Genomic DNA, 131066 nt, shown 5'->3' on the forward strand with positions numbered 1-131066 from the left:
GAACTCCAAAGAGGACGAATTCAAAGAAATCAATGCCCAAAAGCTCCAGAATCAAACTCCTCAGAACCAAAGGCAAAGAAAAAACCTTGAAAGGAGGCAGAGAAAGTTCTGCAGCCCCACCGGAGCCAGCGGCTCCCAGACCGGCCTTCAGCAGAGACCGCTGCTCAGCCAGCGGCACGGCGCTCCCCGGCACACCGGCCCAGCCCCGTGTCCAGCAGGATGTCCTTCAGGACTGGGCAGAATGAAGACATTCTCCAAACAGGGAAACGAAAGAGAATTTGTCCCAGAAGGCCTCCCTAAACGGGACGCAGCAGAACGTTCTTTGCTGGAGTGGAGAGGACGCAGGGATGAAGCCTGGGGCAAGGGCGCCAGGCCCCAGCACCATCCTCTTCCCGCCTGCTGAAGGTGGACGGCACACGCGTGAAGGAGGAGGGGATGTATGCAGATTCACATGAGACGGTGCCCAGGCGGGGTGGAGCGGCTTTGGAGCTACCTGGAAGCACTATGTCACTCTAGGGACTGTAACCCGTGTTGGTGGTCGCCAGAGCAATGGCAAGTGAAACCACTGACCTGGGTGCCATGGGGTGGAGCTGCAGCGAGCACCTCCCAGGGTCATGTGTTGAATACCCTGATGTGGGTGGAAAAGGGAAGAGACAGCACGACCAAGGTGTCCAGAGGCAGGCCCGGGAGTGATTAGGATTAGACAAAATCATCAAGGTGGAGTGTGTGTGTGTGTGTGTGTGTGTGTGTGTGTGTGTGTGTGTGTGTCTAGGGACTAAACATAGGGGCATTCTACCTCTAAGCTACAGCCCCAAAATCTTTAATTTTTATTTTGAAATGGGGTCTCGCTAACTTGTTGAGCGCCTCTCTGAATAGGGAGGGCTGGCCTCAGATCTGCAATTCTGCTGTCTCAACCTCCCAGATACCCCCATCACTTAATCCTGGTGGCTTTACCAAAAAGGAGAGACCATAACACACACACATACACACACTGTCTGCCATGTGACGCCCTGCACCACCTTGGGACTCTGCCAGCCAAGAGGCCATCATCAGACCTTGGGCCAGAACCGCGAATTCAAAGCCTCATGTGTGTGTGTGGGGGGGGGGGGCGCTGGGAATTAAACCTAGAGGCATTCTACTTCCCAGCGACACTCCCAGCCCTATTTTATTTTTTATTTTGAAGCAGGGTCTCGCTAAGTTGTGGAGGGCCTCACTAAGTAGCTGAGGTTGGCTCCAAACTTTTGATCCTCCTGCCTCAGCCTCCCAAGTACTGGGATGACAAGTGTGTGTCACCACACCCAGCTAAAGCCTCTTTTCTTTATAAAATTATTCAGCAGCAAAAAAAAAAAATGAATACACAAATAGTTTTTAAAAAATCACCAAGAGCCAGGCGTGGTGGGTACGCTTGTGATCCCCGCGCTTGGGAGCCGGAGACAGGAGGATCGCGCAGGTTCGAAGACAGCCGCGCTGGCTTAAGAGACCCTGTTTCCAAATAAAAATATAAAATAGGTCTGGGAGTGTAGCCCGGAGGTAGAAGGGCTTCCAGGAACCCCAATGCCTCACACACACAAAATCACCAGGTATAGTGGTAACACTTGTAATCCAAATGCTTGGGAGGCTAAGTAGAGAATCATGGGTTCAAGGAGCCTTAGCAACTTAGTGAGGCCCTCAGCAACTTAGCAAGACCTGCTTTAAAATAAAAAACAAAGCCAGGCGTGGTGGTGCACACTTATAGTCTCAGCATTCGGGAGGCTGAGACAGGAGGATCTGAGTTCACAGACAGCCTCACCTACTTAGTAAGACCCTTTGCAACTCAGTGAAACCCTGTTTCAAAATAAAGAATAAAAAATAGAGCTGGGAAACCAGGTGTGGTGGTGCACACTTGTACTCCCAGCATTTGAGAGGCTGAGACAGGGGGATCACGGTTCACAGACAGCCTCAGCTACTTAGTGAGGCCCTCTGCAATTCAGTGAGACCCTGTTTCAAATATATAAAATATAGCCGGGCGTGGTGGCGCACGCTTGTAATCCCCTTGCTTGGGAGGTGGAGACAGGAGGATCGTGCTGGTTCGGAGCCAGCCTCGCTGGCTTAAGAGACTCTGTTTCCACATAAAAAATATTAAAAAATAGGTCTGGGAGTGTAGCCCGTGGGAGTGTATACCGGAGTTAGAAGGGCTTCCAGGAACCCCAGTACCAAAAAAAGAAAAATTATATATATATATATATATATATATATATATATATATATATATATATATGGCTGGGGGTGTAGCTTGGAGGTAGAATGTTCCTAGGTTCCATTGCCAGTACTTCCAAAAAAAAAAAAAATAGGGCTGGGCATGTAGCTCAAAGGTAGAATGCGCTTGAGTTCCATCACCAGCGCCACAAAAATATATAATAATAATAATAATAATAATAATAATAATAATGTTAACCAGGCGGGGTGGCTCATGCTTGTAATCCCAGCATTTGGGAGGCTGAGACCAGAGGATCCTGGTTCACGGACAGCCCCAGCTACTTAGTGAGGCCCTCTGCAATTTAGTGAGACTCTGTTTCAAAAATAAAGAATAAGCCTGGTGTGGTGGTGCACGCTTGTAATCTCAGCATTCAGGAGGCTGAGACCGGAGGATCACGGTTCGCGGACAGCCTCAGCTACTTAGTGAGGCCCTCTGCAACTCAGTGAGACCCGGTTTCAAAATAACGAATTTAAAAAAAAATAGGGCAGGGGGTGTAGCTTGGAGGTCGAATGCCCCTGGGTTCCATCCCACACCCGTGAATAAAAGAAAGAAAAAGGAAGGAAGGAAGAAAGGAAGGAAGGAAGGAAAGAAGGAAGAAAAAATAGGGCAGAGGGTGTAGCTCGGAGGTCAAATGCTCTTGGGCCCCATCCCCAGACCTGCAAAAAAATAATAAAAATTTAGCCAGGCTTGGTGGCGCACGCTTGTAATCCCCACGCTTGGGAAGCGGAGACAGGAGGATTACGCAGGTTTGAAACCAGCTGCGCTGGCTTAAGAGACCCTGTTTCCAAATAAAAAGATATAAAATAGGTCTGGGAGTGTAGTCTGGAGAAGGGTTCCATCCCCAGGACCACCAAAAAAATTTTTTTAATAATATTTTTTAATTAAAATATAAGAAAATTGGCCTAGGGGTGTAGCTCCGTGGATAGAATGCCCCTGAGCTCAATCCCTACTACTCCCCAAATCAATAAACTTAAATACTAAAAATTATACAAATAATTTAAAAAAGACTAGAAAGGGAAAGTAGAGGAACAAAAACAGGAGATTAACAGACATGATAAATGATCAGACCTTGGTTCAAACACATACGTAATTATGCTGAGTGTTAATGGCCTGACCATACCAATTAAAGACAGAGTGAAATTACTACGTGAAATTATTTTTAACCTAGCTACATGCGGGCTGCACAAAACCCACTTTAAATATAACTATACCAGTAAGTTAGGGTCAAGGGATGCAAGCCAGGCAAGTTAGAAGGCTGAGGTAGGAGAATCACAAATTCAAGGCCAGCCTTAACCACTTAGCAAGACCCTGTCTCAAAATAAAAAAATAAGCCAAGCCTGGTGGTACATGTGTGTAATCCCAGCACTTGGGAGGCGGAGACAGGAGGGTCACAGGTTCACAGCCAGCCTCATTTAGTGAGGTCCTCTTCAACAGAGCAAGACCCTGTTTCCAAATAAAGAATAAAAAACAGGGCTGGGGGTATATATCGGAGGTAGAATGCCCCTGGGTTCCATCCCCAGTTCTGAAAAAAATTAAAAGGGCTAGGAATGTAGCTCAGTGGTAGAGCAACCCTGGGTTTAGTCCCCAGAACCAAAGGCGGGGGGGTGGGGGGGAGTTAATAAGAATGCAAAAAGAAATAGCATGCAGCTAGGCCCGGTGGAGCGCACCTGGGACCCTAGTGCTTGGGGGGCTGAGACGGGTGGATTGTAGGTTCGCAGCCAGCCCCAGCAACTCAGTGAGCAACTCTAAAACTTAGTGAGACCCTGTTTCAAAATCTAAAAATAAGTAAATAAAATAAAATACGGCTGAAGTTGTAGCTCAGAGGTAGAACACCCCTGGATTCAATCCCAAGTACAAAGCAAAGAAGCAGTCTCTGGAGAGATTAGAAAACACTCTGAACTAAATTAAAGTCATGGGAAGTCACGGAATGCAGTAGAGGGGTCTTGGGGGAAATCTTTAGCATTAAATGTTTGTGTTTGGAGGTTTCATCAGCAGTCTCAGCTTCCACTTTAGGAAACAGACAAACAAGCGTGGCAGAGACCCAGAGCAGCCAGAAGAAGGGGACCAATAAAGATAAAGCAGAAACCAATGGGATTGAGAACAGGAAGAATCAGTGAGATCAGAAGCTGGTCCTTTGAAAAACGTAATAAAATGTATGCTCTCCAGCCAGATTGGCAAAGGGAAACCGGAAGACCCAGGTCACCCCTCCCAGGCATAAAAGAGGGACCATCACCACTGGCATACTGGGCTTGGAAAGGCCCCTGTGTTGGACACCCCCCCCAAAGCAACGCTACTTAAAGGTGATGAAGTCTCTGGCAGCTCCGATCTCATCAGTGGGTCAGTCCACCAAAGGATTAATACTTGAATGGGCTCACTGGTGGAAGTTTGGGCGGCTGAGGCGTGGCTGGGGCGTGGCTTGGGGACAATTCTGTCCCTGGTTGTACTTGCCTGCGCGCTCTCTGCTTCCGGGCTGCCAGGAGGTGAGCCACTGTCCTCGGCCGTGAGCCTGCCTTGGAGCTGCCAGCTATGGACTGACCTCCGAAACCGTGGGGCAAACGGGCCTTTCTCCTCAGTGTTCACATCAGGTATATTGGTCACTGTGAGATAAAGCCGACAACCACAGAGCCTCAGTCACCGGAAGGAGAGGGCGGCCACTGGCTCACAAAGCCGGCCACTTGATGCCTGGATCAGCCTGCCAAGGTCACCGAGAGCCAGGAACCAGACATCCCTGCACCTACTACCCTAGCAGAATCTGTGGTTGCTTCCCGAAGGAGAAAACTCCAGGCTCTGCCAGTTTCACGGACATTGTAGCAAATACTTAGAGGTAAAAGTGCTCCAATTCCGTACAATCTCTTAGAGAAAAGAGGCGGTGGCAATAGCTTCCAACCCAGTGTACGGGCCCAGATTTACCTTAATACCAAAACCACACAGACAGTGCAGGGGAAGGGCCTGGAGCCCTTCTGTGGACATAACACAGAAGTCTTCCTCATAACACTAGCGGGCGAGTCCAGCAGCATCCAAGAGGGCCAGCGAGCGAGACCAGGCGGGGCTTGTGCCAGGAGCACCGGGCGTTCGCCCTGGGAGCCCCGCTGTGGGAACACGCACATGCGCGGGCAAAGTCAGGGAGAGCGCACGAGCGCATCAGTCACAGAACACAGGCGTCTGTCCACAACAAAAGCGGACAGCAGACACACGCGGGACTGCCTCAGCCAGAGCTGCTGTTGATCACACTGTTTTAAATTTCAGCTTTCAAGCCGGCGTGGTGGCACACGCTCCCAGCACTGTAAGGCTGAGACAGGACGATCGCGGTTCGCGGCCAGCCTCAGCTACTTAGTGACCCCTCAACTCAGTGAGACCCTGCTTCAAAATAAAGAATACAACGAAGGGCTGGGGGTGTAGCTCGGAGGCAGAATGCCCTGGGTTCCATCCTAGTACCGCCCCCCAAAAAAATTCCCACCATGGTTTGCTAACACTCAGAAATCTGACCTTCTCTGGCTTTTCTTCTTGGCATTGGGAGCCATCTTAGCCCACGCAAGGAGGTCACCATTTCAGACCAGCTTGGCTAAGTACATAGAACATGCTAAGTGGAAACTGTGTAAGCGCAAACTTCCCTGGACGGAAGGGACAGCAGGGCCGTGGGGACTCCCGGTTCTCCCTGGATGGCTTCTCTTGCCCTCCATAGCTATCTCTTGATGTCTTCCCCTGAAACGAAGCCTGTAATCCAACTTACCTCGTGACCTCCTTGCCCTTGGCTTTGATAAACCCTCAACAGAAGAGAGGCGCTGGAGGAGAGAATTGCCTGGCTGCTCCCCAGCCCACTGATATTAAAAACAGTGCTTCTGGACCCAGAGCCTTGATGTGAGGGAGTCAGCAGGCAGCAACGCCACAGCCACATCGGTGGGCTCCTCCTGCGGATCGGTGGGCTCCTCCTGCGGATCGGTGGGCTCCTCCTGCGGATCGGTGGGCTCCTCCTGCGGCTCCAGGGCTTTCTAGGGAGAGGACCAGGACTGTGCGGTCTCTACAGAGCGATAGGGTTTTGTTGTTGTTTTGTTTTTTCCTTTTCCAAACTGTTTATATTTCTTTAAAAAAAACAAAAACCTGGGGATGGAACCTAGGGGCATTCTACCTCTGAGCTACACTCCTAGCCTTTTTTTTTTTTTTTTTGATTTTTGATTTTGAAACAAAGCCTCACGGATTTGCTGAGGGTCTTGTGAGTTGCTGAGGCTGGCTTCAAACCTGCAATCATTCTGTCTCAGCCTCCCAGGTACTGGGATTACACGTGTAATCCACTATGCTTGGCTTTTAATTCCTTTTTCCTTGCCTGAAATAGTTACAGGTAAAGCAACCTAATATCTGGAGATGTGCTTTAAAACATTCCAGAAAAATAAGGTAGGCACACACCTGTAATCCCAGTACTTGGTATGATGAGCAAGAAGATCACAGATCTGAGGACAGCCTCAGCAACTTTGTGAAGCCCTGTTTCTAAATAAAAACTAAAAAGGGCTGGGGGTGTAGCTCAGAGGCAGAATGCCCCCGGGTTCCAGCTCAGATGTGGATGCAGCACACGGAATCACTGGCTCTGACTGAGGAGCTGGTTTCACTCCTGGATTTTTACGCATGTTTGAGACTCTGCGTTTTATAACAGGGGCTTTCAACCTATCACAGCAAAACCACCCCAATGGCTGTCCGGGTGGGAAGGACAGAGGCAGTTCACCACAGGAACACGCATGACCGAGGCCGGGTAAGGGAACGGTTCCTTCTCACCGCGGAAAGGCCACAGACAGCGGCGGTCTGCCTGCCCTCGGGAAGCCTGGCTGGAAACACTGCCAGCCGCTGACCGCTGACCGAGCCTTCCCGGGGGCCCACAGGTCACTCCCTCTCCTCCGGAGGGAGGAAGTAAGGAGCATCTACAGGAGGAATGAGCGCCTTCCCGAGGAAGAGCCAGACCAGCCCTGCTAATTGAGAGATCATTAACCCGGCCCAGGCAGTGTGTGCCCATTAGGAGTCACAGTCCTCCAGTGCTACAGGATCGGAAGAGCAGCGGCCGGCGTGGCAGGCTGGCACGGCTGCTTCAAAAGCAGAAAATGGGATTAGAGGGATGGGCACAGGCCACGGGGTCACTTCTCTCCCTTGCACTTTCCCACAAGCACGGGTAATTGTGATCTCCAGAGAGGTGAGGGCTGGCTAAGATGGTGGTGGCAGCAGGTCATCCCACCCCCCAGCCCCCCGCTGGGCGGGTCAGGGGGACCCACTCCCATTACAGCTGGTGCTGCCCCACCGCTCCACCCTCGACCAGTGGGCTGGGTGAGACTTTTATTTTGTTTTGTTTTTGTGGTGCTGGGGAGTGGAACCCAGGGGCTTTCTACTTCAGGCTACACCCCCAGTCCTGTTTTTTTTAATTCTTCGCTTGGGGTGAGACTTTTAATAACATTAATGTATCTCTTGTGTGCATATGTGGTAGTGGGTATTGAACCTAGGAGTCTTCTACTTCTGAGCTAAACCTCCAACACTATATATATATATATATATATATATATATATATATATATATTTGTACTGGGAATGGAACTGAGTCTACTTTCAACCTACCCCCCCAGCCCTATTTTTTTATTCTTTATTTTTTGAAACCGGGTCTCACTGTGTTGCAAAGGACCTCGCTAAGTAGCTGAGGCTGGCTGCGAACTGGTATCCTCCTGTCCCAGCCTCCCGAATGCTGGGATCACAAGCGCGCACCACAATGCCCGGCTATTTTCATATTATAATTTAAGACGGCGTCTCGCAGAATTGCAGAGAGCCTGGCTACATTGTCGAGTCTGCCCTCCAACTTGAGCTCCTCCTGCCCTAGCCCCCTGAGAACTGAGATTACAGGTGTGTGCTACCCCCAGCAACATTAGTGAAGCTTAGTGAAGGGGCCATTTTAGATTCACACAAAGTCGGACGCTCACCCACCTGCCACACTGTCCATTTGCCCAAACCAGGAAGCCCACACAGCCGCTGCAGCAGTAAGCAGGTGGGTCTGGATCTCACCAGCTGCTCCTCCTCCAGTCCCACCCAGGACACCTCAGGCGCTTGGCACGGTGTATCGTGCCAGGAGTTTGGCCTGGGAGGTCGCCAGGCGCTGTACCTACTGCTTATGCAAAGGCCGGGGATCTGGGGGTGGGACGGAGGCCCCACCCGAAAGACAGGGGTGCTCTCAGGATGGTGGATGCAGAACTGGGTGCTCAGAAACCACTTCTCTGTGGGAGCCACACTCATCAAAGGACAAGAGATCTGAAGTATATTCATCCTGCATAAATGTGTGTTTATGTATTAGACATACTTGTAACCGGCACAGTAAGTCCAGCCGCCATCTGGGCATTGATGTGGAACCATCCTGGCTGCCAGGGGTTACTGCCTTCAGGTTGCTACAGACAGCAAGCCCCGCGCCTGCCAGGGAGGTGGGAGGGACAGCCCTCCGCCTGCCAGGAAGTGCCCAGGAGACCCCAGCGGACCCCATGCCCGTCCTCTCCCTCCTAGGCACCTGGAGGTGCTGCATTGCCCCCGTGGGGGAAGAGCCAGAGAGCCGCTTGGAGGCCAGGCGAGTCTGCAGGGCAGTCCGCGGACATGGCTCTCAAGAGGTAATGCTGGAGCCGACACCAGAGGAGAGGGGAGGCTGTGGACAAGGACGGCCAGCACAAAGGTCCTGTGGCTGCAATGAACCCTGCCACTCACCCAGCAGCAGGGGGGCTTCTTGGCAGGGTGAGGTGAGTGGGGAGAAGGGCAGGGGTGGGTGAGCAGCTTTGGTGTTAGGACATGTGTGTGGGATGATATTGGAGGTGTACCAGGGAAAGACTGCTCTGCACACGGAGAATGCACCAGTTCAGAGAAAGACAGGAAGCAGGTGTGGGGCAGGCATAGTCCAGGCCCTGGGAGAGTGCTAGGAACCAGGGCACCTGCTCCCCACCCGGCTGGAGCTCCCCGACCGCAGGCCCGCCAGTGTCCCAGAGGCGCAGGCGCAGGCGCAGGCGCAGGCACCCACCCCCAGCAGCCAAGTCTCGGTCTCAGTCTGCTGACCCCGGTTCTGAGGAGCCAGGCAAGACCAGAGCCGGCGCCCAGGCTGGCCGGTGCGGCTGCGGGCCGGGCAGCAGCGTCCCTGTCCCCGGCCCAGCACCAGGCCCCAGCGGCACCTGCCCCAGATTAGATTCTCCTTTCTCATTACCGCGGTAATGGGTCCTTCAGACCTCATTCTAGCCCTAGATATTATCTGACCCGTATAATTAATTAATTATCGCCCAAATATTATAGATTATTAAAAATAGCATAACTAATAGTGTAATATCTCAAGCTGTCGACTTTAATAGTCAACATTGTCCTGGCAGAGCTTATCAGCCCGGCACACCCGGTGAGAATATTGATTCCGGGTAATTTTAGCCGTCACCTGCCACCCTGACGGGGAAGTGTCGGGTCCTCACCCAGCCGGGCTCATTTGAAATCGTTAAACCGCCGCGCAGCTCACAGTGGATCTAAATGTTTCCTTTTTCTCCCCTTCAATATGTTTCAGCAACAGAGAGGAAAATAAATAGAGAAGCAGAAGGGGCAGCTGCGAGGAGAGACAGACAGAGAGAGGCAGGGCGCAGGGCCGCGGCTGCCTTTTTCCCGTGGACCCTGCCTCCACCGCACCGGTCTTTTCTGGGGTTCTCCGGGGAGCCCAGGAGGGGTGCACACAGAGAGGGCCCGGGCAGGGGAGGAGGAGGGGTTAGACCGTTCAGGCTCTCAGGCTCCATCACCGGACACGGCGACACAGCATGCGCTCAGACCTGCAGCACCATGTCTGGGGCAGCACCTGCAGGCACGCTCGGCACACGCACGTGCACAGCCGCGTCCAGGACCCGGGCCAGGCTCAGGCAGCTGCGAGCCATCCTCAGCCAGCGAGCTCCCAGGTCCCGGCAGGCCTGGCCAGGGGCTGAGGGTGGTGGAGGAGCGGCGTCCCCAAGGATCTGCGGTCATCTGAGCGCCCGCGCCCGGCTCGGAGCTGCTGCGGCAGGCCCGGGGCTGCGGATCTGCAGTCCTGCCCGGTCCGTGGGACCCTCGGTGCAATCGGGCCTCCCGGGACAGGGCTCGGAGGCCACCCACCTACCCGGCCTTGTGGTGCGGGACCCCGCTGGAATCGCTCCTCCGAGGCTCCCTGGAGCTTACTCAAACTTCTAATTATGATTCATGCGCGCGATAATAATTTAATACTCCAGGGGCTGCTGGAGAGGCAGTAACCTCCATTAGGCTCCTCGTGCAGCGACCCGCCCCTCCCGCGTGCCCTCACCTTTGAGCACCTGCTGTGCACCCCGCCTGCCCCCACCTCAAATCCAGCAACTCTCCTGGGAGCGGGCTGGCCTGTCTTGCTCGTCCTGCCCCCAAGCCCACCGCAGCCCCTCCTGCCCAGGAGTGAATGGAAGGAGGAGCCCTCACGGCACCTGGGTGATGGGGGTGCCAGGGGATGCCGCCTGAGTAGGGGCGGCTGGAGGGTTTGCCAGAAGAGAGGCGGAGGGACGCTCAGCTGCAGTGCTGCGTAACCACCAGAGGCCAGCGGCTCTCAACAGCCACTCACTTCCTGCTAGTGGATGGGGACGGCCGCCTCAGCGCTTTCTCTCTCCCCTCCCTCTCTGTGGGGTTCATCAGACTCCAGCTTTGAGGTGGGTTCCACACCCTCATCCCAAGCCCCAGCCCAGGGGACCAGACACAGCCCGCAGCAGCGTGCTGTCCTGGGGGGTAGACATCCCCAGGGCGAGAGACCTCCAGGGCCTGAGTTTGGAATCCGCAGGGGTCACGTGGCCACGCGAGGCGGAAGCTCTGGGCCCTGCAGGAAGGGCGAGGATGGAGAGGGTGAAGGGAAGGGCAGTGGGAACATTCCCCAGTGTGCCACATCCCTGCCTCGTGGGACTGGGTGGGGAAGAGGGACCAGAAGCAACACGGTCATTGTACAGCTTGTACAGCTTGTACAGCGCATCCTGACTCCAGAATGTGCTAGCGGGACCCACACACAGCAGGGTGACCACCCAATGGTGCCGGGGGCTGCAGGTCTGGCCCCACCCTCCTCTGGGCGGGAGGGGAGCCTCGGCAGGCTCTGGGAGCTGGAGGTTGCTGAGGCAGGGGACGAGCAGGGACTCTGGAGTGTGACCCAGGCATCTGGGAGGCATCTCTGGCGCCGGGGACACTCCTTTAACAGCAGCTGAGATGGGCTGCTCACGGGGTTTGTGCCGCGTGCCACCTGCACCCAGCACACCAGGAAGCAACTGACCAGGGCCAAACCACCCTGCTCACAGTGTACAAGCCGCAGAGGCCAGGGCTGCGCCCCTGCCCACAGGAAAGCAAAGTGGGGTGCATGGGCTGACTCTGCCCCACCTCACCCCCGCTTTGCTTTATCACCCGCACCCGGAAGAAGGGCACAGGGCCCGGCGCGACACGGTGTCCCAGAACCAGAGTCTAGGGCCAGAGCCACAAGTCAACAGGATGGCCATGGGACAGAGCACAGCTCAGGTTGGGGGAGGCCAGGGTGGCCCCTACCTCACTGGAGGAAAGAGGCGGCTCCCTGGCGGCACTGCCCCATGGCGGGCAGGAACGCTGCTTATGGACAAGTGGCCACTGGGCACAGCAAGCGGGTGTAAGGCCAGGCAGGAGAGCCCAAAAGATCCAGGCTGAGGGCATTCCTGGGAAAGAATGACGGTGACTCAGTTTACATCTGAGAACGGTGGAAAATGCAAGGGAGGGGCAGGCCATGTGGGCAAGGAGCGGCAGGCAGCTCCAGGAGGGGCAGGCAGCGCAGGCTCCCAGGACCTCGGGGTGGGGGGGGGGAGGCCCCAGAGCCTGCAGGCCAGGCTTGGCCGTCCTCTGGTAGCAGGCAGGCTGCCTCCTGGCGTGCAGGGCCCTTCGGTGCGGGGAGGTGGCGCACAGGCCCCAGCAGCCTGCCCTGCGCCCCCAGGGCAGGAGAGAGGGGGGCGTCAGAACCAGCGCCCACGGGAAGCCCCTGCCACTGCAGGACGGCCGCAATCCCCACCGCCCTCCTGTCCGCTTCAGAGTCAGGGTGTCCTTTGAGTGGGGACCTGGGCGGCACCGACCCTCCTACAGTGCTCCTGCCCCCGCCCCCGCCGGGAGCCTCGACAGCCGCTCCCCTGCAGACCCTGGCTTTACCTGGCAGGTGAAACCTCACCTCGCACCTCGGGCAGCCGCTGCGGAGGCAGGCCCGGCTCAGCTCTGTGGCCGCCCTGCGCTACACAGCTTGCAACCCAAACGGGGACCCAAAGTGGGTGGACGCGCAGGCTCTGCGGAGCTGGACTGCGGGCGAGGAGGCAGGACAGTGTGGGGTCACACACCGCGCCGCTCGCCCCCCAGCAAGAGCTTGGGGGATGGAGCCTGCACCCACCGCGACGGCAGAGACGGGCGCTGTCCAGTGCTGACCGCGCGTGTGGCGAGTGGGAACTGCACGCTGACCGCGGTGCTGGCCGGCCACGGCGTGGGCTGCGCCCCTCGAGGGGTCTCCGCTCTCCCTCCCCCCACGCCTTCCCAGGGCGGCGCGCCCTTCCTCAAGGGCTCAGAGGCACCTAGGGAGGTGTATCTTAGAGAAGATGAATAATAAAAATCAATAAGCAGGACATTCCGCCCTCATTTTCCAGACTGGTGGGCGGCCGTGGCCCCGCGGCAGGGCGAGGGCCGGCCCTGCTGCCACCGCAGCCAGCTCGCCCTGGCTGGGGCTGGGATGGCGGTCCTCTGCCCCGTCACACTGGAGGTTCTGGGGGCCCTGGGTGGTCTGGGCGGCATGCACATGGGACACAGCGAGGTGACCCCCGCAGAGCTGATGGCGGGTGGGGGCTCCGCCCCCAGCTCCAGCCTGGCAATCCTCCTAGGGTCTAATGCTAGGGAGGGGCTGCGGAACACCTCAGCCCCCTCGCTCCTTTCCCCAGACCCACTTCCAGGACCCTTGGCCGCAGTCCCTCCCCCAGGCGTCTACACCCGCCCCTGTCCCCAGGCCCTTCCCGGTCTCCATTTCAACCGACCTGCTGTGGGTGGGCAGGCTCAGCAACCACGGGGGAATTTTCTGTCCACTGGGCAGCGGAGCCCAGGCATGACTTCACCTGCCAGCGCCCACCTGGGGCCCCACAGATGAGCCTGCTGGTGTGGACACAGCCCGGGCTGGCAGATGGGCAGAGACGGCACCAATGAGAGTCTAATTGACAATCAATTGTGATTAGGAGTGAAAGGATGTCTTCATTGCGACTATCTAGGTGGAGAGCGGGCAGGGGAGGGCTGTCTCCTCTGGGTGAGGAGGGGTGTGGAGCCTCTCAGGGCTTGAGCTGCTCCTGGGGGCACACTGCTGCGTCCTCTCCTGCGCCTCCTCCACACAGCACCCCTCCAAGGGAAGGAGGAGGTGCCTGGGCCAGCCCCGAGAGCCCTGCCCTGGGGGGCCGCACACACAGCACACACCGTGCCTCTGAGCCACTGCCTGCCTTGGGCAAGGTCCATCAGGGCAGGTGCCAAAGGCACCCAGCGGGGCAGGGAGGACGGAGTCTTGGGACCTTCCACCCTGTACAGCCCTGAGGCTTTGCCTCTGAGCAGCACTCCATCCCTAGCCACCCGCAGGGACAGCACTTGTCTGCCGTGTTCTCAGGCAATACGCTGCTCGGTACACTGTGCTCTAACACGTTATTTTCTGACGCTTACTCCGCATCCTATTTAGTATGTCGCAGTGTGTTCACTGTCTCGATGACAGCCACCACACAGTACAGTGCACCCCACCCATACAGCACCCCTCCCCGCCTGCAGGTGTCTGATGAGGTGGGAGCAGATCCCAGCCAGCCCTGCCCCAGGAGGGTGTGCGGTCATGCCGCTGCTGGGAATGTTTGGTCAAGTTTGCTCCTGGCCTGGTGACCCGTGTGGGTGACCGGCACTTGGTGGAGTGTGTTCTTGGGGAGATGCTGCAGCACGCCCAAAGCTAGCTGAGCCCTGCCCCTGGGACCTGTGCCCTGCCCTCCCCGAAAGCCCTCTCCTCCACCCAGGGGCACAGGGGGCCTGGCACCTGGTGCCCCTCCTCAGAGAGGGGTGTGTATGGGTCTGCGTGCTGGTGAATAAATTCGTGCTTGTGTGCTGCACACGCTTGTGAATGAGTGTGTGTGTGTAAGAGAGAATGGGGTGAGCACATCTGTATTCAAACAGCTAGGGAGGGGGAGCGAGAAGCCCAAGGTGGAGGAGATAATTACCTCCCTGCGATGAGAGATTACCCACCCTCCTTCCCCAGAGGTGATTTATAATTTAAAGATAAAGAATAATCAAGTCCTGGCAAGGAAGGACACAGTGTTGTGGGTCTGATTAGATCTCGGGATGGACCAGCCTGCGGGGAGGGGGTGGGCAGGCGAGAGGGGCGGAAGCCTGGGCCTCCCCGAGGCTCGGCATGTCCGACCGTGGCCCAAATTACAGCCGATCAGTCCCCCATTATTTCTCCCAACTTTTAATTTCTGCTTCCAAAGGATCATTGCCCGCGGTAATTGCAAAGGACCCATCCCTGCGTGGAGCGGCTCGCGGGGCGCCGGACCGCGGCTCCCGCCTGGAGGAGAGGGGAGACTCGCGGCCTGCCCGCCCCCGAGCCGGCCAGCCGCTGGCCGCGGGACCCTGTCCTCATTTTCGATTCCACTGTTAATGAGCGCCGGGCCGGACCGTCCCGCAGTGGCCGCCAGCAGGGCCGCAGGCTGGAGCCGCAGCTGGGGTGCGGGCGCCCGCTAAGTAAGGCGGGCGGCGACCTCCAGGTGGGCTGCTGGGCCGTCCTCCCGCCCTCCTCCCGGGGTCCTCCCGCCGTCCTCCCGCCGTCCTCCCGCCGTCCTCCCGGGGGGGGGGGGTTCTCCTGGGGATCTCGCGGCCGTCCTCCCGGGGTCCTCCCGGAGTCCTCCCGCCGTCCTCCCGGGGGGGGGGTTCTCCTGGGGATCTTCCCGCCGTCCTCCCGGGGTCCTCCCGCCGTCCTCCCGAGGGGGTGGGTTCTCCTGGGGATCTTCCCGCCGTCCTCCCGGGGGTCCTCCCGCCGTCCTCCGGGGGGGTTCTCCTGGGGATCTTCCCGCCGTCCTCCCGGGGTCCTCCCGGAGTCCTTCCGCCGTCCTCCCGAGGGGGTTCTCCTGGGGATCTTCCCGCCGTCCTCCCGGAGTCCTCCCGGAGTCCTCCCGCCGTCCTCCCGAGGGGGTGCTCCTGGGGATCTTCCCGCCGTCCTCCCGCCGTCCTCCCGCCGTCCTCCCGGCCGGCCCGGCCTGCGCCCGCGGCCGCTCGCAGCCAATTAGGCGGGCGCGCTGACGGGGGCGCACGTGTGTGCGGCGCGGCCCCGCGGGCGCCATAAATGCGGGGCGGGCGCGGCGGGGGGCGCGCGGCCGAGGCGGCCGGGCCGCGGCGATGGCAGCCCAGTGACCGCGGGCCGAGCAGTGGGGCCCGGGACGCCATGGACGCCGCGGACGCCGAGCCCGCCTGCCTCCCGCGGGCCGCCGACTCGGCCCCCGCGCCCGCGCCCGCCGCGCCCGCGCGCCCCACGCCCTTCTCGGTGCTGGACATCCTGGACCCCAACAAGTTCAACGGCCGGGGCCGCCGCGCGCCCGGCCCCGCCGAGGACCCGCGCCCGCCCGGGGCCGCCGCCGCGCCGGGTGAGTCGGGTGAGTGCCGCCGCGGGCAGAGCGCCGGCCGGCCGAGGCTCCAGGCCGCAGGGGCCACGCCGGGGGGAAGGTGCCCGGGCCGGAGGGGCCACGGCTGGAGGGAAGGTGCCCCGGCTGGAGGGAAGGTGCCCGGGCTGCAGGGGCCACGGCTGGAGGGAAGGTGCCCGGGCCGGGGGGAAGGTGCCCGGGCCGGAGGGGCCACAGCTGGAGGGAAGGTGCCCTGGCTGGAGGGAAGGTACCCGGGCCGGAGGGAAGGTGCCCGGAACCAGAGGGAAGGTGCCCGGGCCAGAGGGAAGGTGCCGGGCTGGAGGGAAGGCGCTGGGGCCGGAGGGAAGGTGCCGGGCTGGAGGGAAGGCGCTGGGGCCGGAGGGAAGGTGCCCGGGCTGGAGGGAAGGATGCCCCAGCCGGAGGGACAGTGCCGGGGCTGGAGGGAAGGTGCCCGGGCCGGAGGGAAGGTGCCGGGCTGGAGGGAAGGTGCCCTGGCTGGAGGGAAGGTGCCCGGGCCGGAGGGAAGGTGCCCGGGCTGCAGGGGCCACGGCTGGAGGGACGGTGCCGGGGCTGGAGGGAAGGTGCCCGGGCCGGAGGGAAGGTGCCCGGGCTGGAGGGAAGGTGCCTGGGCTGGAGGGAAGGTGCCCGGGCTGGAGGGAAGGTGCCCGGGGCCGGAGGGAAGGCACCCGGGCCGGAGGGAAGGCGCCAGGGCCGGAGGGAAGGTGCCGGGCCTCAGGGAAGGTGCCCAGGCCGGAGGGAAGGTGTCGGGCTGGAGGGAAGATGCCCTGGCTGGAGGGAAGGTGCCCGGGCCGGAGGGAAGGTGCCGGGCTGGAGGGAAGGTGCCCTGACTGGAGGGAAGGTACCCGGGCCGGAGGGAAGGTGCCCGGAACCAGAGGGAAGGTGCCCGGGCCAGAGGGAAGGTGCCGGGCTGGAGGGAAGGCGCTGGGGCCGGAGGGAAGGTGCCGGGCTGGAGGGAAGGCGCTGGGGCCGGAGGGAAGGTGCCGGGCTGGAGGGAAGGCGCTGGGGCCGGAAGGAAGGTTCCCTGGCTGGAGGGAACGTGCCCGGGCCAGAGGGAAGGTGCCGGGGCCGGTGGGAAGGTGCCAGGCTGGAGGGAAGGCGCTGGGGCCGGAGGGAAGGTGCCCAGAACCGGAGGGAAGGCGCTGGGTCCAGAGGGAAGGTGCCGGGCTGGAGGGAACGTGCCCGGGCCGGAGGGAAGGTGCCGGGGCCGGTGGGAAGGCACTGGGCTGGAGAAAAGGCGCTGAGGCCAGGGGGAAGGTGCCCAGGCCAGAGGGAAGGTTCCCGGGCCGGAGGGAAGGTTCCTGGGGCCTCGAGAGAAGGCGCCCGGGCCAAGGAGGAAAGGTGCCTGGGCCGAGGAAAGGTGCCGGCCGGAGGGAAGGTGCCCAGGCTGGCCAGGCCTCCCGCCGGCCCCACTCTCCCTCAGGGCGCTCCCTCGAAAGCGCTCTCTTGCTCTTTTTTTTGTGGGGGGGGTGGAGGACAAATCAGACTAATTGTGACAAAACGCTGGTTATCTCTGGAAAAACAATTAAATCCCTTCGATTACAGTTAAGGGGAAATGTGCTTAGCGGCGGAAAGCGGCCGGTAATGGGGCGGCCCGCGCCCCCGTTGGGTCGATATCCCATTACGGAGCATGCATATCTCTTTCAAGCACCTTGCAAACTCCCCCCGAACATCTAAATTATAGGGTCAAAATTCGGATAATTACTCGATTAAAACCTATTACACTTATTAGGGGCCGCTATTGATCGCGAATTGCTTTCGACCCGCTCCTGATTGCTTTTTGTGCCTCCTCCCCCTTCCTCCTTCCAACTTCCTGGCCCCTGAGCCTCCCAGGGACGGGGGCGCGGGTGGACCTGGAGAGCTGGAGGGAGAGCAGATCTGGTGGCTGGAGCACAGCCCCTGGCCCTCCACCTGCAACGGCGCCCCAGATGCTGCGCGGCAGCGAGGTAGCATCCGCCACCGCAGGAGGAGAGCCGGCCCAGAGCGGCGCCGGCGGGAATGCGAGGGGAGCTCCTACCCTGCTCCGTCAGCCACCTGGGGACCTGGACGCCGCGGGCCTCCTTGTGATCTGTGCCAGTGTCCCGGCGGAGTCTGTCAGGAGCACTTTTATCATGTATGCCCCCGGTCCAGATGCCACCGAGCCTTGATGCCCGGGCGGGAAGCTCCGTGGGGCATGGGGTTCCTCTGGGATTGTAAAACCACCTGTGCGGGCGAGGGGCACAGCACACCCTTGGATCCCCTGCCCAGAAGACAGGCCTTCTTCTAGATTCCAGAAGCTCGCAGAGCCCTCGGCACTGGTCTCCGCTAGGAGGATGCCAGGCTGCTGCCCGCCTCCCTGCCCGGGACCCAGGACAGGACAGGGACACAGACCCGGGGCCAGGCCGAGGGCCCAGAAGGCAGGCAGGCAGGCAGGCAGGCAGGCAGGCTGCCTTGAGTTGTGAGCCCCGGGGAGGGGCCGGGACCACCGACCCGGGCCCCTGGAAGCCCCCTCCCCAGGGTGCGGGGATCCTAGCCCAGGCCTCGGGCTGGCCCGCCTTGAATGCCCGGCAATTGGCTGGCCTGGCGCCCACTCTAATTGGGGGGTGATGCGCGCCGAAATAAATTAAATGGCCTTTAACTAGTTTGTACATCACACCGCATGAGTTTAACTAAGTTCGTGTCCGCCGGGATCGATGTGCGCGCCCCGGGCCGCGCCCGGCCTGACCGCACCCTCTCCCCGCAGGCGGCGACCCCCGCGCGGCGGGCGAGGCGCAGGCCGAGGCGCAGGCCGAGGCGGGCGGCGACGGCGGCGGCCCGAGCGCGGACGGCGCGGACGAGGCTCCGGAGGACGAGGCGGCGGCGGCGGCGGCGGCGGCGGAGGCGCGGCCCGGGGCCCGCGGGGGCTCGCCGGCGGCGGGGGCCGCGCAGGCCGCCAAGCCCAAGCGCAAGCGCGCGGGCGCGGACGCCAAGTCGGGGAAGCCGCGGCGCGCGCGCACCGCCTTCACCTACGAGCAGCTCGTGGCGCTGGAGAACAAGTTCAAGGCCACGCGCTACCTGTCGGTGTGCGAGCGGCTCAACCTGGCGCTGTCGCTCAGCCTCACCGAGACGCAGGTCAAGATCTGGTTCCAGAACCGCCGGACCAAGTGGAAGAAGCAGAACCCGGGCGCCGACACGAGCGCGCCCGCGGGCGCGGGGGGCGCGGGGGCCGCGGCGCTGCCCGGCGGGCTCAGCCCGCTCAGCCCCTCGCCGCCGGGGGGCGCGCCGCTCGTGCACGGCCCCGCCGCCTACCCCGCGCCCGGCCCGGGCGGGCTGGTGTGCGCCGCGCCGCTGCCCTTCCTGCCCGCGCCCGCCGTGCTGTCGCCCTTCGTGCTGGGCTCGCAGTACGGCGCGCCCGCCTTCTACGCGCCGCACCTCTGAGCCGCCGCGAGCGAGCGGGCGGGCGGGCGAGCGGACGCCGAGCATCCGCGAACTTCCCAATAAACCCGGAGGCAGGCTCCGCGTCTCGCAGCTGCCGCGCCGCGGGGTGGGCACCCGCAGCCGCGGCGGGATGGCGCCCTCCGAGGAAACGGCGGCAGGCCGAGCTCTCGCGGGCGAGGCCGCCCCCAGGTCCGCGGCCCGCGGCTTGCGCCAGGCCGCCCGCTGCCCGCGGTGCGCGGCCACCACGGGCCCGGGACCACCGGGACTCGGGAGGCGTCCAAGCCGGATGGGGCCGAGCACCCGCGGAGGGAGTCCTCTGTGCGCCCGGGCCAGGGGTCCCTCTTATCCAGGCACCTCGGCTTGGGGTGAGCCAACAGCTCTTGAGGGCACTGTCTCTGGGCTGTCACCCTGCCACGATTGATTGCCACGGGGACAGGGCTGAGCCACGGCCAGGGGGGCGTGGAGCGTGCCTGCTCTGCCTGGGATCACCAGTGGGCAAAGGGGGGCAAGGAGCAGCGTCTGGCCCCGAGGGGCAGAAGCCCCGCACCGTCTGGGCCACTCCCAGCCCCTGCAGGGCTCCCTCCCGGTGTGCTGAGTGGGGCCAGCCAGGGCGTGCGCGCACGCGTGTACGTGTGTACACACACACACACACACACACACACACACACACACACGCTGGCAGGTGACCCATGGGTGCAACCTGTGGACAGCCTGGATTTGGTAGTGGGAAGGAGCATGGGTGGCTTCGCAGCTGAGGCCTGGATTCCGCAGCAGCAGCAGCAAAGGCCGCTGCCTGGGGAGCCCTGGAGGGTGCCAGGAAGTTCTTGGCCTTGAGGCAAGTCAGCAGTACTGTGGGCTGTTTGTACTGGGGCTGCCCAGCGCCTTTCTCCTGCCTCCCAACATCAATCTTGCTGAACTCAGCTGGGCCCTGCCAAAGCATCCTGGGACTTGAAAAGCATTCAAGGAGATGAAAAAGGGCCGGTCAGTAACACCTGGAGCCTGGCCCCACCCATGGGGCCCAGCGCCCACTTCCTGCCTTAGCACTCCCAGCCCTTCCCCACTCCACTGGGCACCATCACCCTCAAGGCGGGGTCTCCGCTGGTCACAGCTTCAACTGCACCCACACCAGCCCCTCGCTCTCTCCACACTGGAGCTGGCACAGGTAGCTGATCTTGCAAACTTCAGCCACAGAGGCCAGAGCTGCAGGATGGGTGAGGGAGTCCAGGGAAGCAGAGTCCCCACCAGACACCAGCACCTCCCACCCCATCTCCACCGGCATCAGGCACACTGGGCTATGAGCCCAACCGCTTCCCGGCACTTCCCTGGCCCCAGCCGCGGGGGGCACCTACTGTTTGCAAGGCCTTTGCCTGCCTCAACCTCCTGGGAAGACTGTGGTGACCGGGCTGTCGGTGCCCGCACACTGCATGAGGAGACAGGCCCAGAGGTGGGACGGACTTGCTGAGTGGGCCTGTCCGCTGGAGGGGCAGGGCGGGCCCAGATCCACCTACCAGTCCCCAGGCACGCTGTGGGCCTGGGAAGGGGCACGGCTTTCCTGTGCTGCTCCCCGGGGCCTCAGGCTGGCTCCACAATGCCACCTGTCCACTTCTGCCTGGGCCTCGGGTGCCTGACTGCGTCTCAGCTCCCTGGGCCCTGGCTGGAGTTGGAGCTGAGCTGTGGACTCGCTGGTGCCATGACCTCAGGATGTATAAGGGGGCCACCCTGCCCTGCACAGCGTCACCCCCGCAACCCCAGACTGTGGAAGGGCTTAGGTAAGAGCAGGGTCACCCGGGGAGGGACATGGCCTCTACTCTCAGCCAGGGAGCCCTGCCTCCAGCCCTCCTGCCCAGCCAGAGCCCTGTGCCGGGGTCAGGATTGGATGTGGCTGCCTGTATGTAAAGCCCAAATGAACAAGTTGAAAGGAGACATTTCTTCTCTTGTGAAGGGCCCGGGTGCAGTCACAGCACCTCGAGTCCTCAGAGGGGCTTCCTCCAGCTCCCCACAGCACCGTGCTTGGACTGGGTCCTCTTCCTCAGAAGCCCTGGAGGAAGCAGAGCTCCAGCACCACATGCTCTCCCCAGGCAGGGCACAGAAGGAAGGGTGGCACTTTCCCAGAAGCCCAGGCCTAGCCACACCTGGGAGGGAGGCTGGGGAACGCAGTCTTCCTGGCCTGGGGCCGATGAGGCGGCTGTGGCTTCTGCTGCCCGCTCCAGCCCCAGGATGAGGCCTGTGCCCCGAGCCCATGGCTGTGATCCCACTGGCAATCCTGCCTCCTCCTTCCAGGCTGTGCCCTTGCTCCCATACCCTAAAAACTTACCTGTCTACACTAGCCGCCTACACTCACCATGGTCTCCCTCTGCGCTCGCCTCCCCCCTCGCCTCTCCTGCCTGCACGGCGCCCCATCTCCATAGAGCCTCACTCCACCTGTCGCCCAGCCCCTGGTGTGGCGCCTTCGGGATGCGGCAGAGCCAGGCCAGGCCCCTAGCCAACTGTCCGGGATGCAGGCTACTGCCTGGCAGGCCTTTCCCAGCTGGTTTCCCAGGTGCATGGCCAGGACTCCCAGCTTGGGCAAGGGTGCGGCTGCAGGGCGGAGCGCTGGGTTCCGGGAGGTGCGGACCCATACCCACCTGCCCTCTGCCAGCCGCCAGGGCATCTCCTGGGGGGCGCTGTGGACAACTTGCCACTCCCATTTCCCGGGAGACAGCAGATCACAGCCCATCTCTTGGTAAAGATGAGTTCCCTCTTCTGGACAGGGCAAGGGCGGAGGCACTGTGTGCCAGAGGCCCTGGCCAGACTGACAAGAGCCCAGTGTGTTGGGAAGGGGTCCTGAAAGGCAACTCCCAGGAGCTGTCCAGCAGGCAGGTGCCCCTCCTCTCTGTGGACTGATGGCTGGAGCGCAGTGCAGCTGGGGGTGGAGGCCTCACGCTGGGAAGCTGAGCTGGGCAGAGGGAGGCAAGGTCCTGGGGCACCTCAGCCTGGGGCACTGGCCTCTGGACTCTATTTTTTGTCAGTAGGGAACAATCTGATGCTTCTACCCCAGTCCCCTTCCTTCCTCCTTTTTTCTTTTTCTTTTCTTTTCGTTTGAGGCAGGGTTTCACTAAATTGTCCTGGCTGGCTTTGCACCTGCAGTCCTCTTATCGCAGCCTCCCAAGTACTGAACTAGAGTCATGGGGACTGTGCCCACCTTTAGACCCTTGATCTGCAGAAACACCCCAACTCCTGTGTTTACAAGGCACTGTGATTGACTTTTCAGCTTTACACAGCTAATCCTGACCTGTTTCTCTAAGAGCCATTCCCCAGCACTGACACAGGACGCATGCCCCACCTCCCTCCGGCCACCCCTCAAACCCAGCCAGTCTGCCCAGACCAGATGCCCAAGCGCCTCGAACCCGTGCTGTCCAGCCAACAATGGCCATCAGGCCTGAGCCCAGCTCTCCTCCAGGCCCAGGGCTCGCTCCTGCCAGCTCTGCCCACTGTCACCACAGAAGGCCCTTTGGCCAGCCCCATACTACCCCTGCCAGTCACTCAGGAGGTCCCCGCAAGCACCCCACCCTGCTCTGCCCAAAGGGGTCTCTACAGACCAGAGGTCTCTGGGACCTGCTCTCCTTGTCCTTATCAGGGATTGCAACAAGTACAGTAGCTTTAAAGGTGGTGCTGAGAGCATCGAGGGAGGGTGCAGCAACTAAGGACAGGACGTGGACCCCAAGCAGGGCCCCCACACCATTCAGCACCCCATAAATACGACGTGGACCCCAAGCAGGGCCCCCACACCATTCAGCACCCCATAAATACGACGTGGACCCCAAGCAGGGCCCCCACATCATTCAGCACCCCATAAATAAGACGTGCACCCCAAGCAGGGCCCCCACGCCCATCAGCACCCCATAAATAAGACGTGGACCCCAAGCAGGGCCCCCACACCCTTCAGCACCCCGTGGATAAGAGGTGGACTCCAAGCAGGGCCCCCCACACCAACTGAGCACCCCATGGATAAGAGGTGGACTCCAAGCAGGGCCCCCACACCAGTAAGCACCCCATTGATAATATGTGGACCCCAAGCAGGCCCCCCACATCCCTCAGCACCCCATGGAAACGAGGTGGACCCAAAGAAGCCCCCCATACCTCTCAGCATCCCATGGATAAGAGGTGGACTCCAAGCAGGGCCCCCACACCAGTAAGCACCCCATTGATAATATGTGGACCCCAAGCAGGCCCCCCACATCCCTCAGCACCCCATGGAAACGAGGTGGACCCAAAGAAGCCCCCCATACCTCTCAGCATCCCATGGATAAGAGGTGGACTCCAAGCAGGGCCCCCACACCCCTCAGCACCCCATGGATAAGAGGACTCCAAGCAGGGCCCCACACCCCTCAGCACCCCATGGATAAGAGATGGACCACAAGCAGGCCCCCCATAACCCTCAGCACCCCATGGATAAGAGATGGACTCCAAGCAGGGCCCCCACACCCCTGAGGACCCCATGGAAAAGACGTGGACCCAAGCAGGGCCCCACAAACCCCTCAGCACCCCGTGGATAAGAGGTGGACTCCAAGCAGGCCCCCATTATCCCTCAGAACCCCATTATAATATGTGGACCCAAGCAGGACCCCATACCCCTCAGCACCCCATGGATAAGATGTGGACCCCAAGCAGGGCACCCCACATCCTCAGCACCCAACTGATAAGACGTGGACCCAAAGCAGGCCCCACACGACCCTCAGCACCCCATGGATAATAGGAGAACTCCAAGCTGGGCCCCACACCCCTAAGCACCCCATGGATAAGAGGAGGACTCCAAGCAGGGCCCCCACACCCCTAAGCACCCCATAGATAAGAGGACTCCAAGCAGGGCCCCACACGCCCCTCAGCACCCCATGGATAAGAGGACTCCAAGCAGGGCCCCACACCCCTCAGCACCCCATGGATAAGAGGACTCCAAGCAGGGCCCCACACCCCTAAGCACCCCATGGATAAGAGGAGGACTCCAAGCAGGGCCCCCACACCCCTCAGCACCCCATGGATAATATATGGACCCCAAGCAGGGCACCCCACATCCTCAGCACCCCATTAATAAGACGTAGACCCAAAGCAGGCCCCACACCCCTCAGCACCCCACGGATAAGAGATGGACTCCAAGCAGGGTTCCCACACCTCTCTGCACCCCATGGATAAGAAGTGGACTCCAGCAGGGACCCCTCACCCCTCACCACCCCATGGATAAGAGGACTCCAAGCAGGGCCCCACACCCCTAAGCACCCCATGGATAAGAGGACTCCAAGCAGGGCCCTCACACCCCGCAGCACCCCGTGGATAAGACGTGGACTCCAATCTGGGCCTCCACACCCCTCAGTACCCCATGGGTAAGAGGAGGACTCCAAGCAGGGTCCCACACCCCTCAGCACCCCATGGATAAGAGGTGGACTCCAAGCAGGGCTCCCACGCAGCCTCAGCACCCCATGGATAAGAGGAGGACTCCAAGCAGGGCTCCCACACCCCTCAGCACCCCATGGAAACGAGGTGGACCCAAAGAAGCCCCCCATACCTCTCAGCACCCCATGGATAAGAGGTGGACTCCAAGCAGGCCCCACGCCCCTCAGCACCCCATGGATAAGAGGACTCCAAGCAGGGCCCCACACCCCTCAGCACCCATTGGATAAGAGGTGGACTCCAAGCAGGGCCCCACACTCCTAAGCACCCCATGGATAAGAGATGGACTCCAAGCAGGGCCCCCACACCCCTCAGCACCCCATGGATAAGAGGTAGAACCCAAGAAGGGCCCCCACACCCCTCAGTACCCTGTGGATAAAAGGACTCCAAGCAGAGCCCCCACATCCCTCAGCACCCCGTGGATAAGAGGTGGATTCCAAGCAGGGCCCCCACACCCCTCAGCACCCCATGGATAAGAGGTGGAACCCAAGAAGGGCCCCCACACCCCTCAGTACCCTGTGGATAAAAGGACTCCAAGCAGAGCCCCCACACCCCTCAGCACCCCGTGGATAAGAGGTGGACTCCAAGCAGGGCCTCCACACCCCTCAGTACCCTGTGGATAAAAGGACTCCAAGCAGAGCCCCCACACCCCTCAGCACCCCGTGGATAAGAGGTGGATTCCAAGCAGGGCCCCCACATCCCTCAGCACCCCGTGGATAAGAGGTGGACTCCAAGCAGGGACCCCACACCCCTCAGCACCCCATGGATATGAGGTGGACTCCAAGCAGGGCCCCACACCCCTCAGCACCCTGTGGATAAGATGTGGACTCCAAACAGGGCCCCCACACCCTTCAGCACCCCGTGGATAAGAGGAGGACTCCAAGCAGGGCCCCCACACCCTAGCCCCAACCTACAGCCATGCTTCCATCCTGACTCTTCATTCACACAGAAGCTCAAATATGTCTTTTAATAAAATCTTGGAGATTTGTTGAAAAATGTACAGAAAGCACCATGTAACCAATTAGTTCTGAGTTAAATTTTACAGAAACATCCTCTCTTTCTATCTCATCCCTAGTGTTCCAACTTTACCTAAAAGAGACAGACCTAAAAATATATGAAACCGCTGCAGTAAGGAAGAGTATGACAGCGTAGGCCAGGCAGACGGCTGACCATCCAAAACCCAGCCGATTTACCCAGGACTTCAAAACACGAGAAGAGCTGGGTGTCGAGGCACATTCCGCAATCCCAGAACTTGGGAGGCGGAGACGAGAGGATGGCAGGTTTGAGACCAGCCTCAACAAGTGCGGAGACTCTCTGCAACCTTGCAGGACCCAGTTTCAAAGTAAAGACAAAACAGGGCTGGGGTGTTGCTCAGAGGAACACCTCACCCTTGAGTTCTATCCCCAGTGTCACACACACACAAAACGTGAGAGAAGTGGTGTTTCAAATCAGCAAAAAGTGTGAATTCATTAGTAAATGCAGGGATAACTGGATAGCTATTTGAAGTAAAAAAAAAAAAAAAAAAAACTATAGCTTTCCTGGTTCAGGTGTATAGATGAGTGGCTGAAATGTGACAATGAGCTTACACGTGTGTTAGAAGACAACATGGAAGTCTTGACATACTCTGAGAGGGAAAGGCATTCTAACCACAACACAAACTCAGAAGCCCCAGTTGACAATATAAGCTGATAATCAACTACACCAGAGATCTGCACGGGAAAACGGAGGAGGCAGGCCAAGGCAGCACTCCTGGATGGACGGGGAGCTCCCACCACGAGGAAGTAATCCAACACGCTCGGGGAAACCAGCACGGAGACCACGGGCAGGCACGGAAAGGAAAAGCGACAGCTCCTAAACCGTGCAAGATGTCCCCGGCTCACGCCCAGGAGGTCAGCTTACCCTGTACACACCACCGCCCTCGCGGCCGGCCCTGGGAAGCAGGCTCACCGGCTGTGAAGCGCAACCACAGCCCAGCAAAGTCACAATTTCCACACCCTGCCTCCACTTTCAGGAGCTTACCTAGGGGAATGCACGCCTGCACGTACAAGGACCTCTGTAGCAAAGACACCTCAACCCCACCTCAGGACCAAGCACACCCCTCCACGAGTGCCTGCAGGCACATAGAGTAAGCACTGCGAAGTCCGGCACCACTGGAGTAGCCAACCAAACCAACGTTCTCAGTGGGCGGGTGGCGCACGCTTGTGATCCCAGCGTTCAGGAGGCCGAGACCAGACGGTTCACAGACAGCCTCAGCCTCCGCAACTTAATGAGACTCTGTTTCAAAATAAAGAATTAAAAACAAAAAATAGCCAGGCTTGGTGGTGCACGCTTATAATCCCCGCGCTTGGGAGGCGGAGACAGAGACAGGAGGATCGTGCAGGTTCGAAGCCAGCCTTGCTGGCTTAAGAGACCCTGTTTTCCAAATAAAAATATAAAATAGGTCTGGGAGTATAGCCCGGAGAAGGGTTCCATTCCTGGTACCACCAAAAAAAAAAAAAAAAAAAAAAATATAGGGCAGGGGGTGTAGCTCGGAGGTCAAATGGCCCTGGGTTCCATCCCCAGATCCCCCCACACACACACAAAAAAAAACTTTCTCAAAACTCCAGAAATTAACAAAAGGCTTCTAACCACCCAAGGAGTGCTCACTTGAGAAAGACAGTGGAGAGCCAGGGAGCGCCTCCGAGCGCCAGTGTGCACTGGACCCTGAGTGTGTTCCCTGATACACACACGTGTGCAAATGGCTGCGTCTTGTAAGAACAAGAAGCCTCCAGTCACTTTACCTTGCCAGGACCTGATCACAAAGATCTGTGTGCTTTCCCCTGGGAAACACCCTGTTCACAGGGTTCTTTATTTGGCCTGACCCCACTTGTGGGGGGCGGGCTGGAGATATCAAACGCAAGCAACTGTATTGTTTAAATCTTGTTGTTTTTGCAGGTCTGAGGATGGAGCCCAGGGGCATTCGACCTCTGAGCTACACCCCCAACCCTATTTCTTATTCTTTACTTTGAAACAGGGTCTCACTGAGTTGCAGAGGGCCTAAGTAGCTGAGGCTGTCTGTGAACCATAATCTTCCAGTCTCAGCCTCCCAAGTACAGGGACTACAAGCATGCACACCATGCCTAGCTACGCTGACATATTTCTGAAGCATGGAAGTCATGTGTGCACACATGCAGTGCTATGTGCACATCCCTGAGAACCCCGAGAAGGCCTACGCTCTCACTTCTGGCTGACTCTGGCTCTGTGCAAGCAGGAAGCGAAGGCTAAGGCAGAGCGGCAGCTGTCTGGACCCTGAAGGCATGTCCAACACACAGCCTGGCTGCAAAGAACGTGCCTGAAACTCCCCTAGTGGAGACCTTGGTGGATTCCACTGAGCATAGGCTTTACAATTAGTCCAGGAAGGGCCGGGCGTGGTGGCGCACGCTTGTCATCCCCGCGCTTGGGAGGCGGAGATAGGAGGACCGCGCGGGTTCGAAGCCAGCCCCGTGCGCGCTGGCTTAGGAGACCCTAATTCCAAATAAAAATATAAAATAGGTCTGGGAGTGTAGCCCGGAGGTAGAAGGGCTTCCAGGAACCCCAGTACCACCAAAAAAAAAAAAAAAAAAATAGTCCAGGAAGACACTGAATAAACAATGGCAAAACAGAGGCAACAACAAGCCCAGCAAAACGGGGGGCACAGGCCGCTACGAAGGGCTGCCCTGAAGAGTCCTGATGCTGGAATTAAGAGGCAAATTGTTCATTTACTTTTTGCAACTCTAACAATTCTTTAGTACAAAGTCAGTGGGAAATAGAAAGGGAAGAGAAGAAAAAGCAGCGTGCCTGGGCTACGCTGGAGAGCCCGAAAGTGGAGCTCTAGACACAAAAATGGGTATTTTCTCTAAAGACAATGTGAGAGGGACATTTCATAAGTGGAGAAAATTGAAAAAGGGAAGGCAGAGAGAGCCAGATAGAAACGGTGGGTAGACAAGCACAACCGGAGGGAAAGCGCGGATCTTAGTTGGCAAAAGGAAGGTTCTGGAACCTTCAGGATGAGTCTACTGAGATGATCCAGTCGAGGAGCAGAAAAGAGTAAAGAAAAGCACGCCTGCCGAGGCTGTGGCTCCCACTGCGCAGCAGGCCTGGAGGAGAGGACAGGACAGGACAGGACGGGACGGGAGGACCGCCGGCCCCACCGCCACGCCTGGTGAGCACATCACAGCCGCCAGGGCAGCGGAGTCCATGCAGCAGCCCGACTGGGCGCACTGCGCGCAGGCTGTCAGAAGCCAAAGGCAACGTCTCGGGAGTAGGGAAAGTGGCTCCGCACACAAGGCTTTTCCATGGGGCCACAGTGGCCTCCCCAGAGCCGGGATCCAGGAGGTGGTGGCTGAACACTCAGGGATGAAGAAAAGACTGTCAACTAAGATCCCACCTCCTAGCCGGGCGTGGTGGGCACACTTGTCATCCCAGCATTCGGGAGGCTGAGACAGGAGGGTCAGGGTTTGTGGCCAGCCTCAGCTACTTAGTGAAGTCCTTTGCAACTTGGTGAGACCCTGTTTCAAAATAAAGACTAAACAATAGGGCTGGGGTGTAGCTCGGAGGTTGAATGCCCCTGGGTTCCACCCCAGTACAACACGCACGCACACACGCACGCACACACGCACGCACACCACCTCCAGCAGAACTCCTTTCAGAGGGGAAGGGGAAAGTGCCACGCCAGGCACACAACAGAGTGGCTGGACTTAACACAAGCAGACCTGCCCCAAGGAAACGCACCAGCCCTCGGGCAGAGGGTCTGCACCAAGAAGCAGCTCATGGAAGGCTGCCTGGGGCCAGCTGACCTGGAGGGCCCACACCAGGAAACAGCACATGGAAAGCAGCCCAGGGCCGGCCAGAGAGAGCACCAACATTTGGCTCTTCAACCTGTTCTATCCGATTTCAAAGACCCTGGCATAAAGCAGCAGTTACGAGACCAGCTGATGTGTGTGCCAGGCCAGCACATAGAAGCCAGAGGGAGAGAGCCACCTGGGAGCAAAGGTTTGAAGGGCAGAGAAATCAAGGCAGTGTTAATCTGACCTACACTGTTTGAAGCTGTTAATTGTAACACTCAGAGGAACCACCAAGAAAATAACTCCATAAAATGGTAAAAGAGACAGCAAGGAAACAAAAACACTACCAGGAAATTAAATATTCATTGAACACACACACAAAATAATGGGGGAATAGAGACAAATAGAAAATGGCAGGCATGAATCCAACCTTATCAGTAATTACACCGAGTGTAAATTTAAAAGAAAACGGGGACACAGTAAAAATATGATCCAAGTCTATGCTGTGCACAGGAAACACAATTTAGACTGAGCGACAGAATGAAAGACAAAGGATGGAAAAGATACCCCATGCACGCAGTCCCGGGGCCGAGAGGCGCGCTGCCGCCCGACAGGAAAGCCCAGGCCTGAGGACAGAGGCCGCCCTTCAGGAAGGAGCAGCAGGTACAGCAGGGATGCACTTCCCGGGTCCCCAGAACACACCAAGCCAAACCCAACAGAACCCGGGAGACAGTGCAACAGCAGCTGGAGATGTCAACACCCCGCTTTCAATGGTAGATGGAAAAAGGAGAGACCTGGACATCCTGCAAGCCAGCAAGACCAGTGGGCATCCCGACACCGACCCCCAGCACAGGGCAGACATTCTCAAGACACATGCAACGCATGCCCAGGCAGATGTGTTAGGCCGTAAAGGCCCAGCACACTTAAAAGGATGGCACTCAGACCACGCATGCTGTTCAGTCATGACTACATGGGGAAAAAAAACATAATGAAAGAAAATCTGGGAGCTGGGCGCGGTGGCGCACACTTGTCATCCCAGCTTCGGGAGGCTGAGACTGGAGGATCGCAGTTCGCCAACAGCCTCAGCTACTTAGTGAGGCCTTCGGCAACATAGTGAGACCTTGTTTCAAAATAAAGAATAAAAAATTGGGCAGGGAGTGTAGCTCGAAGGTTGAATGGCCCTGAGATGCATCCCAAGACCAGCAAAAAATAAAATAAAATAAAATAAAATGGGGGAATTCTTGAGTATATGGAAACAAAACAACAAATTCCTAAAGAATCAATGTTGTTTAAAAGAGAATATCCCAGATAAATCAGAAAATACACTGAGACGATTTTTTTATTTTTATCTATCTATCTATCTATCTATCTATCTATCTATCTATCTTGTGATACTGGAGATGGAACCCAGGGGCTTTTCTACCTCCGGGCTATACTCCCAGACCTATTTTATACTTTATTTGGAAACAGGATCTTATTAAGTTGCAGAGAGCCTAAGTAGCTGATGCTGGCTTCAAACCTGTACGATCCTCCTGTCTCAGCCTCGCAAGAGCTGAGATTACAAGCATATACCACCATGCCCGGCTTGAGTTTAAAAAACAAAACAAAAAAAACCTATTCCTATAATCCCAGCTTTTTGGGAGGATGAGGCAGGAGGATCCTAAATTCAAGTCCAGTCTGGTCAATTTAGCAAAACCCGTTTTTTCTTTTTTTGCGGTACTGGGGATGGAACCCAGGGTCATTCTACCTTCGAGAGACCCCCACAGCCCTATTTTTTATTCTTTATATTTTGAAACAGGGTCCCACTGAGTTGCAGAGGGCCTAAGTAGGTGAGGCTGTCCAAGAACTGCGATCCTCCTTTCTTAGCCTCCAGAATACTAGGATTGCGCCACCTCACCCAGCAGCAAGACCCTTTCTAAAAACAATTAAAAACAAAAGGCTGGGGATTTAGTTCAGTGGTAGAGTATTTACCTAGCATGTGCAAAAGGCCCTGGGTTCAATTCCCAGTAAAACACACAACAAAACACAACATATCAAAACTCACAGGATGAAGTTAAAACTGCAAAGATGAGAAATGATATCTGCAAATGCAGATTTCAAATCAATAAGCTAATCTTCCATTTAGTCAACAAATCAAAGCAAAACAAAAAAGAGAATGAATCCCAAAGCCATCCATATTAAATAATAAAAGATTAGAGTAGAAATCAATAAAGAATAGGAAATATCAACAAAACCAAAAAAATTTTAAATATATCAATAAAATTACAATTTTTTAGCTAGACTGACCAAGGAGAAAAGGAAAAGATACATCTCAAGCTGAAATAAGAAAATATTATAAACACTTGTTAGTTCTGAAAATTACAACAAATAGCAGAGAAGACGGACAAATTCCTAAAAAGAGACAAATTAGAGGCAGGCGTGGTGGTGCACGCTTGTAATCTCAGCATTCGGGAGGCTGAGACAGGAGGATCGCAGTTCGCCGACAGACTCAGCTCCTCAGGCCCTCTGCAACTCAGTGAGACCTGTTTCAAAATGAAGAATAAAAAAATAGGGCTGGGGGTGTAGTTTGGAGGTCAACTGCCTGGGGTTCCATCCCCAGACCCGCAAAAAAAAAAAAGAGAGAGAGAGAGAGAGAGAGAGACAAACTACGGGAGCAGACTCAAGAAGGAAGAGAAAATCTAAACAGATTAGATAATGATCAGTAAAGATATAAGTAAAGCTACTAAGTTAGTAATAAAGCAGTCTCACAAAAAAAGCCCAGGACCAGATAATTTTACTGGTGAATTCCACCAACTTTTAAATAATTAATACCAGTTCCTCACAACACGCTCTCCCAAAATACAGGAGAGAAAGTGACACTTTCCACCTCATTCTATGAGGCCAGCAGGACCTTGATACCAAAGATAGACAGGCGCCACAGGAAATACAAACCAGCATCTCTGATGAACACGGTGCAAACCCAGGCCACGTGTAATTTAAAGAACCACTTGCACACCATGAAGTGGAATGTACAACACATTAAAGGTATTTGATGTAATATGCCATACAAATAAAAGAGAAATCAAACGATCTCAGCAGCTGATGTACAAAGAGCATTCTGCCATGGAACAGCAGCCTATGGCAAAGCCCAGCGTTGCTGCCGTTCACAAGGAAGAGAGGAGGGAGCTTCTCCAAGCCCACGCCAGCCAGCACGCAGCAGCCAGGGGAGGCGCTTCTTCAGCCTGGAAACTCGGGAGCACACAGCCAGGCTCACACTCACAGGCACCCTGTGCTCGGGAACAGGACAGGGGCCCCTGTTGCCATGTCTGATCAACTCTGGGCTGGAAGTGCTGGACAGAGCAATTGGCCAGGGCAAGAGCGCGCGAGAAAAAACACCCAGACTGGGAAAGAAGAGGTAGAAACAGTCTGCAGATGATACAAATGTACACAGAAACTACAGGAAACCCCAGGGAATACACACAGACAAACATGAGGGCTAACAGGCTCCACAAGGTTGCAGGACATAAGACTGACAAATAAAAGCCAGTTGTATACTTCTACACAAGCAACGAACAATCCAAAAGCGAATCTCAGAGAACAATCATATTTTCTTTTTTTTCTTTTTTTGGTGGTACTGGGGGTGGAACCCAGGGGCTTTTGTACCTCCGGGTTACACTCCCAGACCTATTTTATACTTTATTTGAAAACAGGGTCTCACTAAGTTGCTGAGAGCCTCACTCAGTAGCTGAGGCTGGCTTCCAACCTGTGGGATCCTCCTGTCTCAGCCTCCTAAGTGCTGGGATTACAAGTGTGTGCCACCACGCCTGGCTTGAGAACAATCTTTATTTATTTATTTATTTATTTATTTATTTTTTGCGGGTCTGGGGATGGAATCCAGGGGCATCTGACCTCTGAGCCACGCCCCCTACCCTATTTTTATTCTTTATTTTTTATTTTGAAACAGGGTCTCACTTAGTTGCAGAGGGCCTCACTAAATAGCTGAGGCTGTCCGGCGAACCGCGATCCTCCGGTCTCAGCCTCCCAAATGCTGGGATTACAAGCGTGCGCCACCATGCCCGGCTAACAATCATATTTATAACAGCATCAAAATGATAAAGTACATGCTGGGGGTGATGGCACACTCTTGTAATCCCCGCGTTTGGGAGGTAGAGACAGGAGGATTGCGTGGGTTCGAAGCCAGCTGCACTGGCTTAAGAGACCCTGTTTCCAAAATAAAAAGTATAAAAATAGGTCTGGGAGTGTAGCCCGGAGGTAGAAGGACTTTCAGGAACCCCAGTCCCACCAAAAGAAAAAAAAATGCTGCTGGGCGTGGTGGGCATGCTTGTGATCCCAGCACTCGGGAGGCTGAGACCGGAGGATCGCGGTTCGCGGTTCGCGGACAGCCTCAGCTACTCAGTGAGGCCCTCTGCAACTCAGGGAGACTGTTTCAAAATAAAGAAAAAAATAGGGCTGGGAGTGTAGCTCAGAGGTAGAATGCCCCTGGGTTCCATCCCCAGACCTGCAAAAAACATAATAATAATAAAAGTGCTTAATAATCAAATTTTTTAATAAGTGGAAGACTCAGTTGGGCATGGTGGCACTTGCCTGTAATCCCAGCAGTTAGGAGGCTGAGACACCGGTTTAAGGCCAGCCTTGGCAACTTAGTGAGACCTTGTTTCAAAAATTAAATAAATAAGAAGGGCCAGGGATATAGCATGGAGGCAGAATTCTCCTGGGTTTAATACCCAATACAAAAATGAAACAAAACAAAATCTCAACTAAATGGAAAGATACCAGAAATTCATGAATCAGAAGAATTCATCGAAAGGTGGCGATACTTCCAGAACTGATCTACAGTTGTATGCAATCCCATCAAACTTTCAGCTTCCTATTTTTTTTTTTTTTTTGCAGAAACTGATGAACTGGTCCTAAGGCCCATTTGGAAATGCAGAAGACTCAGAACAGCCACGACTATACTGAAACAGAACAGTGCTGAGGGCCCATGTTCGCCAAATGCACAACTTACTACACTACAGCAATCGGGCATCAGTACTGCTGAGTCCATACAGTGGGGGCCAGTGAAGAAGGGGGCGCAGAATCAAACCCCAAGTCCAGCCTGTGGCAGACTGGTTATCAATGAGGCACAAGGATAGTTCCGTGGGGAAAGAATAGTATTTCCAACAAAAGGTGCTGCGACAACATGGAAAAGAATGAAGCCAGACCCCACCTCACACCACGTCCAAATTTGAACGTGAATGTGAGAGCTAAAAATATAAAACTCCTAGAAGAAAACATGAGCGTAAGCCTGTGTGGCCAGAAATTAAGATGTTTCTTAACCATGACATGGAAAATACAAGCAGAGAAAGAAAAAAATATAAATTGGACTTGAACAAAAGTAACAACTTTTGTGCTTTCAAAGGCATTATCAAGAAGATGAAAAGACAGAATGCTAGAAAATATTTGCAAATCGTATCAGGGTCTAGTATTCAAAATAGCAAAAAAATTCTTACAACACAAGACAAATAACCAATTAAAAGATGGAAAAGAGATCTGAACAGATTCTTCTCCAAAGAAGATATACAAATGGCCAATAGGCACATGAGAAGATGCTCAACATCATAAGTCATTAGAAAAGTACAAATCAAAACCATAACATCTCAGATCCATAAGCATGTTAAAATTAAAAAGAGATGATCCGTATCGGCAGGGACGTGAGAACACTAGAAGCCTTATATACCACTGGTGAGAATGCAAAGTGCTGTAGTGCCTTGGAAAGCACTTTGCAGTTCATCAAAAAGCTAAACATAGTTGAGTCACTATACCAACAGCAATTCCACTTCCAAACATCTACCCCAAAGCATACATCCACAGAAAGACTTGTACACCAATGTTCACAGCACCATTACTCTCAGTGGCCCAAAGGTGGGGACACCCCCAAGGTCTAGATGAAAAGGTGTACCTACACACAGAGATGTTGCCGGCAGCAAAAAGGAATGAGGTACTGATGTGTGTGGACACATGGAAGAAGGGAAAGAGGCCAGAGACCCAAAGCCACAGACAAAACGATTCATTAGGCAGAAAAGGCAAATCCAGACAGAAAGATTAGTTGTTGCCTGCGCCCCAGGGACCTTCTAAAGGCAATAGAGAATGTGATGGTGGTTGTACAACTGTGCGTGTGCTGACTGCCACAGAACCGACACCATGCAGGGGTGAACTGTGTGGTGTGTGGGTTGGATCTCAATAGAGCTGTCGTTAAAACCAGCGCGGGGAGTTCTGTGTTCTGAAGTAAAACCACAGCCAAGCCTTTTGCATTTGTGTCAAAAACCTCACCAAGTGTGTGAAGTATGGGTTTCCTAGAGCTGCTCTGAGGAAAAGTGTGAAATGGTGGAGGGCGTGCAGTGCTGAACACTGAGCTCTGTGCACGTCACTAGCTCTGACTGCAGCGCAAAGTGCGCAGGGTACATGAACTTGCGAGGTGCCCACTGGGGACACGCTGCCCTTGTTCACACCCAAGGCTCCAGGGTCCCGGATACAAGCAGGTGGGGAAGGCCGTCCTGCAGGGCCTGTAAATGAACTATCCCTGCTGCTACGTACTCACAAAACGAACAGAGTGTTTCCTTCCCAGACTGGTGCCCGCTCTCCCCGCCCACTGCTGGTAGATGGAGAGGAGCTGGCAGTCGGGGGCCACAGCACACTGGACCAGCCCTCTAATTCAGTGCATAGTTAAACTGGTTTGCAAACTTCTCATGCTTCTTCCGGTCCATCTGGTTCATGGCGGTGACCACTCTCTGCAGAGCCGCCCTGTGGGGAGAGCCAAGTGAGCTGAGGTCAGGGAGGCTCCGGCCAGGGCTCTTGCATCTGGACCTGCAGACTTCAGAAGGCAAGGCTCAGCCATAGTGGAGCTCACTGGTACCAGTTCTGGAGCTGGCGTCTACAGTGGGCAGACCTGCCTGGGGAAGGGTCTGGCTATGCCTCCCCCAGCCCTGCAGAACCAGCTGTCAGCTGGGCGTGGTGGTGCACGCTTGTAATCCCCGCGCTTGGGAGGCAGAGAGAGGAGGATCGCGCAGGTTCGAAGCCAGCTGCGCTGACATAAGAGACCCTGTTTCAAAAATATAAAATAGGTCTGGAAGTGTAGCCTGGAGGTAGAAGGGCTTCCAGGAACCCCAGTACCACCAAAAAAAAAAAAAAAAAAAAAAAAAGAAACAGCTGTCCCCAGGAGAGGGCGCGGCCTGGCCTGACTTGGGAGTTGCCCAGTTACCCAGCAAGCGTGGGCTTGGCACAGCTGACGCACGCAGCCACACGGGCCACCTTCAGGAGGCATGGGTAGTACTTGTGGACAGAAAGCTGGCCTCCCAACCCAGCCCGGGCGGAACAGGGTGCCCAGCTGCTGGCGCAGGTGCTGTGACACTGGAAGGTCTGGGCCAGGGAGGATGATGTCTCTCGGCCTGGAGCCACAAGACCACCAGGCGCTGCTGTGGGCCTCCTAAAGACAATTTGCCTGTGGTCACTTGAGTTCCTCCTGTCAAGGGCTCCAGGCTGCCTGGCTGCCATGAGAGTCAGCTCTGGGGCTAACAGGATGTGGGCAGAGGGGTGGGAGCAGACCCTCACAGCCATTGCTGCTCCTGGGCAAAAACCCCTGGGTGCCTCGCCCCTGACTGATCCCCAGGGACCTGCTGCAGCATGCCCCTGGCCCTGCCAGAACCCAGAGGCCTCGCAGCCTTCTGAGGCCCACCCCAGGGCAGCTGAAGGGCCTTGGCAGTGCCCTGGCCCCAACCTCAGAAGGTGGCCCTGGCCTCGAGCCCCTCCCCTGAAGCAGGTGTCAACCTGGAGAGGGGAGGGCTGCCTCCAAAGGGCCAGCAGGGCCAGGCTGGTGGCCATGGACCCTGGAGGTGGGCAAGCTCTGCAGTCGCCCTATCCCCATCCTTACGGTGACCGAACCCCACAGAGGTCACCACTGCAGAGCTGACCCAGGGCACAGCAGGGCTAATGCCCGGAGCTCTGGGCTCAGCTGGGTAGGGGACAGCCAGTCTTCACCACAGCCACCAGGATGGTTGGGCAGCGGTGGCCTCCTGGCCAATGCTTGGGGTGCCCAGCTGTGGCTCTGCTCCTGGCCCGGACTAGCAGTCAGCAGGAAGCCCAGGCTGGGGTGGGGCAGGGGCGCAGTGTGGTGTGGCTCTTACTTGGCGAAGACCTTCTTCCTGAGGCGGGCCCGGGAGGTGTTGGCCTGCTCCCGGAGGTCGGTGAGCTTGGGGTGCTTCCTCCTCTTCCCTTTACCCTTACCGCTGTACCTGGACGAGCCGAGGTCTGCTCCCGTGGCCGCCTCCACCTCCTTCATGAACTCAGGGTCCTGCCAGTCTAAAAAGAACACCTCCTGGGGTGGTGGAATTCGGACAAGAGGTGCTCTGGCTGCAGCCAGTGGGACCCAGCAGCCTCATCCTGATGGAGGGCCGGGGCCTGCCCTCGCACACCCTGGTACCATGGCCCAAGCAAGCCGGTGTGGGGCTCAGACTCCCCTGCTAGAAGGTGGGGACAGAAGAGCATGCTGGCCACTCTGGGCATGGGGGCAGGCGCCATTCGCCCCGCACCCCACATGCCCCCACAGTCTGCATAGGCCCCTGCAGCCCTACAGGGCAAAGAGGCCAGGGAGGAGCCACTCCTGCTGCACCGCAGTATGCTAAGGCAAGCCCAAAAGAGGCTGGCAGCCAGGGGTTCGCTGCATCTGCAGGCCAGGCTGGACTGTGCTCACCAGCCCCCAAGGGCACAGACACGCCTGCTGGCCAGGGCTGAAGGGCAGAGAGCTGAGGATGACGGCAGCCAAGCGCTTACTCTCCCAGGCCACAGCAGCCTGGCCAGAGGCTTTGGCACCACCCAGCCCCGCCTAGTGGCCACACAGCCACCCACACCCCCGGGTCCCCACTGCACCACTCTGCAGGGTGCCCCGCAAGCAGCCATGTGGCGCCAATTGCTTCAGGGGTCAGAGCTAGGCTGGGCAGCAGTGCCCTCAGCCCTGCTGGTTGGCCTCTGCCAGCTGGGCACAGGTCCCCGTCCTGGCTCAGGAAAGCCACCTCAGGCCAGGCTGCACCGTCCAGTCACCCATGTGACACGCCCAGACCTGCAGATGAGCCAGCCTGCAGGATACCCACCCACACAGCAATGGTGCCCTCCAAGCCGAGGCAGGCCTGGCCAGGTGCCAGTGGGTCCGGCTGCGAGGGGGGCATGTCCAGGAGAAAGGCCCTGTGCCCCAGACAGATGGCACGGTCTTCCCAAGCTGATTTTTTGAAGTGAAGGAACTCAGGGCTGCACGATTCAGATACAGGGACGATTAATCCAAGATTAAGGAAAACTGTCTAAACAGTTTATCTCCCAGTAATAAGAAGGCGTCACAGTTTAGGAACCCAGTGAATGGAGCAATTGTTTAAACACAACGAAAAAATGCCGGCCTCCAGTGGAGATGGAATGAGCACCTCAGGAAAATGAAGGAGCAATTTAAAAGCCTTTGAAGAAAATCAATAGATGCAGGGCCGCGCGGCCTTCCTGGGCGCTGACGGCCCGGAGCGCCACGCGCATTGTCACCGAGGTTAGCGCCAGGGAAAAGAAAATTGCCCTGTGTGCGAGGGAGGCGGGATCAATACTGCAGTTAGTAAAGAGACGCTATTTCACATCTGACTGGCCAGCACCAGCGCGGCCGCAGCCTGATACCTGTTTGTTAACAAGCCACCGAGGGCTGGAAAACCAGATACTCTTCAGGGTTGACACAAAAATAGGCACTTAATTTGCTCAAGTGTGAGCCACCAAGGAAGGCCTTGCCCTGGGGATTAACAGGTCAGGTCCTCCCACACGCACAGGCCCAAGCTCAGCCTCTGGGCATCGGCATGAACCTAGCGTTTACGACATAAGACCAAAGACCAAGACACCCTCAACAGGCCTGCAGATGTGCCTCCTCAGCAGGGAGGGCCCAAAGCTGGCCACAGCCAACAGATTCAAGCCCCGGTGGGTCTGAGCTGCCACCGGGGACCCCAGGGCAAGTGTGGTGGCCTGGTCAGGTGTACAAAGCAGCAGTGGTCACCGAAAGGTGCCCCCTCGGCCCAGCTGCTGATGGGTGCTCGGGGCCTGGAGACCAGCACAGAGCACACAGCAGCACCCTGAAGGCAGTAGGACCACGCACCCCAGGCAGGCCACAGTGACTCTCCTGTGAGCAGCTGGGGTTTGGTCATCCAGGAAGAACCCAGAGCCAAGCGAGTGCCAGCTAGCAGGGTTCACGCAGGTGGGCATGTCCATGCCTTGCAGGGGCCTCCCTGCCTCCACTGAGAACCGGGGACCACCCAAGCTGCCAGGGTGTCCTGGCGGTGCCCACTCCTCCAACCTGCCTGGACCTACCTGGCCGCTGCCGCTTCTGCTGCTGCTCCCGGGCCCTGTCCTCTGGGTCCAGGGGCTGCCCCGCATCGTCTCTGGGGATGATCTTCCCATGGAAAGGGCACTGCACAGCAAGCACAGAGCGGCAGATGGCTTCCTGGGCACAGAAGCCCTGCAGCCTCGTGCCCCTCAGAAGAGGGTCCTGGGAAGCTCATCCTCCTCCAGATCTGGGAGTCTGAGGCCTCGGGTCAGTGTCTGCAGAGCCTTCCCTTTGCCTTTCCTCCCACCCTGTGAGCCCCAGAGGATTCTAGCCCTGCACCCAAGACAGGAGACCCCAGACAATCCTGATACTGGAGGCTAAGCAATTTCTGCTCATGAGTGTCCTTGGCCCAGGGGAGTGGGGTCGGCAGTCCCCAGGCCTGGCCCAGTCCTGCCAGCCAGCCACATCCCAGCCTCACCTTCAGCCGGTCTTGGCGTTCGCAGAGACGGCCGTCAGGCCTTGGGGCGCGACACCGGTGCTGCACAGGCTCAAACCTTCCTGCGAAGGTAATGTGGCGGCTCCGGAGCATCTCAGAGACGTCTGCACTGCCCACTTCCTCCTCCACCTCACTGGGCTTCCAGAAGCGGTGTTGAGAGTCAGACCTACAAAGTGCACCGGAGACCAGAGGGGCAGACGATGTGTAGGAAGGTTTCTGCCCACCCTGCTCAAGGGGACACAGGGTACCGATGTCTAAGGGATCTGCACTCAGATCCCAGCTACCCCAGCCAGGGGCCTGCCAGTGGCACCCCTCTGTGGCACATAGCAGATACTCAAGGAGGGCAGGTCCTGGTGTGGACAGGACAGGGTGCCAGCACCACTGGGTAACCCACGCCATCCGCCACCACCTCCCAACATAGCAGTCGACTTCCCTGCCCCTGCGCAGCGGGCCCAGGGGGTCAGAGCTAGCCAGCCTGCCTGCCCTGCCCACCAGCCTGCAGGCAGGAGCACAGGCACAGGCAAGCGCCCTGCTGGGCACGCGGGCTCACTGGCCCTGCCCACCTCCAGCTGCTCTCCTGCGGCTTGGTCTGCCTGGGGTCTCAGGCAGGCAGTGGGCAGGAGGGGCTTCCTGGGGGCCCCATCCCTCCAAGGGAAACCAGCCTAGGCAAGGCCTCAAGACTGGACCACTTGTGGGGACGATCAGCTGTCAGTGCCCACATGGCCCATGTTCACATGCAAGCCCCCATCGCCCATGGTGCCCACAGCTTTCTGTGCCAAAGGCTCCCAACAGGCTGCCAAGCCCTAGGAGGCAGCCTCCCAGAGGCCTGGGGAAGGAGCCAGTTTTAGAATCTTGACATTCTGCCCCCTCAGCTCTGAACTGGGCCCTATACTCCTCAAACACTCGCCGTGAGCCAGAAGACACTCCATGTCACCCTGTCCACTCAGGGAGGGGCGTGGGTGGGGTGAGCAGCCCAAAGGCACACGACTGGCTGCTGGGACAGGGGAGACCAAGGACCCACACCAGGCAGCCTACACGCTGCTGCCTGCTGCCTATCAAGGCACGTGTTCCATGGGCATGTTGGGGCTTGAGCCACCGCCCACCACTGCAGCAGAGCAGGGAGCAGCAGTTACCAGAGGACCCAGTGCTTTATGGGGAACATAACGCAAGAGAGCGTCGTGCCAGGTGGTAGCAGTGATATACAGGCCAGCGGCAGTAGAGGAGCTGGGAGAGCATGATACCCAGGATGGACTGGTCCTCACTCCAAGCCCTCAGGTCTACTGACCTGGGGCTGTGTGTGTTGCTAAGGACTGAACCCAGGGGCACTCGTCTCTATGCTACATCCCCAGCACTATTTTTATTTTCCTTTGCAGTACTAAGAATGGAACCCAGCGGCACACTATCTCCAAGCTAAATCGCCAGCCCTATTTTATTATTTTACTTGCAAGCAGGTTCACACTAAGTTGCAGAGGCCTCAGTAAGTTGCTGAGGCTGGCTTTCAGCCCTCTTGTCTCAGCCTTCCAAGTGCTGAAACAAGTATGGGCCACCATACCCAACTCTATTTTTATTTATTTATTTATTTATTTTTTTTGGTGTACTGGGGATGGAACCCTTCTACCTCTGGGCTACACTCCCAGCCCTATTTTATATTTTATTTCGAAACAGGGTCTCTTAAGCCAGCTGAGGCTGGCTTTGAACCTGCACGATCCTCCTGTCTCCGCCTCTCAAGCGTGGGGATTACAAGTGTGCACCACCACGGCCAGCTCTATTTTTATTTTTGAAAAGAGGTCTCTCTAGGTTGATGAGTCTTACTTGCTGAAGCTGTCCTTGAACTTGTGATTCTCCTGTGTAGTCTGCCAAGTACTGGGATTCCAGCCATGTCCCACCACACTCAGCTCCATCCTAGGGTCTAACTGGCCGGCAGTGCCTCAAGCCTGAGGCTTTGGGGAAGCCAGCCCGCGGGACAGGTGTGGACTTCTGGGTGGAAGGAGTGGCAGCCGAGCTTACTCAATATGCCCTCCTAGGCCGCCATATGAGCCTTCTGGTGCCCTGGTGCTGCTGTGAGGAGGGCCAACTCCTGAGGACCTCCCGCAGGACTCTCCCCTGGGCAGTCGACCTGCCCCCACCAAGACCAGGGAGGAAGGGCAGGCGAGAGGCTGCACCTGCTGACCTGGACGGGCAGAGGCCTGACTGACGGGCTCAGCTGCCCTCAGCGTGGCTGCACTGCAGGGAGGAGGCTCTGCCCTCGACTCACGCTGTCCTCACCCGTCTCACCCGTGAACCCAGCAGACAGAGCAGGCCCATGGAGATGCACACGCTCCGGGCCACAGCACTGCACAGGAGACCTTGCCCTGCCCTCTCCCGCCCAGCCCGCACTGGCCCGAGCCCCCGGGAGCCGTCCTGGCTCTCCTGCATCCAGGCCCTACCCAGGTGGCCGTCCAGCTGGCAGGGTGGCCCTGCTCAGGAACATCCTTGCCCGCCCCAGCATTGGAGCCCAAGTGGCCAGGCAGCCAAGGCTCCCTTCCGCAGGCCCGTGCCTGGAGCTGGTGCTCTCACTTCTTGTGCTTCACAGGCCTGGCACTGGGGCTGGGCCAAGGAGACAGCCAGGCTCGGGGAGGGCCTGGGCCCTGCTGTGTGCCCCGGGGACTCACTTGAGGATCTTTCCGGTCATCGACTGCTCCTGGCCCCAGTAGCACAGGTCCACGCCAAAGGGCACAACGGGTGCCCGGGCCCGCTCTGCCGCCAGCTTCTCGGCCTCCTCTGGCCCCAGTGGTGCTCTGCTGGCAGAGCAGACTGTGCTGACCATGCGCTCCAGAGCGGCCAGGGCCTCCCCTCCCATGCCCCTGCTACTTGGCCCCAGCCCGGGGCGGGGCAGCCGCTGAGGTCCAGTGAGCAGCCCAGGTCTGCAGCCCTGTGTGCCTGGGGCTGATCTGAGACCTGCTTCTCAAACCCCAGGGTGCAACCCAGCCCCAGGGAGGACATCGGTGAGGCCAGCCCACTGTGCTCTGGCGGAGGTGCCCATGAGGGCCCATACTTCCCTCAAGCAAGCCAGAGAAGGCCTCGGACAGCCTGTCCAGTGCTTTGGGTGCATGGTGGTGGTGCCAGGCAGCGCCCAGCAACACGGGGCAGCTGGAGTCACCTGACAGAGGAGGGCGGGAAGGGAGGCCGGCGGTCCAGAAGCCGCCATGGCTGGGCGGCAGCAGAGGTGGGGTCCGATGCCTCCTCATCCCTTCTCGTCCTTGCCTGTGCACCCAGTGCTGCTGTGTCTTTCTCCAGAGTCTGCAGAGGGGCCTTCGGCTCCAGCCCTGAAACAGGCACACACTGATTCTAACCTCCATCCCATGACCTAGAGCAGACCCCCGGAAGCACCACGCTGACATCCAATGCCTGGCATGGGTAGAGCCCCCGGAGGCTCTGTCACCTCAACCTCTGCAACAAGGGCCACACACAGAGCACCGCAATGGGGTCCAGAGGGAGCCAGGCCGTCCTGCTCACGGGCTGTGGTGGGTGCACCATGCCGCCCAGCCTCACAGACTCCAGGGCGGCTCACCAGGCTGGGGACAGGAGCCCTGCCCAGGGTCTTGACTGCACTGTCAGCTTCTGCTATGAGGGGCGGGGTCTTCCATGGTCCTAACTTTCTATACTCAGAGGGGCTGTCCAGTGTGAAGACACAGTCTAAGAACATATGAGGACCGTGGCTAGCTTGGAGCGAGGAGAGGAATAAAGGGAGGTACTTCAGAGCACGATTCTAAACCCTCTCCTGCATCAATGCAGAAATGGGGTTTCAAGCTGAGGTTCAAATGGCCCTGTCCCTACTAACACATAAAAAAAAGAGAAAGAATGAGATTGAGATTGAAGGAAAAAAAGGAGGAGAAAGAAGGAAGGGAGGGAAAAATGAGTAAGAAGGCTGGGGCCGAGCTCTGAGGCCAAGCACATGCTTTGCAGCACAATGCCTTAATACTGCAAAAAACAAACAGTGAAGATACATGTACCAACAACTAAAACAGGTATACCATCAAAAGAACAAAAAAACGGGTGTGTTCAAAACGGCAGGAGAAGCCAGGTGTAGTGGCGCATGCCTATAATCCCTGTACTTGGGAGGCTGAGACAAGAGGATTGCAGGGCCCAGGACAATCTCAGCAAGGAGTGAGATCTTCTCAACTTAGTGAGACCTTGTCTCAAAATAAAAATAAAGTAGGGCTGGAGGCATAGCTCAGAGGCCGAATGCCCCTGGGTTCAATACCCAGTGCCAAAATAAAACAAAACAGCAGGAGAAAGTTGTTCTAGCAAACAAAAGTTGTAAAACAGAAAAACCCAAATAATAAGGACAGTAGTATCAAATTGCAGTATGGTAAACAGAAGCATGCGGTGAACCACTGCATATGTCCAAAAAGAGTATTAACCACTGATCAAGTAAAGTAAGTCCAGGAAACAGGCTGACTGGGTTCAATATGGTCATATACCATCTCTTTTTTTTACAGGTCTGGAGATGAAACCCAGAGGCATTCGACCTTCGAGCTACACCCCCAGCCCTATTTTTTATTCTTTATTTTGAAACAGGGTCTCACTAAGTTGTGGAGGGCCTCGCTAAGTAGCTGAGGCTGTTTGCGAACCGCAATCCTCCTGTCTCAGTCTCCTGAATGCTGGGATTACAAGCATGCGCCACCACGTCTGACCCCACAAGACTCTCTTGAAACAGTGAAGGAAAGGCTGAAAATAAAGAGAAAGCCTGGTGTGGTGGCGTATGCTTGTAATCCCAAGCCTCCCAATCCTGGGAGGCTGAGACAGGAGGATCCTAAATTTGAAACTGCCTAAGACAACTTTGTGAGACCCTGCCTCAAAATAAAGAATAAAAAGGGCTGGGGTATAGCTCAGTGGTGGAGTACCCATGGGTTCAATCCCCAGTAGTACACACACATACGCGCGCGCGCACACACTCTCCCTATATATATGTATACATATACATAAACAAATAAAAAGGCTGGGGTATATCTAGGAGATAGGCCTCGGAGTACAATTCCCAGTGCCAAAATAAATAAAAATATAAATAAAGGGATGAGAAAAAAGTGACTATGTCAACAAAACCCGAAAGAGCTCAGATAACCTAACATCAGGAAAACTGAGTTTTAAGTTAAAAAGAAGTATCAGAGAAGGAGCGCGTGGCGTTATAAACGCAGACGGGCCTGCACCCCTTCTTTTTGTGTGTGGTACTGGGGATGGAACTCAGAAGCCTTCTACCTCTGAGCTATGCCTCCAGACCTAGTTTCTATTTTATTTGGAAACAGGGTTGCACTAAGTTGCCCAGCCTCGCTAAGCTGCTGAGCCTGGCTTGAAACCTGCAGGACCCTCTTGTCTCAGCTTCCCGAGTACTGGGATTATAAGCATGAGCCAGAGACATGCACCTTTATTTTTTATTTTTTTCGTTACAGTACTGGGGATGGAACCCAGGGGCATTCTACCTCCAAGCTACACCCCCAGCCCTACTTTTTATTCTTGCGGGGTGGGGGGGGTGTGCTGGAGGTGGAACCCAGAGGCTTTCTACCTCCAGGCTATACTCCCAGCCCTACTTTTTAATACTTTATTTGGAAACAGGGTCTCACTAAAGTTGCTGAGAGCCTCACTAAGTAGCTGAGGTAGGCTTCGAACCTGCACGATCCTCCTGTCTCAGGCTCCCAAGCACTGGGATTATAAGTGCGCACCACCATATCAGGCTTATTCTTTATTTTGAAACAGGGTCTCATTGAGTTGCAAAGGGCCTCACTAAGTAGCTGAGGCTGGCTGTGACCCTGGATCCACCTGTCTCAGTCTCCCAAATGGCACCTCTTCTTAAGTGTAGCTTCAAAGCTTGGAATTCGATGCCCACAACCGAAGGTGGTGACCAACGCTGTCTGAGGCCCTCAAGAGAGCAGAGGCTGCCCGCTGCTCTGGAAGCCTCAGCAAAAGCCAGCAGACCATGGGCCAAAGCTTCCCCACTGTCTATCCTGGCAAAGAAAGTTTGTTGGTTTTCTTTGTTTTTTGTTTTTGTTTTTGTTTTTGTAGTACTGGGGACGGGACCCAGGAGCTTTCTATCTCCAGGCTACACCTCCAGACCTATTATGTTTTTATTTGGAAAAAGTGTCTTACGAAATTGCTGAGAATCTAAGTTGCTGAGGCTGACTTCAAACATGAGCTAGCTCCTGTCTAAGCCTCACAAGTACTGAGATTACAAGTGTGCGCCACCATACCCAGCTGTTAATAGTTTTACTGGCACACAACTGCACTCACTTGCTTATATATTGTCTAGCTGCTTTCAGAGTTGAAAACTGTGGAAGACTTTATGTGGCCCGCAAAGCTGAGAATATTTACTGTCTGGCTCTTTGCAGAAAACAATTGCCAGTCCCTGCTCCAGAGTGCCTCACACGCAGGCGTGGGTCCAGCACGTTGGACCACCACAGGCTGAGAGCAGAGGACCCAGTCGAGCCACCTGGAGAGCGCTGGGCCCACTGGCAGCCGGAGCGGCCAGGAGTGCACGGCCTCTAGGCTCAGGACACCCCGCTCGGCCCCTCGCCACAATGCCCCAGGGCCAGCTTCCAGAAGCAAATGCTCCTCTCAGAGTTTTGGCAACGTGTTGTCAGAACCGATGCAGACCCCTGCTGGTCAGGCGCACAACATACCCACACACACCCACACTGACATGCACACACGCATGCACACTGCGGGAGGCAAGACTGATAAGTGAACAATGTGACATTTAGATAGATACAATCGCAGCCAAAAGATCAATAGGAGAATTCCTGAGAGTTACAAGAATGAAATATATTTTTCATTGATTTGTTGTTTTAGACCATTAGGAAGATGGGTAAGCGTGTTAGAGCAGGGTAAACACTCAGGGCACTGAACACTCCACTTTCACACTGTCGCAGAAAATCAATCTCACCGACAGACTTTCAAAGTAAAAACCCAAAAAGCAGAGTGCACTTGGAAGGCCCCAGGGCGTGTGCCGGGCCTGCCACCTCGCACCCGCCAGCCCTGCGGGGCCTGCCCCGAGGACAGCACCTTGACTCCAAAGTACTCCCACTGCGGCCTTCAGAAAGAATCATAGAAGTGTCCAAATCCCCGTTTTTGTTTAAATTGGCCAAGTGGCACCTATTTGCCTGGAGCACTAAAGCAGACAGTGGGGAGAGATCAATCGATAGCAGGAAATGGAGAGGCTGAGGCTCCGCACAAAGTTAGGCTGCTGAGCGCTGACGTTATTGATTTTACCTAGTTCAGCTGGCCTTGTAATTAAAATGTAAATTTGAGAAAGAGATTATGTCCTGACAGAAATGGTAGGATTAAGGGAAAGATAAAAGCCCCTCAGTGAAAATTCAGAGAAAGAAACGAGAAAGAAAAAGAGCCCAGTTTCCTCAGCTGTGTGGATTTAGACTAAATCTAACTACTTCAGATTCACCTACGTTTAATTGAAAAAACAGCAACAGAATGTAAAGGAGTATTATGAACTGAGCTCGCCCGCACAGCTCCGTCCCTCAGGCGCCCCGAGCTCCTGGGCTGGGTTCCCTGGGCTCCTGCAGGCCAGGCCCTGAGCGCCTGCTCACACAGCCTCTGGAGGGACAGTCAGGGAGCCAAGGCGGCCGGGAGCGCAGAGAACCAAAGTCCCAGCCGCCGCGGCGCACGCTTGTAACCCCAGTATTCAGGAGGCGGAGACTGGAGGGTCCCAGCTCGTGAACAGCCTCAATTACTTAGCGAGGCTCTTTGCAACTCAATGAGACCTTGTTTCCAAATAATAAAAATAGGGCTGGGGGTGTCACTTAGAGGTAGACTGCTCCTGGATTCCATTCCCAGTACTGCAAAATAAATAATAAATAAATAAATAATAAATAAATAAATAAATAAATAAATAAATGGGCCGGGGAACCGGGCATGGTGGCACACGCTTGTAATCTCAGCATTTGGGGAGCTGAGACAGGAGGACAGTGGTTCAAGGACAGTCTCAGCTACTTAGTGAGGTCCTTTGCAACTCAGTGAGACTCTACTTCAAAATAAAGAATAAAAATAGGATTGGGGGTATTGCTTGGAGGTAGAATGTCTCTGGGTCCCATCCTCAGTAATGCAAAAATAAAGGGGGGGACTGGGGATATATCTCAGTGATAGCACATCCTTGGGTTCAAGCCCTAGCACCAAAAAAAAAAAAAAAAAAAAAAAGCCAGGCGTGGTGGCACACGTTTGTAATCCCAGAGCTTGGGAGGCTGAGACATGAGGATTGCAGGAGGATTGCCTCAGCTGCTGAGTGAGGCTCTCAGCAACTTAGTGAGACCCTGTTTCCAAATAAAGTATAAAATAGGTCTGGGAGTATAGCCCGGAGGTAGAAAGTCCCTGGGTTTCACTCCCAGTACCACCAAAAAAAAAAAAAAAAGTGGATTTCTGTGAGTCCCATCCTGTGTAACCTTTGACTGAAAAGCATCAGAATGGAGAACCAAGGCCTAGGCAGAGAATTGTGACACAACCACGGGGCAGAATCGGCGCCAGCTCCCAGGGCCCCCAGAAGATCCCCAGGAGGAGCGTGGAGCCAGCCCCGGGGCTTAGGACAGGAGGACAGCTGGGCAGATGAGATAGCCCAAGTGAGGTATGCAGCCGGGTGCTGCTGGCTGGGCGCCACTGCAGGATCCCAGGAGACAGGAATAGCCAGCAGGCCCTTCCTGATTCACCTGCCCGCTGCCCTGGACCCTAGGGACCGCAGATACCGCCACACTTCAACCAGCGCTTTCCTGAGCCTAGGCTCAGGGCCGAGGCCAGCTGAAGGTGGCAAAGAGCACCCGGGGCAGGGCGAAGGTGGTAACAGCACCCAACAGCTTGCCTGAAGGCCCACATCAGGCATGGGTTCAGTCTTGGCCACCGGGTGAGGCTCTGGCATGGGCACTGGCGCCTGGTGGGAAAGCAGTGAATGGAGATGGCCAAACCAGGTCAGGTGGAGACTGCTGTTTGAAAAGACGGAGTGCATGGGGGGCGGGGGGGTCAGGAGGACCCCAAGCCGAGGAGCCCCACAGGTGAGCGGCAGCCCCACGGGCAGGGCTGGCCTGAGCCCTCCCCGGGTCCCTCCGCAGAGCAGGCCAGGCCTCCGGAGTTCCCCTCCACCCCCACGCTCCCAACCCGTGACGCAGACGTGTGGTCACGGAGGGCGTTAGCGTCTGCTTGTGCTAATGTGGCATGACACCCCTAATGGGTCATGTCTTCACACACGACTTGTCTAATCATCTAAATTCTTTTAACAAATTTACATTTTGTCCTATCCAGTTCTATGTGACTTGTCCATTTCACCACAGCGCCAGGGCCTTGTTTTGGTTGTCTCCTCTGACTGCCAGGGGTCCTCAAGTCCACACCCTTTCCCCCTAAGGGGCCTGGAGTGCAGTACAGGGCTTTTAGGTGTCCTAAAGAAGAGTCACGGGTGCGGTGGCGCACGCCTATAATCCCAGCAATCGGGAGGCAGAGACCGGAGAATCACGGTTCACAAACAGCCTCAGCTGCTTAGCGAGGCAGGCCCTTTGCAACTCAGTGAGATCCTGTTTCAAAAAATAAAAAGATGCCAGGTGTGGTGGCACACGCTTGTAATCCTAGCATTTGGGAGTCTGAGACAGGAGGATTGCACAGGTCGAAGCCAGCCTCAGCTACTCAGTGAGGCTCTCAGTAACTTAGTGAGAGACTGTTTCGAAATAAAGTATAAAATAGGTGTGGGAGTATAGCCCAGAAGTAGAAAAGCCCCTGGGTTTCACTCCCAGTACCACCAAAAAAAAAAAAAAGGGGGCTGGGGTATAACTCAGATATACAATGCCTCTGGTTCCATTCCCAGTACCACAAAAAAATAAAAATAAAAAAAGCCGGGCGTGGTGGCGCACGCTTGTAATCCCCGCGCTTGGGAGGCGGAGACAGGAGGATCGCACAGGTTCGAAGCCAGCCGCGCTGGCTTAAGAGACCCTGTTTCCAAATAAAAAAGTATAGAAATAGGTCTGGAGTGTAGCCCAGAGGTAGAAGGGTTTCCAGGAACCCCAGTACCACCAAAAAATTTTTTAAAAATTAAAAATAAAAAGATTAGGGGTGTAGCGTGGCAGGACAATGCCTCTGGATTCCATCCCCAGCACCGGGGGAAAAAAAAAAAAAAGAGGAGGAAAGTCAGGCCCTGCGGGAGGCCTGCGGCGACTGCACTCTGGATCCAGGCAGCCAGACAGCATTGCTTGCTGGGGCCCCAGTCACACAGGCACTAGGAGCGGGGCAGCTCACTGCAGGGCAGGAGAGCTTGGGCCTATGGGCGGCCGCCCTCCCCCAGGGCCCGGCCTCCTGCCTTGCACTCCTATACCCACTGGGGAGGGCGCCCGGGCTGCAGGGACGCGTGTGCCCGAGAGCTGGGACCCACTTTGGGAGGCCTTCTCCATCTCTGGCCGCATTCTCAGGCTCGTGGGCCTCCCCATCAGGACTGTGACCCTGCCCCAGCACAGGAGCAGCAGAGAGGCCTCAGGACCCCATGGAAAGGACGACTCAGCATACAAAAGGAAAACTGCACAAGTGTCTTTGTGTGCGCGCGCACGTGTGTATTCCTGGGAATTGAACCTAGGGGCATTCTACCTCCAAGCTATAGCCCCAGCCCTTTTTTAAATTTTGAAACAGGGTATCACTAGGTGCTAAGAGTCTCACTAAGTTGTTGAGGCTGCTCTTGAACTTGTGATCCTCCTATCTCAGCCTCCCAAGTACTAGGACTACAAGTGTAATTGGCACCACCAAACCTGGCTAAAACCCCACAATTTTACATGAAAGCACAAGTTACTGACAACACAGCTTCATGCCTTGAGCAGGCAGGGCAGGCTAGGCCCCAGTACCCAACCCACAGTGGGCACCCTACCCCAGGCTGCTCCAGGTCTACCCACCCCCAGCAGGGACCCGTCCCCAGGTGCCCTCCCAGCAGGGTCTCTCCTCCCCACACGCATAACCCACAGCAGGCACCCTTTCCCCTGGCGCCCACCTCAAGCACCTCCCCAGTAACCCATCCCTCGCTACTTCCCTGCCCACCCTTCCTCCCCACCATACTCACCGCACTCAGCCCGCAGGTGGTCAGGGATGTGGGGCTCATAGCCCTCCTTCTCTAGGACCTCCACAAAGTCCTGGTCGTCCTCATCCTCCTCATCCCCGGGGGCATCTGTCTGTGGAAAGACCCCACGTGTAAGATCACCCTAGGACCTGTGTATATACTCAGCTGTCAATAGGCAAAGCAAAAGCACCTGGAGGCTGCTGCTTCCTGAGAAGCCTTTTCTAGGAGAAATTTAGGAGTTCAGTGTAGTGTGGTTAGAGTTCACTGAAGATCCCGTCTCTAAAAGCAAAGTTCAGCCGGGCGTGGCGGCACACGCTTGTAATCCCGGTGCTTGGGAGGCTGAGATAGGAGGATCACACAGGTTCGAAGCCAGCCTCAGCTACTTAGTGAAGCTCTCAGCAACTTAGTGAAACCCTGTTTCCAAATAAAATATAAATAGGTCTGGGAGTGTAGCCCGGAGGTAGAAAGCCCCTGGGTTCTACCCCCACTACCATCAAAATGAATGAATGAATGAATGGATAAATAAATAAATAAACAAATAAATAAAAGCAAAGTTCAGCAGGGTGTGGTGGTGCACACTTGTAATCCCAGTACTTGGGAGGCTGAGACAGGAGGATGGTGGTTCAGAGACAGCCTCAGCTACTTAGTGAGGCCCCTTTGCAACTCAGTGAGACCATGTTTCAAAATAAAGAAAGCAAAGTTCTTCATCCACCATCAAAGTTCATCCTCCCCCAGGCAGCAGCCGTGCACCTGCTGGTCAGCTGAGGAAGCTCTCCCAGTGTGTTGTGTCTGTGTGTCCTACACAGACAGTGAAGAGGGATGGGCAAGCCAGGCGTGTAGAGCACACTTGTAATCCCAGCATTCAGGAGGCTGAGACAGGAGGATAGCAGGTTCGAGGACAGTCTCAGCTATTTAGTGAAGGCCCTCTGCAACTTAGTGAGACCCTGTTTTAAAATAAATAATAAAAAATATAGGGCTTGGGGTACAGCGCCCCTGGGTTCCATCCCTAGTACCACAAAAAAGTGAGGGAGATGGGCACCTCTGGAATATTCTGCCTTCACCCTAAAGCCACCCAAGAGCTTCCCTATGACAAGGACCCCCCCTGCCTGAGTCCCAGGACCCGAGGACTGCTTTCTCCAGCCTCCCCTGCCCTTATCCTATGCTCCTGTGGGTGGCGAGTGGCGCGATGCTGACAGCAATACCATGAATGTCTGCACACCTGAGTCATGGACAGCGCTGGGGCCAGACACCTGCAGGCGAGCGCCTGCTCAGCGACCCCACCCAGAACCCCTCCAGTGAGGCCTTCTGCCCCTCCCACCTTCTGCCTTGGTCCCCAGGCCCCCACTCAACAGGCAGGATCTGCCCCTCCTCTGCCATGTGCCACAGCAGGGCACCAGGCCTAGCCCCCCTGGTGGCCCAGGAGGGTGGGACTTCTGGACGGTATGAAACCCATCACGTGGCACTCGCTTTTCTTCCCAACCTGGACTAGCCTGCTCCGACCTTCCCGGTGAACTCACCCAATAAATCCCGTAGGCTCAACTTTGAAAACTTAGCCATTCTGACATATGCCTCTATTTAAGCTCATTTCCTCTGCAACGCTATGCTTCCTGCAGGGCAGGAGACCCGAGGAGCGGCCCTGGCCAGAAGCCACCTGGGTAAATGACTGCCATGCCAGGAGCCCAGGCAGAGCTGAGCCCGCTCACACGTGGCTGCTGGTGCCGGGCCGCGGGCAGCCACACCCAGCCTTGCCTGCTGGGCCGATGCCCTGCCGAGGAGACTGCTGCCCACAGAGGCATAATCAGATGCAAATGTACTGTTTAGGTACAGCCCACACTGTGCATCTGGGAAGCACAGGAGGCATTAATCATTGGAAACTGTAATTTTTGTTATCAGTCTAACACTGATCAAAAGGGAAGCCTGTCTCCACCGCTGACCTGTGAAACGTCCCAATTATACTCTTTGGAAATGACAGGGGCACTTAACTCCCGAGCTGAGCAAATGACGACGATCAATCACGTTTGAATAACAATGAGCCACGGACCTGAAAATTATTTTTGTATAGAATCTACCCAGGAATTTATGAAAGGTGGAGAGCAGCCCAAGGTTTTAGGGCATCACGGTTCCCGGCTAGTGCAGTGCGTATCAAACACTAAACAGAATTTATGTGTTTTAATTTTCTAAAAGGTAGATGTGGACTGGGTGCTACAATGCATAACATATAGTGCCAGGTTTTAAATATGGGGGTCATTTTCATAAAATATTATGCTTATTGCTCACACCCTTGAATTTCACCGAGGACTTTTATCAAATTTCCATTTCCTAAAAAATACTCAACTGCTCAGCTAACTATTAGAAATTATACCTTCCTTCTCCCCAACTAAAATTGTTTACTTCTGTGATTAAGTTTGAAGCCCTAGGTTCCTCTTTGTTCTTAAATTAGAGCTGATAAGGCCAGAGGCTATCTCTTCTCCCTCTGCAGCTACTGGTCAGGCCCCTGGACCTCAGGGGCCAGGCCTTCACGGTGACCAAGGCTTTCCCTAAGTCAGAGGGACCGAGGCCATCCATTCCCACACTTTATTTTTCAACTACTCTGAGGCAGGTAACCTGCTCACACTATAGCAACTAGAATTCAGAGACTTCAGGTCAGGTGTGGTGGCACACACTTGTAATCCCAGCATTCGGGAGGCTGAGATGGGAGAAGCACGGTTCGCCGACAGCCTCAGTTACTTAGTGAGGCCTTTTGCAACTCAGTGAGACCCTGTTTCAAAATAAAGAAGAAAAATAGGGCTGGGGGTATAGCTCGGAGTTGAATATCCCTGGGTTCCATTCCCAGTACCAAAAAAAAAAAAAAAAAAACAATTCTGAGACTTCATTGCCAAGACAAAAATTAAGCTTGGAAAGCTTCCATCTTGAGGTTTTAATTCACACCTGGTAAGGAGAGATATCGTGTGGCCAGAGTGCTCAGGTACCAGGTGCTTGTACATTGGGACACCCATGCAGTCCAGAAAGGCAGAGATAGTGCTACGCCTACCGCTGCTAGGACACGTGTGTGACCTGCGGTCTTGAGGCAGAGCCCCCTGGGAAGCCTCAGAAAGGCAGCGAGGCCCAAGGAGACCCTGAGGGCTGTGTGGAAGCATCCCGAGCACCTGGATGGCCTCAGGCCACCTCCAAGGAAACCAATAATGAAGTGGTCATGGACGCAGGGCAGTGACAGGCCCTCAAGGTCACACATTAGGTCAGACAGAAACAAGATGGTGCACCACAGGCTGAACACCCCCACGGTCCTGGCAAAGGAGCTCACATCCACTAAGGAACCGGGCTGAGAGGGCTTCCAAATGGGGTCAGCCTGTGAACGGTTCTCAGGTGGGTGGGTGTGCTGTACCTCCCCCGGGAGGGAGGCACACTCTCCAACCGTAAGGCCGGAGCAAAGGGCCTGGCATGCTTGGCCCGGGGAGCTGGCGTGGCACACCCCCCTCCACACCTGGGGTTCTCAGAAAGGCGGCCAGAGCCCTGCCAGCCAAGCGGAAGCCTCAGCCTGAGCCTCTCCCCAGCCCGGAGCTAGACCCCCTCGGCCCGACCGTACACCGAGGACCACCAGAGGAAGCTTCTCACCACACCGCTGCACGGGGTGGGGGCGCTGCTGGTTTTATACAAACTGATTCTCACCCCTGGCTAAAAGGATTGAGAAAAATGAGTCTGCACGATCATAATTAAACAAGCAGGAAGACGACTAAAATACACATGCAATCAGTTTACAGAAGTAGGGTAGTGAGGCTGCTAATTATTTGTGAAGGAATGGGAAGAACAGCCCGGCGCCTGGGAAGCGGGTCGCTGCCAAGCCCACGGCCTAGAGATACAGCTGGGACCGTTAAATAAATTTTGTACGATCTAATTAACTTGGTGCGCAATCTCAATTACTTTTCACCCAAGAAATCACTTTTGTTCAGTTTTATGTGTGTCTATTTCCCCTTTAAAAAAAAATGATGTAAGGCCTCGTCAGACAAGTGAGTTCCAAACTGCATTTGTCTTTCAGCGGCTTGATGGCTATGCATTTAAAAACCCATTCTATCTTATAAACTAAAAATTAAACGTGCTCAGCTGTGATGGTCGTCATTGCATCTGCTATTTATATGCTAATGCCCTCCCTGGAAGGCGTGCAAATTGCCCGGCCAGGCCATATCTCATGCGCATCTCCGGCTGCCAGGGACGCACCATCAGAGGACAGAGGGCGGTCGTGCGGCTGACCACGAGAGCACCGGGAGCAGGCCAGGCACAGGTGAGCGTGCCCGAGGTGTGTGAGAACCTTCTGGAAAGATGGCCTGTGAGGCCCGCAGTCATCCAGCAACCAGGCCCTGCCCTTCTCGCCCGACCCACCGGCCACCAATGATGCTGCACAGACCTGTCCTGAGGCGCCTGCGTGGCCAGAGCTGCCGCCAGGGCGCTGGGACCCAGGAGGCGTGAGGCAAGAGGCCTCTGATCATGCGCGCAGAGGCCTACTGCCAAGCAAGTCTAGGGCCCAGATCTCCACTGGTCCAGACAAGCAGCACGTCGCACAACCAAATGAGGGCCAGCAGCTCAGGCCACACCAGTCAGGCGCCTGGGCCTGGAGTGCCCCCAGAAAGGCAGGCTCGGGCGGGCAGGAGAGCCCATTCTCCTGGGATTCCATGCAAGACGTGTTCCTGCTGAACAGGCAGTGGGCATGGTGGAGAAGCAGGTCAAGCTATCACAGGGTCATCTGAACCCACCAGAATAACATCAGACCCAATGGAGTGTATAATCGCCTTGCAGTTGCCGGCACCACTAAACCTTTACCCCCACGAGCTCTGCAGAGAGTGAACTTTGGGCAGAGGACAAGGAAGCTCGTCCTTTCTGCCCCAGCCGAGGGCTAACCCACGTCCTCAGGCAGAGCGCATGGCTGGCGCTCAGAAGCCAGCAGGCAGCCTCTGGGGGAGACCATGCTCCATCAGGCAGCCTCAGCTGGGTGGTGAGGTCAGGCCCACATGGGTTCCCCAGACTCAGTTTTCCCATCTGTAAAGTCGGGGTGACAAAGCAGTCTCCCCTACGCATTACTTCTTGAGCTAAAGGCATAACCATGGGGAGTTGCTGGAGAGAGCTGGGCTTGTTAGGAAGTAGAGCCTGAAAACGGGCGACACCCAGGAGGCAGGACTCCAGGAGCTCCACGCCACAGAGCTCAGGCTGAAATGTCTCTCAGTCCTCACACTGACCTAGACAGAAGACCGGTGCCCGCACCCCTCCCAGCCCTCTGCCCCACAGGCGGCTCGGCCTTCACATGATGGAAGGAGCCGCAGCACCCGGAGTTGTTTACTGCCCGCCGCCCACGGCACAAGGCTTCCCGGAGGCAAGGCTGATTTAGTTTCCCTGCCTTCCCCAGCGTGTGCCTGATGGGCCAACATTTCATTCCATGGGTTACACCTCTGTCCTTCTCACCTACAGGAGCCAACCCACTTGAGCAGCGGCAGGAAGCCCCGACATCAGGGGGCTCTAAGCAGCAGCCCACAGGGCGCAGGGACTCGGGTGGATGGATCCCCTGCCTCTGGTGCAGTCGCGCCCATGGGGACCGGAGAGGGCCACCGCCCTGCTCCCAGGGCCAGCTCAGGACCAGGCAGGCACCCTGCCAGGTGAACAGGTAACCCGACAACCCAGAAAAGGAACGCCACTGCTGGCAGGCAGCATCAAAGAGGCTGAGGCTCGAAATCCCTGCTCTCTGACTTCCTAGTTGGTGGGAAATTAGTATTTTGTTAATTACACAGTAGGAAATAACTGGTGATCCGAGCTACGTAATTAAAGGGCAGGCAATTTAAAAGTTTTCAAAGGATTTTTATCAGTTTAAAGAACGAGGCAGCTGGATTATTACAGCTCGCCTGTAACAGAGCAAGGTGGAAACTAAATCTACCCAATGACCCTCCATATTGATCCAGCTAAGATTTATCCCCAGCCTGCTTCCAAACAGAGCTGACATGGAAACACTCTATAAAACAAACACTTAAACATATTTAGACTGGCTTAAGTATTTTCTGAGAATGGAGCATCTATGTCAAAAGGAAAACAGTACTACGAAGACACCACTGCAACAGACAGAAACGAGAACCTTGGAGAGACGCGGCGTGTCCCGCACAAGCTGCCAGGGCGGAGGAGTGGCTCCACACGCACGCCAGCCGCCCCTGTAGGGCAGCACTGGGCTCGCCCAGGACTGCGCCCGCCGTTGGCGCTCAACTTTTAACTGGGAGCATCGTATTTGCTTTGGCCTCTGACACATTTGTTAGAAGTTCTAACATAAGCCGGGCGTGGTGGCGCACGCTTGTAATCCCAGCATTCAGGAGGCTGAGAGCAGAGGATCGTGGTTCGCGGACAGCCTCAGCTACTTAGTGAGGCCCTCTGCAACTCAGTGAGACCTAGTTTCAAAATAAAGAATAAAAAATAGGGCTCGGGGTGTAGCTCGGAGGTCGAATACCCCTGGGTTCCATCCCCAGACCCACAAAAAAAAAAAAAAAAAAAAAAGAAGTTCTAACATACTTAAATCATGCGTTATTGAATTAGTGCTCCCTGCTCAGCCTGTTCTACATGCAGAGTTAACGATGCCGATCCCGTGCTAAATGGGGAAACAATAAGGGAAATAATTTAAACCCTCCGTAAATTTTATTTGAAAATTAGTGAAGATCACCTCATTCATAATTTCTAATTAAAACAGCTCTAATTAACACATGAGCTGGCCCCCACCCACCCTGCACACACCACTGTAGGCGCGGCAGCCCTGCGCCAAGCTGTAGCTGCAGGAAGGAAGATGGGCAGATACGCCAGCTGCCGCCGCAGCCGCATCTATTCTGGGAAGCGGAGCTCACCTGAGCCCAGCAGAGCCACTCACAGCCAGGGAGCCCGCCAATCACTCCGTCTACAGGCAGCTCCTCGCTCTCAAGCTGCGCGAGCAAACCTCCAAGGATTTCCGATTGTCTTTGTTAAGATCAATGTGTGGAGAAGGGTCTAGAAAGTGTCTATCCCAATGACAGTGGGGCAGAGGCACATTTCCCTTCCCAGTGACGAGACACCATCAACCTCAGTGTCCCCCCCTTGTGGGGCCAGCAGCCCCACACTTCCCGATGGCTGGGGAAGAGAGCTCAGCAGACGCTGTGGCAGTCCCCAGCCCCGGGCAGAGGTGGGTCAGGCCGCCCGCTCAGGTGCATGGCAGAGGGCACGCTGAGCGGGCCAAGGCCACCAATGGCCGCAGGGAGCAGTAAGGGATGGAGGGCCCGGCACCTGTCAAGGCCCACCTCGCTCCAGTGGGGGACGACTCCAGCAGGCCCAGAGGCTGAGACGGTAATGGCACAGGAGGGGGCTCGCACCCTACCCAGCACGCTGGGCAGAGCAGCCCGTGGAGCCTAGCACAGGCAGGGCCATGCCACACAGATCCCAGGTCCCACGCAGCCCGCTTGGTCTCCTCGAGCACGCACACTCCCCCAGGCGCTGTGCAGCTGAGGGCACAGGCCACCAAGCAGGGCAGCCTGAGCCTCCCTGGGCCCAGAACAGCTGAGTTCACCTGGAAGCCTGGCCCCGAAGCTGCAGATCCTCCCCCAACCCTGCAGGGCCCACGCAAGCCAGCCCACGCCATGCAGGGCTGTAGGAGGCCAGGGCAGGTGCTCCAGCATTCTGTGGACAGCCTGGGCCATGAGAAGGTGGCTTGGGCTCCGTAGCCCTAGCACTGCCACCGGCCCCAAGACAGCCACACAGGCCGGTGGCGCCCAGGCCTGGGGAGACAAGCCTGTGCTGACCGGCAGCCCAGAGTGGACACTCCCCGGAGAACTGGCCGTCCAAGGCTGTCCTTGCTACAGCCTGGCCTAGCTGAGGAGACTGTCCACAGACTTCTGGAGCCAGGCCTGGCAAAGTCCTTAGCCCTTGACGGACTCCTGGACAGGAGGCCTCCTCACTCCACACCCTGGCCCTCCGGGCCCCTGCACTCCCGTGGCGCTCATGCTGGGCCCAAGCCTGCTGCTCTGAGGGCCTGCGATCATGAGCATGCAGGCGTGAGCAGAGGTCTCAGCTGCTGACAGGCTATAGGAGGAACCAGCTTCCTGACACACCAGAAACTTACTTCTCACTGTAAATACATCTTGGTCAAAACTCACAAAACTGACTTCATAGATAAACAACATGCGCAAATGAAACCCCTGGGAGGTGTTTACAAGCACCCACAGCAATGCAGCTGGGCAGATGTGGCTGTGGCTCCAGCGGCATGGCCGTCCTGACTGCAGGTTCCTAAAGTGTAAGGGAGAGAGGCAAGGCCGCCCTCTGCTGGCACGGGTGTGGCACGGCACACCGCCTGCACAGCCTGGACCTGGGCAGTGGCCGCTCTTAGGGACTTCTGGGCTGCACCACCATCCTGATCAGTTGCCAGGGGAGGCCAGTTGGGTCACCAAATCTGGACACTAGGTGCTGTCCACTCCTGGTGCTAGGTTGGGGCCTCTTAGTGGCTTCAAACTTTGTTTTTTCCCCATCAAAGAACACAACAGTGTTCTTTCCATCCAAAGCTACCTTTGAAAATGGGTAGTGTGTGCCAGGCTACTTCCCCAGGCTGGGGCTGAAACGCCCCTCACTCAGGCTGGGTCTGGGGTCTTGTCTCCCCAGGGAGTGTGTAGCTGGTGTATGTTTCTTGGCTCCGAGATGAGGTGAGAGACTCCCAAAGGCAGAAAGGCACTGTCAGCCAGGTCTGCTATGAGGTTTTGTGCCTCTCCACCCCTAGGTCCAGGCATACCCTGGGGCCTCATCCTCTCCACACCGCAGCCACTGAGCCAGTCCCACAGGACCCAGCCCAGCCCGCATGCTTCCCTGGGGCACTGAGGCTCCTCCACCTCCTCCAGGTGCTGGTTCAGCAGCGCCCTCTGCTGTCCAGCTGGCTCCAGTGCACCCATCAGCAGGGGTCCCAGGCACAAGGCCCTGCCCACCTTGAGTCCTTTGCCTTGCTCAGGGAGCCCCAGCAGCCTCCCAAAGGGCACCATGCCACACCCCCAGGCTCCCAGAGCTCTCAGGGGGCTCTGCTCTGGCTGGCCACTGTGCCTCCCAGCCCAGGGGACCCATCTGCTAGTGCTTTCCTAGAAGCCCTCACTCACTTCACCGTGCCAGAGAGGGCACAGTTGGACCCTGGCCCGAGGGCACTCAAGGCCAGCATGGACAGCAACAGCACTCACCAGCAGGAAGTGCCTGCGGTGAGTCAGGTCCTGCCCTGGTGTGGCCACCGGGACTCAGCCAAGGAGCATGGCTACTGCTGGGCCCTGTGGCACTGCAGCAAGAACCCAGCTCTGCATGGAGGAGCTGGGAGCGTGTCCAGGCTTCCTAGGACCCCCACCCGCACACTCACCTCGCGACTCTGCCCTCCATCGGGCTCGACGTCCAGCTCCTCGTACTTCTTCAAAGCGAGTTCCAAGTCTGTCTTCAGGTCAATGGCACGCTTTAAGTGTCCACTATGGGTCCCTGCACGGGTAAACCGCTGTAAAACAAGGGAGTGAGTCACAAGGGCCCCAGGCAGGCCAAGGGAGTAGCCCCACCAGAGGGCACACACCTGGCTACAGGCCTGGGGCCCCATCTCTAACCCCGCCTGCGAGCCCTCAGGCAAGGACAGAGCCTTCCAGGGTGGGGGCTCACCACACGGTCCTGCCCCCAATGCTCCCCGAGGGCAGGGCCCACAGTCCCACCACCTGTCTCCTCACTCCACCTGGGCTCCTGGCCTGACAGAGACACACCCAGGCCAGGTGCCCGCCTCACCTGAACCCAGGAGCACACGGCAGGCAAGAACTTGTTCCGGATGAGCTTGAGCACGTCGCGGGTAGCATGGATGATGGCGAGGTTGTCCTCACTCTCCTGCACCTTCAAGCCACCTGGAATGAGGTGAATGGGTCACAGGGGACTCAGGCTGACCGCGCAACAGAGGCCATTGCAGCCCAGGGGGTCACTGGGTGCCCACCTGGGGCCAGGCATGTGGTGACGGAAGGAAGTTGCTATTCATCTGGCCCCACAGCAAGCCCCTACACTGCAGCCCCCATGGCCATGGCCACCCCTCCCCATCCTAGGCCTCCGACAGACTGGCCCACCCCTCTGCAGACCTCCCCTCCCTGTGCTCAGGCGGCTCTGCCTGTCAGCCCTGGGGTCTTGGTGGCCCGCCATGTGACCCCAGGGAGCTGTCTGCCAGGCAGCAACACGCTCAGGCTGGTGCGGTGGGATCACAGGACATCAGTACAGCACCTGCCGGAGGGCAGAGAGCACCCTACACCTCACTCCGAAGCACTGACGGCCCCCCACCCTGGAGGAGGGAGCCCCCAGAAGACAGCGCCCAAAGCATGCAGCCTAGAGAGCCTGAAGCCCCCATGCCCACGCGGGCCCATGTGGCGCCCGTGAGGCCGGGGTCAAGGGGACACAGGGATGGGAAACTGAGGCTGAGAGGCGCAGCTGTGGTGCATCCCTGTCCCTGTGAGCTTGGCAACCATGCACCAGGCCTCCCTGTGAACGTGAGCAGGTGTCGCTGCTGTCCTCACGAATGCAGCCTCAGCTTGGGTACACACTCCTCCCAGGCAAAAGCAGCAGCCCGGACAGAGGCCTGACCAAGCCAAACACCTCTTGGCCCGGCCAGGCCCCCTGCCCTGCTCACAGCCTTGCTGGAGAGGCCACGAGCTCTGTGACTGGCTACTGGTCACAGAGGTGTGGCAGGGCAGGGGCAGCCCAGTGCCAAGACCCAATGGGAAAGGCAAGTTTGAGGTGCTCCCCAAGCCGGCCACACCCCAAGAGTCCACTGCAGGCCAGGCATGAAGCTCATGCCTGTAGTCCCAGTACTTAAGAGGCTGAGACAAGAGGACTAGAGGTTTGAGACCAGCCTCACCAAGTTGCTGAGGCTCTCAGCCACCTAGCATAACCCTGTTTTCAAAATTAAAAAATAAAAAAGGGCTAGGGGTATAGCTCAGAGGGTTTAATTAAACCGTACCTGGGTTTAATTCCCAGTACCAGAAGAAAGAAAAAAAGAAGCCACTGCAGGCTCAAGCTCAGCCTACTGCCAGTGCAGGAGCAGCCCTGGGCCAGTCCGGAGCCGGGGCAGCCAGTTACCCGAGGGGAGCTCCACGTCCAGCGTGTACTTGTGCGAGCCAAGCCCATGGCTCCGCACAAACTGCTCCGGGTCGCTGTCCTCATCCTCATCTTCCGAGAGGTCCGCTGCAGCTGTCGAGGATGGCCCTTCTCCACCCCCAACAGCTCCTGGGGGGGGTGCGGAGGCGAGCAAGTCCCTGCTGCAGCATGGCTGCTCCTCATCCTGGAGGTCCGGGCTGCGGGCGCGCCGAGGGGCTGCCCCCTCGTCAGCTGGGCCAGGTGTCTTGCCAAGCAACCCAGCTTCCAGGTGCGGGCCGAAGTCCAAGGGCACCAGCAGCCTGAAGCAGCTGTCCACTTCCATCAGGCAGCACGCAATTTCTTCAGACATTTCTGGCAGAGGGAGACACTACTCACTCCGCCTCTCAACCAAGTGAAAGCACACCCACCGCAAACCGCGCCAAGGCCAGCGCCGGGGCGCCGAGCAGCAGCAGCAGCTGCCCGCACCGCAGGCCTTTCTCACCTGGGTGCCCGCATTAGGACAGCTTTCCACACCTCAATAACCACCAGCTTATAGGCTGGGTCTGCGGAACGTGCGAACGCCAGCATGGGATGAACTTCAGAGCGGGAGCCAGTGACCAGGGCAAGGCCTCCACCATGAAGCATCGCTGCCCCCACTGCCTGAGGGCTGAGCCAGCTCGCCCCCCTGGCCTCCTCCCGAGCCTGCATCTCAGGTGGCCTGGACAGGTCCACACCGAGCACAGGCGCTGGAGGGAGTTTGGGCGTAGGCAGACACCCAGAACTACTGCCTGAGAGTGCTGGGCCACTCTGCAGGAGGGCAACAGTGCCCCTCAGCGCTGGGTCCCCACAGCCTGGGTGCACCCCCTCAACACAGGGGCTGGCTGCCACAAAGTCCGTGGTGGGGACGTGGGGAAAGGCTGCTGTAAGACAAACGGGGGCAGTCAGATGACTGGGCAAGAGGACGTCCAGCCAGGCCACCAAGCACAGACCACGCCCGGGCACACATCTGCCCCCAGCCTAGGAACAAACGGCAACTGGTGATCCCGGCCACCAGGGGGCGCAGGAGGCCTGCGGAAGCGCAGCCCCAGCCTTGCTGGACCAGTCTTCCTGCCCACCTGGGTTTCCTACAACCAGGGGTCCTGAGCCTGCGGGGACAGGCGGGCTGGCTTAGCGGAAGGCAGCTCAGTAACAGCTACGAGCAGGCGCCGAGCTGCAAGACACCTGGGTCAGGGAGCTCACCCTCCATCTCCCTTTCAGCCTGTTGGGCTCTTTCTCGGTAGATTCTATCCAAGTGCTTCTGCTTCTCCTCCTCTCGCTTCCTTTCTGCCAGAGTCCGAGCATTTACATCTTGGAAATCCACCTGAGAAATTGAGAATAAAGATTAAGACTGCCTACAACAAACACAAAGGTAAAGAGACACTACCATCAGTACACAGCCAGGGTCTCTGTGCGTCAGATAGTCCAGAGCTTCAAACAAGGGATGCCTACGGCCCGGGCCTGGAAAGTCTACATGTCTGACTGTGTGTGTTACGGGGGACTGAACCCAGGGGCATTTCTATCTCCAAGCCACACCCCCAGCCCTTTATTATTTTAAAAAAGGGTCTCACTAGGTTGATGAGAGTCTCACCACTTGCTGAGGCTATCCTTGAACCTGCGATCCTCCTGACTCAGCCCCCAAGTACTGGGATTACAAACGTGCCACCAAACCCGGCTTGTCGATGCTTGAGATAAAAGTACAAAGACATCAGCTCTGAGCCAGGTGCCCTGGATAGCATCTGTTGTTCCAGCGATGCAGGAAGCTAAAACAGGAGAAACGCTTGGGCCCAGGAGTTCAAGGCCATCCTGAGGAGGAAAGTGGAACCGCATCTCAAAAGGATTCCCAGCCCTAACTACATAGGCAGAGAGGCAGCAAGTTCCTTCAGTCAGAAGGTAAGGGCTGCAGGCTGGGCCCCGGCGCCGGACGCTGAGGGTGACCCGGGGAGGAGACACGCTGCAGACATGCAGGAAGCTTAGAGCTCGAGCCTCCTATGGTGAGAGCTGGGGCACGATGAGGCCTGCGCAGTGCCAGAGCTGGTGAGGGCGGCAGCAGCAGATCCTGGTGGAGACAGAAAGTGCAAGGGCAAGGCCCATCGCAGAACAGCTACCTTCAAAGGTGTCACAAGCCAGATGTAGTGCATGCCTGAAATTCCAGTACTTGGGAAGCTCAGGTAAAAGGATCATGGGTTCAAGAACAGCCTCAGCAACAGAGAGAATTTCAATAACCTAGGGAGACTGTTTCAAAATGAAAAGTAAAAAGGGATGGGGGTGGAACTCAGAGGCAGACTGTCCCTGGGTTCAATCCCTAGTATCACATACACACACACACACACACACACACACACACACACACACACACACGACCAGGGGGTGGCACACACATGTAATCCCAGTACTTGGGAGGCTGAGACAGGAGGATTTCGATTTGCAGTCAGCCTCAGCTATTTAGTGAGGCCCTCTGTAACTTAGTGAGACCCTGATTCAAAATAAAGAATAAAAAATAGGACAGGGAGTGTAGCTCATAGATCCCGTAGATGCCTCTGGGTTCCATCCCCAGCACCAACAAAAACAAAACAAAACAAAGGTGCTGCAAGCCTGAAGGCCCATGGCCACCCATACCTCTTCCTCAAAGCTGTGCCTCCCCTCAGGGAGCCCTGCCTCACCATGCCCCAGGATGGCCCAGCAGCCCAGGAGCCACCCCTGCCACACCACCCATGGGCACCCTGCACTCCCAACAGCAAGTGTTCTGCCCTCCTCAGGACTGCCCAACCCGTCCAGGGGACCCGGGCAGCACTGTGGAAAGCCTACCTTCTTGGTGTGTTTCAGGAAGTGGTAGCCCAAGGCTAGCTTCTTATAGGCCTCACCAAACTTCTCGTTCCAGCCCTCCACAGCCCGCATGGCCGCCTGCCTCAGCCTCTGGGCCGCCTCCCTGGGGGGTGGCAAGGGCCGCTCGTGGTCCGTGCCCAGTGTGAGCTCCAGGAACTCCTGGAAGTCGGAAATGAGCAGCACCCTGAACTGGTGAGACCTGGTGAAGAGCCCGTCCACAATCTGAAAGGCGGAGAGCCGGACCTCAGCATGGCCCTGGGTCAGCTGGGTTTTCAGCAGGCGGTAGGCGTGGCTGAGCTGTTCCTCCGAAGACCTAAGGGTGTAAGCCAGTCTGACCAAGTGCCCAGCACTCGCTGGACAAGTGGGTCTACACTGGTTGTCATACATGGCAGGGCTGTGGCTACACCGTCTCCAGTCTTCTCCACCTGGGCTGGGCTGGCACGCCACTGAGGACTGAATGTGGCTCCACCTACTTGTTTTTTGGGTTTTTTTTTTTTTTTTTTTTTTTTGCAGTACCAGGGATGGAATCCAGGGCATTCTATCTCCGAGCTACACCCCCCCCAACCCTATTTTTTATTCTTGATTTTGAAACAGGGTCTAAGTTGCAAAGTGCCCATTAAGTAGTAGGTGAGGCTGGCTGAGAACCATGTCTCAGCCTCCCGGATTACAAGCATGTGCCACCATGCTCCACCTGCTTTTTGTTTCTTTTTGTGGGTCTGGAGATGGAATCCAGGGGCATTCAACCTCTGTACTACACCCCCAGCCCTATTTTGTATTCTTTATTTTGAAACAGGGTCTAAGTTGCAGATGGCTTAAGTAGCTGAGGCTATCCGTGAACTGTGCCCCTCCTCTCTCAGCCTCCCATATGCTGGGATTACAAGCATGCCCACCACACCCAGCTCTCCACCTGTTTTTGAATGGTCCACACACCCAGAGTGTTTCCTCAACTCTGTGTGTGTGGTACTGGGCCCTATTTTACTTACTTATTTATTTTGTGGTACCAGGGATGGAATCCAGGAACATTCTACCTCCGAGCTACACCCCAAGTCCTATTTTTTGTTGTTGTTGTTTTTTGTGGTACTGGGGTTCCTGGAAGCCCTTCTACCTCCGGGCTACACTCCCAGACCTATTTTTACATTTTTATTTGGAAACAGGGTCTCCTAAGCCAACGCAGGCAGCTGGCTTCGAACCTGCGCGATCCTCCTGTCTCTGCCTCCCAAGCGCGGGGATTACAAGCGTGCGCCACCACGCCCGGCCAAGTCCTATTTTTAAGTCTTTTTTGTGGGGGGGGGTCTTGGAATGGAACCCAGGGACATTTGACTTCCGAGCTACACCCCCTGCCCTATTTTTTATTCTTTATTTTGAAACAGGGTCTAAGTTGTGGAGTGCCTCACTAAGTAGCTGAGGCTGTCCACAAACGATGATTCTCCAGTCTCAGCCTACCAAATACTGGGATTACAAGTGTGCGCCACCACGCCTGGCTAGTCTTTTTATTTTTTGAAACAGGGTCTCACTGAGTAGCTGAGGCTGTCCGTAAGCCGCCATTCTCCTGTCTCCACCTCCTTATTGCTGAGATTACAAGCATGGTGGCCACTACTCTATTTATTTTGAAACAAGGTCTAAATTGCTGAGGCTGGCCTCGAACCTGAGATCTTCCTGTCTCAGCCTTCCAAGTGCTGGGATTACAGGTGCACACCACCACGCCCAGCACGTTCTTTCTCAAAAGGCAGAACTGGGCCGGGCGTGGTGGTGCATGTTTATAATCCCCATGCTTGGGGATTGCACAGGTTTGAAGCCAGCCTCGCTGGCTTAAGAGACCCTGTTTCCAAATTTAAAAAAATATATAAAATATATATAAAATATAAAATATATATAGAGTGTAAACTGGAGGAAAGGTTCCATCCCCAGTACCATAAAAAAAAAATTTTAAAAAAAGCAGAACTGGGATTGCGCCTCAGGAGGAGTGCTTGCCCAGCAAGCTCAATACCTGGGTTTGACCCCTGGCACTGCTAGACGATTAGTAACATAAACGGTCAAGACACTTGAAGAATGCTTCTTGATATGTGAAACAACGTGACCACAATGCCTGCATCCACTGATAAGCTTCCTTGGATGCCACAGCTTCACTTGCACCCTCTATCTTGTTTCCAGAGCTGCGTGTTCTAACAGGGACCCAGCTGCGCAACCTCAAGAACTTTCCATCAGTTCTTCACAGAAGAATCTGGCTGCCTCACAAAAGCACAGTGGACTTCAGCTGGGTGCACAGACCTGACCTCCTCCACAAGCAGCCAGAGGCCCCCACGGCCCCCCAGCACCTCTTCCAGCTCTAGCGCCTGGTGTAAACCACAGAGTTAGAGGCTTTCTGGGCATGAAGCAAAACCTGGTCTGAGTTGGAATACTTTTTATTAAAATATAAACACATTATCACTTAACAAATGATCACTTATGTTGCTCTATTTTGTAAAATATACAACCAATACCCCTAGGCTCATGTTCCCAGCATCAAAGAAGGAATTGTGTTTCCTCCCTGAATCTGGTTTCCTAAGCTGTACAGCAGGGATTCCTACAGATGCTTTCCTTAGAGGAACCAAGGAGGATGGGCAATAGGCATATTCTGAAGACAGAGTGTAGCTGGGGATGTGGTTCAGTGGCAAAGCTTTTGCTTGGCCCGGGCAAGGTTCTGGTTCCATGCCCAGTACTGCCATAAATCCTCCAAACCCAGAGCAATTCCCCAACTGTGAGCTTGCTCCCTTCCCATATTCCAATGGTAAAGATGTACGTTTAAGCTGGGCGTGGTGGCACACACTTGTAATCCCTGCATTTGGGAGGCGGAGACAGGAGGATCGCGCTGGTTCGGAGCCAGCCTCGCTGGCTTAAGAAACCCTGTTTCCACATAAAAAGGTAAAAAAATAGGTCTGGGAGTGTAGCCCGTGGGAGTGTATCCCGGAGGTAGAAGGGCTTCCAGGAACCCCAGTACCACCAAAAAAAAAAAAAAGATGTACATTTACCTGCAGATCACACAGGTGCCCTCACGCTCATCAGTTTCATGCTTTGTAACATAGGGACATGGGAATGATCTGTCCTACCAAGCACAGTCCCTTTCTATGTTCTGACCTCAACACCCACAGCAAAAGCACTGCCCCAGAACCACTGCCTGTCAGAGCCCAGCCCTGCAGAGCCCTGGGAAATATTCTGGCATGCTACTTGGTAGTTGTCTCCAAGCACTGGCAGAAGGGGATGGCTCAGATATGCAGGTGGACGTGGTATCACACACCTGTAATTCCAATACATAGTAAGCTGAGACATGAGGAACCCAAGTCCAAGGCCAGCCTTAGCAACTTACAACTCTCAACAACTTACAAGACCGTTTCCAAATAAAAAGTAAAAGGTCAGGCGTGGTGGCGCAGGCTTACAATCCCTCCTTCCAGAGGCGGAGGACAGGGGATCACAGTTTGCAGATAGCTGCAGGTACTTAGCAAGGGAGGTCCTTCACAACTCAGTGAGACTATGAGGACCAGGACTGGGGGTGTAGCTCAAAGGTAGGATGCCCCTGGGTTCTATCCCTAGTGTTGCAAAAACATAAACAAGCCGAGCATGGTGGCACACGCTTATAATCCCAGCATATGGGAGGCTGAGACAGATGAATCATGGTTGGTGGACAGCCTCAACTACTTAGGCCCTTTGCAACTCAGTGAGACCCTGTTTCAAAATAAAGAATAAAAAAATAGGTCAGCCGTGCGTGGTGGCGCACACTTGTAATCCCCGCTTTGGGAGGCAGAGACAGGAGGATCGCGCTGGTTCCGAGCCAGCCTCGCTGGCTTAAGAGACCCTGTTTCCACATAAAAAAGTTAAAAAATAGGTCTGGGAGTGTAGCCCGTGGGAGTGTATCCCGGAGGTAGAAGGGCTTCCAGGAACCCCAGTACCACCATAAAAAAAAAAAAAAAAAAATAGGTCTGAGGGTGTAGCTCAGAAGTAGAATGTCCCTGGGTTCCATCCCCAGTAGAGCAAAAATAAAATAATAAAATAATAAGACTAAAAGCTAGTGCTGGGGGTGTAGCTTGGAGGTATAACGACCCTGGGTTCCATCCCCAGTACCGCAAAATAAAAATAAAAATAAAGTAAAAAGCCAGCCTGAGGATGTAGCTAAGAGATGGAATCCTCATGTGTTCAGTCTCAGCACTATAAAAAGAAGGAAAAGAAAAAAAAAAAGACGGTGATGCAAAGATCTGGGCTGCAGAAAAACTTCACTATCCCAGGTGTCACAGGCTCAGAGGGCCGGTTACCACGAAATGCTGAACCTAAAGACATACTTGCAGATTTTCTTCAGTTCCTTCATTTTCTCGGGATTCAGTTGGGGTTCTCCTGAAGTTGTGAGCTCTTCTACCAACTTTAAAAGTTTTTGATCCATATCTAGAAATATGGAATGCACAGGTGTTACCACCTACACGGAACACTCTTGGTTTTATCAACAAATGGTGAGCGCTCCCCTCGGTCGGGATCGCTGCGGGACGACCGCCCGGGCAACAGGGCAACCCAGGCGCTGCGGGGCCAGCCCGCCGGCGCTCCGGTGACAATTGGGAAGTTCCGGAGACGAGGCCGCGCAGGCGCAGAGGGCGCTCGCCGACGCCGGCGCCGGAGGACCGGGCGCGCCAGCCGGCGGGGGCGGACGGCCAGGGCGGCGGCACCGCGCGCCCGACCCGGGGCCAGACCCCGCCGCCCGGCCGCCGAACGCGACCCGCCGGGCTGGGCGGCCACCGCGGAACCTACCGCCGCCCGGCCGCTCGCCGCGCCCGCCCTTCCGGCAGAGGCAGCGCGCCGTCAGGAGCCCCGAGGAGCCGCGGCCGTGGGCTCGACGAGAGGCCTGCGCCTGCGCCGCCACGCCCCTTCCGGCGGAGGCCGCGCCCACCTCGCACCACGTGCCCCTAACGGCGCGGCCAATGGCGATCTGCGCGATGACGCAGGCGCGCTCCCTGCTAGGCCGGGCGGCTGGAGGAGGGCGACGCGCCAGAAAAAGGAGGCGGGAGGGCGCAGCAAGTCCTTAAAGGGGCCGCAGCCCCGCTGCAGGGGCGGGGCGTCGTGGTCGTCGGCCGGCCCCGACCCTCCAAGCCGAGAGGCCTGGACCTGCGCCGGCGGCCTGACTGCTGCAGCGGCCCCCGGGCCGGGCGGGCAGCTCCTCCGCGGCCCCCGCTGCCGAGCGCGCGCCGCTCACAGGCCTGGACCCTCACTTGTTTTTCTCTTCTCCACCCCCGGGATTGCTCCCTGAGAACAGGGGTCTTTGTGCTGTTTCATGACGACAGACACAGTAGGTGCTCAATATCTGTTGAATGAATTAGTAAAATTAGAAAGCCAGGGTGAATCTTGGTGGGGATAGAGCCAGCCGAGCCCTCCGTGGTACTTGTAGGCAGCTGAGGCTGTCTGCAAACCTGGGCGCTCCGTCTCCGCCTCCCAGGCGTGCGCTACCACACCTGGCAACCCTGGCCATTTTTTATTTATTTATTATTTATTTTTGCAGTACTGGGGAAGGAACCCAGGAGCATTCTGCCTCCGAGCTACATCCCCAGCCTTATTTTTTCATTCTTTATTTTGAAACAGGGTCTCACTAAGTAGCTGAGGTTGTCCATGAACTGTGATCCTCTTGTCTCAGTCTCCCAAATGCTGGGAGCCACCACGCATGTGCCACCACGCCCAGCTATTTTTATTCTTTATTTTGAAACAGGGTCTTATTAAATTGTGGAGGACCTCACTACATAGCTGAGGCTGGCTTTGAACCTGTGATCCTCCTGTCTCAGCCTCCCTGGTATGGAGATTACAGGTATGTGCCACCACGCCTGGCTGAGATAGGGAGGCAGGGATGGGAAATGATCCTCAAACTCATTCTCATGCCACACACAAAAGCTAAACTAAGCATAACACTCCTGTGATCCTAATGCTTAGAGGCTGACAGGAGGATCCTAGGTTCAAGGCCGACTTGAGTAATGTGGCAAGACTTTCAGAATAAGAAAGAGGGCTGAGGGTGTACTTTGGAGGTAGGATGCCCCTGGGCTTCACCCCCAAAACAACAACAGATAAAACTAAAGGAGAGTGGGGGTACCAAGCACTGTGTGAATATATCACTGTCAACATGCTCCACATAATCACGTGAGACTATAGTGCACCAATAAAGAAAAGTAAATCTTTTAGAAGATACAAGAAAATATTACCTTTGAATAGACAAATAGTTCTTAGAACAAAAACATTAACCAAGCCAAGTGTGTTGGCATAAGCCTGTAATCTCAGTACTTGGGAGGCTGAAACAGGAAGATTGGCAGGTTGAAGCCTGCCTCAGCAACAGTGAGGCCCTCGGCAACTTAATGAGACCTTTCTGCCAAATCGGTCCTTCCCCTCTCCCACATGATCGTGCAGCAGGGACAGGAGGCGGGGCCCTGGAAGCAGAGATATCTGGAGACTCCAGGTGCCAAAGGACATACTTGAGACTGGAGACTACAGATGTGCTAGAGAATTGGCGTTCCCACACTTAGTCACCCCCCCCCAATACCGGCTGAAAAGCAAGATCATTTCCGCCTGCCATGTGGGCGCCTCAGCAGGCCAATCTGGAATACCCGGCGGGACTCTCCAGGCAGATGGCTTGTCGGTTCCTTCCCCTGACCTGCTGACCTTGCCCCAAATCCCGAAGGTGCCAAGTTCCTTCAGATTGAAGCAGATTTTTGTTACCTCGGTGAGTGCTTTGCCTCCTTCGAGGTCTCCCCAAGCCCCAACATCCCCAGTTCAATCTTTCACTTTCCAACTAAAAAAATTAAAAAGGGCTGGGGGAGTAACTCAGACATATGTTTTTTGGTTCAAACGCCAGACTGAAAAAAAAAAGCATTAACCGTATAAAAACTGGTAAGAGCTGGGTATGGTGGCACATGCTTATAATCCCAGTACTTGGAAGGCTGAGACAGGAGGATTGCACATTTGAAGCCAGCCTCAGCTACTTAGCCCTTCATAACTCAGTGAGAACCCGTTTCCAAATAAATACATCGGGCTGGCCATTTAGCTCAGAGATAGAATGCCTCTGGGTTCAATCCTCAGTGCCACAAAAAACTGGTAAGGTGAATTTCACCAAAATTAAACCTGTGACCAAATGACAGTCAATAAAGTGTGAATACATCTCTCTGACACAGAACTTGGATCCAGAATATGTAAGTAATATTTACTTGCAATTAACAGGAGCAGAGCTGGGACTCTCCCATACTGCTGGTAGAGGGCAACTCGTCCACCACTTCGGAGCAATCTTTGGCCACTGTTGTAAACTTAGACACCCGAGAATTTCTTTCAAAGGAAATGATAAATTTCTTTCCAGAGACGAGGAAGAAAACCCAAAAGAACAACTGTACATATATGTCCAGGAAACTTTCTGGGAAACAAAACTGGGAAGAGAGATGCCCACCAAGAAGAGAATGGACAGCCGGGTATGGTGGCTCACACTTGTAATCCCCGCGTTTGGGAGGTGGACACAGGAGGATCGCGCAGGTTCGAAGCCAGCTGCGCTGGCTTAAGAGACCCTGTTTCCAAATAAAAAGTATAAAATAGGTCTGGGAGTGTAGCCCGGAGGTAGAAGGGTTTCGAATGGACAAACTGGACTAGGTTAACACAAGTTGCTACTCTTGCTGCTCTGCAGTATGCAAAGGAACTACAGAAAACTGGTGAATCTCAAGAGCTTGTGTTGAGTTTATCAAGACAAAAACTAACCAGGTGTGGAATTGCACACCTGTAATCCTAGGATCTGGGAGGCTGAGACAGGAGAATCACAGGTTCAAAATCAGCCTCAGCAATTTAGCAAGGCTCTGAGCAACTTAGTGAGATTCTGTTTCCAAATAAAAAGTAAAAGAGCTGGGAGTATAGCTCAGAGGTAGAATGTCCCTGGGTCAAATCGCTAGCACCACACACACAAAGACACAAAAGCTGAACAGATGAGCCCCCTTTTTTGCAGCAAAGGCAGCCACAACCTCAGGCCTCACAGAGCTGCAGGCTCAGCCTGCTGACCAGCAAAGGGGAGCACAGAACAGACCCAGGCAAAAGCCCCACACAGAAACGCCTCACATGGAAATGAGAAATAGAAAGCCATTTTATTAACACGTTTTACATTTACAGTTTATTAGCTAATCAACATCAACATGCAAAAATAAGCGCTAGATACAAACCTCTACCATATGGTTCTGTGTGGACTACATGGTTCATTGACTTTGAAAACCCCTCAGTACTTATTTCAGCTGAACTACCAGTGTCTGTAGTGAATAGCACTTAGACTAGGGTTACGGAACCATCCAGCAAGGCCTCTGCAGAAACTCGGTCCAGTGGAGTTCCACATGATACATTCTGGAAGCAGGAAGTAAGGCGGTGGCGGTGCGTGGAAGATGAGCTGCTGAACCTACGCACACAGCGACACAGGCCCAGAGCCGCCAGCCAGGCCAGCCCAGGGCAGCGCCAGGCACTTGGGCAGTAGCTCTGCAGCAAGGGCAGGAAAAGCCCTTGCGCACCACGCTGCCCCGCAGCTCGCCGAGGCCACTCCAGCGCGCTGGCACCCGGCCTGGGCTCTGGCTGCACCGCCGTGAAGGACCAGCCCCATTCCTCAAGTCCCCCCACCCCCCATCTCAGCATCACGAGAAGGAAGAAACTGAGGAAGAGGAAATAATCGACTCATTTTGAGGTGTGCTGAGTTCCCTGGTGTTCAGGTCAGTCTGTAGAGAAAGTTTCCTTTGACATCTGCAGGTACTCCGCAGAAGCAAACAGTCGACTTATATTACAAAATCCTACTGATCAAAACGCTGTTTTCAAGTACAAACTTATTCAATCTGACTTCCTCTCTTCCTAAGAGTATTTATCGTTGCTCACTGATCTTTGGTCGCAAGAAATAGAAGCGCCGCCCAAGCTGGAGCAGGGCAGGGGGAGGGCGCCCTGGCCCCGAGGCGCGCACTTGGCGACACGGCCTACATGATGTACACTTTCTCGGCTTGTGAGAAGTGGAAGACTTCTTTGGTTCTTGGGCAAACAACTTTATCATCTTGGCGAATAGAAAGCAGAGACTGAAAAATAAGAACAGGAACATGTTAGGACGATGAAATGCAACCTAAGTTACGACTTCTTAGAGACCCACATAATGAACTATCAGGAACAAGCCGTCTGTCTTGCGTCACTCGCTGAATGCAGTTGTTGGGGACTGTGGGGCTGTCCACCTTCAGTGGCAGCCCAGACCACACGCTGGGATGATCAGGAGAGTGCGACCCACCCAGCCCCAGCCTGTGGGCGCAGCAACCCTCCGGGCCTCACGTTGTAGCCGTAGACGTAGCCATTGGGCAGCATCATGGGTGGGTTGTTCTCATTCATGACGTCACCGGAGATCTTGCAGACCAGGCGAGAGTTGGCGCAGTGGGCCATGGGCAGAGGCTGTGCCAGCTTGTTCAGGGAGCGACTGCACACGGGGCAGTCGGGGCTCTTGGAACTGCCGTCCTCCTTGTAGCACTGTCTGTATGCAGGTCAAGGAAGGGCTGGGGCAGCAGGGAGACAGGCTCACCACGGCCACTCATTGCTCAGATCACAGTGGCCTTGCTGGCCCATCGGTCACCGCACAAAAAACATAGGCTAATGTTCAAGGCAAAAAATGCTGCTTTCAGCACAGAACAGCCACCCAGAGGCCTGACCGGAGCCAAGAAGCCACAGCACCTCTGTCCCTGGGGCCTGCACACAAGAGCACAGTGTCATGCCGACTGAGGTCCCCCACTCCCAAGGGCCCCAGCCTCTCAAGCAGAAGAGCCAAGAGCCCCGAGGGCGATGTCCTCACGGAGCCTCATGGAAGGCAGTGAGCAAACAGTGCTTCTCCCCCAGCGTTCAACAGGACAGGTGCAAGGAGACGGCCAGCCCCCATCAGAGCACAGCACGCCGGGCAGCTGCTCACCACCCTGCAGCACGGTCATGCACACACAGGACAGAGTGGCAAATAGCGACAGGGTCGCACACACACGGGACAGAATCACGTGAAAGGTGGGCCAGTCTCATCACAGGACAGAGCTATCCAACTCGGATTAGGAGGAGTCAAAAGTGTCTGGCCTAGAAAGGAAGGCCCCCTGCCACAGCACCACCTTTGGGAAGCAGAACAGAGACCCTTGGCTGGGTGGGGCCAGTCCCTAAGTCTCAGGGACCCTGGGGAGCCAGGTGTGCAGCAGCTGGAGACAGACAGAGAGGAAGCAATGCACCTCGGGCTGGGTAGCCTCTGTCCTCAAGACTCGGGACAGTGGCCGAGGGCAAGGCCAGTCTGCTAAAATGGGGCCACGGACAGGAGCCCAGGCGGCGCAGGCAACACGTGCAGAGGATACGGTGTCTTTATGGCTGAAAGGCCTGCCTGAAGGGTGAGGGTGAACACCGAGTTGTTTCCCAGCTGGTGCAGTCGGTAGTTGTCGTATCGGAACTGCTGGATCAGCATCCGCCACCGGGCCGGGTCTAGGAGGTCCTGGAGGAGACAAGGCGGAGGTTTCTGGACCCTCTGGACAGCTCCCAGGAGACCCGATGGGATAGGGCAGGGTGGTGTCGTGGCTGGCACCTGCCCTCACCAGCCCAGACCCTCTGCACTAAAGGCCAGCACTCATGCGCTCCCATGAGCCCTGATTTTATATCCAACAAGAACCCTGCTGGCCTTGCTTTCTGGAACATCATGTGTCCATAAACTGATCCAAATGGTCTGGATGTGAGGCATCCTGTGGCCTAAGGACAAGAAAGGGCTCTCTGGGCTGGAAGGACAGCTGGGTGCAGGTGCTACAGAGTGCCAAGGCTGAGGGGAGAGACTGAGCCTCCAGAGTGATGCTAAGGACAAGAGCAAGTGTGAGTGTGATTCAGACCAAGGCAGAAGGGGCGAACAGTATCTGTCAGAGAAAGACTGGCAGACAGAGGCAGGGAAGGGCACCACCAGCCCTTCTCTGTGGACTCCTCAGACAGTCTTAGGGTAAATAGCACACTTCAACTTTTTTTTTTCTTCTTGGCGCGGTACTGGGGATGGAACCCGGGGGGCATTCTACCTCTGAGCTACACCCCAGCCCTATTTTGTATTCTTTATTTTGAAACAGGGTCTCACTGAGTTGCAAAGGGCCTAAATAGCTGAGGCTGTCTGCAAACTATGATCCTCCTGTCTCAGCCTCCCGAATGCTGGGATTACAAGAGTGCACCACCATGCTCGGCCACATCAACCTTTTTTTTTGGCGGGTCTGGGGACGGGACCCAGGGGCATTCAACCTCCGAGCTACACCCCCCCCTTGCCCTATTTTCTTATTATTTTTCTGAAACAGAGTTTCACTAAGTTGCAGAGGGCCTCACTAAGTAGCTGAGGCTGTCGGTGAATAGCGATCCTCCTGTCTCAGCCTCCTGAATGCTGGGATTAGAAGTGTGAGCCATCACGCCCTGCTCCACTTCAACCTTTTAAAAACCATTTTAGTATTACTTATATACAAAAGCAAACTTTGTGTGGTATTAAATCGACATTCCAGAAGACTCTGAAGTAAAGGGTGCTTTGCCTTCTGGTCTCATAGCTACTGCTTTCTCTAAACAAAAGTATCCTCAAAGCCGGGCATGAGCCGGGCGTGGTGGCACATGCTTGTAATCCCAGCGCTTGGGAGGCTGAGACAGGAGAATCGCACAGGTTCAAAGCCAGCCTCAGCTACTTAGCGAGGCTCTCAGCAACTTAGTGAGACCATGTTTCCAAATAAAATAGAAAATATGTTTGGGAGTACAGCCCAGAGGTATAAATGCCCCTGGATTCCACCCCCAGTACCACAATTAATTAATTCATTCATTAAGCAAACAAACAAACAAGCTGGGCATGATGATGCAAGCCTGTAATCCCAGTATTCAAGAGGCTGAGATAGGAGGATCGCAAGTTCACAGCAAGCCTCACCAACTTAGTGAGACCCTGCTTCAAAATAAAAAACAAAATAGGACTGGGGGTGTAGCTCAGAAGAACATCCCCGGTGCATCCCCAGCAACACAGAAACAAAAGAGCTTCCTTGTGCCTTCCTGCCACACAGGACACCGGGTTGGAGTTGGGGGGAGCTCAGCCCAAGCTCAAGAAAGCACGGGTCCCTCGCTCCTCTCTTCATGGCTTCTGAGACATACATGTTCCCAACTATTTGTTCAAGTCAGCGCCACCCTAAACCGCGGGTGTTCCTCAGGCTGCAGGTTCCTACGTGAACGTGGTCTGCATCTTTGGCATGCTCAGATTCCCGTCGCTGGCAGGAAGCTACGTGGTGGCTGTGCTGTCACCAGCTCGCCTTGGCTCTGGTGAGCGGCCGGGCATGGCCGTGATCCTGGGAGGCCCACGCGAAGGGCAGGGGCTTCTCCCTGTTGCCTCAGCCCCTCTGCACTAGGTAAGGCACCTAAGGGAGGCCAGATGAGCCACTTGCTAAACCCACGTTTCATCACCAGACTGGGCCAGCCTTTACTGCAGTTCTAACAGTCTCCAGAGCAAGCGAAAGACACCTGAAGCGCTGACCACATGTGAGCAGCTGAGCCAGCCTGCGGCACCTGGCCTGGCGGCGGCTTCCACAAAGCTCCCAGGCCTCAGCACTGTACGGGCGGGCGCAGGCAGGCCTTCCAGAGGGGCCAGCCAGTGTGCCCAGGGGGAGCTGCAGGGCAGCCTCAGAACATCGAGGCCAGCGAGATGCACACATGGTGCACTCTCAGGTCCCATGATGCTCAGCTGAGCAGGGGAGGGGGCTGTGAGCGGCAGGCCCAGATGGGTGGGGCTGGTGCCGGCATCCCGGCACTGGTCAGCCATGTGTAGGACCACTTCCCCTCCCCAGGCCAGGACACAGGGCCTCAGCGCAGAGGGCTGGGACAGCAGATCTGAGTGAGCCTGATGCCGAGGCGGTGACACCACCGGTGGGCTGGCCCATGAGGGGCAGCAAGAGGAAGCGAAGGAGAGAAGGCAGAAGAGGGAGGCCGAGGCCCAACGAGCCGGGCGGAGCTCTCTCACGCCCTCTGACCCAAATCTCCATTAGCAGACTGGGAATAAAGCAGGGCGCATAGGGGTGGGCCCTCGCAGGGTGCTCAGGAGCCCACAGCACCCGAGCCACCCACCCCACGTGATGCCTTGGCCCTGAAGGCCAGCGGGAGCCTCGGGAAGGTGGGACATTACCTTGTACGGGGAGATGTGTGTGTCTGGTGGGAAGGCCAGCATGCCCATGACCTGGCGAACCTCGTCCAACTGGCTCCCTTCAGCCTGACTGAAGTGTTTTCTTGCGTGTCTACAAAACAACATTTTGGCACATTTAAGTTGCATGTTCACCTTCAAGGACCTGTGCTAGCATCCCCGTGCCCAGAAGCAGGGCTGGGCAGGAGGAGCTGGTTCACCAGGGTCGGAAGGGCGCCTGGGTGAGACCTGCAAGTGCCTCCCCCGTGGATGCTCACCCCGCGCACAATCCCGGGAGCAGAGGCTCCGGCCTCCTCACGCCTCCCTGCTCCACACGGCCAGCCTGGCTCCCAGCCTGGTGTGCAAGTGAGCACACGGCCATGGTCCTTTCCGTGTGACACACAGCTGGCTTCTGCCCAGAGCCCACACCCACCCGAGGGGCTATGCGGTGGAAGAATGAGGTGAGATGCAGCCCCCAGCTGTTGGGTGGCACCTGCTCAACCTGAGGCCTATGCCCATGGGTCCACACCTTCCCAAGAGCCCCACAGGTCTAGGGCCACTGGGCACTGGCCTGCTGTTGGAGCTGCACTGTACTCTGTGCCCATGGCCTCAAACTAGCCCCTCTGCTCCACGGACGGACGACACAGAACTGCGGCCCCAAAGTACGTGGCTCTGGTTGGAGATGGGGGTCAGGCAGCACTTCAGGGGACAACAACCTGGCCACGAGGCTAAAGCACCAATGGGCAGAAGAGAGAACAGGAAGCAAAGGGGCCACGCGGCCAGAGGGAGCGGGGGTCCAGCTCAGGACATACCCATGGCAAGTTCACATGGCTGGCTGCCCCATGGGAAGAGGGTGAGCCAGGCACCTGCCCAGGATGGCCGAGAGAGAGAGGTGAGGCTGACCGGGTCTCTCTTGAGCTCTGTGCAGGCAGGCAATGAGAGCCCATGGCTGACATCCTAATTCTAGGATAATAGAGCCGCTTTCCTGATTGGCTAATGCCAATCTTTCCCTTAAACACACAAACATACACAAAAGCCCTGAAAACACTCTGCACACCGAGCTTCACCTGGCCAGGACGAGGCCCGCATGTTTACTGACACAGTCTGGACCTCATGCAGCGTGACTCTACTCGGTACACACCATGGTCCAGGTACCTAGGTCAGACATGTATCTGTCAAACACGCAGCTGGGCAGGGTGGTGTGTGCTTGTAGTCCCTCCCAGCTGCTCGAGGCTGAGTCAGGAGAATGGCTTAAGTCTAGGAGTTCAAGGACAGCCTGGGCAACATAGTGAGACCCTGTCTCATGCACACACAAATACAGACATGGTCAAAAGTGATCACCAGCTGCTGGTGCTTTCAAAAACGCAAGGCAAATGCAGCCAGTGAGCCCTGTGGCCTGGCACCAGACTCAGGGCCCAGGGGGCTGGGGGGCAGTCCACAGGCTGAGCTGGTGAAGGCTGCTGGTCACTAGGCCCCAGATAAGGGTCAGCGGGACTAGCCCATCATGAGGCACAGCCATGTGTCCAACTGACAGGCGAGTCAGGACCCCCAAAACACGGCCCCAGCAACACACCATCCCCTCTGCTCCCATCCCCTCCAGGTCCTGTGGATGTCGCCTGCCACCTCCACACCCCACACCACCCCAAGCCTTCTCGCCCTCCCTCCTCAGCCTCCTGCCAACAGAGGCCCTGCCATGCCTGCCCCAGAGAGTGCCACTCCACCCAGGCGCAGGTCCCAGCAATGCTCTGGGCAGGCTGCAGGCCAGTGCTGGTCAGCAGCTCAAGCGTGTCTCCCACAGAGGAGCAGCAGCTCAATTACTTCCTCATACCTGCTTGTTTTAAGAAAATTCCAAAAACAAAACTTAAATGGCACTCATCGCTTCTACTAGTGGTCCTGGGGGTTGAACTCAGGAGCGTTCCACCTGAGCTACACCCTCAGCCCTTCTTACTTTTTGTTCTGAAGCAGGGTCTCCCTAGGTTGCTGAGAACCCCGTGACACTGTGAGGCTGCCCTTAAACACACAATCTCCCGGTCTTAGCCTCCAAATAGTGGGATCACAGCTGGCATGCTATTTTAGACTGTAATGAAGACTTTCCATCGAAGTAAGATCTTAGCACGCCCTGTTGTCCTGGCACCAGAGGGCACTGTTAGGCCAGAGCCCTGCGGCCACCCCGGGAGCGCAGCTGTTTGGTGGTGCCCGCCCCTGTGCCAGGTACAGCACAGGCACTCAGCCTCACCCCTGCCTGCCACTCCGGGGCCAGGCCAGCTGCCAGGCCAGCATGGCAGGCTGAGGTCCTCCTGGAGGGGACCCACTGTTCACCACAGCAAACAAGGCAAGAACACAGCTCTGGGCTGTCCCAGCTGTCACTGGGGCATTGTAAGCCTCCCATTCCCCTGGGGAGTGCCCACCCCGGGTAGCACAATCACACAGCCCCGTGGGGGGCTGCACAAAAAGAGTGTGGAGAAGGCCAGAGGGGGTAGCCAGCCCTGGCCGAGCAGATGTCACCCATGGACACGAGCCAAGGCCAGGATGGAACAGGACGGAGACCCCCTCCCTGTCAACCCCCAGTGGCTAGAGGTGCAGAGGGTACCACCAGTCAGCTAGACCGTGTGCAGACGCCTGGCGGGCACCCTGCTTGGAGCTCCAGGCTTAGTCGGCAGGGGCCTCAGCAAAGTGGGAGCAAGAAGACCCTGCACTCCAGAGCTGCCGCCACCTCCTCCAGGAGGGCCGCTGGGGGGCTGAGATGGCTGGTTGGGGGAAGCAGTGGGAGATGCCCCTGGCCGCCTCCTCCTCCTCCGGTAGACGCTGCACATCCGAACGAGGGTGAGCAAGAGCAACTCTTCCCGCCCTCTGCCCGGCTGCAGGGCCCTGTCCAGGGAGCCAGCTGTGCCCAGGGACAGCCAGGGTCCTCCCACGTGGCCACGATGGGAACGGCCCAGACTGAGGCCCTCAACGGATGCAGGGCTGATGCCACAGGGCACTCCCACCACTGGCAGTGTGGAGGCAGGGCCCAGAGCCCTGTCCGGGGCTCACGAGCACGGCTGCGGAGCCCTCGGCCACCAGATGGGAAGCCCGCTGGCACGCAGCCCAGCACCCAGGCCATGTGGGCGAGGGGCGTGGCGTGAGCGCCACCTCGTGAGCAGCAGGCGTGTGGTGCAGAACCTCACCTCACGGCGTCCAGGCGCTTGTTCTGCCGCACGAGCTCAATGAACTCCTGCATCCTGAGGCTGAACTCCAGGCAGCTCTGTGGGCAAAGGCAGGGTGGGTGTCAGTGCTCAGGGCTGTGGCCAGAACAGCCCTTCCACCTGCAGCCAACACCTCCCAGTGGGGCCAGCAGCCCCAACGCAGCCTCAGTGCGCCCAGGAGTGAAGTGGTGGGCGCAAGCAGGAGCCTTGAGCCCACAGGATCCACTGCCAGCTCCTCGCACGGGCAGAGGGGCCTCCGGTCCCCGTGGAGGGCCTAGCGCTCTCCCTAACGCATTTCCCTCCCATCACCCACAGGCCTCAGACACAGTGTTTCCAGTCGGCCTCGAAAGGGCAGTACTCTGCCAGGGATTGTTCTGGAAAAATCCAGACAAGCCACTGTCCCGAGACACTGAGGCCCGTAGGAAGGAGACTGACTCAGAAGTGGGTCCGAGGTAGGCTAGAAGGTGGCGCCTCAGGACTGACAGGAACATCTGAGCAAAGGTGGATGCGTAGGGGAACAGAGATGCTGGGGAGTGTTCCAGGAAGAAACAAAAGCCAGTGCAAAGGCCCTGGGTGGGTGGTGCCCAGAGTAGGCGGCAGCAGAGCCAAGGCTCCTACTGTGGTCATGGGCGAGGCCCAGGACCAGGTGGAGATGGCAGAGGGGTGGTCCCCACAGAGGTATAAGCCCAGGGTCAGCCGAGGCTGTGAGGGCGCTATGCAGGGGAGGGCACAGGCGGCATGGACACAGAAGGCTGCAGTGTCTGGAGCACCGCAGCGATGGGGGTGGGTGGGCACTATGGGGCCCACAGGTGCAGTCTGCACAGAGGCCCACAGCTGACTGGAAACCAGACCTACACATCCAATCTGGGCTGGAACTCGCGTTCCCAGAGAAGTGGCCAGTGGAAAGAATTAACTTCTGCAACCTCAGTGGAAACCAGGGTTTGTGTGTGTGTGGCCCCGGGGACTGACCCAGGGGCATTTTACCTCCAGGCTACACTCTTAGTCCTTTTTTATTTTGACGCAGTCTCGCTAGGTTGGTACCGTCTCGCTATTTGCTGAGGCTGTCCTTGGCCCTCAGTCCTGTCTCAGCCTCCCAGGCTGAGAAGCACGTGCCCCCCATGCCCGGCAGAAAGCAGGAGTCTTTCATACAAGCAGTGACTTCAACCTCGAGCATTGACGTGGCTTCAGAACACGTTCGCACTTCCCACTAAAAGCAGGAGGGAGGAAAGGCATGGCCCTGGGGCTCTGCGCCTAGACGTCATGGTCCCCAGAACAAGCATCTGGGGCTCTGTGCCCACGTCATTCTGATGCTCCAGCACCCTGCGCACACACTGGATTCAACAGAATTCTCCAAGGCAAGTCAATGAGCCCCCCAAACATCTAAACCTTCAATCGGGCCCCAGTACCGTGCATTCTCACGTACTCCCAGGGGCCATCTCAGCCTGACCCTGGCAGAGTGCACCCCAACCCTGTGCCTGGTGCCACGGCCCGCTCCTCAGCCACACCACACACGAGCACCTGCAGTGGTGATGCTCAGTGGGGATGGGCCAGGGACACTCAAGGTGGCTCCCGGCCCCCTCCTACACTGCCCTGAGCCTTGTGCCTGTGGTCTGCACCTGCAGTCTGCCCTGAGTAGGAACAAGGCACCCCGGCCCCACAGTGGGGCAGGCGTGGTGTGCTCAGTGCCGAGTTGGGGACACTCTGAAGCCCACTGAAAAGAGGCCAGCTCACCACATGGTCCCTGGGAGCGGCCTGGCCCACTGCCGAGTGGACAGGCACTAGTGGGCCCTCTGCTCCATCAACGCCAGGCAGCAAGTCCAAGAGGGACTCCCCACACAGAGTCCTGCAGAGACCCCGAGTCCTGCAGAGACCCCACCTTCCCTGGCCCTGCGTCGTGGCACCCGAGGGCTGTCTAAAAGCAGGAAGGCGCCACCTAACAGACCACTTGGGAGAGCAGGACTCTGGGTAACTCTAGGTAACTGCTTTGTCTAATGCACCTCTTTAAACTTGTCTTCACGATTAGGACTGCTCTTTGCTCTAACACATTAACTTTCAAGCCATCCACTAACAGGCAGGTGCATCCATGTGGTGGAATCAGGTGGTCAGACTCATCTTGAGCACGCGAGTCTTGGTAGTGGCACGGGCACAAACACTGGCCACTCTGGGTGCCCCACAACAGGTCTGGTACCTCGAGTTTCCCCACTCCACAGGCTCTGACACCAGGCGCCCAGATCACTGCCTCAGTCCCTTGCGGGGCCTAACACCTGAGTCCATTCAACAGGTACTAGACTGAACCCCATTATTCTTAGTTTACAACAGTACAACTCGGGTCTCAAAAGTCTCTTCCCATGTAGGTTCTCAGGGTGCCTCTGGTCTGCTGGGCACCCACGTGTGCACACAGACGTGGACAGCCGCCGTCCTGCTCCGCTCCACTGACCGCGCCATCAGGTGTCCTCAGGGTGCACAGCTGCTGAAGTTCCCCTCCAGCCTGCCTCCGTGGATACTGAGGCTACGCCACAGCCACGCACACTCAGCCCCTGCCTGCCTGCAGCTACCAACCATGCAGACGGGCCCACAGCAGCGTGGCAGGTGGTCAGGGCTTGCAGAAATCGCCCTCGGGCGGAGACCCCTTGAGGGAGTGGGGGCGGAGCTGTGCAGGTGTGCCCAGCGAGCGAGCGAGCGTTACATACCAATTCTGGCTTTCCTTTTAGGGGTTCCATACCAAGATCCTCACTCTCTTTAGGGGAGCCGCTGGCGGCTCTACTCTTTCGTCCCGTCTTCGCCTCGTACTCGCCTTGGCGGCCCTGAGTGGCAGAGAGTGTCACTCTCGGCTGGTGACTATGTGCACCCGACAAGCTCAACCAAGGGGGTTAAAGAAGCACTCAGCTTAGGAAACAGAAAACAAACAGTTTCTCTAACCAAGGCAGGGGCTGTTAATAAACGTTAAGGCATTTCTGCAAGCCCTAGGACCGCACGATCTTTAGTGAGCAGGTTAAAATTCTGCAGTTTATGCCTTGTATTCAGCAGAATACCACTGTCCAGGGTGCTACAGCCTCTGGGGAACAGCCACCTCCTGGCAGCTTCTCGTCTACAGCTGGCCCAGGAGCCCAGAAACTGCCTACCTACAATGGTGCCATGCTTCCGAAGGGCGATGACCCAGCCCTATCATGGGAGGCTGATCCTAGGGTTTCTACCTAAAAGCAGACCACCACCCCACGCATCCCAAACGCAAGCCAACCCAGCAACCCAGTGGAGAAGCCAAAACCACTACTAACAACAGGTGAGGGTGCGCTGGGTTCTGGGCAGGTGGTGCAGTTTCCGTCCGATACCCACCCAGCCCGCCAGGGGAGCCCCATGCACCTTCATCTTCCGGAGCCGGGACTTGTTGTCGTGGCACCAGGCCAAGCAGGTGGCTGTCTCACGCCTCTCAAGGGACTCCTCCACTTCTTTGGCTGTCAGGAACATCTCGATATTCACCAGATCCTTAGGGGAAGGGGCAGCTGGGGTCAGACTGGACCCACATGCAGGGGTATCCAGTCCTGACCCTCCCCCAGCTGAGCCTCCAGCCACAGCACAGGCCCAGCCCCAGCACCCCCGCAACAGCCCCAGGGGACAGTCTCCATGAACAAGAATAGCCCAAGACTGAAGCTCACAAAGGGCAGACCCTGTTGATAGGGGCCAGGCCCCAGATTTCAGGGAGAGGGGACAGAGGAAACATCAACACCTGCCCACCGAGGTCACATGTTAAGCACAGGTCTCCCCTTCCCAGGCAACCTCCTAGCACAGGATGGAGCCCCCCACAAGGCCTCCTAGATCAGGATAGAGCCCCCTCCTGCCTCCTAGATCAGGATAGAGCCCCCCCAGCCTCCTAGATGAGGACAGAGCCCCCCAGCCTCCTAGATCAGGATAGAGCCCCCCCTGCCTCCTAGATCAGGATAGTGCCCCCCCAGCCTCCTAGATGAGGACAGAGCCCCCCAGTCTCCTAGATCAGGACAGAGCCCCCCCAACCTCCTAGCACAGGACAGAGCCCCCCAGCCTCCTAGCACAGGATAGAGCACCCCCGGCCTCCTAGCAAAGGATAGAGCACCCCCCCCAGCCTCTTAGCACAGGACAGAGCCCCCCCCAGCCTCCTAGCACAGGATAGAGCACCCCTGGCCTCCTAGCACAGGATAGAGCACCCCCCAAGGGTCCTAGATCAGAATAGAGCCCCCCCCAAACCTCCTATATCAGGACAGAGCCTCCCCCCAGCCTCCTAGCACAGGATAGAGCCCCCTCCCCCAGTCTCCTAGGTCAGTATAGAGCCCCCCCCCCAGCCTCCTAGCACAGGTTAGAGACCACCCCAGCCTCCTAGATCAGGATAGAGTCCCCCCCCAGCCTCCTAGATTAGGATAGAGCCCCACCCCAGCCTCCTAGCACAGTATAGAGCCCCCCCACAGCCTCCTAGATCAGTATAGACCCCCCCACAGAGTCCTAGCACAGCATAGAGCCCCCCAACCTCCTAGTACAGGATAGAGCCCCCACAGCCTCCTAGATTAGGATAGAGCCCCTCCATAGCCTCCTACATCAGGATAGAGCCCCCCCCATAGCCTCCTAGTATAGGATAGAGCCCCCATAGCCTCCTACATCAGGATAGAGGCCCCCCCATAGCCTCCTAGTATAGGATAGAGCCCCCATAGCCTCCTACATCAGGATAGAGGCCCCCCCCAGCCTCCTAGTATAGGATAGAGCCCCCATAGCCTCCTAGATCAGGATAGAGGCCCCCCCCAGCCTCCTAGTATAGGATAGAGCCCCCCAACCTCCTAGTACAGGATAGAGCCCCCACAGCCTCCTAGATCAGGATAGAGCCCCTCCATAGCCTCCTACATCAGGATAGAGCCCCCCCCATAGCCTCCTAGTATAGGATAGAGCCTCCATAGCCTCCTAGATCAGGATAGAGGCCCCCCCCAGCCTCCTAGTATAGGATAGAGCCCCCATAGCCTCCTAGATCAGGATAGAGCCCCCCCCCAGCCTCCTAGTATAGGATAGAGCCCCCATAGCCTCCTAGATCAGGATAGAGGCCCCCCCATAGCCTCCTAGTATAGGATAGAGCCCCCATAGCCTCCTACATCAGGATAGAGGCCCCCCCCAGCCTCCTAGTATAGGATAGAGCCCCCATAGCCTCCTAGATCAGGATAGAGGCCCCCCCCCAGCCTCCTAGTATACGATAGAGCCCCCCAACCTCCTAGTACAGGATAGAGCCCCCACAGCCTCCTAGATCAGGATAGAGCCCCTCCATAGCCTCCTACATCAGGATAGAGCCCCCCCCATAGCCTCCTAGTATAGGATAGAGCCCCCATAGCCTCCTAGATCAGGATAGAGGCCCCCCCCAGCCTCCTAGTATAGGATAGAGCCCCCATAGCCTCCTAGATCAGGATAGAGCCCCCCCCCAGCCTCCTAGTATAGGATAGAGCCCCCATAGCCTCCTAGATCAGGATAGAGGCCCCCCCATAGCCTCCTAGTATAGGATAGAGCCCCCATAGCCTCCTACATCAGGATAGAGCCCCCCCCCAGCCTCCTAGTATAGGATAGAGCCCCCATAGCCTCCTAGATCAGGATAGAGCCCCCCCCATAGCCTCCTAGTATAGGATAGAGCCCCCATAGCCTACTAGTACAGAACTGCCCCCCCCAGCCTCCTAGCACAAGACAGAGCCCTCTACAACCCCTGTTCATGTGATCTCCCACAAACAAGAGCACAGGATAGAGCCCCCACTACCCCAGCTCAGGATGCTGTGTTGTACCCCTCCAGCACCAGATACAACCCCTAGCCCACAGCATGGGGGACGCACCACAGGCCAGGCCCCCAAGGCCCCCACACTGGACAAGAGGAACAGCCCAGTGGAGCCTTGCCTTCCATAGCCAGTCTCTTCAGCAGAGAGGTTGACACTCTCCACTGTGCTGCTGGGTCCCAACCCAGATGCCAGCCCTGGTGAGCAGGAGGGTGGGGAGGCACAGGGCACCCACTGCTGGGACAGGCCCCGGCTGCAGAGCGCATCTGTGCAGGAAGGCTGGGGGCCACCCACCCGGGACAGCTCCCCCTGGGGTCCCAGAACAGGCCTGGAGACCAGAGCAGAAAGCCAGCGGCATGACCCTGGGGTGTCTGCCCAGACCTGGAAAAGTGTGCAGGGGAGAGCGCAGGCCAGACCTGAACTCTGAGGGCCCCCAATGGAGCTGAGGCCGGCTTCCACGTCAGCCTTAGCAAGAAAGGTCCAGAAACCCCAGCAACTCGCTCTCGTGTCCTCTTTTGTTTGGGTGCTGCTAATTTGGAGGGGGCAGCGGGAATCACAGGGCTTACCGATCCTCTCCCAAGGCCTATGCTCTTTGGGAAGGAACAAATAACAGCCACATCTGCCGAGCTCTGGAGGGTTCTCACAAAGCCAGGGACTCCCTGTAGCCAAGGGCCAGCTCAGACCCACAGGAAGGACTGAGATGCAGACACGTGCAGACACCACCAGAGAAGTGGGAAGCTATCTGAAAATAATTCCAATTTCAAAAGCTAAATTTCTCTAATAAAAACCAGCTTCTCAATTGGCGAGTAGGAGGTTGGACACAGAGTGTTCCTTTAGCCACACCCTGAGCTGATGTGCTCTTGTCTGCAAGGGCACAGCCCGAGCTCCGTCTAGGAGCAAGTCCCAACAGCCAGGCCTGGGGCAGGGGAGAGGGAGCAGGAAGCCGCTAGCAGCTCCTTCCAGAAGCTGTGGCTGGGCAGGGCCCACAGAGCCTACACAGGGAGATGTGCTGGACACAAGTTCCTAAGTAAAAGCAATCACAGTGAAAGCCAGACTCCTACTGTCTTACCGGAGGATAAACAATTAGTGACATACTCAAAAGCTCATGGCAGTTAAAAACAGAGACTCAGAACCTGCCAAGCCAATCCAGAGGCTCGGCATCATGACGCCCTGTGTGGCTAAGCACAGGCTGGGCGCTCAGTGGCCCTCTCTGGCCCATGGGCAGGGGGCAGGAGCGCGGCCGGTCTTTGCACTGGCCATGTGGGCGCTCCACTGACTCAAGGCCAGCTCTTTCAGACATGCTGGCACTGCCCGGCTGAGAGCAAGTTCAGGTTGGCCCCAGAAAAGCCAGCTCTATCCCATGGCCTTCGAGACTGCTAGGGACATCCGGGCCTTGCCCAGAAGGCGCAGGACAGTGGGGCAGAGGGCAGTGCCCCCCACTCAGTCTGAGACCCAGCCTTTGCCCGTGTACGTGCCAGATGGGCCCACTCGGCTCCCACAGCCCTCTAGCTGAGGTGAAGAGGAGCAAGCAGCAGGCTTGTAGAAAAGCCAAGGAAGCAAGCTGGGAAGAAGCCCGGACAGGAGGCTCCTCCATGGCCTGGGCTGTCACCTGGGACATGCGGCACTGCCAGGCACACCACCCAGGGTCAGCAGGACACCGAGGAGACTTCCCAGGGCTGGGAGAACGCCGCAGCCATGCGGGCAGCCTCTAGGCAGGCAGAGGAAGAGGACCAGGAGGTGAGACAGGGAGGCCAGGCCAGTCCACAGAGGCTGGACTCTGAGGGGGCTGGGGCGGCCTAGTCTGAGTCAGAAGAGTGGCGTGGAGGCCAGTCCCAGGATGGGGGCTAGGGATCCTATCATAGCTTCCTATAGCCTTCCTGGGCAAGGCTCACTGCTCTCCGCCGTGCAGAGGTGATGTCTGCCTCTGGAGCCTCTTGGATGGTGGCGTTCAGGGCAGGTGGAGCACAGGCACCACCTCAGACCAGGCCAGGGGAGGCTGACCTGGACGGGGAGGACGTCAACATGGACAGATGCTGGGAGCAGAGGGGCTTGGCCTGCAGGCACAGACTCAGAGATCAGGTGAGGGGGCCGAGGCAACAGGATGCGGCCTCCGCCCAGCGATAGCGAGACCCCCAGCACCCTCGCTCCAGAAAGCACCCACAGACAGGGCCGCCTGCCTCTGCACTTGCAGGCCGGGAGCCAGTAAGGCCAGACTTGGGGAGTGAGCACCTTGAGATAAGAACCAGCAAACACAGGGTCACAGGGAGGTGAAGCACCGGGAGGGCCGCGACCTCCCCAGTTTTCCAGAATCAGAACGCAAGCAGACAACAGGGGCCCAGGAGAGCACGCGGAGCCAATGCTCCCAGCCCGGCTACTGAGCCCGCCACCTCCACAGGCGGGAGTGGCCCTAGACTGCCCCCCACCAGCCACACGCACCCAGCCCCAGCGCGGGCCGCGAGCCCACCTCCACGCCGCCCTGGCGCGCCAGCTTCACGGCCGTGCTGTAGTAGCCGCAGCGCAGCAGATGCTCCACCATCATGCGGTCCATGCGCTTCCTCTTCCACAGGCTGGCCGCGGCCGGCTGGTCACTGCTGTGCTCCTTCAGGTGTTCGATCCTGCGCTTGCACAGCTTGGCGCTCTCGTCCTCAGCCTGGATGGACTCCACCGCCTGGGCACGGACAAGGGCCTGCTCAGGGTGGGCGCCTGCACCGCTCCCAGCCCCAGAGGACAGCGAGGAAAAGCGGACCACGCTGGGCCCACTGCTGCAGGACAGACTTAAGGAGCCAGCCGAGCTCCCCAGAGACAAGCCGGCTCGGTCCAGAGCGCAGGGCAGGCAGGTGCATCCTCACAGCTCATGCTCTCGTCTCTCGGGCTGCGCTACTACACACACACACTTTGAGACTTGTGATAGCTTCCTGTTAACTGTTTATATTATAAAGTTACCCTTTTTTGGGGGGTGCGTGCTTGTGTGGGCACTCACGCGCTGTACTAGAGATTTAACCCAGGGGCCTTCTACCTCTGAGATACACCCCCAGCCCTTTTATTTTTTATTTTGAAACAGAGTCTCACTAAGTTACTACATGCTGGTCTCAAATCTGCAATCCTCCTGTCTCGGCCTCCCAAGAACTGGAATTACAGGCATGTATCACTATGCCTAGCAATTATATTTTGAAACAGGCAGGGTCTCCTAAGCTGCAGAGGCTGGCTTCAAACCTGTGATCCTCTTATCTCAGTCTCCTGAGCACTGGGATTACAAGCATGTGCCACCCCCTTGGCTGACTTGATTCTTTTAAACCCTAAACTGCTTTTTACTCTTTCTACTTCCTGCAGGTTTTCAAGCTGTGTGGGAGGAGGGGTGAGGTAGGGGTGGTGCTGGGGACCGAACCCAGGGGCCTTCTACCTCCCAGCTACACCTCCAGCCTATTTTGAAACAAGGTCTCACTAAGTAGCTGAGGCTGGCCACAAACGCCATCCCTCTGTCTCAGCCTCCCACATACTGGGATTACTAGACCATGCCTAGCACGATTTTTTTTTTTAATTTTCAAACAGGGTCTCGCTAGGTGAGGAGCTCTGCTCTATGGCCGAGGCTAGTCTTGAGCCTGCAATCCTGTCTCACAAGTACTAGGATTACAGGTGTGCGTCACCACACTCGGCTCAAGTTGTTTTTTAATCTTTGGCACAGAACAGTGCAGAAGCTGACAGTCCCCACATAGTAAGTCTGGACAGGTCTCTCCATCATTAATCGTGCTGGTCTGGGGTCACTTGTCCTTCTCTGCCCTGGGCTCCCTGTACTGGATACTACACATCTAAGAACAGCCCGATGCTCAGACCGAGGGTGCCCTCTCCACGACAGAGTCTGCGTCTACTCAGCCTGAGCCCAAGGACACCGCTGGCTAGGACCACTCAAGCTAAGCTGAAGGCTCAGCCCCCGCGCCCCCGGCGGTCCTGACCCGGGCCGCAAAGCCGGAGCGCCTTCCTCGAGGTGCAGCGCTGTGGGGCTCACCCCCTCGGGTCCCATTTCCCCGGCCCAGCCAGCACTTCCAGGGCAGCAGCGTCCCTCTTCTCTTTGCTCTCTGACCCCTGCCCTCCAATTTGGACTGGTGATTCTTTTCTGCCCCCTGAGCTCCCTGGCACTTCCAGGAAGATCCCACTTTTGAATTGGGTCCCATGATCCAATCGCCCTAGCCTAACCATCCCAGCAACAAGAACCTTACATGCAATTCTCAGGGGAAATTCCAAAAGTAACCAATCAATCCACCACACGCCCGCTCTGCTGCTGCCTGGGATCGGGGCTTGAGTACAGGAGGGGGTCAGCTCAGCCCCTCCACCCTGCAGCCCTGGCTGCAGGGCACCTCGCTGCCCCCACAGGGACAGCGCATCAGTGGGGCACAGACCTTCCTCTTGAGGACACTGAGCTTCTCCACTACACCATCCAGGAGGCTGACCACAGAGTCCACAGCTGGGCAGCTGCTCAAGGTCTTCTCCAGCTCGGCCACCACCATGGTGACGTGGCTGGTCTCCCGGTCGATGTTCTTCTGAGCAGCTCGGAAGCGTTTGTTCAGCGTCTCGTAGGGCACCTAGACAGGAAAGACGGTGAGGACGTCTGGCCCTGTCTGACACTGGCATCTGCGCAGAGTGGCTGCTCTGCAGGACAGTCAGCACTGGACGAGGATGTAGGGCAGGGACGTTCTGCTCATCGGGGTCAGAGCGAAACCACCCATGCGCGTGTGCAATTACAACCCATGAGAAAACACTCACTTTATGCCGATTCTATAAAAGCTACTCCCTATCCCATATCTGGGAAATAAGGAAAAACCTCAAGAGTCACTGTGCCTCTCGTGACCTAGCTAACCTCTGCTGACACTTTCCCTCCACGGCCGGGCCGCTTGTCCACCCAGGGCCCTTGCTCCGCCCTGGACAGCGTCCTGGGTTAGCCCCACTCACAGCAGGCCGCGCACGCGCAGCCAAGCCAACGTCCACCACAGCCTGCCGACTGCTCCGACTCTGCGTCACAACTAGCAGGAAGGAGAGGCTCTGTGGGCTCTGCCGCCCCACACCAGGCCAACACCACCCCTGCCCACGGCCTCTGAGGAAGGCTGGGTGTAGGGAAGAGACCTGGGCCTGCCTTAGAGCCTGGGCTTCCTCACTCAGGGACAGCAGGGACGATAGTGGAGATGAGGGGTGGCCTCCCTCTCTCTTCCCCAAACCTCCTTTTCCCCCTCAAAATGGGGTGCAGGGACTGGGCGTGGTGGCGCACACTTGTAATCCCAATGCTTGGGAGGCTGGGACAGGAGGATCACGCAGGTTCGAAACCAGCCTCAGCTACTTAGTGAGGCTCTCAGCAACCTAGTGAGACCCTGTTTCCAAATAAAATATAAAATAGGTATGGGAGTGTAGCCCAGAGGTAGAAAAGCCCCTGGGTCCCGTCCTCAGTAACACACACACACACACACACACACAGGCTGCAGGGTGGTGGCACAGACTCACTGACTCCTGCCTGTTGTGCACCAGCTGGGTCTTACAGAGGTGGGAAGGGGGCTGAGTGCAGTGGCGCACACCTGGAATCCCAGTACTTGGGAGACTGAGACAAGGAGGATCACGGGTTTGAGGCCAGATTCAGCAACTTAGCAAGACCCTTTTTCCAAATAAAAAAAATAGGGCTGGGGCATACCTCAGAGGTAGAATGCCCCTGGATTCCAAGCCCGAGTGCTAAAGGCTGACGCCATGACAAGAATGGGAGCCCAGAGTGGCCAGCAAGGCTGGCCGGCCCTGGAGGCCGAGGTGGGCCAGGTGTCCCCTTGCTCAAGTGTGGCCAGCTCGCTCTGCAGGGTCCTCTGCCCCTGCACGGTCTGGCTTCAAGGATATGTTCTCCTGAGGATTCAGTACTTCTTGAAGAGGGGAAAGGGCTCCTTCTTTCCTGTCCATACCTAGAGGATGAGGAAGTCCCATCAGACAGCGCTTTGGCCGGGCACTTGTGTCTGATGCTGAATGAAACCAGGCCGAGAACAGGCACAAGGCTCTCGGCTGACCCCCAACCCTGTACGCCACAGCAGCCAGCCTGCATCGGGCGCGGGCGCGTCCTGCCAGGCGGTGAAATCTGGGGGCAGAGCAAGTACGTCTAGCCTCCGACCATGCCAGGACTGAAAAGATCTTTGCAATTAGACAAAGAGCCAGAGTTATGCTCGCGTGGCTGGGTGTTCAAAGCTTCCATGGCACAGACACAGCTCCTGTGTGGTGCGCACAGGGTGAGGCTCCCAGCCATCAGCGGGCTGCAGCACAGCCCTGTCCTCCGCGTGCAAGGGCTGTGCAGAGTGATTATCAAGAGGGTTGGGGAGGGCACGTGGGGACTGGCAGGGATTGTCTAGGGTATCTCCAGTACTCTTCTGCGTAAAGCTAAATATCTCAAAAGAAAATGTTTAAGGCCAAAACCAAACCTCTGCTAGACACCCTAGCAAGACAAAAAGCTGTCAGAGGAAGAAGCCACACCTGAGCAGGGGGACACTGACTCACACACTCACGTCTCACCAGTCTCTGGGACTCAGTTCAAGAGTAGGAAAGAAACTGGGTGCGGTGGCACATGCTTGTAATCCAAGTACTTGGGAGGCTGAGACAGGAGGATCGCAGGTTTGAGGCCAGCCGGTATTAAACACTGAACTGAAATAAATCCCAAGATGCACAATAAACAAAAGCTTCACACACGCACATGCGCACGCTCATTACATTTTTAATAAGTATAATCAAGACAAACCCAGCATAGGCAGATGGAGGTCACAAAACGCACTCATTGCTGGACCCATGTGTGCATGGGGCAACATGGGGCCTGCACGGTAATTGGGAGCTGGAGCACTGCCCCTACACTCCAGCCGCTGGACCAGGATGTACATTTAGCTTTTATCAAAAAAGGAAGAAGAGGCCGGGCGTGGTGGGGCACGCTTGTCATCCCCGCGCTTGGGAGGCGGAGACAGGAGGATCGCACAGGTTCGAAAGCAGCCTCGCTGGCTTAAGAGACCCTGCTTCCAAATTAAAAAAATAAAATAGGTCTGGGAGTGTAGGCTGGAGGTAGAAGGGTTCCATCCCCAGTACCAGAAAAAAAAAAAAGAAAAAAAAAGGCGAGGCAACGCTGCGATACTCCTCAGTATTACAACGTCTAGGACTACTTACCTATCTTCTGATGAAAAAAAGCCAATTCAACATTTGGTACACTTTCAGGGAGTAGTGAACAAAACATCCACACAGTATCACCAGGGGCCTCGAGGCTCGCCCTGCCCACCTGTACCCACTCGCCACGGGCACAGACGTGACCAGGTGTTTGCCAGGCTGCTGTGAGATGTCACAGGCCTGGAAACTGCAGCAGAAGCTCCTGAACTCTCAGTCAACTTCTCAGCGTCCTCCTTGGGCCCTGCACCAGTTCCTGACCTCAAGATACACAAGGGTGGGGAGCCTGCCCAAGCTCAGTTTCCTGTGGCCAATCTTTCCAGAAGGACTCACCCTCCCTGCCCTGGCTCTCAGGCAAGCCCAGCCACACTCCTGAGAGCTCAGCCTCAGGCCCGCTCCTTCTGCCTGGCCCACATGCCCATACCCCCTTGGGTCCCTGCGCGGGAACTGGAGCTCTGCCCACTGTCAGAGAGTTCCCAGCCTTACATCACATCTGCAGCTACCAAACCGGTCAGCAGAAGCATCCCATGCCAGTGCCCTCTCTGCACCCACTCCTCCAAGAAGCCAGGGCAGCCCTGGGATGCAGGACTCCTCCTACCTAACAGCTCTCTCCCCAACTGCCTCTGGCTGTCAGTGCCAACAGCTCCTTCCCAAAGGGCATTTGATAATGACCATGGAATTCCAGAAATGCTAAAACTAACCCAAGCCAAGTTCCCATTCAAGAATGAGGGCAGAACCGGGCGTGGTGGTGCATGCCTGCAATCCCAGTACTTGGGAGCCTAAGAAAGCAGGACTGCAGGCCAGCACACAGTAACTCAGTGAGACCCTGACTCAAAACTAAAAGGGCTGGAGGCACAGCACAGTGGATTGCCTGGGTTCAATCCTTAGTGCCCACTGCCGCACCCCTCCACAAACACACAAAAGAATGAAGGCAAAATGAAGACACTCTCAGATGCCCAAGTCCATTCTGCGAGGAAAATGTTCAGAAACAGTGCTCAGTGAAGAAAAACAGTAAACACTCAAGGAAGGACCAAAGAGAGAAGGGGGGGTGGGGAGAGAAAGTACTAAAGAAGAAACCACATGAGCATTTGGGAGGTTGAGACAGGAGGATCCGGGTTTGCGGCCAGCCTCAGCTACTTAGTGAGGCCCTCTACAACTCAGTGAGACCCTGCTTCAAAATAAAAGAATAAAAAATAGGGCTGGGGTTGTAGCTCAAAAGTAGAACGCCCCTGGGTTCCAGCCCACAAGAGATACAGTTTGCCTAAGTGAAAATGGTAACACAGCTACAAATAGATCTTAAGGAATGGTAACCCCAGTACTGAGAGGCTGAGATGGGAAGATCACAGGTTTGAAGCCAGCCTCAGCAATTTGGCAAAACCTTGTTTCAAAAAAAAAAAAAAAAAAAAAGCCGGGCATGGTAGCTTGGGCGTGTAGCTTGGAGGCAGAATGCCCTTCAATCACCAGTACCATGCCCCCAAAACCCTTCAGTGTAGCAGTAAACACCCAAGTAAGTCAAGGCACCCTACGGAGTGGAAGGCAGTGTTTGCAAATAATGCATCGGATGAGTGATGAGCTAGCACCAGAATATGCAAAGAACTCCTACAACGCAACAACAAAAGACCATCCAATTGAAAGCAAAGGACTTGACTTTTCTCTAAAGACGACAAGTGAGCAGGTGGAAAGGTGCTCAACACCACTACACCATCACCAGGGAAATGCAACCAAGTCCCAATGCGCTGGGCACGGTCGCCCACATCTGCGATCCCAGTACTTGGGAGACTGAGACAGGAGGATCAAAGGTTCAAAGCCAGCCTCGCAACTTAGCAAGACCCTGTTTACAAATAAAAAATAAAAATGGGCTGGGGTGTGGCTCGGGAGTAGAATGCCCCTGGGCTGGCTTCAATTTCCAGCACCAAAACAAAACAAAAACCCCACCATGCAGTGGCACTCGAAGCATCTCCTGTTAGGATGCCTTACCAAACACAAGAGTAACCGTGAGGGCGTGCTGCCCCGTGCACGCTGCTGGGGTGTAAATGACCTGTCACTGTGAGGCCAGCACAGGCTCCTACAAGAATTAAAACAAGCCAGACGCGGTGGCGCACGCTTGTAATCCCCGCGCTTGGGAGGCAGAGACAGGAGGATCGCGTAGGTTTGAAGCCAACCTTGGTGGCTTAAGAGACCCTGTTTACAAAATTTTAAAAAATATAAAATAGGTCTGGGACTGTAGCCCGGAAGTAAAAGGGTTCCATCCCCAGGACCACCAAAAAAAAAAAAAAGAATTAAAAATGAAGGACTACACCTGTTGCAATCCTGCTCCCGGGTCTCCATCGAGGGACGCCAAGGTGCCTGTACACACGTCCACTGCAGCACCCTCACAGCGGCCAGGAGGTGGGCCCCAGGACACGGCCTGGGGAAGGCCAGTATCACATGCTCCCACTTCTATGGCCGCACAGCAAGGTGCTCCCTACACTGCACCACCCTGAACAGCTGCCATGTGGTAAAGCATTAAATGGTAAGTGCGTTTTACCACACGCACAAAAAAAGTTCTAGTGACTTGAATGGAGCTTGATTCCAAGATTGACTATAAAGCTACATGATCCAGCTAGTATGAGAATGGTCTGGGAATGGATGTAGAAATAAAAGGGCAGACAGAGCCTAGAAATGAACCCAAACACACGTCCAGCCAAGGGACCAAGGCAGGGGAAGTTTCAACTGCCAGGTCTATAAACCACACAGGAATGGTGAACCTCAACCTGTACCTCATACAATCTATGAAAACTGCTCTGAAATGAGTCACAGACCCAAAAACTTTAAAACTGCCAGGCGTGGTGGCGCACGCTTGTAATCCCAGCATTCAGGAGGCTGAGACAGGAGGACTGTGGTTCACGGACAGCCTCAGCTACTTAGTGAGGCCCTCTGCAACTCAGTGAGACCCGGTTCCAAAATAAAGAATAAAATAGGGCAGGGGGTGTAACTCAGAGGTCAAATGCCCCTGGTTCTACACCCAGGCCCACAAAAAAAAAAAAAGAACTTCTCAGAAGAAAACAGAAGACACATCATGACCTTGAAATGGGCAAAGGTTTAGTCGAAGGTACAAAATACACTGCTAAAGAAAACTGATCAACTAAATGCTACCAAACCCATACTTCTGCCTGTAAAAAAAGAAAAGAAAAAAGAAACAACCTAAGGAGATTAAAACAGGACACACCCGACAAACGCTTTCCAGGCGGTCCTGGAGCGCCACCCCCCAGTACAGGCCAGCAATCCACTCTCCAAACAGGCAAGACTTCAAGAGAGGTCAGCAAGCTGCAGAGGGTCTGGGAACCCCTCGCGAGGGGTGCAGAGGCCGCGGGCAGCCTAGCCACCAAGCCTCGTGCAACTCCGGTGATGCCCTCATCACATCAGCAGGGAGGCGGTCTTTTCTGGCTGGTCTCCAGCCTGCCAGCATCTGGGTTGGAGCTCGCAGTCCCCTCTGCTGCTGCTCAGGCCTCACTCAGAATGAACCTCACGTCAGGGTTCTCCAGGGTCTCAGCTTGCAACGGCAGATCTTGGACTTCCCACCCTCCCCATCACTCAAGCCAATTCCTTACTTTAAAACTGCCCCCCCCTCACACACACACACACACACTGTTGGTCCCGTTTCCCAGGCAGTGTATATGTAGTGTATATGCACTACATATACACTGTCCTGGGAAGTGTACGCTGACGAATACTTGCTGGCTTCCACTCCTGGGGACATGTCCCCCTCTCTTGGAGACAGACCCACAGTGACTCCACACACGAGCTCTCGAGGAGCTGTCGAGCTGTTCCCGAGGTGGCGGTACCAGTGTGTACTCGCATTGCGGTGTGCGAGGATTTGCACTTCTCCCTGCCCAGGGCTACTGTGCATGTTTTCTAGGACAGCCCTCCTTCCGCCCTCATCTCTGCGGCCTTGGTCTGCATCTCCTCAGTGCCTAAGGACATGGAGCATCTTTGCCTCTATTATCTCCTCTGGAGAATGCCTACTAAAGCTCTTTGGTTTTTGTTTTGTTTTGTTTTGATTTGACTTTTGCAGCACTAGGGATGGAACCCAGGGGCATTCTAGCTCCAAGCTACACCTCCAGCCCTCTTTTATTCTTTATTTTGAACTAAGGTCTAAGTTGTAGAGGGCCTAAGTAGCTGAGGCCGGCTGAGAACCTGCGATCCTCCTGTCAGCCTCCCAAATGTTGGGATTACAAGCATGTGCCACCACGCCCGGCTTACTTGTTCACTTTTAAACGGGGTTATTTGCCTTTTATGAACGTCGCGTACTCTAAACACTAGATGCTTGTCAGACAGATGACTTGCAAACATTCCCTCCCTGCTCTGTGGGCAGTTTCACTAGTCCTGGCTGCTACTGGTCCTGTTGGTGGCACTGAGGATGAGGCAGCTGCAGCAGCTTCTCAGGCTAGAGACGCAAGCCTCGGCTCGGGGTGAGGAGGCACAGCTGGGCTCTCGCGAGGGCCTCCTTGGAGTGAGCGCGAGCATTTCGTCTTTATATGGGGCTCTCGTTCCCATGACACACCCAGACCCAATCACCTGCAAACATCACACTGAGGATCAGGACAGCTGTGGACTGGGCACCAATGTCCAGCAGCCTCTTCATTTACTGACAGTGTCCTTTGAAGCACAAGCTTCTCACTTTAACAAGGTCCAATCCACAATTTCATTTGGTCCCTTATGCTTCAGGATTCCGAGAAATCACGCTCAATCTAAAGTCAGAAGGTAGCCGGGCGTGGTGGCGCACGCTTGTAATCCCTGCGCTTGGGAGGCGGAGACAGGAGGATGGCGCAGGTTCAAAGCCAGCCGCGCTGGCATAAGAGACCCTGTTTCCAAATAAAAATATAAAAAAATAGGTCTGGGAGTGTAGCCTGGAGGTAGAAGGGCTTCCAGAAACCCCAGTACCACCAAAAAAATAAAAAATAAAAATAAAGTCAGAAGGATCTGTATTTGGGTGTTTTTTTTTAACTTTATAATTTAATTCTTTCACTTAGTTTTTGGTCTGCTTTAATGTTTGGCCATCGAGTGAAGTAGGGGTGCAGCCTCACTATTCTGTATGTGGAGTCCAGCTGTCTCTGCCTTTGACACTCAAGACTGCTCTTGGTGGTGGTCCTGAGGATGGACACAGGCTTGGCGCCTCCCGGAGACTGCTCTTGGTGGTGGTGTGGTGGTCCTGAGGATGGAACATGGGCTTGGAGTCTCCCTTAGACTATTCTTTGCCTGTTACCTTGACATCCTTGCTAAAAACTAATGACAATAAATGCATGTCTTTATATCTGGACTTCCAATTCTACTGCAACAAACTGCCTATTCTTTTGCGGATGTCATACAGCCTCGATTGTTATAGCTTTATAAGAAGTTTTAAGGTACAAGTACCACAACTCTGTTCTTTTGCAAGACTCTTAGCTACTCTTGGCTCGGTGTACTTCCCCATCACGTTTCCTGATTCATCTCCATGTGAATTTACAGAATAGTTCAACTTCTCAAAAACGTCAGCTGAGATTTGGACAGACTGTGCTGAATCTATACATCAAATCAGGGAGCCGTCTTACTCAGCAATGATAAATCTTATTTCTAAGTATTATTTTTGGCCCTACTATGGTTCAAATGTTCTTAATTTCCTTTATAATTGTTTGTTTCTGGTGTATAGAAATACAACTTTTTATAATACACTGATCTTGTATTTTGTAACCTTCCAGAAGTAGTAGCTTATTAGGTGTGTGTGTGTGTGTGTGTGTGTGTGTGTGTGTGTGTGTGTGTGTTACTGGGAATGGAGCCCAGGGGCATTCCACCTCTGAGCTACACCCCCAGCCCTATTTTTTATTCTTTATCTTGAAGCAGGGTCTCACTGAGTTGCAAAGGGCCCAAGTAGCTGAGGCTGTCTGTGAACCACAATCCTCCTGTCTCAGCTTCCCGAATGCTGGGATTATAAGTGTGCGCCACCACGCCGGGCTAGTTATTAGTTCTAACTGTGTACGTGTCTGTATGTGAGTGGTGTGTATCGCAAGTACTACAAGAATATAGTGTTTGCCAGGCGTGGTGGTGCACACCTGTAATCCCAGTACGCAGGAGGCTAAAAGAGGAAGACTGAAAGTTCAAGTCATCCTCAGGAAATTAGCAAGGTCCCTTAGTAACTTAGCAAGATCCTGTTTTGTTTTATGATGCTGGGGATTGAACCCTGGGGCATTTTATTACCTCCAAGCTACAACCCCCAGATCTATTTTACTTTTATTTGTAAACAGGGTCAAGCTAAGTTTTGAGAGCCTAAGTTGTTGAGGCTGGCTTCAAACCTGTGGTCCTCCTGTCTCAGCCTCCCAAGTACTGGGCCTCACAGGCACGTGCTATGCCTGGCTTGGGACTGTGTTTCAAAATTAAAAAAGAAAAATCAAGGCTGGGGATATAGCTCAGAGGTAGAATGCTTCTGGGTTCAACCTCTAGTACACACTCCCAACAAAAATATAGCTTTATTTCTTTTTTCCAATCTGAATGCCTTTATTTCTTTTTCTTGCCTAACTGCACTGGTTAGAACATCCAGGATGATGTTAACCTTACGTGGCAAGAACTGACACTCTTTTATTTTTTGGTACTGGGATTGAATTTAGAGACATTCTACCTCCAAGTTATGCCCCAGCCCAATTTTACTTATTTGAAAAGAGGTTCTCACTAGGTTTCTGAGATCTTCACGATGTTGTCAAGGTTTTGAACCTGCAATCCTCCCGTCTCGACCTCCCAAGGACTCGGGTTACTATCATGCACCCTTACCTCACTACTGATCTTAAGGGAAGGAAGTTTCCAGTCTTTCACTAGTAGCTGTGATGTTAGCATGGGTTTTCAATGGAAGTTTCCCTATGTTCCTAGTTTTCTGAGTGCTATCATAAAAAGCAATTAGGATTGGTTGAGTGTTTTCCTGCATCTAGATGATCATATGGGTTTTCCTTTATCCTATTAATGTGATGTATTCCATTGAATTTGTCAAGTGTTCTTCTACATCTAGGAGATGTCCTTTATCCTACCAAGGTGGTGCATTACATTGATCGCCATGTGTTGAACCGACCTTGCATTCCAAGAGTAAATCCCATCCAGTCCTATGGACTTCTCTCTATATGCTGCTGGATTCAACTTGCTAATATCTTGTTGAAGATTTTAGCATCCATACTCATTCCTAAGGAAAATCAATCCTAAAAAGGAGCAAAGCTATACAACTTGCATTTCCTGATTTCAAAACTTCTCATGGTGCTATGATTATCAAGACTGTGGTACCGGTAAAAGAGCAGACATCTAGACCAATACAACAGAACTGAGAGTTCAGGCATGGACCGACAGATTGGAGAAACTAAGGAAAACTGGTCTGTGGTTTACTGAAGATATTTGCTTTTGCTATTGGGATAATACTGGACTTACAGAATGAGTTAGGAAGTATTCCCTCTTGTTTTTTGGAAGAGTATGAAGAGTTGGTATATATTCTTTACATGTTTAAGAGAACTCATCAGTAGCCAGGCGTGGTGGCGCACACTTGTAATCCCAGCATTTGGGAGGCTGAGACAGGAGGATCGCAGTTCGCGGACAATCTCAGCTACTCAGGCCCTTTGCAACTCAGTGAGACCCTGATTCAAAATAAAGAATAAAACATAGGGCTGGAGAGAGAGGAGAGAGGAGAGAGGAGAGAGAGAGAGGAGAGAGGAGGAGAGAGGAGAGGAGAGGAGAGGAGAGGAGAGGAGAGAGAGAGAGAGAGAGAGAGAGAGAGAGAGAGAGAGAGAGAGAGAGAGAGAGAGACGGAGAGAGGGAGAACTCATCAGTAAAGCCATCTGGTTCTGGGCTTTTTTTGGTGGAATATGGTTTTGTGTGTGTGTGTGTGTATGTGTGTGTGTGTTTGGTTTTGGTTTTATGTGTGTGATATGAGGGCTTTTTTTTGGTAGGAAATGGTGTGTGTGTATTTGGTTTTGGTTTTGTGTGTGTGATATTAGGGATTGGACCCAGGGGCATTCTACCTATGAATACCCAGTTCTTTTCCATTTTTTGTCTTGAAACAGGATCTTGCTAGGTTGTTGACAGTCCTGCTAAGTTGCTGAGGCTGGTCTTGAACCTGTAGTTCTCCTGTCTCAGCCACCCAAGTACTGAATTACAGGCATGCAACTCCACACCAACTTGTGAAAAGTTTTAAAACTTTACATGTTACAAGGCTATTCAGTAATCATGTTTTAATATATGAAAGCAGTGATTCTATAATCCCAGTACTTGGGAGGCCGAGGTTTGAGGTCAGCCTTAGCAACTTAGTGAGACTTTCAAAATAAGAAATATAAAGGGCTGGGGGTGTAACTTGGAGGCAGAATGTCCTGGCGTTAATCCCCAGTAACAAACCCCTCCCCTAAAATAATGATCCTAAAACATTTTACCTTCTATACCTTCTTTTTGTTTTTTTTACGGAACTGGAAATGGAACGCAGGGGCAGTCTACCTCCAAGCTACACCCCCAGCCCTATTTTTTATTCTTTATTTTAAAACAAGGTCTGAGTAGCAAAGAGCCTAAGTAGCTGAAGCTGTCCATAAACTGAGATCCTCCTGTCTCAGCCTCCCAAATGCTGGAATTACAAGTGTGCACCACCACGCCCAGCTGGCCCTTCTACACATTTTCTATTTGTGCCCCATGTTCAACACTTCACAAGATCTTTCTCATAAATTTGAATCTGCCTTCTATGGTTCTTATCTAGTGGAGTGTGTGTGTGTGTGTGTGTGTGTGTGTGTGTGTGTGTTACTGGAGATTAAACCCAGGGACAGTCTGCCTTTGAATTAAACCTCCAGCCCTTCTTATTTTGTCTTTGAATCCGGGTCTTGCTAAGTTATTTAGGCTGGCTTCAAACCCGAAATCCTCCTGTCTCAGCCCCCAAGTTGTGAGATTATAGCCATCAACAACCACATTCTACTTGGTGGATTTTTTGAAAGTCTATTAGCTGCTGTTGAATTCTGGACCCATTTATCTGGCTACTGCGGATGTTTAAATTGGGTAATGCGTGACATGACAAGCTGCTAAGACCACTCTGCTTAGGGAGCTGATGTTGAACTGCACTTCCTCTGGTACATCTTTCCCCTTCAGTGACTTACACAAGCAATCCTTCCTGTTCTCACACCCGAAGCCCGTTCTGGCAAACACCCCAAGCCGAGCCTTGTGGGAAGCGTGTGCACTGCAGCCGCCAAGCACCACCTCCCACTCTGTGCCGTTCGCCCGCGTGCCCTCGAGCCTTCTCCAGTATCTGCTGTAGGTTTTCTGACACTACTGCATTTGAGTTTGCCATCAGGTTTTTGGCCTTTTTCACCAGTAAAAGAGGTATTTCACCATGGCACAAGGCCATCTTTCACAACAAAGAAACTTGAGAGGAAGTTTCCCAGCATTTACCACACAGCCAATCACACCTTCTGAAGTGCTGGACTGTGCCCGCAGGGCGTCCCTCCGGGCCCGTGCTACCTGAGCTGAGCTGACTCCCGCAGCACATCCACACCTTGCGGAGGCTCACCAAGGACTGGAATGGCTCCATCCCGTCCTGCATGGGCTTCTTTAGAAATGGCTCTGGTCACTTCTGGGGGTGGTGACTGCGCTCCAGTGGGAGGACCCGCCAGCACCGCAGAGCTCTCCCTTCCTGGCGCTCCCTTCCAGTAAGAAGCGCCCTGTAGAGCACACGAGTCACCGTGTCCACACGGCACGCGGTCCCCGCAGCTCTCCTTTTGTGTCCACTGCCCGCAGCCTGGCCCCGGACATCTGTTCCCACTGGTAAGTTACTGTGACCGGCTGCTTCCCCGCAGTATGTTCTAACTGGCCGTGGACGGCACACAGGGCGGTGGCTACGCCACACGAACCCACCATGTGCCCAGTACCCTGCCGGCCTTTGACAGTTGCACTAACTCCTATGTCAATTCTTACTGCTTTGACAGTACTGCCAAACAAGGTAACACGCCCCTGCTGACTGAAGAATGACCCGTTTTGAGCAGAGCCTCTATTTCCAGGGGTCAAAAGCAAAGCGGCAGTGACACATCAAGTGGCAGTTCAGGAGGAGGCGGGACTTCCAGTTCCCAAGGACAACTAGAGAAGCCACCCAGCGGGCCCCCGCCACGCAGCACCACCAGCAGGGGCTGAGGCTGCAACACAAGGGCACGAGGGCAAGGAGAGGTAGGAAGGAAGCGCAAGAGACCGACCACCAGCTGGCCAAGCACGCCACGCAGGCACTCTGGAACGCAGCACGCAGACAAACACGAGGCCAAAGTCTAAGGAATTTCCAACCAGACGGTGGAGAAATCTCTCAGCCAAGGGTTGGTGATTGTGACTCCCAGCCAGGCACGGCTGGATGTGCAGGGAACGGAGCAATGCCCAAACGCAGCCCTGCCCCGAGAGCACATACTCAGGAGACGTCTGGCAGGAGGAGAAAGCAAACAGGGTAAGGACAGGGAACCACCAAATTGCAAGCGTGTTTAGGTGGCTCGGAGTCTGCGAATGTGTTGTAGATTTTTTCCCAGCTTCTTTATTTTGTGTGTGTGGCAGGGGGTATTGAACCCAGGGGCATTCTACCTCTGACCTACATCCCAGCCCCTTTACTGTTTGTTTGTTTGTTTTTGTTTTGTTTTCTTTTGTTTTGATTTTGCAATCTGGGGATGGAACCCAGGAGTATTCTACCTCCAAGCTACACCCCTAGCCCTATTTTTTACTTTTTTTTTTCAGTACTGGGGATGAAACCCAGGGGCATTCTACCTCTGAGCTATACCCTCAGCCCTACTTTTTATTCTTTATTTTGAAACCGGGTCTCACTGAGTTGCAAAGGGCCTCACTGAGTAGCTAAAGCTGTCTGCGAACTGCGATCCTCCTGTCTCAGCCTCCCTAATGCTGGGATTACAAGCGTGCATCACCACACCCAGCTCCTTTTTTTTTTTTTTTATGGTACTGAGGGTGGAACCCAGAGGCTTTCTACCTCTGGGTTATACTCCTATACCCATTTTATATATTTTTTTTGGAAACAGGGTCTCACTAAGTTGCTGAGAGCCTCACTAAGTAGCTGAGGCTGGCTTCAAACCTGCACAATCCTCCTGTCTCAGCCTCCCAAGCGCGGGGATTACAAGCGTGCGCCACCACGCCCGGCTTATTTTTTTATTTTGAGACAGTCTCGCCAACTCAACACTGGCCTCAAACCTGTGATCTTCCTGTCTCAGCCTTCCAAGTACTGGCATTATAAACAAGTGCCACATCCAGCTTCCAGAGCCCTTTAAAACTAGAAATGGCAACCTATGCTCTGGCCAGTGAGTTGAAGTACAAGCACCCAGTAGGACTCTTGGGGAGGCCCTATGCAGACAGCTGGTCCAAAAAGGGCCAACAGTTTTCCCTCACCCTCCCTGCTGGTGTGAAGGCTGGAGGCCAAAAGCCACTGTGGACTAGGGGTCTCAAGGATGAGCATGAGAAACAGCACACGCATACACGCATACACACACACACACACACACACACACACACACACACACACCTACCTCTCTGTAATCCCAGTGCTTGGGAAGCTGAGGCAGGAGACTCTCTAGCTCAAGACCAGCCTCAGCAACTTAGCAAGACTTCAGCAACCTAGTAAGACCCTGTTTCAAACAAAAGAAAAAGGCTGAGGGGTATGCCTCATTAGAATGCCTCTGGATGCCATCCCTGGTGCCACCCCACCCTCCGTGGGAAGCCGGGATTAGCTCAGGGACAGAGCACTCCCTCCTAAAAAGAAGAGCCGGGCATTGTGGCTATAATGCCTATAACCCCACACTTTGGGAGGCTGAGGCAAGATCAAGTCTGAGGACAGCCTCAGCACCACAGTAAGACAATGTCTCAAAATTTAAAACTAGCTGGGCGAGGTGGCACCTGTCTGTAATCCGAGTACTTGGAGGCTGAGACAGGAGGACTGCAGTTTCGTGAACAGCCTGAGCAAGTAGTAAGATTCTCATCAACCTAGTGAGACCATTTCAAAATAAAAATACAGCCAGGCGTGGTGGCGCACGCTTGTCATCCCAGCATTCAGGAGGCTGAGACCAGAGGATCGCGGTCCGCGGACAGCCTCAGCTACTTAGTGAGGCCCTCTGCAACTGAGTGAGACCCGGTTTCAAAATAAAGAATAAAAAATAGGACAGGAGGTGTAGCTCGGAGGTCAAATGCCCCTGGGTTCCATCCCCAGACCTGAAAAAAAAAAAATTAAATTAAGAAAATAAAAATAGGGGTTGGGGATTTGGCTCAGTGGCAGAGCGCTTGCCTAGCACGCGCAAAGCTCTGGGTTCGATCCTTGGCCCCATAAAAAACAATCAAAAAAGTATTAAAAAAATACAAAATCAAAGTACAAAATCCAAAAAAATCCAAGGAAACATAGAAAATAAAAATAAAAATACAACAGGGCTGAGAGTGTAGCTTGGAGACAGAATGCTCCTGCCTTCAATCCCCAGTGCCACAAATAAATAAATAAATATAAAAATAATTGGGAGCTAGGCATGGTGGCACATGCTTGTAATCCCAGCATTTGGGAGGCCGAGACCAGAGGATCTGGGTCCTCAGGCGGACTCAGCTACTTAGTGAGGCCCTCTGCAACTTAGTGAGACCCTATTTCAAAATAAAGAATAAAAAATAGGGCTGGGGGTGTAGCTTGGAGGTCGAATGCCCCCGGGTTCTAATCCCAGACCCAGAGGGAAAAAAAAGAGCGAGCGAGCAGTGAGAGGGAGGGAGACTGGACGAGTTAGACCTTAGTCCTGGGTGGCACCAGAGCCCCTGGGTCAGGGATTTACAGCAGGCCCTCAGCACAGCTCCATGGTTTTCTCTGGTTTTTAAACTAATGATCCTAGGCATAAACGTTCTGCAGTAGCATACACCTAAAACAGCAGCTTCGGCTGGTGGGCACCGAGCTTCACAGTGCTTAGGTCAGCACGCAGGCATCCTACTCAATGGCCAGGAGCACAGCAGAGGCCACACTGCAGCTCTGCAGATGGCGTGTTCACCCCAAGCAGGCAGGACGGCCCCCTTGCCTCCCAGGGCTTGCTTCCCACCTACTGGCCTCTCCACAGGCCACACCAGTCCAGGGACTGTGTGCCTCTTGGGGCAAGGTCTGCCAAGACTTCAGCACAGGCCACCTGGTTTCACAAGCCCAAGCAGAACTCCTCTGACTGCCAGCGCAGGTGGTGTGTTCACAAGGGACCTCCCTCCTACTGCCCAAAGGACAGCTGCGGTCACCAGTGTCTTTAAAACATCTGAACATGTGTTTACTTGCGTGATGCCTGCCTCCCACCAGAGTGTGAGCTGCAAGAGTAGAGGGCCTGCCCGTTTTCTGATCACTACATCCCAGGTCCTCATGGTGCTGGCCTAGAGAGGATTCCAAACAGCCACTGCAGGAACAAAAGGCGTCGGCGCCAGGCAGCTCTGCAGCCCACTGCTGTGGCCCACAGACACTGCGAGCTGCGCTTCAGTACTACCTCTCACGGCCCATCCTTCAGACTGGCAACGTCCTGCAGGCCTGGCAGGGTTTGGGCCTCCAAAAGGATGAAGATTATGATGTGCGGGTCTCCAGGAAAAGGGCAGGAGACGTGTCTTTAGTATAATACAGCCCTTCTGAAGGAGTGGGCTCTATGTTGCACAGCAAAAGCAGCCAAGACCTAGTCTAACACCACCGCCTACAGCTCAACCCAGCTACAACCAAGCCTATCAAATGCCCGTCTCCTAAGCCAGATGTTTTGCAGTTAATTTGAGCTCATCCGACTTGAGAACAAGCCCAGCCAAGACAAGATTGAATAACTACACTACAACTTATAACTAGAGGAAACCAGACACACATCTGTAATCCCAGCACTTGAGAGGCTGAAACAAGAGGATTGCAGGTTTGGAGAACAGCCTCAGCAACAGAGTGAGATTCAGCACTCAAACTTTGTGCCATGTTCAAAGATAGCACATGGTCACTCCAACTGTCCCCCAAAAGATAGACAATTTAGTATTCCTGTACAGAATTCAGATACATGAGAATATGCTGAGCAACAGCACCAGGATCCTTCAGCCGGTCACCTACAAGGTCACCTACTGTATCACGGAGTGGGTGGAGCTGGGAACCCTCTGGCTGACCCCCAGGAGAGCATGAAGGGGCCCAGGAGAGACTGAGGAAAGCACCACAGTCCACAGCCAAGCGCCAGGCCCGTTTCTGGGCCCTGATTTAGGTGGTAACAGAGAAAGTCAACAGAACACTAGTTTACTTCAGCTATCTGAAGAAAGAAAAAAAAAGGGAATAATAATGGAACGATCTCTTTGCAAAAGAATAATCAAGCAAAATCTAGAGAGGAAGAAAAAACCCCAAATTCCTTTTATAACCAGTGAAAACTTTCTCAAAAATAAATAAAGCAGAATACTGGACTGTGTCCCAGTTCTTCCTTGCTCCAAAGGGCTGCCGCCAACAACCTGATCCAGACACCAGCCAGCCTTCAGCGGCAAAAGGCCCTAGCCATGACAGAAGCACAGGCAACAGTCCCCTGAAGTGAGGTCTGGTCCAGAGGTGCTCCAGGGAGGGACTGCCCACAAGAACAGCTTGTGCCACGTGGAGACATGCTGGAGGCTTCTCCTGGCATCTGGCAGGCAGAGGCAGAGGCTGAGGCTTCCGTTAGGCATCCTGTGCTGTGGGCCTCCCAGGAGGGTCTCGAGGCCCAAATGCTCCTGGGCCTAGAGAAAGGCCGGTGCTGGTTCACCCGCTGTGGGGGAAATGGAAGCTCAGCAAAGAGCCACAGCACCGTAACACTACCTCTGTTCCCTTCCCATCTCACCAAGAGAATGAAGAGAAAGAGAAGTGCCCACCAGGCACCTGGCTCGCCAGCCCTGTGGCTGAGGACAGGGACCCCAGGCCCACTGCTCGACACCCCTCCAGGGGCTCCGGGCCCAGCAGGTTAGAGGTCTTGACAGGAAAGCAGTCTAATTCCCACCAATTTCTCCTCACCCTGAAGAAGAATGGGTCCTTGGTTAGAGAGGCTCGTCCCCACCCAGTCTTCAGCCTCACTTCCTTCAGAGTCCAGGCTGCGATCCCAACCTGTGGTACCTGCATCTGGACCCAAACGCACCTTCAACAGTGAGTCTCTGGAGCCCTCAGCTGATGTCCTACTTAATTATTAACAAACACTTCTAAATCAAGGATCCCTAAGTTTCCCAGTTAAAGCCTTTCCATTATCTATCAGAAATTACTCCCAGCCAGGTGTGGTGGCGCACGCTTGTAATCCCAGCATTTGGGAGGCTGAGACCGGAGGATCATAGTTCACGGACAGCCTCAGCTACTTAGTGAGGCCCTTTGCAACTCAGGGAGACTGTTTCAAAATAAAGGGAAAAAAATAGGGCTGGGAGTGTAGCTCAGAGGTAGAATGTCCCTGCGTTCCATCCCTAGTAGCACCAAAAAAAGAGGAATTACTCCAAAAACTTCTAGGAAAAAAGCCAATTAACTTAGCAGTGATACGCGGTCAACAGAACAGAGGAATCTCTACATAGATGATCTAAAAAACCCAGAAGGGCCACTTCCTGGGGGAAGTATCAACTCTACTTCCAAAAAGTCTGCCTCATATAATTTTTAAGCTGGGCATGGTGGCTCACCACGTTATCCCAGTACATGGGAGGCTGGGACAGAAGGATCACAAGTTCGATGCCAGCCTCAGCAACTTACTGAGATCCTTTTTTTTTTTTTTTGCGGGGGGGGGGGGTGGGAGTGGGGGGAATTATCTTTTTTTTTTTTTTTTTGCAGTACTGGGGATGAATCCCAGGGCATTCTACCTCCGACTACACTCCCAGCCCTATGTTTTTATGCTTTATTTTGAAACAGGGTCTCACTGAGTTGCAAAGGGCCTAAGGAGTAGCTGAGGCTGTCCACGAACAGCGATCCTCCTGTCTCAGCCTCCCAAATGCTGGGATGACAAGCATGTGCCACCACGCCCAGCAAGATCTTGTTTCAAAACAAAAAATAAAACTGAGCTCGGAGTATAGCTCAGAGGTAGCATGTGCCTGGGTTCAACCTCCAGTGTATCCCCCCAATAATTCTTTAAGAAAAACACTTAGAAATAATATGACAAGCTCACTTGCCACCAACACTGCCACCATCTTTCTGGGCCTGCATAAGTCTCCACATGAGCATGCTAGCCAGAGACTACACAATAGCTTTGGAATGCCAAGTCCATTCTGGGTCACCAGAACACAAGGCACGCGAGGCACCCTTTATTGGTGGCCCATGTGCTTTCCCAGGGCGTTCGATGAGCAGTGGAGGAAAACTCTCTGGCCTGGTAGTTCCCACACCCACCAGTGAGACCAAAGACGCACCTGCCCCTTCTGGTCTGCAAGCCTCCTTGTGTGGCCGTTCAAACACAGACCCAGAGCTGCCAAATGGGGCTAACGGTCAGTGGCTAAAGGTCCCCCACTGGTGGTAGCAGGATGCAGCAGTACAGACCCAGCTGAGCTGCAAGGTTTTCACTTCTCAACAAGGGAAAAATCACTTAAGTGTTTAAAAAAAAGACAGCGCTCTCTCTAGTGAAAATGACACAGCCTTGTCTCTGCTTCCCTGTGAGGACCAACTACACCAGGACAGTCAAATATCACTGGTGACTATGCCAACAGGTATCTTCCCAGGAGGACGTGGTCCCCGGTTCTCCCCAGGGAACACAGGCGCCACTGGCTCGCATTTGCTGAAGTTCAGTCTGAGTGAAGAGCTCCGGCCCGCCCCGCCTCCTCGGGTAAGCACAGGCGCAGGACTCGGCTCCATTGGCCGGCTCGGGGCCTGTGCTCCTCAGCCCTCGGCTAACGTGACGGGTGAGGCACCACGGCCACTGGGCCTTACAGCATCCACCCACCTGTCACCACTGAGATGAATGGCGTCGCAGGGTGCGCTGGGCGGGGAGAAGACATCGGCCTTCGAGAAAGGAATGCGGCATGCCAAAGCTCTGCCGCTCTCACGGGAGAGCCCGACCGTGGTCTCTGGAGGGAATTCTTCCTGGATGCTTCCCTACGGTCCACTGGGCACCATCAAACCCTCTAGGGACCAAAGGGCCAGGACCAGCCTTCGGCCGGGCGCACTTCTGCGGTAGGAGAGCGCCCCCGCACTGCGACCACCCAAGGTCACGCCCCCGGCAGCCGAGGGCCGGGCTGCGCCGGTGTGCGGAGACGTCCGGCCCGGCCGGCGGCCACTCGGCGGCGGGGCTCCGCACGGCCCCTAATTAGCGCCGGGAGGCCAGCCCGCCACGCCCAGCCGGAGCTTCCGGGAGGCCGCGGGACGCCGCCGCGCCCCCCCGCGACGCCGGGCCCGGGGCGCCCGGCCGGGCAGCCGGCGGGCCGCTCCCGCCTCGGGCCCGGGGCCGCGTCGCGCTCCGAGGCCCCGGCGGCGGGGGCGCGGCCGCCGGCCCCGGCCCCGGCCCCCCCGCGAGCCCCCGGGGCCCTCCCGCCAGGCCCCTGGACCGCGCGCGGCCCGGCGCCGTCGACCCCGGGAGCCCCGACCCCACCGGCCTCGCCGGCCGCCCCCCGCGGCCCCGCCCCCGGCCCCGGCCCCGCCGCCCCGGCCTCCACCACGCCCTGCGGCCCCGGCGGGAGGCGCGGCGCCGACCGGGCCGGGCCGCCGCGCGCACCTTGAGGGTCGGGTACTCCTGCACTTTCAGGGTCATGGACAGCTGGGCAGCCGACTCCTGCACCGCCATCTTGAGCCGGCCAAGCGGAGGAGGCGGGCGCGAGGCACGCCGGGTAGTGACGCTGGGTGGGCGGGGCTGGCGGGCGTCTGCGTGCGTCTGCACCAATTGCATCGCCTAGCCGCCCCGCGGCGGAAGAAGGCACAAGCCAATCACCAGCGGCCCCCTCCGGGCTCAGCCAATCGGAGACAGCGGTGGCGGGAGGCTTCCTTCTTGAATTCCCCGCCGGGCTCAGGCCGCAGATCGGTGGCGAGCGCCGGCCGCTCGGAGTCGTCCCCGGGCCCCTGGAGTCCGGCGGGCGCAGGCGGGAGCTGCGGGAGGGCCCTCCTGGCGGTCACTGCTGTGGCCTTCACTCCTCAGGGCCACCGCTTGTGCCATTCACCTCTGTCAGTCTCCTCTCCCGGGGTCGTTTTCCTGGCAGTCACCTCTGGAGGCGGTGGTGCCAGGTAGCAACCTGGCAAAATGCCCCTGGCCACGCCTGTGGTTCAGGGGACTCCTTTTCTTTGGCTCCAGTCCAGGTCAGCAGCTGCTAGAGTCCTGATAGGGAACCATGGCTTCCTGTTGCAAGAGAAAGGCCGGGTATGCAAAACAAGTTGCAAGCTCGGAGTGGTGGGCACGCTTGTTATCCCAGTACTTGAGAGGCTGAGGCAGGGGAATCGCAGGTTCCTGGACGGCCTCAGCAAGTAGTGGGACTCTCAGCAACCTACAGAGACCCTGTTTCAAAATCAAACAGAGCTGTGAGTGTAGCTCGGAGGTAGAATGCCCCTGGATTCAATCCTCAGTACCACAAAATAAATAAATAAAAGCAACGTGCCGACCAGAAGGGCCCATAGGCCACTGGGCCCTGCCTCCGAGGGGAGGGTGCTGGGTTTTTACCATTTCACATTCTAGTTCATACAAGTTTCTCCAGCCTTTCCCACCCCCTTTCTGAAATAAAAATGAAACAAAATGTTATTCCGTAGGAAGCGGCCTTAGCTGGTCTCTCAAGGGCAGTGTTGCAAGGAGAAAAACAGGCAAGGCAAGGAAGACGTGGTGGAAGATAGGAGGGGTGTGGCCAGGACTCAGTTCTAAGAAGCCAGCGCTTTTTTGGGAATAGCTGCGCATTTCCTCCAGTGCCTGGAGGCTGAGGAGAGCGCCTGATGTGGACGGACTCCAGTCATGCAGGTGCTCTGGGACGTTCGGGGCACCTCACAGTAGAGTGCATGTGTCTGGACTACACGGCCCAGTGAGTTTTCACCCACGGCTGTGCTTCCTCATAAAGACGAGCAGGTGAGTCTACATCTAGGATGCTGTGTGTGACACAAAAGCCTCCCGGCCCGTCTTCAGTTGGCACTCTCCGAGGGAACCACCATTCCGCCCTCTGTCCCACCAAGTAGTCTTCTGAGACCTCACAGGTGAAATTGCACACCCGCACACTGGCAGCACTGCCGTGTCTGGTTCGCTCTGTGGTCACTGCCACGTTCAGTTCTGTAGTGTTACAGTATTTATGGCTGCCACCCCTGGGAGACTGTTTCGATACACCTGAAATTCAAGACAATCCCCCTAAAAAGCACCCACAGATTTTGTTTCCTTGGCAGAGCAATCTTGTCCCAGGACCATTGTAGTTAGGAATATTCGGGGACAATAAGATAGCTGGCGTGGTGGCTCACATTTGTAATCCCAGCATTCGGGAGGCTGAGACCGGAGGATCGGGATTCATGGACGGCCTCAGCTACTGAGACCCTGTTTCAAAATAAAGAATAAAAATTAGAACAGAGGGTGTAGCTCGGTGGCCGAATGCCCCTGGGTTCCATCCCCAGACCCACAAAACAAAAACAAAAAACGGATCAAGCTGGATGTGGTGGCCACACCAGTAATGCCCCCAGTTGGAGGTAGAGAGGAGGACTGCAAGTTCAAGGCCAGCCTCAGTGACTTAGCAAGGCCCTTAGCAACTTAGGGAGATACTATTTCAAAATAAAAAGTAAAAAGCACTGCAATGTAGCTCAGAGATAGAATGTCCCTGAGTTCAATCCTCAGTTAAAAAAAAATAAAGGTCTCGTGCTAGATGTGGTAACACACAACTATAATCCTAGTACTTGGGAGGCTAAGATAGGAGGATCCCAGGTTTGAGACGAGCCTCACCAACTTAGCCAGTGGTGTGGCCACCACATTCAGCTTGATGCCTCTTTTTTTTTGGGGGGGGGTGTACTGGGGATGGAACCCAGGGGCTTTCTGCCTCCAGGCTACACTTCCAGCCCCATTTTACATTTTACTTGGAAACAGGGTCTCACTAAATTGCCGAGAACCTCACTAAGTAGCTGAGGCTGGCTTCGAACCTATGTGATCCTCCTGTCTCAGCCTCCCAAGCGCTGGGATTCCAAGTGTGAGCTACCACGCCCGGCTTCTTCTATTCTATTCTATTCTCTCTTTTTTTTTTTTTTGGTACTGGGGATTGAACCCCCAGGGGCATTCTAACTCCAAGCTACACCCCCAGTCCTGCTTTTATTCTTGATTTTGAAACAGGGTCTCACTAAGTTGAAGAGGGTCTCACCTAACTAGCTAAGGCTGGCTGTGAACTTGTGATCCTCCTGTCTCAGCCTCCCAAGTACTGAGATTATAAGCATACACCGCCTTTTGAATAGTGTGTGTGTGTGTGTGTGTGTGTGTGTGTGTGTGTGTGTGTATGGTGCTGGGGATAGAACCCAAGGGCATGGTACCTCTGAGCTACACCCTTAGCCCAATTTTTTTTTTAAACCGGGTCTCATCAAGTTTTAAAGATCTGAGGCTGCCGGGCGTGGTGGCGCACGCTTATAATCCCCGTGCTTGGGAGGCTGAGACAGGAGGACTGCACAGGTTTGAAGACAGCCTCAGCTACTTAGTGAGACCCTGTTTCCAAATATAAAAATAGGTCTGGGAGTATAGCCCGGAGGTAGAAAAGCCCCTGGGTTCCACCCCCAGGACCAAAAAGAAAAAAGATCTGAGGTTGATCTCAAACCTGCATGCTCCCTCAGCCTCCCAAGTGCTGGGGTCCCAAGTGTGTGCTACCACACAGGGCCTGAGTAACTGTAAGTTACTATCATCCTCATAGCCCCAGGGAGCATGGCCCCCGATGCGAGCAGAAGGCACTGCTCTTTCCATTCTTGTCGTGTGTCTGGTCTGCGTCTCCGTGCCACAGCGCCACCAAACAGAGGCGACACCCCCACCCTGCCCTGGAGCCCCTAAAGTTGCAAAGTGAACAGTGTTCTGGGCCGAGATCCTGAGGCCTTTGGTAGTGGTGCTTCCATCAGGGGCCAAGGAAACTCCAAGTGAGAGCGGCTCCTCTCCGGGCCTCTGCGTCCTGAGCGGTTCCCACAGCATCTGGACCTCCATGGGCTCGGGGACATGTGCTGGCGGAGCATTCAGGCCAGGCCTGCAGCATTTCTTGTGCATCTCGTTAGAGTTTACATACTTTGCCTTTTCTTTCTTTTCTTTCTTTTTTTCCAGTACTGGGGATGGAACCCAGGGGCACTCTACCTCCAAGCTACACTCCCAGCCCTACTTTTTATTCTTTATTTTGAAACAGGGTCTCACTGAGTTGCAGAGGGCCTCACCAAGTAGCTGAGGCTGTCCACGAACCGTGATCCTGCGGTCTCAGCCTCCCAAATGCTGGGATTACAAGTATGTGCCATCATGTCCGACGATATTTTTATTTTATTTATTTATTTATTTATTTATTGCAGGTCTGGGGATGGAATCCAGGGGCATTCAACCTCTGAGCTACACCCCCTGCCCTATTTTTTATTTTTTATTTTTAAACAGGGTCTCACTAAGTTGCAGAGGGCCTCGCTAAGTAGCTGAGGGTGGCTGTGAACTGCGATCCTCTGGTCTCAGCCTGCCGAATGCTGGGATGACAAGCGTGCGCCACCACGCCCGGCTTGTATTTTTATTTTTGGTGTTGGAAGAGCACAGGCACTTACCTCTCTTAGAGTTTCTCCCCAGACAGTCTAAACCCATCCCTTCCCCTCCCCAGAATGGCAAATGGACGTGTTCTGGATGAGTGATCAGGTGGGTTTTCCCCTTAGGCTGACCATTTGTATCAGGGAGGTGGAGCAGAACAAACCTCCCTGAACGACCCTGCCCACCCACGCGGTGCTGGCTGCTGGAGCCGCTCGGGGGGAGGCAGGCCTCTGTAGGAAGCAGTGTGGAGTTCAAGTTTGTGGAGCACCTTAACAGGAGCAATGCCGGGGAGACTCATCAGACACGGCCCAGATCCCTGAAGACCGTGAGGTCCCTCGTGGCCGGAGGGCATTCGCTGCGTCGCGGGCAGGTTGGGGAGCAGCTCGAACGCTGCCCGGGTGAGTTGAAGTCTGACCGACCTCGGCTCTCCACCTGAGCGTTTTCTGTATTCTGCGGTGGGGGAGGCCAAGTCAGAGCCTGAGGCAACACCCCCAAATGGGGGAGGGTCCCGTCAAGCCTTTACCAGAGCAAGCCAGGTCACGGCTGGGCATGGTGGCTCACACCTGGAATCCTAGTACTTGGGGGGCTGAGAAAGGAAGAGCGCAGGGGCAAAGCCCGCCTCAGCAGCTTAGCAAGACTGTTTCCACGCAGAAAGTGAATGGGGCTGGGTGTGGAGCAGAGGCGGAAGGCTCCTAGGTTCCATCCCCAGAGCCACAAAGAGAGCAAAACTAAAAGAGCACGGCACTCACTGGCACGCCATGGAAGTCCTGGGGTCGGCTCAGAGGTGCACACCGAGAGCTTGGAGAAGCTCCATGCCCAGATTCTGCCCATGGTGGCCACTGTCAGGGTGGCATCTGTGTAGGTGGCCAGATGTCCCATGCTGTAAGAATCCCACCTTCCGAGTGCATAGTGGCACATGCCTGTAAACCCAGTACTTGGGAGGCTGAGATAGGAGGATCACAATCTGAGGCCAGCCTCAACAACTTAGCAAGACCCTCAACAACCTCATAAGACCCTGTTTCAAAATAAAACAAAAAAAGGGCCGGGGGTGTATCTCAGAGATGGAATGCCCCTGGATTCAGTAAAAAAGAAAGAAAAATTCTGCCTTTTGTTCCGGAAACGAGGCCGCTAGCTCCAGGGGCTTCTCTGCCGGGCCCTCGTGCCAGGCTCCTGTCTCTGGGTCCCTCTCCCTTGGCAGGCCTGGCCAGGAGCAGCACGGGCAGTGCCCTGTGAAGGGGCAGTTTTGGCCCGTGCGCCCCAGGGCCGTGCCGAGTGAGCGCTGTGGAGACGAGAGGGCTCGAGCCTCCGTGGAGATGCCGCAGAGGCCTGCAGCTCCAGGGCTCCAGCCGCAGCCCACCTCGGCCCTGATACCAGCTGGGGTCCCAAGCTCCATTCCCTCGGCCCAGCACTAGCGCAGACCCGCAGGTGAAGCAGGGGCCAGTGGCACAGGCCCGCCCGCTGCCAAGGGCGGCACGCTGCTGCCTCCTCAGTGTCAGGAAGCCAGGAAGCGGCGGGCGCAGACTCGCAGCTGACTCGGGTCAGTTCCGCTGTTGTGAGCAGCCGAGTGGCAGACGTGGGACAGCGACAGGCTGGAGGGCGTGGCCGGTGGGCCACCCATCTCACCATCAAGAATGTCTGAGCAGGCTGGTGGGCACGCTTGTGATCCCAGCATTCGGGAGGCTGAGACCGGAGGATCGCCGTTCGCGGACAGCCTCAGCTACTTAGTGAGGCCCTTTGCAACTCAGTGAGACCCGGTTTCAAAATGAAGAATAAAAAATAGGGCTCGGGGTGTAGCTCGGAGGTCGAATGCCCCTGGGTTCCATCCCCAGACCCGCAAAAAAACCCCATCTGAGCCTCCGTCTCCTGCCTGCTGCCCTCCCCGAGGCTGGGCGGGGTCCACAGGGTCTTCCCGGTGCCCCCCCATCAACTCTGGGGAGAAGTGGCTGCGTTGGCAAGAAGCCAGGAGCTGCAGAGGGCTCCTTAGGAACGACAAAGCCACTCCTGTCACGCAGACATAGGGTAGGAACCAGGACAAAGACCAAGCGTGTACGAATGTGTACGTATGTGTACGGTTTTTTTTTTCCATGTTAAAGATTGAAGCAGGGCCTGCGCGACAGGCCAAGGGTCTACCACTGAGCCACACCCCAGCCCAAGATCAGAGCGACTGCTTCTCACGCCGTGGGCCCAGCGCTGCCAGCGTGTTGGCTCAGGCTTTGGAACCCTTAGATCCAAGGCTGAGCGCCGAGGTGGACAGCGTCTTTCGGGACTGACCACCCATCGCGGGTGGGTTGCGGCACAGGCCTCCACGCGCCTTCTGGGGGTGCTGGAGGGGAGGCGGGGCAGGCACCTGCACCTCCCCCTCCTGCCAGGGTGCCGTCGCTGTCTGGGGAGACCTTCCCTCAGCCCCAGGACTCTGGGGTCTGGCTCCACAGCCAGCAGGTGACAGGCTGCTGGGACTCTTTGACCTCTCAGAGCCCGGTACCTGAGGCCCCCAGTGACGCCAGGGAGGAGCCAGACCACGGCTCTGGGTCTGCACGGTGAGAGAGCTTCATTGTGAGGTTGCCATCAAAGCTCTGGCCGCCACCTGACCAGAAAGTCCTGTGCCACAGAATCCTCAGGAGAGGGGCTGCTTGCTGACGGGACGGTGATGGGATCCTAGGTGATTCTGTGTCCAGGGGTGTCATCGTGCTCTGCCCAGGGGATTCAAAGTTTGTGACGTCAAAGTGTCCCTGAGCAGCCAGGCATGGTGGCCTGTGCCTGGAATCTCAGTGCCCCAGGAGGCCGAGGCAGGAAAATCATGAGTTCCACGCCAGGGTGGACAACTTAATGAGACCCTGTCTCAAAATAAAATGAAATAAACTGGGTGTGGTGGTGCACACCCGTAGTCCCATTACTAGGGAGGCTGAGTCAGGAGGATTACAAGTTTGTGGCTAGCCTCAACAATTTAGCGAGGCCCTCAGCAACTTTAGCAAAACCCTGTTTCAAAATAAATAGTAAAAGAGGGCTGGGGTGTCCATCTTAGAGGTAGAATGCCCTAGGATACTAAAAATCCCAATACCAAAAATAAATAAATAAGTAAAATAAAAGAGCTGGGGAAGCGGCTCAGTGGTAGAGCACTTACCCAGCGTGTGCCTGAGGCCCTGGCAAGGGAAAAAAGTCCTTGCTTATGGACTGGCTGCTTATGTCCATTCTTTTTATTTTTTATTTTTTGTGGCACTGGGGATTGAACCCAGAGGTATTCTACCTCTGAGCTACATTCTCATCCCTTTTTAAATTTTTTGTTTCCAAGCCGGGCGTGGTGGTGCACACTTGTAATCCCAGTACTTGGGAGGCTGAGACAGGAGGACCACAGGTTCAGGGCCAGCCTCAGCTACTTGTGAGGCCCTCTGCAAGTCAGTGAGACCCTGTTTCAAAATAAAAAATCAGGCTGGGTGTAGAGCTCACAGGTAGAATGCACCTGGGTTCAATCTCCAGCAACCCCCCACACACACACAAATTGTTTTGAAACAGGGTCTTACTAGGTTGCTGACACTGGCCAGATTCAGTGTCTCAGCCTCCCAAGTGTTGGGATCACAGGCATGTGCCACCGTGCCAGGCTTTTTATTTTTTAATTTTGAAAGAAGGTATGGTTATGTTTCTGAGACCCTTGCTAAATTGCTGAGGCTAGCCTCTAACTTGCAATCCTTCTGTCTCAGCCTCCCGAGTATGGGATTGTAGGAGTGCCCCACTAGGGCAGGCTTACTTGTCCATTCTTTATTTATTTTATTTACTTATTTTTTGTGGGGGTCTGGGGATGGAACCCAGGGGCATTCTACCTCCTAGCTACACCCCCTGCCCTATTTTTTATTCTTTGTTTTGAAACAGGGTCTCACTGAGTTGTGGAGTGCCTCACTGAGTAGCTGAGGCTGTCTGCGAACCGCGATCCTCAGGTCTCAGCCTCGAATGCTGCATGTCCAGTCTTTTTTTTTTTTTTGGTGGTACTGGGGTTCCTGGAAGCCCTTCTACCTCCGGGCTACACTCCCAGACCTATTTTATATTTTTATTTGGAAACAGGGTCTCTTACGCCAGCGCGGCTGGCTTTGAACCTGCGTGATCTCCCTGTCCCCGCCTCCCAAGCGCGGGGATTACAAGCGTGCGCCACCACGCCCGGCTGCTGTCCATTCTTGAAAAGCTGGTTTCAAGCGATCCTCGGTCCTCGGGTGAACTGGCCACACAGCTGCAGCACTCTTACCCGCAGACTTCTGTCGGGGCGGCCAGGCCTTGGCTCCCTCCTCCTCCCTCCCTCCTGCCCAGCATGGCTTCCTGAACTGGAACTGCCTTGTGGCTACTTCCAGGCGCACCTCTGACGGGAGGTGGTGAACACCTGCCAATTCAGTTTAAAAACTTAATTTTTGACTAAAACATGTACCTCATATCAAACGATAAAAAAAACACATAGTTGAGTGGTTTATTGGCAAGAAAATAACATGATTTGATTTGATTTGAAATTATTTTGTAATAACAACCTATAATTAGATTGTATGATTAGCTAGAGATTGAATCCACCCCAACCACATAATTGTTATTTTCACAACATCTACTTCTAAATGTCTCCCAGGAAACAGCTTCTAGCCTGCCTGGAGGCTGGAGGCCCAGGGGCCCTGTGTGGGACAGCCAGGCACCGGGCAGAGGGTTGGGGGGCTCCACCAGGAGTGGGTGCCGGGGTCTGAGCTCACCCCTCACCCCTGCCGCACCCGAGATCATAAAAGTTCCTTCTAGAAAGTGGTGTCAACCAGCCGAGCATGGTGGTGCGCGCTTGTAATCCCAGCCTTTGGGGGGCTGAGATAGGAGGATCGCGGTTCGAGGACAGCCTCAGCTACTACTTAGTGTGGAGCCCATGACACCAGACAAAAGTCCACAGGTAAGAGTGCTGCAGCTGTGTGGCCGAGTTCACTCGAGGACTGCTCAAAACCAGCTTTTCAAGAATGGAGATGCACGCTTGTAATTCCTGCGCTTGGGAGGCGGAGACGGGAGGATCGTGCAGGTTCCAAGCCAGCCTTGCTGGCTTAAGAGACCCTGTTTCCAAATAAAAATATAAAATAGGTCTGGGAGTGTAGCCCGGAGGTAGAAGGGCTTCCAGGAACCCCAGTACCACACACACACACACAAAGAATGGACATGTAGCATTCGGGAGGTTGAGACCTGAGGATCGCTTGTTCGCAGACAGCCTCAGCTACTATGTAGTGAGGCCCTCCACAACTCAGTGAGACCCTGTTTCAAAATAAAGAATAAAAAACAGATCTGGGGGTGTCGCCCGGAGGTTGAATGCCCCTGGGCCCATCCCCAGTACTGTACCAAAAAAAAGTTAAAAGTTCTGCATCTTTGAAAGATAATGTCAAAAGAATGAGTAGACACATCACAAACTGTAAGAAAACATCTGCAAGGTACAGAGCTGATAAAATCATCCACCAGGCATCACCAGGCCAGCGTCACCAAGAGCGCTCAGCTCAGACACACAACCCCAGCCAGAGAAAGGCGGCACTTCCGCCAGAAATGGAAAGTGCCAGAGTCAGAGAAGACGGATGCTGCACGTGGGTCTGAACCCTGGGCTCTGCATGCTGGCCACAGGCAGCTGCAGCTGCCGAGCTGTCTGGGTAACAGAGGGAGGAGGCCCTCCAGGCCTGGGCTGTCTACTCAGAGCAGGCGGGCCAGGCCAGCTCAGGGGCAGAGCGCTTGGCTAGCGAGAGTGAGGCTCTGGGCTCCATCCCCAGCACCAGAGCAAAGGGATCACCACACACACACACACACACACACTCACACGCACGTGCACGCGTGTGCACACACACACACAGCAGAAATAAGGAAGAAAAGAAAAAATTGGAAATCACAAGGCTAAAAAACGTTTTTTGGGCCGGGCGTGGTGGTGCACGCTTGTAATCCCAGCATTTGGGAGGCTGAGACTGGAGGATCGCGGTTCGCGGACAGCCTCAGCTACTTAGTGAGGCCCTCCGCAACTCAGTGAGACCCGATTTCAAAATAAAGAATAAAGCCGGGCGTGGTGGCGCACACTTGTAATCCCCGCGCTTGGGAGGCGGAGGCAGGAGGATCGCGCTGGTTCGGAGCCAGCCTCGCTGCCTTAGAGACCCTGTTTCCAAATAAAAAAATAGGTCTGGGAATGTAGCCCGGAGGTAGAAGGACTTCCAGGAACCCCAGTACCACCAAAAGAAAGAAAGAAAGAAAGAAAGAAAGAAAGAAAGAAAGAAAGAAAGAAAGAAAGAAAGAAAAGAAGGAAGGAAGGAAATAGGGCTAGGGGTGTCACTTGGAGGTTGAATGTCCCTGGGTTCCATTCCCAGACCTGCAAAATAAATAAATAAATAAAATAAAATAGCGCTGGGGTGTAGCTCAGAGGTAGAATGCCCCTGCTTCAATCCCCAGTATTGAAGAGAGTAAGTAGGTAAATAAATAATAAACAGCAGCATGAACTGGGTGGTGGCACGTGCCTGTAATCCCAGCCTCACCTCTGAGCAGCTGTGTGGCCCTTCCCGTGGCTTGTGCGTGCCAGACAACATGACTCTGTTCCCATCTCTGCAGATTGTTTTGTCTGCTCTTCAGCCTCATAGACGGTCATCCCCCTTATCCTTGGGGACGGGTCCCAAAGTCCCAGTGCATGCCTGAAACCATAAACACGACTGAACTTTATGTAGGTGGCGTGTTTTCCTATGTGTACATGCCTCTAGTATGTGCACATCGTAACTAAGCTTGAACTCATAAGCACATAGGCATGGTAAGAGATTAATAAAAACTATCATTAAAACAATAACAACATACTGTAATAAAACATACTGTAAAGCCGGGTGTGGTGGCACAAGCTTGTAATCCCAGCGCTTGGGAGGCTGAGACAGCAGGATCGCACAGGTTCAAAGCCAGCCTCAGCTACTTAGTGAGGCTCTCAGCAACTTAGTGAGACCCTGTTTCCAAATAAAATATAAAATAGGTCTGGGAGTATAGCCCGGAGGTAGAAAGCCCCTGGGTTCCACCCCGGTACCACTAAAAAAAACCCAAACATATTGTAATAAAAGATATTTAGCCAGGCATGGTGGTACACTCCTGTAATAGAAGCACTTGGGAAGCTGAGATAGGAGGATTGCAGGGTAATTTGCCAAGATCTTGCTTGAAAACGAAAAAACTCAGCACTAAGAAAACAAATAACCCAATCAAAAAATGGGCAAGTGATCTAAATAGACACTTCACAAAAGAAGAAATTCAAATGGCTAAAAAGTGCATGAAGAAATGCTCAACACTCAAAACTACCCTGAGATTTCACCTAACTCCATCTAAAATGGCAAGCATTCAAAACACAAACAACAACAGATGCTGGCGAGGATGTGGAGAAGGGGGAACTCTAAGACATTGTTGGTGGGATTGCAAATTAGTGCAACCACTTTGGAAAACAGTATGGAGGATCCTCAGAAGAATGGGAACAACTCTACCATTTGATCCAGCAATACCACTGTTGGGTATCTACCCAAAAGATAGGAAAACAAACTACCAAACGAATGCACGTGTATCTGTGTTCATAGCTGCACAATTCACCATAGCCAAACTATGGAACCAGCCAAGATGTCCATCAACAGATGAATGGATTACAAAACTGTGGGATATGTACACAATGGAATTTTACTCAGCCATTAAAAAAACTCAATTACATCATTTTCAGGGAAATGGATGGAACTGGAGGACATTATGCTAAGTGAGATTAGTCAGTCACAAAAAGTAAGAAATCAGATGCTTTCCCTAATATGTGAGAGTTAGGGAGAAATGGGTCATAGGAGAAACTCTAGATGAAAGAGGAAATCCTATAGAGGAGCAAACAAGACAACCTAAAGGAGGAGAAAGGAGGGGGGAAGAGGAGAATCTCTAAAACACACAATGTACTTAGACATATCAAGGTCAACCACTAAGCCGAGCAAGGGAGGGAGGGGAGGGACGGGGAGGGAATGGGGTGGGAATTGGGTAGGTTTTAAATCAGCGATGAGTACATGTTTGTACACACAAGTTTTTTACCCCAATATGTTGTATGAATACAATGCACCAATAAAAAATTTTAAAAGAAAAAAAAAAAGAACCCCAGTACCACCACCAAAAAAAAAAAAAAAAAAGAGCATTGCTAAACCTTGGGAGGCTGACACTGGAGGATAACAGTTTCATTGCCGGCCTTAGCTACCTAGTAAGGCCCTCCGAAACTTAGTGAGACCCTGTGTCAAGATAAAAAAAAATAAAAAATAGTGCTAGGAGTATAGCTCAGAGGTAGAATGCCCCCCGGTTCAATCCTCAGCACCGAAAAAACAAAACAAACAAAAACAAATATCTTCCAGTCACTGCTGCTGCCCCAGCAGCCAATGGCCATGGCCCCTGGACCCCTCATTGCCCATCCCAGGCAACAAGCCACAGAGTGGAGTCTCATCCCCTTCTCACGGGGAGGGACATGGCAGGAAGCCGTGGATACTCCTAGGAGCAGAGGCTGTCTGCAGAGGTGTGGAAGGCATGCCCCACAACAACCCCAAAGTCGTGAGCACCCAGGCAGGAAGGCCCCGGCCCGGACAGGGAGAGAATGGCCTTCCCCCGCTCCTCCTCACCACCTGCCCTGCCGAGACGCCATGGGAGACGCCCTGGGTGGTTGCTGAGCTGCATGGGAGGTGGGACCGACCTCTGGGGTGACTTGAGAAGGGCCGAATCCCAAACAGACGCCTATGATAAACGCCTGGAGGACAGTGTGATCCCAACCTGGCTGGGACTGAAAAGCAAGGAAGCCTCACGCCGAGGCGCAGATGCTGATGCTCCACACTGAAGCAGTCTCCACACTGCGGGTGCCACAGAAGGGAGTTTGGCCCGTAGGCATGCGTCCTCAAGAAGTCAAAGTAGGGATTTAATCGGTGTGTAATCATCCCCGTGATAGGAGTAATGACAAAACTAACGAGATTTTAACACGAATGACAATGTTAGTGAAGACGGCTTGCGCAAGGAGATGGCTTTAAAGCGGCCGCTCCTGGCATGGCCACAGCTCCTGTGCAGGCCATTTCTGTCTCTTCTGTGTTTTGCTGCTGCTTGATAAAGACGTTTCTAGCCGCCCTCTACCTGGTCCCTCCCTGCAGCTGGAGAAGGCCTAAGTTTGCAGTTTATCACACAGTGCCAGATTTGCTGTTTGTAATTTAATCTTATGCTTGGAGGCTTCCACATTACTTGGTTATCATGCAGTTATTCTGTAATGCAATGTTGGCTTGGCATGCCATTCCGCTCATCACCGCGGGAGCCAGGTGCGGCCGGGCACGGTGAGCGGTGGCTCCGAGGTCCGTGTGCTCACGCCCTTCAGCTCCTCACTCCTGGGATCACGGGACCACGTGTGGAAGCCGTGCAGGGGGAACCTGTGATCCTAGGACCCAGCCACCGGGGAGCCACGGCAGGACGGCCCCGAGTCCCAGGCTAGCCGGGCCACTGAGCAAGGCCCTGTCTTCACAATCAGATACAAGAGGGACTGAGGGTGTAGCATAGTGGGGTGCTCCCGGGGTTCAAGTCCCGGTGTGGTAAAGTATAAAAGGTAGATATCTTACAATCTCCTCTGAGCCAGGTGTGGTCAAACAAGTGTCCTCCCAGTACTTGGGGACGTGGGGAGGCTGGACAAGAGGATGGCAGATTCAAGGCTAGCCTCAGCAACTCAGCAATGCCCTCTGCGACTTAGTAAGACCCTGTTTCAAAATAAAATAGGGCTGGGGGTGTAGCTCAGAGGTAGAATGCTCCTGAGTTCAACCCCATCTCTCTCTCTCTCTCTCTCTCTCTCTCTCTCTCTCTCTCACACACACACACACACACACACACACACACTCACACACTTCCCTAACTATAACAAGAAAACACTAGAAATCAAAAAAAGAGGAAAAATTCACAAAATCGTGGAAATTAAATAATATTCTCTTGCCAGGCGTGGTGGCGCACGCTTGTAATCCCCACACTTGGGAGGCGGAGTCAGGAGGATTGTGCAGGTTCGAAGCCAGCCTTGCTGGCATAAGAGGCCCTGTTTCCAAATAAAAATATAAAAATGGGTCTGGGAGTATAGCCCAGAGGTAGAAAGGTTTCCAGGAACCCCAGTACCACACACACACACACACACACACACACACACACACACACATATTCTCTTAAAGAACTAGTGGCTGAAAGAAGAAATCACAAGAGAAATTGGAAATACTTAGAGATGAATGAAATGAAGACACACACCCAAGCCTGAGGCACACAGGAGACCGTGTGAGCGCTGGTCTGGGAGGCTCAGACCCTTGGGCACCACACTGCCAGGTTCACCGAGCCAGACGCCTTTGCCCCTGGGGAGAGCCTCGTGTGCAGTGGGCGGTCACCACGCTCTGCAGGTCCCTGCCGTCTAGCCTCCCCTGTACCCTGCCCCAGACCTCTCGTCCAGGCTGAAACTGGAGACTGGAGTCCTGGAGGGTCCTAGGTACATTTGTCTTAGGGATGGGAATGGTCAGAGAACAACATTCACCAAGTAAAGCTTCAAAGATCAAAATGGCCGGGTGTGGTGACACGCTGCGATCCTCGTACTTGGGCAGAGACAGAATGGCAGCTTTGCAGCCAGTCTCAGCAACCTAGTAAGACCCTATTTTATTTTTTATACTTTTTTTTTTTGTGGTACCACCAAAACTAAAAACAAAACAAAAAAGCTCCAAGCCAGCTCTCAGGGAGACAAATCACAGCAGCACTCTGTGAACAAGCTGGACAGAGTCCATGATCTGGCTTACGTGTGGAATCTAAAGATATTCCTCTTTGCAGTAAGGGGCGGGCGGACGGTGCAGGAGAGACGTTGGTCAGAACATACAAAGTTTTAGTTAGGAGAAAGAAGTTCAAGAAACCCTCTGTAACCTGGTGTGTTGGCGCAGCCTCGTAATCCCAGCATTGAGAGGCTGAGACAGGAGGATTGTGGTTCACGGACAGCCTCAGCTACTTACTGAGGCCCTTTGCAAATCAATGAGACCCTGTTTCAAAATAAAGAATAAAAGAAAAAAAAAAACTAGGGCTGTGTAGTCTGGAGGTAGAATGCCCCTGAGTCCATCCCCAGTACCAAAAAAAAAAAAAAAAAAGAGGAACCCTGCGAGGTGGGCTTTCAAACCATGCTGAAGTCCCCACCTGTTCTTTTACGATTGGTCAGAATTGGGTTTGGAGCAGCCGGGCGTGGTGGCGCACGCTTGTAATCTCAGCATGCTGGAGGCTGAGACAGGAGGAACGCGGTTCCCAGACAGCCTCAGCTACTTAGTGAAGCCCTCTGCAACTTAGTGAGACCCTGTTTCAAAATAAAGAATAAAAAATGGGGCAGGAGTTGTAGTATGCCCCTGGGTTCCTTCCCCAGACCAGCAAAAAAAAAAAAAAAAAAGAATTGGGTTTGGAGGAACCAAGGTCCTTAGCACTACTTCAATCCTTGATTTGAATTGCTACTGTGTGGGCTGGTGGCCCTGATCGCCTGGCGGCCACGGGTGGCTCACCTCCCTGCTCACCTCCCCGTGTCACAGAGGCTGCTGCCAGTGGCCTTTTTCAATCTCCCCTGATCCCAGGTCCTTGCCTGCCTTACCTCCTTGGGAGCAGACAGAGTTTGGGCAGTAACCCTGCCCAAGGCGGCAGCATCAGACCAGGTGTGGTGGTGCACACCTGTAATCCCAGTACCTGGGAGGCTGAGACAGGAGGATCGCAAGTCTGAGGCCAGCTTTAGTAATTTAGTGAGACCCTGTTTCTAAATAAACAAAACAAGCAGGGTAGGGTTGTAGTTCACAGGTAGAATATGATTCCCCGTGCCACAAGAGGAGCAGCAGAGGAAGGCGGCGGCAGGAGTGGGGCCGGCGCAGTGGCGGTGGGCCGGCCAAACAGGCGCCCTGACCACAGTGAAGGCCCGCAGGAGCCTTGCAGAGCGGGCCACCCGCTCTGAGAATGGCTGGCCGGCTGAGAGCCAGACCCAGAGTGGGCCCCGGAGCTCTCTAGCTGCATTTCAAAACGACGGCCTGCTTCTGGGGCATGTACAGCCACCGGCCCGCCCTCTCCAACCTGGGAGGACCCAGCCTGGCCGCGACTTCTCCGCAACCATCCGCTTCCCCACCTAGAGCCGACTCCCGCCGAGAGGACGGGTACTTGCCCGCGGGTCTCTGACCCCGCGGCGGGCCGCTCCAGCCGCTGCTGCTTCCTGGTCACCCGTCCACACCGTCCACACCGTCCACACCGAGCTGCCCAGAAAGCCCAGCGGAGCCCACCCTCTCCACCGGGAGGGCCACGCCACCCTCCCAGCAGCCACTGAGCGGCGAGTCCAGCTGTCACTGCCCTCCAGCTGCGCCCTTTCATCCCTGCACCTTGTCGGGCTTTTGAGTTTCCTGTTCACTCTTCTGGAATCTTCTCAGGGACGTCCTTTCCATCAGGGCAGCACTGTCCCCTGCCACCGGCTCACTGGCGGGCCCAGCCTCCCCAACACTCCTGCCACCTGCCGAGCTTCCTCTGACCGCCGAGAGCAGCAGATGGGGGCTGTCACGGGCAGCGTGCGGAGGGCGGTGGGCAGGGGATGCCAGGCCCACCTCTATGGCTCCTCTCAGCGGACCAGGGCTCAAGGACCGCCGAGCACCCACCGAGGTAGCCGGCTCACCGCTGAGAGGGTTTTTTTCGTTTGTTTGATTGATTGTTTTGCGGATCTGGGAATGGAACCCAGGGGCATTTGACCTCTGAGCTACATTCCCTGCCCTGTTTTTTTATTCTTTATTTTTAAACAGGGTCTCATTAAGTTGCGGAGAGCCTAAGTAGCCGAGGCTGTCCACGAACCGTGATCCTCCTGTCTCAGCCTCCTGAATGCTGGGATGACAAGAGTGTGCCGCCACGCCCAGTTTGCTGAGAGGGTTTTTAAGCATCACCTAATTTCAGTCTATTTTCTTGTTAGTTATGCAATTACCTGAACAACATCAGAAACTTGAAATAAAGCGAAAGGACCATCCAGTAAAGGGAAAGTATCACCCTGGGCGCGGGGACAATTCCCTAGTTCCTATGAGAGGCTGCGGGTGCAGGGCAGTGCCCTGCTGATGGGGCGGGGCACACGGCTGCCTGGCAGACAGCTCCGGCCCCTGGCCAGCAGGCTTGGGCGCCCCCTGCCGCTGGGACATTCCTTGGAGGCGGGTTCTCGGGGCTGGGGCAGAGCTTCACCCAGAAGTGGTGGCTGGGCAGGGCAGGCAGGACGCGCGGTCCAGTCTGTGGCCTGCGGTGGGGACTGCCAGCAAGGGAAGCGCATCCCTGCCCACCAGTGCCGGCCGGACCCTTGACCCGGCCGTGGGGGGAGGCGGGCAGAGGCAGGTGGCCGGAGCCTGTCCCGGGTAGGGATGTGGAAGGTGCTCGGTGCCTCCCCTCTCCATCTCCCTGAGCAGCTCCCACCTCAAGCAACAGGGCGGACGCAGCCTCTGCCCGCCGGGCGCTGCCCACGTGGTGGGAAGAAAGCCCAGGGCAGAAAAGTGACCCTCCATCAGGCAGGAGGATGAGGTGGGTGGGAGGGCAAGGGCGGCAGCGGGAAGGGTGACGTCGCAGTAGCCCCAACCCGGCTCCGTACAAGACCTTGGGTTCCCCACTGCCAGGGAGGCCTCAGGGGTGCGGAGCCAGGCCCCAGGAACTGCGGCCCACTGGGACGGAGTGATGGCGGCCTGCGGGGCAGGGCACCAGAGGCGGCCGGGTCCCCGGGCTCCTGGCACGGAGGAGCCCCTGGGCAGAGCGGTGGTCACCCCGCCCGGGGCTGCGGGGGGAGGCGAGGGCCGCCTGGCCTCACTGCCCGGGTCCTTCCTGCCCCTTCAGGAAAGCCGTCAGCGGTTTGCTGAGTCCTCACCGCAGCAGGGAGGTGTCAGTGCCTTCATTTTGCAATGGGCCGCCATGCCCTTCCCACCCTTGACTGTCTGCGCCGCTCCCACGACCTAGGGTTTGAAAAAGCACAGGTAACAAGACGGCCTTGGGGCCCTAAAGTGGTGGCGGGTTTCACGACTTTCTCCTTTTCTTTTTCTAGGTAAAAGGCCTGCCTGACGATTCTCAGCAACACGGGTGTCCTGGTCCCTGCCGGGGCAGGGCCTCCCTCCAGGCCCGGGCAGCATTCTGCAGCTGGGGCCGAGATGTCCAAGCCGAGCCCTAGCCGCCAGGGGCAGACGGGCGCCCACCTGCACAGCTCGCGAGGGTCCCTGCCGGGGCAGCGGGGAAGCCGGCACCGATGGAGGCCAGGGGAGGGGCACAGGTGGAGGCCGGGAGCGGGTGGGGGCCGAGTGGTGGGTGGAAGCCAGGGCCGGTGGAGGCCGAGGAGCGAGTGGAAGCTGGGGGTGGGTGGAGGCCGAGGGTCGGGTGGAGGCCGGGAATGAGTGGAGGCCGGTGGCCGGTGGAGGCGGGGCGGGTGTGTGTGTGTGTGTGTGTGTGTGTAGGCCGGGGCGGGTGAGGGGGGGGCGGTGGAGGCCGGCCGGGTGGAGGCCGGGGAGGCGGGGGGGGGCGGTGGAGGCCGGCCGGGTGGAGGCCGGGGAGGCGGGGGGGGGCGGTGGAGGCCGGCCGGGTGGAGGCCGGGGAGGCGGGGGGGGGGGCGGTGGAGGCCGGCCGGGTGGAGGCCGGGGAGGCGGGGGGGGGGGCGGTGGAGGCCGGGGCGGGGGGGGCGGCGGAGGCCGGCCGGGTGGAGGCCGGGGCGGTGGAGGCCGGCCGGGTGGAGGCCGGGGCGGGGGAGGCGGGGGGGCGGTGGAGGCCGGGGCGGGGGAGGCGGGGGGGCGGTGGAGGCCGGCCGGGTGGAGGCCGGGGCGGGGGAGGCGGGGGGGGCGGCGGAGGCCGGCCGGGTGGAGGCCGGGGCGGGGGAGGCCGGG

At 55.5% G+C, this 131066-nt stretch overlaps 2 protein-coding genes across 5 annotated transcripts; both read right to left on the bottom strand.

Moving 5' to 3' along the window:
* Positions 1 to 36199: 36199 nt before the first annotated feature.
* UVSSA (UV stimulated scaffold protein A) lies at positions 36200 to 69744 on the bottom strand (the record flags this gene model as incomplete). 2 transcript variants are annotated; one of them, XM_080697027.1, is made up of 13 exons in its annotated part: positions 36200 to 36293; positions 37673 to 37847; positions 39870 to 39969; positions 40304 to 40487; positions 42973 to 43101; positions 43461 to 43626; positions 51378 to 51486; positions 60742 to 60870; positions 61146 to 61258; positions 62475 to 62843; positions 63711 to 63831; positions 65316 to 65646; positions 69644 to 69744. In XM_080697027.1, 13 exons carry the CDS (start codon positions 69739 to 69741, stop codon positions 36200 to 36202), a joined length of 2118 nt encoding a protein of 705 aa, XP_080553153.1. The 2 variants fall into 2 exon arrangements, with proteins under 2 accessions (XP_080553153.1, XP_080553152.1); XM_080697026.1 differs by having other exon boundaries at positions 42973 to 43098; positions 69644 to 69741.
* A 4558-nt stretch (positions 69745 to 74302) lies between these two features.
* Positions 74303 to 112287, bottom strand: MAEA (macrophage erythroblast attacher, E3 ubiquitin ligase; the record flags this gene model as incomplete). Of its 3 annotated transcripts, XM_080697082.1 has the most annotated exons (9): positions 74303 to 74398; positions 74643 to 74838; positions 75686 to 75819; positions 78493 to 78601; positions 81654 to 81730; positions 85032 to 85154; positions 89901 to 90104; positions 91831 to 92013; positions 112219 to 112287. In XM_080697082.1, the coding sequence occupies 9 exons, from the start codon at positions 112285 to 112287 to the stop codon at positions 74303 to 74305; spliced, it is 1191 nt and encodes a 396-aa protein (XP_080553208.1). The 3 variants fall into 3 exon arrangements, with proteins under 3 accessions (XP_080553208.1, XP_080553210.1, XP_080553209.1); XM_080697084.1 differs by lacking the exon at positions 89901 to 90104; XM_080697083.1 differs by lacking the exon at positions 85032 to 85154.
* Positions 112288 to 131066: the final 18779 nt, after the last annotated feature.

The sequence above is a fragment of the Muscardinus avellanarius genome (assembly GCF_963383645.1).
Source record: "Muscardinus avellanarius genome assembly, chromosome: 6".
NCBI classification, from domain to species: domain Eukaryota; kingdom Metazoa; phylum Chordata; class Mammalia; order Rodentia; family Gliridae; genus Muscardinus; species Muscardinus avellanarius.